Source organism: Eptesicus fuscus, chromosome 9, assembly GCF_027574615.1.
Source record: "Eptesicus fuscus isolate TK198812 chromosome 9, DD_ASM_mEF_20220401, whole genome shotgun sequence".
Classification (NCBI taxonomy): domain Eukaryota; kingdom Metazoa; phylum Chordata; class Mammalia; order Chiroptera; family Vespertilionidae; genus Eptesicus; species Eptesicus fuscus.
In genome coordinates, this window is record NC_072481.1 from 71902984 (window position 1) to 72047162 (window position 144179).

Below are 144179 nucleotides of genomic sequence, written 5' to 3' on the forward strand. Positions count from 1 at the left end.
GCAATGAGGCTGCACCTATAGGATCTAAGGGATTATTTTTAAAAATGTGATAGATGTTTTCTGATTATCCACCCATGCCCCGAGTTGGGCATTCAGTGTTTAATATTTGCCATTTTTTCCGTATGTGCTCTCCAGGATTAGGAGACATGGCCATCCCAAACCACACAATCTTTGCACCACCATCGTTGCCATCACCACTGAGTGTCGCGGCCACTTGATCTTCCAGTGCCTTGCCTTTAATCTTTCCATCCCATGCCTTGAGTAACCTGTGCCCCAATATGCTCCCTAGCAAAAAGGTTAGCCATTTGTTTTGTTTCCTGCTGCCATCCCCCTCCTCCTTTAATTCAGTCCAGGGCCTGGCAAGAAAGGGGTAGGACCCTCAAAAGGGGTATTAGAGAAAGCTTAATGAAATTACTTTTTACAAAGATGTGATATGATATAGGGAAACTACAAGAGATGGTGGAGTACCAGAAGGCTAGCAACAGCAGGAAGTCATCAGCATCTCTAAGCTGGGAAGGGCCAGGAGAGGGATTGCTGGAACCCCTGAGAGCTGTAGTGAGAGTTGTAGCCCACTGAGAGAGGGCTTTCCAGAAGGAACCGTGGCCTTTGGTATAAAAACACACAGCCTGTCTCCCGGCAAGGAGGCAATCAGGGGAATAAATCCATCCGCCTTTCTCTGTCCTCCATTTTCCAGCCTCCTGCCAGTGCTTCCCACTGGCCAAGCCAGCTGGCAACCTACTTAACGCTGTTGATAAAGTCAAGATCTCAGGGCACAGAGCAAAGTGTGAAAAGATGGCAAGTGGATCTGACTCTGTCCTCCAGTCAAACCCCTCACCACCACCTTTTCCCCATTTGCATCCACTACAATTCTTTTTTTTTTTCAAATGAAAAACAAATTTTCCTAAAATATGGAACACACACACACACACACACACACACACACACACACACACACACGTTTCCACTGAGTGTCGCGGCCAATTGAGTGATATCAATTCCATCATAGTTTTACCTGAAACCTAAGACATAAACTACCACTAGTGTTCTTCATATTAGACTGTAGAGCTATCAAAAAGAAGAAAGAGAAATAATAAATTAACCTAAAACATTGCTGCTATTGTTTAAAATGGAGAGTATCTAGCACGATAGTATAGAGCTCTGGCTCCTTAGCATCTATGTGACTCATAATTGCTCTGCTCTGACTGTGAGGCAATGGGAGCTCCCTGGAGGAAAATGGTTATCAGGTGGAGATGAGGCCAAGAAAGAATTATACACAGGACAGCAGGGGCAGAGGACAAACCTGGAGACTCTGAGCTGGCTTGTCTTCAAGATCAAGATCCAGTTTCAGAGACATCAGTCCTGGTCAGCATGACCTAGCCCATTTTTAGAGGAAAGTAGGATCTAGACCCGGAGAAGGGACCTAGTAAAAAGTAGGGTGAGGGGGTGGTTAGAACTCCAACCTGTTAGGCTGGTGTTCAGGGCTGGGTGCTAATTCTATCCTGTAACATTACAGAAGTTTGAGTGGACCAGCCTCTGCCAGCACTGATTAAACAGGGTGCCAAAGCTCGTGTGGCACCCTATTTAATAAACAAATATTGAGTATTTTTAAGTGGCAAGTATTGTCCTGAACACTGGAGATACCATGTTAAAAAAAGAAAAAGAAATCATTGTCTTTTTGGACCTTTAGGTAGAAGTGAGAAAGGCACAGTTCAGATACATTCATTCAAATGCTGAGTTAATCATTACAGCAAAGCATGCTGTGGAGAACTGTGGGTGCTATCATAACACACAACAGGGGCCCTACCTAATAGAGAGTCACGGAAGACTTCTCAGGAGACAAGTTTATCTCAGGATCACTAGCTGGTAGACAGGAGAGCAACAAACCACTTCTGTTGTGGTGAAAAAGCTCTCAGTCACTCTCCTACCAGCCGTGCTCTGCTGAGTTCCAGCCTGCACAGGAGAGAGCCAGGCAGAGTTGGCCCTGGAAGAGTGTAGAGGAAATAGAACTGCCGCTGTAGGTGTGTGTGGTTATATTTGGTGGCTCTAATTCCACTTGCTCTGCGAGTGTAAGATCTCTCTCTCTCTCTCTCTCTCTCTCTCTCTCACTCACACACACACACACACACACACACACACACACACACACACACACACCACAAGCCTGCGTGCAGAGGAGAGGGGCAGGGGAGAGAGAAAGAACATTTTGTCTTTGTCTCCATGTTATTTCCTTGTTTGCTCCAATGCTGGTTTTTTAAATCAGGAAACCAATCCCAGCAGCCATTAAAAGTGAATTCAGCACTTGAGGCAAATGCTAAACTCTCTCACATTATTCCTGCCTGTCCTTTCTTTTTCTTCTTGGTTCCTTGTGTCTGCTCAACGTTAGACTCTTTCTGTGTTGTGGTTATAAGCTCAAACTCTGAGGTCATACAGATCCAGGTTCCAGTTCTGGCTTCCCCAGTTACCAGCTGTGGGACTTGGGGTTAGTTCCTTAATGTACCTTAGCATCAGCTTTCCCAGTTATAAAAGGAGACTAATGGTAGTACCCATCTCTCAGGGCTAGTGTGAGAATAAAGTGAGATATGCTACTACACATGGAAGCTTTAGTTATTATATTGTTTTTCCATTTTCACCCTGGGACCTGGCAGCAACATCTCACTGCTGAACTTGAATACTCATCCTCTACTAGGACGCAGACTGCAGTTCCTCTCAGGTGCTTCTCACTCAGGGTGGCTTCACTTAAACACCCCATTCAACCTCATTCTCTAGGTCACTGGAAGGGGGTTAGCCAGGCAGGCAACGCCACCTGGGAGTGTCAGGCAGCTCCTTTTCAGGACCCTTCCTCTCTCTCTTTTTTTCATTCCATAACTTTCTAATGTGTATATATTTTTTCATATTTATGAAACAATTTTAAGTAAACTCTTCTTAATTTTAAAATCACATGAATATAATGTCACACATTTCTATTTCTGAAAAAAACAAAAACAAAAACAAAAAAACCACTCCAAAACTAACAACCAAAGTGGCATTAAGTTGCTTTGTACTAATGCTAATGATTTTTTTTATGGTTATGGGCCTGGGTGGGAACGAAGTGCTCCCCAACCTTAATAAGATGATCTCTTGAGGTTCCTTTAGAGATATAAAAAGCAAGCTGATGACAAAATAATGAGTTCTAGCCTACATGATGTGCAAGCTGCGTGCCCAGGCTTTGTTGATAGGTCTGAGATGCTGTTGGTCAGTATTTCAAGAAAAAAGACAGGAGTTGTCCATATTTCTTTTTATTTAAATCTTTTTAGGATTTATTTATTTATGCTAGTTTCTTAAGTAATTTCTGGATTCAACAATAAGGCTATTGCTTAGACATGCATCTTTCTTTTTTGTGATACTGAATGCATTTTTTTAAAATATATTTTATTGATTTTTTACAGAGAGGAAGGGAGAGGGATAGAGAGTTAGAAACATCGATGAGAGAGAAACATCGACCAGCTGCCTCCTGCACACCTCCCTACTGGGGATGTGCCCACAACCAAGGTACATGCCCTTGACCGGAATTGAACCTGGGACCCTTCAGGCCAATGCTCTATCCACTGAGCCAAACAGGTTAGGGCCTGAATGCATTTTATTATAACATTTTCCTAAACTTTTTATTTTGAAACAATCTAGGTTTACATATAAGTTACAAAGATATTACAGAACTCTTACATATTTTACACTCAGCTTCCCCTAATGTTATTACATTATTTACTACACTTATCAAACCTAAAAAAATTGACATTGCTACAGCATTATTAACTAAACTACAGACTTCAGTTGAATTTCACCCATTTTCCCACTTAAGGATTTAGTAAGATACCACATTGCATTCAGTCATCAGATTTTCTTAGTCTCCTCCAATCTGTGTCGCATTCAGTTTTCCCTTGTTTTTCATTAATTGACACTTTTGAAGAGCACTGTCGGATATTTCATAGAATGTCACTCAGTTTGGGACCAGAACTAGTCTGATGTTTTCTCATGTTTAGACTGGGGGTATGGATTTTTTTTTTTTTTTTTTTAGAAAACCATAGAGATGAAGTGCCCTTCTCATTGCATCATATCAGGGAAACATGAGGTCAGCATGTACCAGTCAGCTTATTACTGGAGGTGGTGACCTTGATAGCTTGGTTAAGGTGCTATCTGCCAGCTTTCTCAACTGTAAAATTAGTATTTTTACTCTTTTTATACTTTATTCACTAGAAGCAGTTACTAAGTCCAGTTAATAACACTCAAGGGCTGGGAAAATAAATTACATCTCCTGGAGGGAGGAGTATCAAAGAATTTGTGGACATTTTTTAAAAACTACAAAAGCATTTAACAAATATTCTGGGAGAGATAGTTTGGGGTTATGATTCTATTCTGTCTCTCTTTAAAGTTTCACCCACTAATCTTATCATTCACCCTTGAATCTTGTCCACAATAATTATTACTATGGAGTTCAAGTGGTGGTTTTTCTATTGCCCTCATTCTGTCTACATTTGTTATTTGAAGTTTTGGAATTTTTCTAAGGAAGAGTTTTCCCTTCTCTACCATTCATTTGCTCAATCATTTATTTGTATCAGTATGCACTAATAGATACTTATTTTATTCTTTGGGTTATATTCGAATGTTATTGTCATTAATTTTGTTATTCAAATTGTTCCAAGTTTGGCCAATAAGAGCTCTTTTTATTCTGTATCATCTCTCTGCCTGCTTATCTAGCTCTCTGTCTATATGAGTTCATGCTGATATCCTTGACTCCTCCAACTCCACACGGTTCATTCTAGCCTTCCCTCCTTTGCTTATTTGTTATCTTACTTCCTCTGACAATGAGAAACATCACTTCCATTATCTACAATTTATGCACTTATTTGTTCAGCCCCCGTGTACTCAGAAAGCAGTATCAGACTTGCTGACCTGTATTCTTGTGGGAAACAATTGTCAGGTAGAGTGCAGTGCTTTTGTCGGTTCTTTTTGTCTTTGGCATTACAGTTTACAGTAGAGCACTTCTTTCCCAGATTACCTAGGTCAGCTCTTCCCCACTCCCATGCAGTTTTGTTAGATATTTTTCATACAGTTAGATTAAGATGACCAGATTTTAACATTGGTAAAGCGGGACACCATTGACCGGGCGGGGGGGTGGGGCGGGGGTTCTTGATTAAAAATTTGGTCTATATGGAGCAACAAAAATTTTCATAGAACGCAAAAATAGTATTGTAATATATTTTTTAAAATTTCAACGTAAGTTCAATTTACAAATATAATAAATAAAAAATTATGTATAGTATTATTTTATTCTTTGGCATATTTCTCATTTGAGTGAATTTTTTTAGTAGATTGCTGTCGTTTTTTAAAAGGTCATGAATTTGCCATAACGTAAGTCGTAAGTGTCACTTTCAAGGCCAGCGCTAGACTTTTTGCTGCCACTATAAAATATAAATAATACGAGTACTGTCTGCTAAATTCAAGAAAATTTATGTATTTATGAAATAAATAAATAAATTACTTACCTAAATTATCTGAATAGCTGATCTGTAATGACATCACTTGTTTAACTAGCTTACTAGCACGCAGTACGATGTGTATCGTCTGAGAGACAGTTACAAAATGTTTTCGTCGTTGCCAATCCCAAAAAATGCCATTGTTCATTAAGTCCAAACAATGGTGGTCGAATTCTAACAACTGATCAACAATGCGAACTTTGATAAGCAGTTCTCGATAATCAGTTCTCAACAATTATTTTTTATTATTAAAGTTTAACATTATAAAATTAACAAAAATAATATAAAACTCATATCCTGGCTAAATAGCCACATGGCCACCGAAAACCGTATATTCCCTTCCCGTTCTCCCACCGTTCCCTAGCTTGTCGTGCATTCTTTCCAAAAATCGGGACTTTTTTAAAACGCCACGGGACGCGGGACAAATTGTTAAAAATCACGACTGTCCCGCCAAAAGCGGGACGTCTGGTCACCTTAAGTTAGATGCATTTGTCATAGTCAGTCTGCATGTCAACTTGGGATTCCCTGCCGTCCTGATTTATTTTTTTAAAGCTGTCTGCAGTACAGTTTGCTCTTTGTGGTAGACAATCTAGTGGGTTTTACTAAATGCATCGAGTCAAGTGTTCACCCCCACAGCCCCTTTGGGTGAACTCCTTCCCCTGGCCCATCGCATATGGTAACATTTTCAATAATATTTCTAAGGACTAAGTTATATTAGGAATCAACTTGCCCAAAACTTTTCTATTTCAAAATTTTTGGTATTTTAAAAATGTATACAAGTAATACATGTACATTTTTGTTTAATGGTGGAAAAGGTATAATATGAAAAACAGTTCTCTCTCAGTCATTTGTATGTGTCAGTATGTCTGAGCTTGTCTCCTTCGGTGATTCCATTGGCAGGTCCTTGTCTGCCCCAGTGGCAGACCTTTGAATCTGGACGTCTCTCCCAGCAGCTAATGGTTCCAAGTCCTGTTCTCGGAAGTAACTAGTATTGACCCTTTCATTTCACATATAAGAAAGCTGAGAACCAGATAGTAAGGTCAACCAGTTATTTATGACAAAACTTCAGACTCAAGCCTCCAAGACCATTGTTCTTTCTGCTTCCTGGTGTTTTGTTCAAAGGCACGAACTCAGATCAATCTGCAACCCAAATATGGGTGAGTGTGAAATGGAAAACTTGTAAAACACCCACGAGGTGGTAGGCAAGTCGGTTGCTTAGACTTCAGCTGCTATAGCTGTAGATCAAGAGGTATTTGTGTGCTGAGGGAGGGTCTCAATCCACATGATTTTTATGTCTCCCCTCTCTGGCTGTAGCAGGGGGTTAGTAGGGATTTGTAGAGAAGCTCAGACACAAGGCATCAGTAAAGGTTTTCTTATGGAAGTCCCTGTTTTGCAAAGATTTAAGGAGTAGCAATTAGAAGCACAACATTCTACACCACTAAAAGAATCATTGATAAAATTTGTGCCCTTGAAACTGAAGTTTGAGGAACAGAAAAGAAAAAGGAAGTCTAGAATTTGTATATTAGTCACGAAGCGACCCCACGACTGGACCAGTGTGGCACTCTGAAGCCAGAAAGGCGAGGACGAACCCACAGAGGCAGCCTGACGGAAGACAGAGCTGCCACAGGACCCGAGCAGGACAGCAGCCTCCCACCTCCGGCGGAAGCTTCGCCAGCACCTAGACTAGCTGCTGCAGCTCTAAAACGAAGCCATTGACTCTCGCTGTGAGTACTTGAAATATGGCACAGATATTTAAACCCATTATTTCCATGGTGGAGTTTAGTTTTCTAACTAATCCTTTTATCACTTGAATAAATGAACTCCATATACTGTTAAAGATAAATGCCTGAGTGGGTGGAACTTGCTAACGTGTGTGGTCGCAGCCCTAGTGGGTGCCCAGCGTGGGCAGACTGGGACAACATGCCCAGCACAAAATGTTGCCCAAACAGGCCCCAAGTCTATGAAGATGTGCCACTCCTTACAGGCATGAAACAAAACCCCCAGTAGCAAAATTCAGAAGTCCTTCCAGAAAGTGTAGCAATATATTCATCTTTCTGTGTTACAAACTGGTTTATGTTTTGAAATTAATTATACATCTCATTTATTTATAAATTGTACATTTATTTTAAGAATATTTTAACATTCGTAAATCCCATGAAACCATCATACAAGCAAAATATAGAACATTTCATCACCCCCAAAAGTTCCCTCATGCTATCTTCCAGCCAGTTTTACCCCACTTTAAAATGCAGTCACTTTCTGACTTCTATCATAAATTTATTTGGCCTGTTCTTGTACTTCATTTAATCAAGGATGTTTGTGTGTGTGTGCATGTGTGTGTATGCATACACACATCTTTCACTGTTTCTGATATTCATCCGTATGGCTGTACTTACCAATAGTTCTTCCTTTTTATTGTTGACTAGTATTCCATCGTAGGGATATACAACCTGTTTATTCACTCTCTTATTGATGGATACTGGGGCATCCAGTTTTAGGCTGTTATGAATAAGGTTGCTATGGATATTCCTGAATTAATATTTAATTTTCTTCTTCTTAAAAAACTTATTCTTTTGAATGAATTTCAAATTTACAAAAAGCTACAAAAATTAAAATAGCACAAAACACTCATACTCTTTATCCAGATTTATCTATTACAAACATTTAACCTTTGCTTTATCATTTGTGTGTGTGTGCTTTCTCTTTTTGTATATGTATATGTGTGTGTTTTCCCCTGAACCATTTCAAGGCCTTTTACTCCAAAATTATGGCCCTTTACTCCTAAAAGTTCATTGTGTATTTCTTAGAATAGGGATATGGTCTAATACAGTGGTCGGCAAATTCATTAGTCAACAGAGCCCAGTACAACGATTGAAATTTCTTTTGAGAGCCAAATTTTTTAAACTTAAACTATATAGGTAGGTACATTGTTATTAATTTAATTAGGGTACTCCTAAGCTGGCCTTTGCTAAAAACTCAAGGGGCCAAAGAGCTGCAAGTGGCTTGCGAGCCGCAGTTTGCCGACCACTGGTCTAATATAACCACAGTATATTTATCAACTTCAGTAATATAACATCAATATAATACTCTAACCTACCAATCATATTCTGATTTTGTCAGTTATTAAGCCAATAATGTCCTAACAAAGTCTCTTATTCTCCCCTCCCTCAATACCAAATCCAGTTTAGGTTTAGCTATTGCTTTTAATTGTCACCTCTCTTTAGCCTCTTTTAATCTAGAGTATTTCTAAAGCCTTTCTTTGTCTTACGACATTGACATTTTTGACAAATACAGTACCCGCCCTTTGTAAATGTTCCTTATATAGGTTCTGAGTTTCCTCATGATTAGATTCACATTATGCTTTCTAGACCAGAATGCTGCATAAGAGATATATCCTTTTTAGAGGAGCTCATTTACAGAAATGAGATGTCTATCTATCTCACATTGATATTAATTTGGACTGCCCAGTCAAGACGTTTTTCATTTTGTTCACTGTAAAATTACTATTTTCTCTCTGTTGTAACTAATGGTTGGTCTATGGGGTGATAATTTAGGATTATGAAAATATCTTGTTTCATACCAAAATTTCCTCCTAGATTTAACATCCATTGGTAATTCTTGTCTGACTCAATTTTTGTATGACTGTTGCAAAATGATAATTTTCCACTCGTGTATTCCTACACATTTACCATCTGGCCCTTAGCATTCACTGTATCAAGAGCTCTCTCTTCTGCATTATTTATTTATTATAGGTATTAAGTTATTAATTTCTAGTTCTTCTATTACTGTACTTATTTTGGTGCCTAAATTATCCCATATCTGGGCAAAAGGAGTCTCCTCTAGATGGCTCTTGTGTTCATGTGACATATGCTCATAATTTTTTAAATCACCTCTTTATTTTCTGGAATAACTAGATGTTCTAGGCTCATCTTATACGTACCCTGCTCCATCCATGGAATTAGATGTTTTTTGAGGAGCTCTGGTTTGTCAGTGAAGAATGGTGTTAAAGATCAAGATCTAGGTACCAAAGCATCTTTGCCCGTTGTCCCTTTCAGTGGACAAAATTAAGAAATTTACAGATATACAATTATACACCTGTGTAGGGGTTCAGAATGAATGAACCCAAGATGTGCCTCTGTGGTATGTGGATTATTTTGAGCTAAAGGCAACTATGGGCTCAAGAGAAGCTTCTGTACACCCCCTCCCTCAACTACCAAGAAGAATTTAAATTAGGGGCATTGCCCATAAGAGATGATCAGAGATAAACTTACCAACCTATCTTTATGGCAGGGAAAACTACTAATTACGGAACACTCTCTTCTTATTGTCCTGGAAATGACCTTCCTCCCCTCTAAAGCCCCAAAGCGTCTTACCTCATCATTAGCTCAGAATGTCATACAAACTCATTTTTCTTTCTATCTCTGAACCTCTCATGAATATATAGGATTTCTGACATTCTTATACATACATACATATGCATTTAAATTTGGTAATTTTCTCTTGTTAATCTGTCTTATGCAGATTTAATTAGACCAGGAAAAAGAACTTGGAAAGTAGAGGAAAGTTTATACCTCACCAATATCTGCAAATATATAAACATATCCTATCTAATAAGGAGGGAATATGCTAATTGACTGCCCCACTCTCAAAGATGGCGGTGCCCACAGTCACAAGATGGCGGCACCCAGTCCTCTCAGCCCCCCAGCCGCCCAGGGCCGGCCCGAGGTGTAGGCAAGCCTCAGATGGTGGCTGCCCAGCTGACGCCCAAGGTGCAGGCAAGCCTCAGATGTCAGCTGCCCAGCTGTCCAGGGCCTCCCAAAGCTGCCCAAGGCTCAGATAACCATGGCCGGCTGAGGCTTGCGCTGCCTGCAGTGACAGCAGCAGAGGTGTGATGGGGCATTCCTTCCCCTGATGGTGTGGTCGCCTCCCGCCCCTGAGGGCTCCCAGACTGTGAGAGGGGGCAGGCCAGGCTGAGGGACACCCCCCTCCAGTGCATGAATTTTCATGCACCGGACCTCTAGTGTACTTATATACATGAACTTTATATATGCATATACATACTATCTACATGTTTTAGATTTCATAAATTCACACCTGAGAACCCCAATTCCAATCCATCCCCCCAGATTCCTTTTTTTGTCTTCTTCCATTACATATTTCCACGTCCCTTCTACCTTCCTGAGATCTGTAGTTACCAACAACATCAATACATTTGCTCAATCCTATAATATATTCTAAAATAGCTTCAGAATCACTTTGCCCATAATACTACAATAAAGACATTTCTAACATGAGCTCAGGATTCATTTGTAATTCGTTCTTATCAACTTCACCTTGCCAAGACTGAGTAGTCAAATATTTGTTCATCATTTACTTGGCTTCCTTCCATCTTTTCTTCCTTCCTTAGCTTTTTTTTTGGTACATTTATTTTAAGAATATTGTTATTATTGTTGCCCCCCCCCTCCCCCGTCCTCCCCTCCAGTTTGGGTTATGGTTTCATTTGAAATTCAATTAGGTTCATTTGTTTTGTTTTCCTTTCAGTTTTTCATTTCCCCCTCGTTCTTAGTGGTTGAATTTAATTTCATGATATGTAAAACATAAATATACTTCCAGAGTCAGAATTATGCAAAAAAAAAAATACTGTCAGAGAAGTGATACTCCCTTCACATCCCTTCCATCTGATTTCCTGCCACCCCATATACCACCAATTCATTATCTGTTTTCTTCTTTACTGTTTCTTTTACAATGATAAGGAAATATGTATATATATCCTTGTTTTCCCTTCTTTTGTACTTAAAAGGTAGCATTCTATATAAACTTGTCTGCTTTTTGTAACTTAATGATTCCTTCTGAAATTATTTCATTTCAGTTCATAGAGATCTCTATTATTTTTTACAGCTGTATAGAATTCATTCTGTGCCTTTACCAAAGATTTTACAATTATGTCCTATGTTTGATTAGTTTCCATTATTTTGTAATTCCAAATAATGCTGCAGGAAATAATCTTAAGTAAAATTGTTCAATGTAATTATTTATCTATGGTGTCATTTAAAATTTAATTTTAAATAACCCTGTTTTGATTATTAAAGCCTGAATTTAATAACTTTAAATAGAAATATCTAAATCCAGTGGGTACCAACACTGATTACATTACTATTCTGAATGGGTCTATCTTAATGTAACTATATTATAGAGGAAAGAAGTGGGAAAAGTATAGAAACAGGTGATGGAATAGGAGAGATAATACTGATTCTACCATTAATTAGTCACAAAACATTGGCCAAGTCGCTTCACCTCCTGAACTCACCTCTCCCGATGATCTGTCTTCATCTGTAAATAAGGCCATTGGTCTGGATGTCAAGGTCCATTGCAGCCCTGAAATCTTCCTCTTCTGTTTGTCTTTTTACAGCTTCCCTCTCATAGCTATCATTATTACTTAAATAATGAGCTTCTGGTATCTGTTTCACAGAAAAGAAACAAAGTAAATGTGAGACTAGATACCAAGGAATAAATAAATAAAGTCAGTTGAATACCTAAATGTTGGTAGTAATTTTCTTTTTAATCAGTGCTAGTTTTAGGCTTTAAAAATTGTTCCACACAATCAAAGATCATGAGTGCACAATCAAGAATTATCAGACCGGCTGGTGTGGCTCAGTTGGTTGGGTGTTGTCCCATGCATGGAACAGTTGCTGGTTCGATCCCAGGTCAGGGCCACAGGTTGTAGGCTGGATCCCCAGTATGGGGCATGCAGGAGGCAGCCAATTGGTGTTGTTCTCTCACATCGATGTTTCTCTCTCTCTCTTTCTCCCTCTCCCTTGCTCCACTGAGTGCCTGCTATGTGCTAGCATGGTACAGGGCCTGAGGATATAGCTATTGTAAAGAAACAAGTGTGCACATACGTTTTTAATCAGTATGATCTGCTTCATTAGTCTGGGGTAAAAGTCACATAACATTCCATATTACTTATTTTTCCCAATGAATTGCCCAATTAATTCCCTTATTAGGAAATCCAGTATTTTGCTCTTGGTGTTGCCTCTTTCACCTAGTTCACCAAAACCGATAGGAGCTAATCAGCCCAAAGAGGTTATTAGACTTGTTTGCAGATAAGAGAGGGAATAGAGGTTTCTGAGTAGTTTGGTGACTGGAGTTTTGGCTAATAAAAATCTTTGGCTGCTAGCTGGTGTTGCCATTGCAAGTTGGCTCTGTCAGTCCCAAGCACTCTTGTTGCACCACCCGGTGCACAGGTTGTAGAATGGCTGAAGCACGGACTCCCAAAGCTTCTCTATGCTGGGACATTGTCCCCCCAAAACATGGGTAGTTCCTAGGTGACTGAATTGGGATGGCTTTCATAACTCAGCTCTACCTGTGACCATGAGGCTTTCCTGTTGAACTAGTTCATTAGCCCAGATTTCTATTCCTCCTGAAGCGTTTCTCTTTAGGACCCTGCGCTAGTGAGACAGGACTATCTCAGTCATCAGAGCGGTTCTAATCATGGTAAACCTGGACAAGAAAGAGGTTGAGATCGAAATCTCTTTCCTCTCAGAGGCTCTCAGAGGGCAAACTTTCCCTGCACGGGTTTGGGCTAATAGGGCCAATAGGAATTGTTTTGTCAGGATGTCTTGTTACATACTCTCCCTGGTGCAATGGGTACCTAACTCTTCTTCCATTTGTATCAGTAAGAGGAGCTTCTCAAGTGACTCCTTTCTAAGCAAAGATGGTATGTTCCTGGTGACTTATGTGTTTACTTTGTCAGAGCAATGACATGCCTCTCCAGACATCCTATAATACATTCATAGAATTATATATGAAACAGAAGTAGTACAAAGGAGGAAGTGATTGACTTGCCAGGAGGTGGGGGGTAGGTAGAAATGGCCAGAAAACACAGTTTGGAGTAGGAGACCATCAGTGCCTCCTATTAAAGGATGAGCTGAGTTGGGAGTGAGGATGGTAGGGCAGGAAGAGATTGGTATTTTAGGTAGAAGGAATAGCATAGTCAAGGGAAGACAAGAGAGGGGAATAGCAGTGTGCTTTTGTCTCCTGGGGCAGAGGTAGAAAACATCTATTGGAGGGGAGGAGTGCCAAGACAGGAATTCAAGGAGGTAGGCAGAGCTTATATCATAACTGCCTTTATGTAAGATGCTAAACATCCTGGAGTTGGTATTGGTGATGAGGAACCAGTGAGGAATTTATTCATTTGCATATTATTACCTTCCTTGATAAACACACACGACTTCTCTGCGCCTGTTCTCAGGTAAATATTATCATCCTCTCAGGCACCCCACCAGGAAATCTCAGCGTCCATTAAACATTTTCCTTCCAACTAAATAACAGTCTCACCCACCCCATCCATTTGAATCCAAAGTCCTTTCTTCTTGTTTGCTCTGTTTTGCCCTGACTCAGATGATCACAACCTCTTACCTAGATTATTTCAAGAGTGTTCAAACTGTTTTCTGTGCTTGATGTTTCCTCCTTCCATCCATCCTACACACTGCCACTAACATGGTCTTCCTTAAATAGAAGCCGAGGTTACTACTCAACCCCGAACTTGAATTAAACATTAAATAATTAACTCCATTAAATATTGACCTCCATGAATCATTTCAACTGTTTATCTTATTTCACACCCTTCCTTGAATCTCCATCTATACCACTTCTTTGCTCTCATTATATCTAAAGCCCCTTTCTTCTATCTATTTTTCAAGGTGTGGCCCAGATTACATCAGCTGCATAAAAAATTACCCCAAAATATAATGGCTTAAAACAAGCATGTCAAACTCGTGGCCCGCGAATATTTTTGCGGCCCAGCCAATATAACACTATGTAAGAAACGTTTTAATAAAAATTTCATAACTTAATTTTTACAATATCCTGTTATACATAATTATTAATAACGAACTACAACGTTCGCTAATGACTGATGACTGTAATCGTTGCATTTCCCTTACGCGCCTTATGCACAGGCGTACCATTTCTCTCCACTAATACTAGCAGCGAATATTTTAGCAGCTGATTGCCATGTCATTAGTCTTGGACTGACTTGTTTTGTGTGCGCAACAGGAAATATTTCGCTTTCGGAGAACAAGAAAAAAAGGTTTATTTGCATAACGCTTATTACTTTGTGCAGTTATTCAGTGTCTGGTAAGTTAATGTTCAAGAAAAAATATTAATTTTTACTAAAATGTTCTATTATTTTATGTTAACAATTACTCATTGATTTCAGCTCTTTGTATTCAGCATGTCTCTATCGAAATAAACCTACATTTCTATGAAAATTGAAGCTTTTGTTTTTTTGCGGCCCACATAAACTTAAACCTTGTTTATTAGGCCTGTGTTAGTCCTTAAGTTTGACATCCTTGGCTTAAAACAATGACAAATATTTATTATCTTCCACAGTTTCTGAGTCAGGAATTTAGGAGCACCTTGGCTGCACCAGCTGGCTCAGGGCTGCTCCTGAGGCAGCAGTCCGAGGTTTGACTTGGGATGGAAGACCTGCTTCCAAGGCTGGCAAGCAGGTGCTGTCTCTTGGGGGGAGGGGAGGAGTCCTCAATTCTCCTCCAGCCTGTCCGAGTGTTCTCTGTGGCAGCTGGCTTCCCCAAGAGTAAGGAAGCAAAAAGACCAAGGTGGAAGCCACAAGGCCTTTTATGATCTGGTCTCAGAAGACACATATTACTCTTTTGGTCACACAGACCAGCTCTGATGTGAGGGAGATTACACATGGGCATGAATGTCAGGAAGCAAGGATTACTGAGGACAGTGTTGGAGGCTGGCTAACACAACATCTCTTATGAGGTTTTCTAGAGTCCCTAATTCCACATGACCTTCTCCTCCCTATTCTTGATAGGTCAAACTCTATAAAAGTCAGAGCTCCTGGAGATCTACTGATAAAATAATATTTTTTCTTAATTATTCAGTATTATAAACTGTGAGCCAGAAAAATTGCTTTGTTTTTTTTAAAATATATATTTTATTGATTTTTTACAGAGAGGAAGGGAGAGGGATAGAGAGTTAGAAACACCGATGAGAGAGAAACATCGATCAGCTGCCTCCTGCACACCCCCTACTGGGGATGTGCCCGCAACCAAGGTACATGCCCTTGACCGGAATCGAACCTGGGACCCTTCAGGCCGACGCTTTATCCACTGAGCCAAACCAGTTATGGCCAGAAAAATTGCTTTGGTTAATTATCAAAGGACAATGCTGAGAAAACTTGTTCTCTAAAAACATAGGTTATCAGAACGTGGTTGTTTGGAACTCATATCAGGGTGAACAGAGCATTCCTTTCTTGCCTGGGAGATGTAAACTATCCAAATCACTTTCACTTAGAGAAGCAGCCTCGATTTAGAGTGAGTGCATAGGTTCAGAGAAGGACTCTAGGACACAATATTCTACATTAATCTTAAATTTATGTTTCCAAGGAAATAGAACCCCAAGTCTGCTTGTCAACTGAGGTCTGATATTAACCCATTTACATACAGATCTGAGTCTCTTAAGTACAGTTTCACTTAGATCCTACTTAAACTCTTCCCTTCCCCTAATACTATAATGACCCCCATTTCTTCCTTTTTGTGGAGACATGCCCACAGTTCTTCTGTGTGTGGTGTCCTTTGCTGCCAGTTAATACACCTAACTTTGTTGGGTTATAGGTTTGGCTCTGGAGATTTTTATCTAATGGGCTTTATGAACAGTTAAAATTATTTGAGCTCATATTATCTAATTTCATTTTTTTTAAGAATTACCCATGCTTCTAGATCAAGGGTACCTTTTGGAATATCTTGCCTAGTGAATCCTTATCTTTCCTCTGAACTACAGTCTACTTCCTAAATATATCGTCCCTCTGAAATATAGTCTATTTCCTATACAGACTACATTTTTTTAAAAAATGTTCTTATTGATTTCAGAGAGAGAAGGAGAGAGGGAGAGAGTGAAAGAAACATCAAAGATGGGAGAGAATCATTGATCTGCTGTTTCCTGTATAGGGGGATCAAACCATCAACGCAGGCATGTGCCCTGACCAGGAATCGAACGGTGACCTGTTTCATGGGTTGATACTCAACTACTGAGCCACATAGACTGGGCGGGCCAGACATTTTGGACTCACCTTGCATGCTATTCCTTCACTGCTACAGACTCTAAAATGATTCATTCAGTCACTTTCTCCCAAGGTTCCTAATACTTTTACATTATTAAGCAATTTATTACTCAACTAGTAATTTTCCCTTTTGTCCTTCTGGGCAACTTCTTCTTGTTAGGTCACCGAAGGAGGAATGCACGAAGCCAGAATAGTGAGGGATCACAAATTTCTTCAATCATCTGCACATCAGGTGGCTGAGCCTGGATGGCTCCAGCACCCAGTGAGGGGAGTCAGCAGCTTTTAAAGGACTTTTGGAGGGCTTTTTTTTCTGGGCGGAGACTTCTTTATGCATACCTGGAGGGGAGATAATAGAATGTGGTCATCACAAGTGAAATGTGGTCTCAGCAAAGGGAATGTCCATAGTGAAATGACCTGAAAAACCAGTTCCCGGGGGGAGGGGTATCAATTCAATTGCTTGATCAAACCTAACACTTCTCTGGTCTTTAAGATTCAGCTACAAAATCATCTTTTGTGTCAAGCCTTAATCAAAGGCTCTAGATTTAGAAAACCTAAGCATTTACTCTTTTGTGCCTTGCTTATACCTTCAATGTGGCGCTTACCATATTGATAATTTTCCCCATGTTTTTCACCTCCACCACCGCTGCAAAATACGGATTATAATCTGTTCATTCTTGTTTCCACTGTGCCAGGTTTACCGAATCACAATTGTTAAATGAGGTAATGAAATATATACATGGCAAATGAAGAATTTAGTAGAAGCTCTAGTTCATTGAGATTTGGACTGTTGAATACCCCTATACACACACAGATACACCATTAGTATAGGTATCTGGTCCTTGTGATTCTTGTCATCTGTATTAGGCAACTACCCACTTGCGCTGAAACCAACGTTTTGTGGGCTATTTAATGAGGGCTACTTCAACACACAGGCTATTTTAATATGCGTGCATATTATGCAAGGCTTTATGTACTCATTTTCTGAATAACACACTTGATTTTCTCAACTGAAGAGAGGAACTGACCAAGTTACTGTACACATGCCAGTCTAAAAGCTAGGAATCACGATTTCTGCATCATTAGGGCCAGGCAGGAGAAGAATGCTGTAATCTGGAATGCTCTTCAGGTCCTGGGAGTAAGGCCAGTTTAACACAGTGCACGATTGTTATTTCTGAATGCTTCTTTGCAAAGAACAGTGTTTCTCAAACTTTTTGTTTGATCAGGCCCACGTAAAGACATGCATCTTATATTACTACTTGGGACACATAGATACAAAAGACTGGAATAAAAATTTCAAAGAACTCCTTTACCCGTGATGCATTCTGAGATTTTATATCGTGTTCGATCCTTCCCATTTCATTAAAACACAAAGTAGTGGTCTCGATCTGCCAAACTGATTTCACGGTCCCCTAGAAATTACTATAATCCATGGTTTGGAAAACACAGGCTTGGAAAAAGCTTTTGGATTTGTAGTCCTTCTTTCCCCGTCTCCTTACACTTCGGAGTTCCCGACAGTTGTTTCGGGTCAGTGATGACCGAGCCCCCCGTTTTATGTAAAGGCTCTGTGTTAGGGCCATTCCCTTCTCCCAGGGCTCCTTTAAGAGGGTGGTAACGGCCCATCACCGGGGGTGGAGTGGCAGATCCCACGAAATCCCCGGCGCAGGCCCGGCTCGCTTTTCCAGTTCTTGTGAAAGCCTGGGTGTGTGTGTGCGCGCGCGGAGGTGGGAGGAGGGGTGGTGCGGGAACCGGGAGCGGAGGAGTCCGGAGGCACCGCGGGAAGCTCCGCGGTTTCTCCACGCCCGCGTCCCCGGCGACTCTGCGGGGGTCCGCGCGTGCGCGGAGAGCGCCCGGGACGGCTCCGGCCTCCGCGGTGGCCGCGCGCGCTCCCGCGGCGCCCAAGTCCGAGGTGGGCTCCGGCGCGGCGGCGCGCGCCAGGGGGCGGTCCAGCGCGGCCGGCCCCGCCCTCCCTCCGCGCTCCTCCCCTCCCAGTCTCCCCCGCGCTTCCGGCACTAAGGCAATCACCGCCGCGTTCCCCGGGCCCGGCTGCTCGTTCCCGCGGTGCCATGGCGGCCTTCAGCAAGTACCTGACGGCGCGAAACTCCTCGCTGGCGGGGGCCGCGTTCCTGCTGCTCTGCCTGCTCCACAAGCGGCGCCGCGCCCTCGGCCTGCAAGGGTAAGAAAGCCCGTGGCCGCGCCGCTTTCCCGGGACCGAGCGGACGCTCCCGCGCGTCTGTCCCGCCCCGCCCGGCGGCGGGCGGACCGGTCCCTTTGCCCCGCGGGGTCAGGCGGAGAGAGCGCCGGCCGCGGCTGCTGCCAGGCTCCAATGTCAGGGCGTCCGGCTGTGCCCGCGGCGCCGGCGTCCTCCGCGCTCCCTGCGCCCCCGCCGGCCGGCCTGGCCGGTCCCTTCCTCTGCCCCCGGGAGTGTGTATATTCTGCGCCCGCAGGCGAACCAGGGTGTCTGTCCCCGGACTACCTCCTCTCTGTTACCAACTTTCTGGGCGCGTTCTAGTTTTGCCATCTCATCTCCTGCCACTCGGTGGATTTGCTTTGTGGACGTGTGTGTATGTTTGAGGGTGGGATTGATTGGACTTGGACTTGCCAGGCTGGAGGCTGCTCGCTCCGACGGGGTTCGGCACGATTCCTCAGTAGTCGCTGTTGAAAGTTGCGAGAATGGTTTCTGTGAATCTATCCGGATCCGCTTGGCAGAATTGCTTTCTCAAGGGGTGTCACCTTGGAGTTGGCCAGTGAATGCCTGCCCTGGCGTGTCACCCGGAAAGCAGGGTTCCCTCCCGGGGCTCTGCAGGTGTTAAGTGTGTTTTAGGGGAGGATCAAGATTCTTTTTTCAGAAACTGATTTCTGAGAAGAGAATGCCAAGCATGAGCCTATAATTAAGTTTAAATTACGGAGGTAAAATTACTGAATTATTTTAAAACTATCAAGAATGGTGTTGAGTCTGTCGTGGTAGATGTGGTACTTCCAAAATCCTACGCATGCCTTTTTAGTCGCTGTCTTTTGGCATCACAGTTTGAAGATTGGAAAATTCTCACTTTAAATTGTACTGGCTTTTTTTGAGTATATTTGGTAATAGGGCTAGTTAATTTTACTATCCGGTGCCTAAGGAACCTGTGGCTTCTCAGCGTTTTTTTTTTTTGTTTTGTTTGGGTTTTTTTTTTGCCTGTGCTATCAACAGTAGGTTTTCCTAAGAAGATATTTCTTAGAATCGTGGAGCCAGTAAAGCCACTTTAAAAGTTACAATATCACATTATTTCAAATATTAAGGGAACAATTCATTTAATGTTCTGAGTTACTTTTTAGTTTTGTTAATGCAGTTTTTTCATCCATTTAAATTATATGTACATATATGACTTTTTATTACAGAAATTTTCACACATTACATTTTTGAAATGTAGATGCAGAATAATATTAATGAAACCCTCTACACTTTACCCAGGAAGTATCATCAACATTCTTCAAGTCTTGTTTCATCTATAGCTCTGTGCTCCCCATCCCTTACTTTTATGTTTTTAGGTAAAATTTGCATATATTGAATGTACAGATCTTAGTTATATATATTTTATTTTAAAAAAAATCTTTAGCCGAAACCGGTTTGGCTCAGTGGATAGAGCGTCGGTCTGCGGACTGAAGGGTCCCAGGTTCGATTCCGGTCAAGGGCCTGTACATTGGTTGCGGGCACGTCCCCGGTGGGGGTGTGCAGGAGGCAGCTGATCGATGTTTCTCATCGATGTTTCTAGCTCTCTATCCCTCTCCTTTCCTCTCTGTAAAAAATCAATAAAATATATTTAAAAAAATCTTTATTGTTGAAAGTATTACATATGTCCCCCTTTTTCCCTATTGACCCCTTTCAGGCCCCTCCCCTCCCCCCCCCCCCCCCCCCGCCCCTGCCCCAGGCCTTCGCCACACTATTATCTGTGTGTGTCCATGGATTATGCATATATATGCATACAAATTCTTTGGTTGATCTCTTACCCCCCCCCACCCCCCGTCTCTCTGATATTTAACAGTTTGTTCCATGTTTCTATATCTCTGGATCTATTTTTTTTTTATTTTAATTTTTATTGATTTCAGAGGGGAAAGGAGAGGGAGAGATAGAAACATCAATGATGAGAGAGAATCATCTGCCTCCTGCACACCCCCTACTGGGGATCAAGGTCACAACCCCAGCATGGGCCCTGACCAGGAATCTAACCATGACTCCTGGTTAATAGGCTGACGCTCAGCCACTGAGTTAACACCAGCCTGGCTCTGGATCTATTTTGTTCATCAGTTTATTTTGTTTATCTCATATGAGTGAGATCATGTAATACTTGTCTTTCTCTGACTGGCTTATTTGGCTAAGCATAATACTCTACAGGTCCCTCCATGCTGCCTCAAAGGGAAAGAGATCCCTTTTTTTTTTTTTTTTTTACTGCTGTATAATATTCCATGGTATAAATGTACCATAGCTTTTTAATCCACTCATCTACTGATGGGCACTTGGGCTGTTTCCAGATCTTAGCTGGTATAAATTGTGCTGCCAAGAACATAGGGGTGCACATATGCTTTCTGATTGGTGTTTCTGGTTTCTTAGGCTATATTCCTAGAAGTGGGATCACTGGGTCAAATGGCAGTTCCTATTTAATTCTTTGACGAAACTCCATACTGTTTTCTATGATGGTAGCCATTTTGACAGGTCACGCAGGGAGGACAAAGGGTAAAACCTCATTGTCATTTTAATTTGCATCTCTCTGATGACCAGTGACTTTGAGCACTTTTACTTATATATAAAATATATGGGCACCACGGTGTGTAGCACACACCTATCATAAATTAGAACAATTTATTCTTCCCAGAAAGTTCCCTTGTATACATTCCCTGCTGTCACTGTACTAACTTTTTTCTCAGTTTTTCCTAATTATACATCTTATTTTGTTCCTCATTTATGGGGAATAGTAGAATATTTTTACTCATGGGTAAAGGAGACCATGTATTCAGTTCAAAGGCATTATCTGTTTTAGAATGTTACATTACTCTGCTAGGTGCTACGGGACGAAGAAAGGTAGGGTGTGTGTGTGTGTGTGTGTGTGTGTGTGTGTATTACACAAACATTAAAAAAAAGATATGACTTTTTTTTTTTTCTTCCTCGGGAAGCTTATGTACTTGTTAGAGAGAAGAAATGTAAATGTAAATTAGGCAAAAATGTAAGGTGCTAACACAGTGTACTGCAGACAGATATTCCTTAGAAGTTCTGAGAAAGGAAAGATTAATGTGTTTGGGAAGTTAGGGGAGGTTTTATTTCTGAAGGATGTGTGCTATGCCTAGTTTGGAGATAGGAATGGATAGCAGGAGATAAATTGAATGTTACAGCAGCCTACATCAGATTTTTGTGGTATGTTATGTTAGGAAGAGAAGAAGTTTTGTGGTGTCCTTTCAATCCGTGTCCCACTTTTTAAGAAACACAAATGTGGTTTTTAAAAAATTTTATTGAAACTTTGCTATGCTAAAATACAAAGTTCTTAGCATGAGAAAATGGTGTTCGTGGTGTGGTACTTGATGACTTCTACCAGGTATCCATATGGGATTGAAAATCCCTGAGTATGGCCGTTTCTGCCCGGCCTTTGCAGTCTGATGGCAATCACTGTTATCTCCAGGTCTCCTCCCCACCCTTTGACATTTCTTTTCCTTCAAGACTCAGTTCCGTCAACACTTTCTCTTAAGTGTTTTCTATCTTTTCCTGATCTCCAAACTGATGTTACTGTCCTCAGCTCTCAGGCTACTTCAAGCATTCCTCTACTCCAGTAGTTACCACTCTGTATTGTATTAGTTCATTTTAAAAAAAATATTTTTATTGATTTCAGAGAGGAAGGAGAGGGAGAGAGAGATAGAAACATCAGTGATGATAGATAGAGAATCATTGATTGGCTGCCTCCTGCATGCCCCTACTGGGGATCAAGCCCGCAACCTGAGCATGTGCCCTTGACTGGAATTGAACCTGGGACCTTTCAGTCCACAGGCCAACACTCTATCCATTGAGTCAAACCGGCTAGGGCTGTATTAGTTCATTTTATTGGCTTCTGCCTACATCAGACTCTGAGTTTCTTGAGGGCATGGATTGAGTAATATTTAAATTCTTTGTTTGCACATGTCATGCGATGGACAATAAGTGTTTATAGGCTGGACCAATGATGTAGGATAGGTGAAGACCTTGTGAAGGTAATTGTTTGACAGGCAGTGGAGCCCTGAGGCCAGTACAAACATGAGTAGGGACATTATCTTCATAGAAGTGATTAATAGTTGTGTACCTAGGGTAGTGTAATATGAGCTGGGTAGTGGGAAATCAGTGGGCTAATTTTAGAAGGCAGGGAAAGGACCAGTCTACATTGCCAAAGTATTTTACGATCTTCAAAAACAAACCAAAGAAAAACAAAAAAAAAAGAACAAAGCAGTTCTTTTCCTTCTTATGAATGCTTATCACAGTTCAGATTTCTTGTCCTGGATTTCAAAGTCTTCCTCCATCTGATCTCATCTTACCTGGCTAATCTTATATGCCACTGCCTGCCAATGGGCAGTGTCTGTTCCAAATAGGCCAGTTTCTGCAATGTTCTCCAAACAGTCCAAACTCATTCCTGGCTTTGGAGCTTTATTCACCATGTTAGCCATACCTGGAATATCTCTCTCTGTATCCTCTGCTCTTCGGCTCTTATCCTTTAAGGATGAGGTCAGGGTCACCCCTTCCATGAAGTATTATTTAACAACTCTTGATAATTTAAATGATAATCACCCGCTTGTTAACCTTCTGAAGCATGAATTTAGGTACGTTTCTTGTTTTATCTGTTAACTAGTGACCCAGTGCCCCGGCCAGCAGGGTCTTCTAACGAGGGTACCGAGGCGGCGCACCTAAGAGAATGAGAGACAGACAAGGGACGCAGAAGAATGGAGGCAAGACAAAGGGTTTCTGATCAAGCCTCGAAATTTTATTTTTTACAGCGTTCCTTATATGTGGTTTCTAGAGGGGTGGATGCCTAGGAGGGGTGGGGGCTGACCTAGATAATCGGCTAAAGTCATAAAGGGTAGATAAAGGGTGTGGCAGTTGAAGGGCGGCTACAGAAGGAATGCTTTGTCCTCAGGCAAGAGGAAGTGGGCCTAGTTTCAGTAACTTACTGAGTAAGGTCAGAGTTAATCCTTTGACCAACTCTTGGCTCCTGACAACCTAGTGCATGGATTCGTGCACATTGAAACCAAATTAACTAGAAAAAAAATTTTAATACTGCTATTCGCCCTTTCTTTATAATAGAAGTGTCAACCAAATTCACGATCAGCAATGACAGATGGAAACACACGCGTGCGATTGGCGCCAGTGAGAGCTTTATATGTATCATGCATGCGCGAGTCAACTTAGCCTTTTATATATATATAGAATAAACTTGCTTAATTAGACTTGCTTTCTGATTTAGCTAAACTTTTTCCAGCCCAGTGAAGCACCCCAACTTCTCTTTCAGGTAATTGTCAGCAACATGGCAGTAAATATCAACACAAAGCAGATTATTATTGTAGGTCACGCAGGGAGGACAAAGGGTAAAATATTTATCTGTAGCAGTGTTTGACTGTATTCTGTGCAGTGAGAAAACCTACAGTCATTTTCAAGTTCCCTCATTTCTTTCTTCTTTTCAGTCAGGTCAAGTTTCTAAACTTCCTAAATCTCCGTTTTCCGGCTAATGAAAAGAAAATAGGATTCTACCGAGTCTCCTATGTACCTACTCCAGGACTTTTGTGAGGATCAAATGAGATGAGGCCTGGGAAAACGCTTCACAAACATTTGGTTAAATTGTAAAATGTTTGCACCTGGCTATAAAGCAAGTTGTGTCCTGGGCTGAAGAAACTCCAAGGAGGCTAGTTGCTAGGGAGAGGAGGCCTGGCGTTGCTACGTGATGTTATTACCCAGCCCACAGCAACCGTTTCTGGGCTGAGCTGGATTTTGGGCCGTATTTTGTGCCATAGGGTCTTGGCAGCGTTGGCTGCCATTTGGTGGGATGTTGCTCTGGGGTGGTGGTGGGGCCCGTGTCCCACTTGGGGGAAGCTGAGTGTTGGTTTGTCGGTGCCAGGCCGTTTATTTTTAAATGGCCAGTGCGCGTCATGGTAGCTCCTGCATTGAGTGTCTGCCTCCTGGTGGTCAGTGCGCATCATAACTACGGGTTGGATGTACACTTAGCCTTTTATATGTATAGATTGCTTGACTGGGTGTCAGTTATCAGGGTGCAGCCAAGTCCACCAGCTCGTGGGGTGATCCTTCATCCTTTTCAAAGCTCCATTCTATAGATGATGGGAACACAGTCTCCTCCTTCAAATATCTCAGAGGCGTTTCAGGGAGCTTGTGTTTCTCTTAGGCATGCCTACTTCACTTCTGCTCTATTTTAGATCCCATTTACATCTTATCTCTTGAGCCTGTCTTTTTGGAATCTGCCTTCATCTCTTTACAGCATCAGCCACAAAGCAGGTATTTGTAGTAGAGTTTTATTGAAAATTTGGGAATGGTGGCAGGGATTTTATCACCATAATGAACAGCTTAATATGGAGACTTTCTTTTATTTACAAGCTCTTTAGACATTCCCACTGTTGGAGATTTGTTCACTATTTTTCTCTAAGCCTCAGCCTTGTGGCCTGTTGCTGGGCCTTTTCTATACTCCTTGGTTGTTCTCATATCTCTAGTTTCTGCCCCTTGTACTTTTCTCCCCACTAACCTCACTACAACTTGCTTGAATACTTTCATCCTGAGATCTTTCAAATCAAGCTCTGGAAGGGGCTGGTTTCACCTTTCTCAGTTTCACAGGCCCACTGAATGTTTTGCAAATGTAGGCATGAGTCCAGTGAGGGGCTGTAGCTGCATGAGACCCTTAGGATGAACTGAGAGTAGGTCTTACAGGGGCAGGCCCTGGCCCCATTTGGATCCTCAGAATATAAAGGAGATGCTTAAGCAGCCATAGGTGAAGCAGGCCTTAAAGGATTTGTCAGGAAAAGCAATGGTATACGGAGACCAGCTAATGGCAAGTGTGATCCAGATGCAGATTCTCAAACTGTGTCGCTGTGTGTGACGGGGGAAGTAGGCATAGATTGTTTAATTAATCACACTTCTCAGTTTTGGGCACATTAGCATCATTGGCCAGGCATTTTGTTCCAGGGCTTTTGTACTCGTTGTTCCCCTGCCTGGATTGCTCCTTGCCTAGATATCCACACTGCTTACTCCCTCCCTCTTTTCATTTTTTTGTTAGACATCTCACAGGGAGACCTTCCATTGCCACTCCGTTTAAAATAGCATCCTCCACACATGCACTCTGCCCACTTGCCTGGCTTTACTTTTCTCCTTAGCACTTCTTCTCACTACCAGATGTGCCCAGGAACATCTCTCTACAGAAGCCTTTTGAATTGACAGAATCATTTACTCTTGTAACTGGATAGTATTTAAGTTACTTTTATGTGACATGGTTTCAGGCCTCTGTATTTTTTTTCAGTTGCTGCTTCCTGAATATGATACTCTTTCTTTATTCTAAGTGTAGTCCTGACTGACAGAGTGGAACCTGCTTTGTAGATCCTAAGCTTTTGTTAGAATAGGTGAGGTTACATTCATTTTTATGACAAATAATATTCTTCACTCATATTTAGATTACACAATTGCTTTCTCTTTACTCTCTTCAATTTATTTATTTATTTATTTTAAACTTAGGTGCAGGTATTTATACTTCTCTTTGTTTGGGCACATCACTTCCTCTAATTTTTAAAAAAAATCTGGCACACTTTAATTAGTACTATTCCTTCTCTCTCTTTTCCCAATAAATTAAGTAGAGAACAGAGTTTTTACACCACTGTAACTTGTCTATTAATTGACACCCTCTGGGTATTATATTGGTTCTCAGCTTTAACAACTACCTTGCACCTTTTCACACATTTCATTTTGCTAATGACCTAACACTGACCATAGGGCAAGGCATCTGATCTAGATTGGGCCAGTCAGAATCCTCCTTGGGGATATTTCTGCTGGAGTCAGTGGGAAGGAAGGGCCTTTTCCCCCTTCTAGGTTACCGAACTGTGAAGATGAGACCCTAGAGCTGAATGTGGCATTGGTCTCTTTTACCTGGAAAAGGTGGAGAATCCCCAATTGGTACATCATCAAGTGCTTTGTAGCATAATAAACTAAGTTTACGGATTTTCATGATTTCCTTCAGAGAAGAGAATGAGTTTGATCAGACATGACTTTGATGAGTTCATTTTTGCTCCTAGAATTTATCATTTTCTTCTAAGTACCTATGCCATGCTATCAATTTAGATAAATAAGTTGTAATTTTTTTCTCGGATTAACATCAAACTAATCCATGGTCTGATGAATAAAATATAAGCTGTTTCAATAAAGTATAAGCTGGAATTATGAAGAAGAAAGACAGGCTCTTTGTAATTTTCTTTAGAATTATATATACCAAATTAACTTTTTAATTTTATGGAACATTAGTTGTTTAAAAGTGGCATTTGTAGTCATTTCTACAAAAAATTTAGGCATCAGGCCTTTGTTTAAGAACATGGCTTTCATTATAAAAAAAATTTTTTTTTTTAAGGAAATCACTTTGGTTTTAGGCATCTCTGTCAAGAACGTAGCCTTCCATAATATAGGATAAGATGCTTTGGATAACTGATGTTTGTGCTTTAATGGGATTATTATTATTATTTTTTTTGAGATAACTTGAAGCCTTATTAGGTAAAATATAGTGAGTATGCTTAAAGTTGGTTTTTTGAAACATGCATTTGTTATCTCTTGCTAGATTAGCAGTCCTGAATTAATGCAATTAAATTAATAAACTATAACATTGAAAATAAAGGTCATCAAAGCATAACCAGTTATTTTAATGTCTGAATAGATATAGCAATCTCAGATATTACTATAATGGTACCACAATACTACCCATAAGCATAGATTGTATGATTTACTCTATGCTTAAGAAGTTATCTGTTGCCATTGAAAATAAATATGCTATGTGGAATGAGGCAGTGTCTTTTGGTAAATAATAATTTAGTTATTTAATCAGGATATTGTGTCTATATGTCACAGTTTAAAACATTTGTATACTTTCATTAACATATGAAGTAAGCAGCATGACATGCTATTTCCTCAGAAGGAAAAAATATGGTCCTATAAGGTTATGTTACTTTAGTGAGAAAGACTAAAATTTTTATAAAAATTTATCTTTAATGTTGAAAGTATTACACATGTCCCCTTTTTCCCCCACTGTTGACCCCCTCCACTCTGCTCCCACCCCCTCCCCAGGCCTTCCCTACACTGTTGGTTTGCCCATGGACTATGCATGTATGCATATAAGTTCTTTGGTTAATCTCTTCCTCCCCCCCTCCCCCCCCCCCATCCCTCAACCTTCCTTCCCTCTGAAATATGTCAATGTCGCTGGACCTGTTTTGTTCATCAGTTTATTTTGTTCATTAGATTACACATATAAGTGAGATCATGTGATACTTGTCTTTCTCCGACTGGCTTATTTTGCTTAGTATAATACTCTCCAGGTCTCTCCATGATGTCTCAAAGGGTTAGAGAGCCTTCTTTTATACTGCTGCATAGTCTTCCTTGATGTAAATGTACCACAGTTTTTTAATCCATTCATCTACCTATGGGCACTTGAACAGACATATAGATCAAGGGATCAGAACAGAGAACCTAGAATTCGACAAGCCATTATACTTAAATAATATTTGACAATGGAGGCAAGGGCATACAATAGAGGAAAGACAGTCTCTTCAATAAATGGTGTTGCTAAGGGGTAAAAGGCATCCTAGATAGGGCAAACAGTATGAGCAAAGTCATGGAATTACTGGAGTTAAGATTTGAGAAGAAGAGACTGCAAGGACAGGAAGCTGAAGACAATACTATTAACCATTTATTGAGCACTTAATTATATTTTAAACATTGTTCTAGTTAACATTTATTCCTCACAACAGTTTTTTGAGATAGTTATTTTATTATTTTCATTTACCAGTGAGGAATCAGGTAAAAATGGTACCTGATTCTAAGACTTTTAAGTTTGAAATAGCCACGTGGGAGGTAAAAGTCAGAATAAAGCATTTTTATCCGATGGACTTACATACAAAAGAACAATCAAGAATTATTCAGGGGTTTAAAAAGTCTTACATTAAATTCAAAATGAAGTTAACTTAAAGTTTTACTGTTGTAAATTAATATTAAAATATATAGTCATGGTATAATACTCTTAAGATTTTTAGACCTTTTTATTGTATATTATACCACAAATACAGGAAACTGCATAACCCTTGTAAATACTCCTCAGATCAAGAAATAAATCTTTGTCATCTACCCTAGAAGCCTTCCACATACCCCTTCCTGATCTTAGCCCCTTCCCTCTCCCCTAACTAGTTACTGCTATCCTGACTTCTATAGTAATTGCATTTTAGTAGTGTTTTATAATTTTATCACCCAAATGTGCATTCTTAAAACACTGTAATTTAGTTGTGCCTATTTTTTGTTTGTTTAAAGTCTCAATCTTCATGGTCCAATGCCATCTCTCCTTACCACTTTTTACATTTTATTGAAGCAATCAGGTTTTTGACTGCTAAAGATTAAATAATCTGGGTTATGCTATTTGTATAATTTTTGTTCTTTCTCTGTATTTCCTATAAATTGGTAGTTGGATCTAAAAACTTGACCAAGTTCAGATTTTTTTGTTTGTTTTTGGACAAGAATTTTCCTAGGTGTTGATGTGGTCTAACCTCCATCAGAAGGTATATCAGTGTCTGGTTATTTATTTTTCGTGAGTTTAGCAGCCATTGATGTTTAATGCCTAGATCAATGAATTTATTAGCGATTACAGAATGGAGATATTTAAAATTCTGTTATTTACTCATTTATAAGATGAAATGCTTTCATAAAAAGAAACTTTTCTTCATCTACTATTTGGTTACCCAGTGGTACAGTTTAGTTAGGAAAGGCAGGGTAGACATTTGCTTCTTTACCAGTTTTTAAAGTAATACATTAGTTTCCTGTTATCCTCTGGCAGTGACCAACGAGTTCTTTTTAAGTATCATTAAAAACCTATTGATTTACTCTAAGTAAATAAATATTTAATGCTCACTGGTAGTGTCACCGAAGGAGGAACACACGAAGCTAAAGGGGGTAAAGAATTATGAATTTATTAGGTCATCTGGAAAACCAGATGGGCTGAGCTCCAAAATGGCACCAGCTTCCAAAGATGGGGAGTCAAGAGGGTGTTAAAGGACTCTAGGCGGGCTTTTTCTGGGTGAAGAATTCTCTGTGCAGGTCCAGATTCTGGGAAACTCTGGAGGGGAGAGATAATTGTCTTAGCAAGTGGAATGTGGTCTAAGTAAGTCAAATGTCCATTGTGAAGTGGCCTAAAGGTCAGTTCACAGGGATGGGGGTATTAATTCAATTATTTGATCAGACCTAACACTCACTACTTTATAAATGCATGGGAGGAACCATATTTTAAGACAGTGACTCATAAACAAAATACAAAAAGTACCTCAGTTATCAACATTTGCATTGGTATTACTTCTTTATAAATTTTAGAATCAGCATGTTGAGGTTTTGATGAGGATTGCTCTTAATCTATAGATCAATTTCTAATATTGACCTCTCTTTTTTTATTTTGATCAGTTTTGCCATGAGTTTGTAAAATGTATTAATTTTTTTCAAAATTCCAACTTTTAGTTTTGCTTTATCTCTGTTGAGTGTCTATTTTTTATTATTTGCTTTATTTGTATTTTGTTCTTTACTAGTGGCCCGGTGCATGAAATTTGTGCATGGGGGGAGGAAGGGTGTCCCTCTGCCCGGCCTGCACCCTTTTAAATCTGGGACCCCTCAGGGGATAACCAGCAGTTGGACATCCCTCTCACAATCCAGAACTTCTGGCTCCTAACTGCTCGCCTGCCTGTCTGATTGTCCCTAACTGCTTCTGCCTGCCAGCCTGATTGCCCCTAACCACCTCTGCCTCGGCCCTGCATCCGCGACCCAGGATTCCCTCCTCCAGCTGACCACAGGCACCTGGGAAACGGGCTTCCCTCCCCTCTGGTCAGCCATAGGCACCCAGGCTGGCTGCAGCCACAGGGGATGGTGGGCAGGTGGCTTCGCCTGGGCTGCAGCTGCAAGTGCTGGCGCCCAGGACCACGGGGTGGGCGGCTTCTCCGTCTCCTGGGCCACAGCCAGCCACAGGTACTGGTGCCCGGGACTGTGGGGTTGGCAGCTTCTCCGTCTACCAGGCTGTAGCCAGCTGCAGGTGCTGGCGCCTGGACCGCAGGTGGGCGGCTTCTCCATCTTCCCTGGGATGCAGTGTGGGCGACATATCCAGCTGGCTGAGGTCTGGGATCACGGGGCAAGCGGCTTCTTTGTCTCCCGGCCCACAGCCAGCCTCAGGCACTGGGGCCTGGTTTCTCCATCTCCCCCAGGACGTGAGGCGGGAGGACAAGGGGCGGGCGGCTTCTCCAGCTGGCTGCAGCCTGGGATCATGGGGAAGGCAGCTTCTTTGTCTCCCAGGCTGCAGCCAGCTTCAGGAGCTGGGGCCCAGTTTCTCTGTCTCCCCCAGGACGTGGGGCAGGCGGACGTGAGGCTTCTGCTGCTGGCTGCGGCCTGGGATCACAGGGTAGGCGGCTTCTTTGTCTCCGTGGCTGCAGCCAGCCTCAGGCGCTGGGGCCCAGTTTCTCCATCTCCCCCAGGACGTTGGGCAGGCGGACGTGAGGCTTCTGTTGCTTTCTGAGGCCTGGGATCACGGGGCAGGTGGCTTCTTCGTCTCCCTGGCTGCAGCCAGCCTCAGGCGCTGGTGCCCAACTTCTCCAACTTGCACAGGCCCTGAGTGCCTGTGGGGCGGGGCTGCAGCCATCTTTTCAGGTTAATTTGCATACTCACTCTGATTGGCTGTTGGGTGTAGCTGAGTGACGGTAATTTGCATGTTTCTCTTTTATTAGTGTAGATACTTCATTTTATTTTGTTGTTTTTCTGATCTGTGATAGATTACAAATTTTCAGCCTTCTTTCCCAATGTATGCATTAAAGACTATAAAATTCTCTATAAGCACTGCTTTGGTTGCATTCCACTGGTTTTTTGGTATGTATACTATATCATTTTTGCAAACATATAATTTGATATGTATGTGATTTATTCTAAAGTACATTTTGATTTTTTTGACATGACTTTTCTCAAGCATATCTCTTTATGTCAGTTATATGTAGTTGCATAACAAATAACTCCAAGATTTAGTGGCATAAAACAGCTATTTCCCCTCTCAATTCTATGGGTGTCTGGGCAGTTTCTCTGCTGTTTTTGTCTGGGTTCGCTTGTGAGGCTGCATTTAGAGGATTAGCTGCACTGGAGGGTTCATACCTAGCAGTTTGTGCTGGCTGGTGACTGGGGTCCCTTGGTTCTTACCTAAGTGACTTTTTATCCAGCAGGCTTGACCAGTGCCTCACAGGTCAGCATTCTAAGAGGTGAAAGTGGAAGCAGAAACACTTGCATACATTCTATTGATTATAACAAGTTGTAAGCCTGGCCCAGATTCAAGGATGGGGAAATAGATCCTTTCTTTTTAGGAGGAACACAAGGAATTTGTCTCTGTATTTAATCTACTACAATTTCCAGAAGTTTGGAAAAAAATTTTGTATTTTTTTTTGTTGTTGTTGTGTTGTGATGATAGAGTCTAGTTTCCTAGACATGATTATGGTCTGGACATTTTATTTAAAATTACAGGAATAATTTTGAGGCTTATAGTAAACATACCTTCAGTATAGGAGGAAAGTTTTTCTAAAAGTTCCTGGAAGCCATATCAGCCAGGATACAACTTAAACCAAGCTCCTAAAGAGCACATTCTAAAATTTTTCATATAGCATCTTAAAAAACAGATGCAAGACTCACATTTCAGATTTCATATTTTTGTTTCTCAAAGGAGTATATCATTGTATTTCCACATCATTGTTATGTTAATGCCTTTGAAATCAGTGTGTCTACTCTTGAACTTTAAATCTATTCAAAATTGTCTCTGGCCCTTAAAATTGATCATACTGAGACTTGAAATTTAACACTTTTACAATGAGTCCATTGTAGAAAGCCTTATTTCCTTTAATGCTTCTTCTACTGTTATTCTTTTTAAAAATTATTATTAATTGATGTTAGAGAAATGAAGGGAGAGAAAAACATCCCTAGGTTGCCTTCCACCTGCACACTGACTGGGAACCTGCAGCTTTTTGTGTACAGGACAGTCCTCCAACCAACTGAGCCACAAAGGCCAGGGCTACTGTTATTCTTTATTAAGGTTAATGGAATCACTGTCTTCTCTTCACTCACTGTGCATATTGTTTGTGAGATCTTAGGAAAATTATCTGTGCCTTTCAGGGCATCAGTTTGGACCTAAATGTTTCTAATACCTCCTCTACCTTTACATAGTTTTTTAAGTTTCTGCTCCTCTTCTCTTATTTCCATATTCAGTTAGTGCCCAACTCTTATCTATGGTATTTCCTCACCTGTATTTCTAGCTATTTTCCTATATTTTCCTTTCCATCCCCATAGCCAGTGCCTTTGTGCATGTCTTCATCTCTGGGCCCTGATTGACCTCGGCCGTGTACATCTAGGCCAACTCCATCAGAACTATGATACCAGCTTTCACCCATGCCCTAATGACTCCCCAAATCTCTAGCTTCCTCTTCTTTCCTGAGCTTCTGACTTAAATATTTGTGTGTGTGTGTGTGTGTGTATGTGTTTAAAATAAGTTATCAGTACCTGGGCCTACTAAAACCTTTTGAAATTGGCATGTCTTTGTTTGAATTTACCTTTCCATCCCAAATCTCTTTTTCCAACTTCTTATACTGAACATGGGCCCTAACTCTTTGAAGGTTTCTTTAGGGCCTGGAGACAATAGATCTAAAAATGAATTCTCTAGGGTCCTAAAATTTTTGGAGAATTTTCTAATTTTGTGTTTTCATTTTGCTGATAGATCGCTCAGTTGGTTAGAGTGTCCTCTGGATATGCCAAGATTGCAGGTTCAATCTCTAGTCAGAGCACATAGAAGAAGCAATCAATGAATGCATAAAGAAGTGGAACAACAAATTGAGGTCCCCCCCCCCCTCTTCCTCCCTCCCTCTCTCTACAATCAAATAAAATTAAAAAATATGTAAATAAATTAGTATGAGCACATTCTGGGTCATCATGTAGCTGATTACCATACTATTGAAAATGTTTGTGTCTATATTTGCATATGAATTGTTGCTAAGTGATCATCCAAAGACCCACATGCATGGTAAACAATTCTGCTGTACTAGTATCTGCCTTAGGTTGAAGTGTAGTAATTTAAAATTAAGAAAATCGTCTTTGACTTTTGTACTCATACTAAATAATTTTGCCATTAAAAATTTTTTTTGTAGTGGTAATTACAGGTAAAAAGTGTTTTTATAGAATTTCTAAGAAACTGAAATCTTATAAGGAAGCTTTTATTTGATATGAAAATGACACAGAACAATAGAGTAATGCACCATTTTAATTGTCACAGACTGATAAAAAAATACAGAATTTACATGTAGATTATGAGAAGGCCTTATAAGATGTCATGGTACACTCTGATGGGGTATTTCATGGAAGCCTGAAGAGAGAAAATTGGTAGGAAATCTGACTCATCCTGTGGCCCAGTTGTATGTGTGTGCGCGCGTGTGTGTAAGTATGTAACATATATGCTTTTGTGTACCACATAAAGTAAATTTGTTTTTTATTGATTTCAGAGAGGAAAGTAGAGGGAGAGAGAGAAATATCAATGATGAGAATCATTGATTGGCTGCCTCCTGCACGCCCCCTACTGGGGATTGAGCCCTCAGCCTGGTCATGTGGCCTTGATCAGAATTGAACCCGGGACTCTTCAGTCCGCAAGCCAACACTCTACCCACTGAGCCAAACCAGCTAGGGCAGTGGTCGGCAAATTGCGGCTTGCGAGCCTCGATTTGCCGCTGTGTTGACTAATGAGTTTGCCGACCACTGGGATAGGGGCTTAATCACAAGGAACAACAACAGCCTGTAATGATTGGAATCGAGAGTCTAGGTCTGTGGTCGGCAAACTCATTAGTCAACAGAGCGGTAAACCGTGGCTCGCAAGCCGCAGTTTGCTGACCACTGAGCTAGAGTGTAAGTACTTATTTTAATTCTAAATGAAGTTGGGGAGAATTGACTTCTTAACAATATCGAGTCTTCTGATCCATGAGCATGATATATCTCTGTCTAATACTTAGTTTATTGCCGTATTTTAGTTTTCAGCATGCAGATCTTGCACATCTTTTTTTCCCCTCCAAATTTATCCCTAAATTTTATCTTTGATGCTTTTGGAAAGGGTAAGTTTAAAATTTCAATTACTAATTGTTCTTTGCTCTTATGTAGAAATGCAGTTGATATTTATGTATAGATGTTGTATCCTGGAACCTGATTGAACTCAGCTTTTCTGTATATTCCTTAGGATTTTCTATATAGATGTTTATAAAGTCTGCAATAATGTTTCTCCCTCTCCCCCTCCCTTACCCCTTCCTCTTCTCTTCTTCCCTTCCTCTCCCTCTCCCTCCCTAAAATCAATAAACATATCCTTACTTAGGTGAAGGAAAAAGATAGTTTTGCTTCTTCCTTTCTACTCTATATGCCTTTTATTTCTTTTACTTACCTTCCTGTAGTGTATGTGTCCTCCAATACCAATATTGAATAGAAGTGTTGAGAGTCGGCATCTTTGTCATATTCCAGATGTTACAGCCTCAGTCTTTCATTAATATGATAGTTATCGGTTTTTGTTGATGTCCTTTATCAGATTGAGGAAGTTCCTTTTTATTCCTAATTTGATGAGAGTTTTTATGATGAATAGGTATTGGATTTTTATCAAAGATCTTTTATGTATCTGTTGATATGATCATATGTTCTTTCTTTTTTAGACTGTTAATATGATGAATTAAATTGATTTTTTAAAAAAATATTTTATTGATTTTTTACAGAGAGGAAGGGAGAGGGATAGAGAGCCAGAAACATCGATGAGAGAGAAACATCGGCCAGCTGCCTCCTGCACACCCCTCACCGGGGATGTGTCCGCAACCAATGTACATGCCCTTGACCGGAATCGAACCTGGGACGTTTCAGTCCACAGACCGACGCTCTATCCACTGAGCCAAACTAATTTCAGCTTAAATTGATTTTTTAAAAAAATGTTAACATAAGCTTCCATTTCTTGGATAAAACTCTCCTGTATGTTTTATAAATAGTTTGTTATTGGTCTTGTCTTTAACTTTTTTGTAATGTCTTTGCCAAAGAAAAATAAGTTTTCACAAAGCAGTTCTTGAAGCATACTAAAGTACAGAGGTTATCTGGGGGGAAAGCACTTGTGCAATTGTTTGAGCTGTGAACTGAACTCGGCCACCCTTTTTGTGGAACATCATTTTTACTTGAGAATGACTGAATCACTGTGCTTATTCAGCCTTGAATAGTACAGATATTTTCTTTTAAGGCCTTCAAGGAAAAACAACTGGTAATATTTGTTGCTAATGCTACAATTTAGGCTTACAGTTGAAATTTAGAATTTGGAAAACTTTTCTCTGCCACTGTGAACTTCATAGCTTCCCAATGCTTAAGACTTTTCTCATGAGATTAGTGGCAATGTTAAAAAATATAATTTTATAAAATATTGTATAATAAATGTATTACATTGGGAAAGTCTACTTCATAGCATATTAAATCAATATTTTCCAAGTGACTAATGCATGATGTTACAAAATTTTTCATGAGTAAAAGATTCATTGAAAGTGTAACATAAGCTAATGGATTTAATTGTAGCAGAGTACAAAAGTTCATTGATATGGTTTCAGATTGCATCGCAACATTTTAGTATCACGGAAGAATATCCACAACATGGGACCACCCCGAGTCCCAGAGTCCCACCCCGTGTGCCCAGCGTGCCACGGGACGGCCCTGCGTCCTGGAGTGCCGCCCTGATGCCCCGCCTCCGGGCTGCGCAGAGTGGCGCTGGGCCCCGCCCCTGCGGCATGCATGCAGGGCCACAGAAACCCCAGCAGAAGCCATGCGGAGTGGCCACCAGCCCTGCCCCCACTGCCCAGCCCCCGCTGTGCATGCCACCATCTTGTGACAGTGTTACGGTGTGAGGGTCAATTTGCATATTACCTCTTTATTATATAGGATTCCTGTGTTTTTAATACCTATGTGTATTGTAATAGCTAGAAAGAATGCAGAATCAGATGTGAAATCCATTGTCTTCTATCAAGCCAGGCATTAATGAGATTTGCCGCAATATAAAACAAATAGAGGCCCATTGCATGAATTCGTGCATGGGTGGGTTCCAGCCGGCCCAGGCCCAATCGGGGCAGATCAGGGCCAGGCCTGTCAGGAGGGGGAGACAGCGGAGGTTGGCTGGCTTGCCTGCCCTGGTCAGGGCCAGGCCAGCTGGGGTGATAGGCCGAAGGCAATTGGCTGGTGAGCCCTGCCCCTGATTGGGGTGGGGGGGCCGATTGGGAGCCAGCAGCCTGGGGGAGGGGCCATGGGTGGTTGGCCGGCCGGCCCTACCCCTGATCAGAGTGGGGGGGACCAGTCAGGGGCAGAGCTGGCTGGGGGAGGGGTCGCGGACCGATTGGTGTGGTGGGGGCCCATTGGGGGCGGGGCCTGCTGGGAGGAGGGGCTGCAGGTGGTTGGCTGGCTGGCCCTGCCCCTGATCGGGGTGGGGAGGCCAATCTGGGGTGGGGCTGGGCAGAGGGAGGGGCTGCAGGGGGTTGGCTGCCGGCCCACCCCCCATCAGGCCATTTCGCTGTTCGTAAGAAAAGTAGCATCTGTATATATATATATATATATATAGCGTCTGTATATATATATAAAGTCAGAGACTGGTCGTTCTGGTTGTTATGGTGTTCTGGTCGCTGGCTTTTTATATATATAGATGCTAGCTACTTTTCTTACGAAATTATTTCATTTGGGAAAATAATAGCTATTTTTATAAATTTTTACTTAATATGTAAGGTGTCTGTTTTCTTTAAATGAGGAAATAAATACTTTAAACATTATTGAGGCTTAATTTCCATATGATAAATAGCCCTAGATATAATACAAGTGAATAAACCTGAGACCACAAGGTTTGAAACATACTGATCTGGAATAGTGCCTTGTATATAGTAAGCAATTCATAAACATTTGAATGGTTCTTGACCATGTCACTTTTATAATTGACATATCTTTCCAGGAATACATGTAATTGATGTGTATCTTTTTAATGTACCTTTCTTTCATACTTTAGCCACCAAGTTTTTTCATATCTTGTCTTGGTACAGTGATTCTCTTTTCCTTGCCTCTGCTCAGGCAGGGGTGCTGTGCAAACAGTAAAAAGGATTGATTCAGGGACTGCCATTCTATTTTGGAAAGCCTGGTGATTTACTGAATCAGAAGAAAATAGATTATCAGCTCCTCAGTGAACATGGCATCGCTATTGATATAGACTGGATATATAAATGGTCCCCAAATTAGATTTTAAAATACTTTCAATTGGTTAAACCATGAAATATAACAATACAACTGATATTTAATGATTGTTACAGATATTATGGATATCTTACCATTACTATGCATATATTTTGAACATGTTGAATACCTTTATTTTAATCTATTTAGCTGATAAATTGATCTTTTTCATTAGGCAAAAGGAATACACAAAGGTAGAAGACATGCCTATTTGTTGTAGAGCCTTTTTAGTTTCATAGGATAAAAATCAAGAAAAGGAAAATATTGACTTTTTGTTAGACTTGAATCTGCCTACCAGTAGATCATGTTTCTAGAATTAAATTCTCTCCAGTCTTTAGCATAGCATTTCAAGTGAAAACAATATAACCAATTAAATGGGATTCTAGTATACTGTTCTAATTTATCCTAGATCTCTATGTTTATATAGCTAGTATCTTCAAAATTGAGAACATGTGGAAAGCATTTAAAGAATTCCTTAAAAAGTGGATTTTAGTAAGCCTTATAAAAGAGTGCTCATAATTAACTTAGTATGCATTTCTGAAACAGGTTTGCAATCTCATACAAATTTAAAAACAGGTAATCCTGTAATACAATTGAGATTAGAAACAATAATAAGCTTAAGCACTTTTAAAATATGAACATCTACTCTTACTAAATTGTAGTTAAGTTTGGCTTTCTAGCCTTGTTCAGTGTGACTTGGTATCTTATTACTGAAAATGTTTATTCTACAGATTCTTGGAGCTCAACTAGATGTTGAATAGAGGGCTGAGTAATATATGACCCCTATAGTAGGTGTGGAGATATGCTACCCAGATTCCCCTTCAAGAAGGTCTAGTCCAGTGGTCGGCAAACTCATTAGTCAACAGAGCCAAATATCAACAGTACAACGATTGAAATTTCTTTTGAGAGCCAAATTTTTTAAACTTAAACTTCTTCTAATGCCACTTCTTCAAAATAGACTCGCCAAGGCCGTGGTATTTTGTGGAAGAGCCACACTCAAGGGGCCAAAGAGCCGCAAGTGGCTCGAGAGCCGCAGTTTGCTGACCACGGGTCTAATCCAGCCGTGATAAGTGCAGACAGGTAACCCTTTCAGCCCACTTTTTAGGATCTGCATTAGTTGCAGAGCCACCTTCCTAAGGTCATGACCTCCCTGGAGCAGCATGCATTTGTACACTGAGCAAGGAAGAGGTATAAACACCTGATCATTTCAGCCAATCAAAGTTTCCCACCTGGTTAGGTAAAATTTTGTTGGGCCTGCATCACAGTTTAAATTATGCCTAAACTTGCTTTCTTCATCTTCCTTTCACAGGTGTTGAGCCCCAATAAACATATTGTACCCCAAACACCACCTTACCTATATTTTGGAGAAGCCAATCTGCAATAGCTCCTGATCTCATAGAACTAATGTACTGGGAGGAAATAGACATTAAACAAGAGATTTAAAATGTGATCATAGCATAGGGTGCTATGATAGTGTGTTTAAAAAGAACCTAAGCTTGGTCATGATATTGTTCAGGGTGGTGGCCTAGATCTGGGTTAGTGCTAGACTAGCTACTTTGAGTAGCATGAAACTTAGATATACTACTTCCTCCTTTCCAAGCCAGTTTTTTCATTTGTAACATGGGAATGACACATGGTCTCTCATCCTGTAGGTAACTAACCTGGGATTGTTCACATGGCTGGGAAAAGGTTCCTAGCATCAAGAGAGAGTGTCCAAAGCACAGACATTTTCCGGCCTTGCTTGCATCAACTTGCTAATGTCCCATAGCCAAAGCAGTTTACATGGCCAAGTCTTGATTCAAGTATGGAAGAATAGACTTAACCTCTCTATGGGAGAATTTGAAAAACAAGTGTATATGTGTATGTGTGTAAATTTACCAACATATATTATCTGATAGTAGTAGTTAACATTTATTAAACACTTTCAGTAAATGATCTACTGAAAGAGTAACATGCTAATTGACCATACCTTCGCGACACCCACCAGCCAATCAGGAGTGAATATGCAAATTAACCCAACAAAGATGGAGGGTTAATTTGCATAAACAGGCACTGAGCAGCTGGGGATGAGGTGGGATGCTTTCATCGTTGCCATGGTGACGACGCAGGCGTTCCGCACCACCCCAGCCGCTCGGGGCCTCTGGGCAGCGTTGGAAGGCAGAAAGGCGGCTCCGGGCCAGAGCGGAAAGGCTGCTCCAGCCAGAGTGAAGGCAGTGCCGGCAGCCAGGGGAACGAAGGCCCATTCGTGCATGAATCTTCATTCATGCATCAGGCCACTAGTTCTATATAATAAAGAGCTAATATGCAAATGGTCGTCACACGATGTAATGGCTCAGACACTCAACACTGAGAGGAATGGGGACCAGCCAGGCACAGATGAGCTCACGAGAGAGGAATGGGGACCAGCCAGGCACAAATGAGCTCGCAAGAGTGGAATGGGGACCAGCCAGGCTGCGGCCTGGGAGAGGGACAAGCCTCATGCCCCATGGAACCGGGTGCCAGCAGCTGCGCCTGCGCCTGTGGCCCAGGAGAGGGACAAGCTGCACGCCCCGTGGTCTTGGGCACCAGCAGCTGCACCTGCGGCCCGGCCCGGGAGAGGGACAAGCAGCACGCCCCGTGGTCTCGGGTGCCAGCAGCTGGGGCTGTGGCCTGGAAGAGGTACAAGCTGCCTGCCCCGTGGTCCCGGGTGCCGGTGGCTGTGGCCCAGGAGTAGGACAAGCCACCCGCCCCATGGTCCCGGGTGCCTGCGGCTGTGGCCTGGGCAAAGCCGTCCGCCCACGGTCCCTTGTGGCTGCGGCTGGGCTGGGCGAAGCGGGCCCAGGTCCTGGGTGCCTGCAACTAGCCGGAGGAGGGAATCCTGGGTCCCAGGTGCAGGGTAAGGCAGAGGTGGTTAGGGGTAATCAGGCCAGTAGGGGAGCAGTAGGGGCAGACAGGCATGCAGGCAGAGGTGGTTAGGTGCAATCAGGTAGGCAGAGGTGGTTAGGGGCTATTAGGCAGACAGGCAGAGGGGTTAGGGGTGATCAGGCAGGCAGGCAGGCGAGCGGTTAGGAGCCAGCAGTTCCGGATTGCGAGAGGCAGTAGGACATCCCCGAGGGGTCCCAGATTGAAGAGGGTACAGGCCGGGCTGAGGGATCCCCGAGCGCGCCAACCTCCCCCCCGCACCCCCCCCTCCCCGCTTGTGCACGAATTTCATGCACCGACCTCTAGTACTTAATAAGATGCAGCTGTACTATTATGCTTAATATATTCTATGTATGATATTGTGAAAGAAGAGACATTTGGAGAATTTAGTACGTTCTTTTGATATCTTAAAACAAATTTTATGATGGGAACAGTTTGCAAATAAAGTGCTTTCTTTTTTTTTCTCTGCAGTAAGAAAAATGGAAAACCACCATTACAGAAAAATGAGGTAAAATATTAAATCATCAACTCTTTGGAATTGTATGCATTTACTTAATTTGTTATATAATTTTGAATTAAGATAAAAATCATAGCACTTTAGAATTGGAGAAGTTAAATATCGCCTCCAATCTGCTATATATTATAGGAATTCTTCCTGAAATAGGAGTCCTTGATAGACTTCTGGTGTTTACTTGAATTTGTTCATTTGTTGGAGAGTACCTAGGAGGCAAACATAACTGTATTAGTTCTAGCCCATGATGAGATTAATCTCCCCCTCTGGGCACTTAGTGATGGACTATTTTGTCTTTTGCAGCAACATAGGGCAAGTCTACTCTGTTTTCTCTGATAGGCTCTCATACTGTTTGAAGATAGTTATGTCCTTTGAGTCTTTTTTTCTCCCATGCTAAGCAACCCTCATTTTTTTTCAAGTGTTTCTGATCCTTTTTCAATTCTATATTCATTCCTCTGGACCTATACTCATTAGTTTCTCTAGACATTGTACTTAGAATAGAATGTAGTGATCAGACATAGTCCGACTATCATGGAATATATCAGCACTATTATATCTCTTGATATGTATTGCTCAAAGTCAGCCAAAAATTGCTTTTACTTCTTTTTTTAAAAAAATATATTTTATTGATTTTTTTACAGAGAGGAAGAGAGAGGGATAGAGAGTTAGAAACATCGATGAGAGAGAAACATCGATCAGCTGCCTCCTGCACACCCCCTACTGGGGATGCGCCCACAACCAAGGCACATGCCCCTGACCGGAATCGAACCTGGGACCCTTGAGTCTGCAGGCTGATGCTCTATCCACTGAGCCAAACCGGTTCCGGCTGCTTTTACTTCTTTAACCATAAGTACTGTTTATATTCAGTGGAAAGTGAGTAAAAGGAAGTAAATAATAAAGATGAGAGCAGAAATTATGAACTAGAGTTCTTAAAAAACAGTACAAAAGATCAATGAAACCAGAATTGGTTCTTTGAAAAGATAAACAAGATTGATAGACATTTAACTTGACTCATCAAGAAAAACAGAGGACCCAAATAAATAAAATCAGAAATGAAAAAGGAGAAGTAACAACTGACACCAAAGAAATACAAAGGATTGTAAGAAAATGTTATGAACAACTATATGCCAACAAACTGGACAATCTGGAAGAACTGGTTAAATTCCTGGAAACATACAATCTTCCAAAACTAAATCAGGAAGAATCAGAGAATCTGAATGGACAGATTACAACTAGTGAAATTGAAGCAGTAATAAAAAAAACTCCCAACCAACAAAAGTTCTGGACTGCATGGCTTCACAGGTGAATTTTAACAAACACTAAAAGAAGAACTAACACCTATCCTTCTCAAACTATTCCATAAAACAGAGGAGGGAAGACTCACGTGCTCATTTTATGAGTCCACTATTATCCTAATTCCGAAACCAGATAAAGACACTACAAAGAAAGAAAGTTATAGGTCAATATCCCTGATGAACATAGATGCTAAAGTCCTCAACAAAATATTAGGAAACTGCCTCTAGCAATACATTAAAAAAAATCATACACCATGATTAAATGAGATTTATTCCAGGGATCTAAGGTTGGTACAATATCCACAGAACAACAAATGCATCACATAAACAAAATGAAGGATAAAACCACATGATCATAGTAATAGTTGCGGAAAAATGCATTTGTTAAATCCAGCATCCATTTCTGATAAAAACTCTCAGTAAAGTGGGAATAGAAGAAACATACCTCAATGTAATAAAGGCCATATATGACAAACCCACAGCCAACATCATACTCAGTGGGCAAAATTTACAAGTTTATTATAACCTTCAGGTATCATTCTGATGAACTGGTCATTTGACATTTCTTTTTTTTAATAACAGCTTTATTGATATATGATTTATATGCCATAAAATTCATCTATGTAAGTGTACAGTTCAGTAGTTTTAGTTGTGAGACCATCACCACTAATTTTAGAAAATTTTCATCTCCCCAAAAAGAAATCCTGTACTCATTAGGAGTCACTCCTCATTATCCTCTCTTCCTGGGCCTTGACAGCCACTAATCTATTGTTTCTACTGATTTGCCCATTTTGGACATTTCATAAAAATGTGGCTATTTGTGTCTGGCTTCTTTCACTTAGCATGATGTTTTTAAGTTTCATCTGTGTTGTTGCATGTATCAGTACTTCATTCCTTTTTATTGATGAATAGTTCTATTGTGTAGACATACCACATTTTATCAGTTGAGGGAAATTTAGATTGTTTCCATTTTTGGGTTGTGATTAATAATGCTACCATGAACATTCATATGCAAGTTTTTGTGTGAACATATGTTTTCATTTCTCTTGGGTATATACCTAGGAGTAGAATTGCTGGGTCATATGGTAACTCAGTTAATTTATTTGAAATAAACATTAATTTTTCCTGCAAATGTCAGCTTATTTGGTTTATAATATTAGTCTGTCTATATGATATCTATACTATTATACATATTACACTATCTACTGTTATATATATTACTGGAGGCTTGGTGCACTAAATTCGTGCACAGGGCAAGGTGGGGGATCCTTCAGCCTGGCCTGCACCCTCTTGCAACCTGGGACATCCCTCTCACAATCTGGGACCGCTCGCTCCTAACTGCTCAGCTGCCTGTCTGCTCGCTCCTAACCACTTGCCTGCCTGCTCAGTGCGCATCGTTCCGGTCATTCCGGTTGTTCCGTCGTAAAGATCGCTTAGGCTATTATATATGTAGATAATATGTCTATATATTAGTATAATTTTGAATGTAATTCTAACATCTAGTCTATTAGATAGCAGGTATTATCTATAAATTTAATTGGCCTTCTTTTTCATCGTCAAAATTGCTGATAGAATTGACTAGGTAAGGACTAATGAGATTACTCTGTGACATCTCTTAATTTTTTTTATGGTTAGGTTTTATTCAGCTATAACTTTATTTAACTGTAGCAAAATCTGTTTTTTATTTCTCCATTAAGGCCACAATAATTTTATAAGAAACACCAAATTCCTTGATTAATTTATTAATCTTTCAACAAATATTGACTCTCTTATATATGCCTGACATTGTTCTTGGCTCTGGGTATATAGCAGTTATAAAAGTAGGTCCCTAACGTTATGGAGTTTACATTGTATATGTTAGCTAAATACTAGTATAATATCCTCAAAAAGAAGAAAATTAGAAGAGTTTAAGATGACTTATTCCTAGTAAACTCACACTGGTTTAGAGTTTCTTAAGTATTCCTAAATCCTCCATATTAATATCTATTCTCTGAATATCCTGGAGATTGACATCAAAATTGCTCTTCTTTAGTTTCCATAATCTTTTCCCCAAACTTTGAAAAAATGGGACAAGATATGTTTATCTCTAGTGGTCTGGTATATCTCCATCTTCATTATCTCTCATATCTAAGTTATATCTGAGTAATCAAACCATGGTTGATTTATATCAAACCTTATTTATATCTACTATTTGCATATTATATCTGCAAGTTCTAGGACATCATCGAAACTAGTTAGTACAGCTAAATTCATTCACTTGTTTTAAAATTTCCTTTTTTTGTACAATGTTTTTATCATATACTTATTTGCTGATTGTACTGTGTGAGCAAGATAAATTCAGGTTAGATTAAATTGTTGTGCACACTGATACCACACTTGTAAAACTTATTGAGGATGTGCACACACATGCACATTATATATATGTATACTAAAATGAAATCTGGTATATATGCCAAATATTAAGTTAATATCTCTAAATTGTAGGTCTAAGCCCCTTATTTTTGCTAATCAGAATTTTCTAAAATTTTTTTTAGTGAATATGTTACTTATGAGGGAAAGCAATTAAAAAGGGATTTTTTTCATTGAAATTTGTTATAATCTGGTAGGATGGGGTGGATTGAAACAATTTTCGTAAGACATAAGATTTAAGAAGGAGAAAAAGATTGAATTTAGTTAGAAAATAGTATATAGAGATAAATGACTTGATTTAAAAATACTTTTTTATTTAATTTTGTTGTAATTTACATGCTGTAAAATTCAAAACACATAAGGTTAACAGTGTGCTGGGATTGGTATTTAGCATTCCCATGCATATTTTTATACTTTTGAGGTATAGATATGTATAGCTCCATAAACAATATAGGTAAAATTATTTTGCATTTTGAAACATTTTATAAATTGAATCACTATATGTATTATTCTACCTTTTTTTCCAGCACATTTTTAGATCTATGTTGATAGCTATAGATTGATTTAACTGCTCTATAGTATTCTGCTATCTGAATATGAGCTGCTTCCATTTTCATAATTGTATAGATTTTTATTGCATAAATTTATCAAAATGTAATATCTCATTGATGTACATGTAGGTTTTTTATTTTACGGCATTATAAACATTGTGAATGTTTGTTTTTCATTTATGTGTTTAGGCATATGTGCAGGAATATCTGTAGGATAAGTCCCTAAAAGTAAATTTGATGGGTTGTTTGACATAAAATGTCATAAAGTGTACATTTTACATTCGATAGGTGCTACATAATAGTTGCACTAGTTTATACATTCCCAGGCAACATACAGGAATGCTTACACTCTTGTCAGCACTGTATGGCCTTTTATTTTATTTGCTATTTCAAATATCTATCTTTTTCAGTCAGTTTTAGTTCATCTCTCCTTTCCAAGTGATTGACACATAAATAGGAACTTCTCAACGCCCTTATTGCCTCCTGAATATTAGGTACATTTTTTCCTGGTTACATTATTACTTCAACTTCTTAACTGGTCTTTATCTGATGGCTTGTGTGCTTTTTCTATAATTTACATGTTAAATTTATAGCATCAAAGTGTTTTGTATTTTTAAAAAAATACTGGGAAATTTAGAGGTGGGGAAAGTCAATTATAAATTTAAAGCACATGCTACTGTTTACAAAATGTACTGTCTCTGTAGGTATTATCATTTAGATTGGTTTCACGTATGAATTTTATTAAGGTTCAAGAATGGTAGAGCATCTCTATTTCTTGAGCTCTTCTGAGCCAGCCCTCCAGTCCAGGTGGTTTTTTGTGTTTTTTTTTTTTTTGCAGAAAACCCTATGAGGACTTTAAGAAGTATATAGTTCCCTTCATGGATTGAAATGTAATGCAAATCAAGGCAGGCTTTCAGTCAGCTTAAGAAATAGGAGCAGTGACAACAGGAACAGAAAAAAAGAGAAGGAATTATATACCAGGTAGCTGTTTTTTGTTTTTTGTTGTAATGCTTCAGTGTTATTATCTATAACTTTTTTAAAAAAAAAAACAAACCTTCCTCATGGTTTGCCCTAGATATTTATTTATTTATTTATTTATTTAATGTTTGTGAACCCATGTAGAAATAGGTAGTGCTCTGTTTAAGTCAGAAGATGGCCATTTCACTTTGGAATTACTCTATCTCACTTCAAGTTAGCAATGGAGAACTGGTTATTGATGGGATGAGGTGAAGCAGGGAGGCAGTTATAGGAGAAAAAAATTGAGAGTATAACTTTTTTTTTTTAAGGTAGTTGGTGTATATTGCCTTTACTTTGTTCTTTTCTTCACTTTGGTGAAGTAAAAGGGAAGATTTAGGTTGAAGTTGTGAGGTTGCCTGGAGGAGAATAGGCTAAGTAAATAGAGTAGGGCTTTTTTGTCTGTTTTATTTACTGCTGTGTCTGCATCATTTAGAACAGTGCCTTGGGCCAAGTAAATATTGAATCCATGAATGCATGTATGTGTAAGTGAAGTAGACTCGACTTGTAACTCAATAGGATGAGGTTTGCAGTCTTCAGTAAAGTTTGAAAAACCTGAACTCTATTCCAACAATTGCAGGATAGGCTGATTTTTATCCAATTCTTTTTATCAGTCTTCCTGATCTAATTCTACAAACACAAACTTAAGACTTCCTTTCTTGGTCTATAATTTTGTACTACATTCTGTGCCTAATCCGATCTAATAAGGAGGGAATATGCTAATTGACCCTCATGCTGTTGCAAAGATGGTAGTGCCCACAGCCAATATGGAAGGAATATGCTAATTGACTGCCACGCCCTCAAAGATGGCGGCGCCCAGTCCCCTCAACCCTGCCAGCACGGCAGGTGCGCGCCTGTTTCCGGAGTCTCCCAGTCCCTTCAGACCTCAGCCGCCCAGGGCCGGCCCAAGGAGCAGGCAAGCCTCGAATGGCAGCTGCCCAGCCACCCAGGGCTGCCTGAGGCTCAGGTAACCAGGACCAGCTGAGGCTTGCACTGCTGGCAGTGGCAGCAGCAGAGGTGTGATGGGACGTTGCCTTCCCCTGATCTCTGGGTTGCCTCCTGCCCCTGAGGGCTCCCAGACTGTGAGGGGACAGGTCTGGCTGAGAGACCCCCCCCCCCCCCCCCCCCCCCCCCCCAGTGCATGAATTTTCATGCACCGGGCCTCTAGTAGGATTATAAAGCACTTAGCACAGTGTCTGACATATAGATGGTAGCTTATTACTAGTCTAATTTAGTACAAAAACTGTTCACTATAGGGTATCAAGATAGATGCTAATTTAACTATAGCATGTTTATACTAAAGTTTGTCTAATAGAATTTACTGTATCTTGGGTATTTATCAATAGTATAGTCGTTAACAAATAATTGAGCTGTGATTATGGGAGATGGGGGAAAGGGCTAGGTAGGAGATGGGTTCCTTCTGGACTGTCTTGCTTATCACAAGAAGTTCCTCCAGCCTATTCTTCCAGACAGTCCAAGGGTAATAAAATAAATAGCCTCCACCATACCCAATTCATATCACTTTGCCCTTATTATTGCAAACCAGTCAAAATGAAGAAATGTCTGAGGGTAATAAGATTAATTACTATTTTTAAATATCTTTAGTGGTTTCCCTCTACACTGACAATAACCTCTGTCCTTTTTAGGTCTTTGCCTACCTTCAGCTTTCTCATTTTTGTTTCCTTTTCCCTAGCAATACTATCATCTTGCTCCAATTTTATTCCCACCACTAGGTTTTTCTGCTTGGTATTTCCTGTGCTTCACTACCCTCTTCCCTCCAAGCTGATCACATAGCTTCACTTTGTTTATATCTCAGCCTAAATGCCACCTTCCCAAAGAGACCTTTCTCATCATCTTGTCTGAATCATTATTTTCTCATGACCCTGCCTAGTCTATCTGTAACAATTTACGTATTAATTTTTATGTTTCCCTTGCTCTATGAGCTGTATGAGTGAAGAAACTTTGTCATTGAATTTATGAGGAAGAGAGAATGAATTGGCAAATTGCATATTAGAAATGCTAAATGATAAATTTAGGAATCTAAAAGTTTCCTGCAATTGATATCAGGGAAATTCATGTTCAAGATAAAAAAACATCTGGTTGTTTTGATAACATCTTTTGTTTGGTAACATCTTATTTTCTTGAAAGCATGTTTGAATATGAAGAGCAGTACAATTCTGTATTCTCTCAAATTAATATCATCTTGATAGTTGTTTATATTGACTTAGATGATACATGGTTCTTTAATCTTATTTGTTGTAGATTTGTTATAGCTATATTAAAAGTTTTTGTTTTGTTTTGTTCTTTTAATATAGAAAGAAGGAAAAAAAGAGCGAGCTATGGTGGACAAAGTGTTTTTTTCAAGGCTCTCACGGATTCTGAAAATCATGGTCCCTAGAACATTTTGTAAAGAGGTAAGTCTTATTAAATTATAATGTTAAGTGTTCAACTTTAAAGGTTACATGAAATTAGAGCAATAAGATTATAAAGTTTTGTCATACTATAGGTCAAATGTTTTCTAAATGGGTTATGATGACTACTAAATTGTTGTCTTGTTTATGAAATATTATTATATTTTATCTAACATTCTAGAGTACATTAGTGCAGCTACCCTAAGTTGTGTTGCTCTATTATAATGAAAACAAGATTAAATTTAGAAAGACATATCATTTTATTTCATTAAGGTATTAAGTCACATTGATATGGGATATTTTTGAAGGTTACTGCTTCATATTTGACTAAATATGTTTTATTTATATATTTTTAAACTTATTTATTTAATTTATTGGGGTGCCATTGGTTAGTAAAATTATTAAACAAGTTTTTTAAAAAGATAACAAAATGATATCTGAAATTTTAAATATTTTCAGTGAGCTGGTTGTAGGAATAAAGTTTTATTATCCCTTTCTTTGCCCTTTTATCAATATTATCTTTATTGATGTGTTTTTTTTTTTCCTTTTTTTTACTGGCTTGAAATTTTTTTTATTGTTTAAAGTATTACAGATAAGTGTTTTTAATGATTAAAAAATAAAATATTGCTGTGTTTTCCATCTTTAATCACTTCAGTATTTTCCTTTTATATAACTAAAAATACCATCACCTTTTAAAAATAATTTAAATTCTTTATTGTTTGAAGTATTACATCTGTTTCATTTTTCCCCCATTGACCTCTCCCCGGCCACTTCCACCCCCAGCTCATGCTCTCATCCCCCTACTGTCTGTGTCCATTGGTTTTGCTTATATGCATGCATGCAAGTCCTTTGGTTGATCTCTTTCTTATCCCCCCCTCTCACCCTCCTCTGCCTTTCCTCTGAGATTTGACAGTTCTTTAGATGCTTGTGAGATCATGTGATATTTGTCTTTCTCTGACTGGCTTATTTCTCTTAGCATAATGCTCTCCAGGTCTATCCATGCTGTTGCAAATGGTAAGAGTTCTTTCTTTTTTACAGCAGCATAGTATTCTATTATGTAGATGTACCGCAGTTTTTTAATCCACTCATCTGCTGATGGGCACTTAGGCTGTTTCCAAATCTTAGCTGTTGTAAATTGTGCTGCTATGAACATACGGGTGCATCTATCCTTTCTGATTGGTATTTCTGATTCCTTGGGATATGTTCCTATAAGTGGGATTACTGGGTCAAATGGGAGGTCCGTTTTTAATTTTTTGAGGAAACTCCATACTGTTTTCCACAGTGGCTGCACCAGTACCATCACCTTTGACTCTTCTTCTCCTCATACCTCATCTTTTCTCTCACTGGTATCTGACAATTTTTCTTCTAAATATTCTTGCCTGGATGTCATAGTGTTCTTTAATTAGTTTCACTTCAGGGAATCTCCCCTTTTAATCTTTTCTGCCAAATTTATCTTATGATGTGTCCCATTGTTCAAATTTTAAAAAGCATTTGCCTTATAATCTATTAATAGCAAGAAAAGAATAAGATGCTCCAAAAACACTGTGATTCCCAAGGAGAACAAACATTCCTCTATCACACTGGACTTGCTCTCCTTCCCCCTCACTTCCATGTTGTGGTGATTCCACCCTTAAGAAACTCTAAAAAATAAAAACATTTGTTTATTTCTGATTAGAGATAATGTGTTCCTTGAAGAAAAATTGGAAAATGCAGATAGGTATTGTTTTTCTTCTTGGTGCCTGTTAGCCTCCCACTCAGAGAGAACTTCTATTATTATTTTGGTGTGAGCATATAGTAAAAATGAGATCACACTGAAACTTTTAAAATATGCTTCCTCCCTTGTATTTTAAATGTTTTTCCAAGTATCCTTGAGTTTCTCTTAAATTAGTCTCTTTCCATTTCTATTGGATTGTTATAATCTCTTAATTGGTCTTTTTGCTTCTCCTTTCCTAACTAGTTAAAATCCTAATTAAAAATAATATTTTTTCTTATAGGATAAATCACAACCTGACTTTGACCTTCCTTTCAATATCATCTGCTTAGAAGATTCTTTGCCATGTTGTAGTCAGGCTGTGTGCTGTCATGGCTTCATTTCTGTGACATCCCGGGCCCCCACCCCAACAAAATTAAGTTATTTTTTAAATGTAATGAATATGTCTAAAAAAAAAAAAATAGCTTAATGCTCATTATCTTGTTTGTGAAGGTTTCCCAGGACTTTTCAGGCATAGTTAGTTTTTTTCTTATTCTACAACCTACCTGACTTGGGAGAGTTCTTATTTAAAATACAAGTTTCTCTGGAAAGATTCTTATATTTTCCCCCTCATCAGTTAACAGTATATATTTATTTAACTATTTAGTAGGGGTTTGTTGACTACAAAATGACTGTGAGACATTGGCTAGATCTCTGGGAGTTAGTAAGGAGGTAGAAGAGCCAACCTGCCAGTTTTGTCTAGACTTATTTTACGAACCATTTTTGAAGGATATGAAAATCCAAATTTAACCCTAGTTCAAGAAGTGAAATAAACTCCTATAGAAATCACAAAAGATTGGAGGTAAGGATAGATTAATTGACTTATGAAAAGAGAAATGAAAATACTACATACGAATATATGGAAATTCATATATACCAGAAGGTGAGAGAAATCCTACATCAGTGCAGATCTTCAATTTCTATTATAGTCTGCAAACCCATTAATAATGGGAATAGTGGTGATTTTAACTATATCCTATATAATAAAGAGGTAATATGCAAATTGACCATCTCTCCAACACACAAGATGGCTGCCCCCATGTGGTCAAAGATGGCCGCCCCCATGTGGACACATGATGGCTGCCACAAGATGGCCAGCTGAGGAGGGCAGTTGGGGGCGATCAGGCCAGTAGGGGAGGGCAATTAGGGGTGACCAGGCTGTCAGGGGAGGGCATTTAGGGGCAATCGGGCCAGCAGGGGAGCAGTTAGGTGTCAATAAGGCTGGCAGGGGTGTGGTTAGGGCGTGATCAGGCTGGCAGGCAGAATCGGTTAGGAGCAGTCAGGCAGGCAAGCGGTTGGGAGCCAGCAGTCCTGGATTGTGAGAGGGATCATATTGAAAGCATTTTACGGAATCACATGTTTAGACATCCCTCGAAGGGTCCCCGATTGAAGAGGGTGCAGGCTGGGCTGAGGGACACAACCCCCCCTCCCATGCATGAATTTTGTGCACTGGGCCTCTAGTCTTTTATATAAAGACTGTCAATAATTAAAGTTAGCCAGATTTTGCTAAAGTGATACAAGTAAACTTGATACTTACTTTAAGGATAAATTAAGCCAATAGCATAAAATGAAGGAATAAATAAACTATCTTTGTCTAATGTTACCTTTATATAACTGAAGTGATTAATTTAGGATTGATACTGTATGAAAGGTCTGAATTAAATGTTAACATTACAGTTAAAATGGCATACAGACAACATTTATTAAAGTCAATAGATTGTACTGTCAATTGAATATCTAACTTTGAGATGGTAAGATAGGGTAGAAAGATGGTATGTTTCTTTCTAGCAAACATTGGGGTAGCATTTGTCATAGCTCAATCACAGACTTTATTTCATACCATCTTCTTTCTTATGGCTTCATTCACTAGTTCTGTGTATGACTCCCTGCCTTGTCTTTCACTTAAAGGGCTATATTTTTAGTATCTTCATCTTTTAAAAAAGTATTTGTTTTGCAAAAATTATATAAGTATTAGATGGAGTTGCCCCTCAATTTAACAACTTTGAAATTAAGCACATTATTCAACAAATGTCCCCCCCTGCCACACACCAGCTTCCCTGACTTTAGCTTTATGTTACTGTCATATTCTTCCTGTTTAGAAGGTTTAAGGTCAGCTTTGAATGTGTGTTGGAGGTTGGAGGGTAGATTCTCGTCTTACACAGAGATAATTGATTACTAGACAGCCACTTGGTATCTCATCTCTTCCCCCTTGATAATCTGTCTTGTACAGCATTACTTCAGTAATGTTTTCTAAACAGTACCTTTAACATTTTGTTCTACCTACAAGCTTTCATTAGTTTTATATTGTCTAAACTTTGCTTGATACGCTATACTGTAATTCATATGGTTTTAATCCATTTATTTTCCATTAAGTTATTCATCTATTTTTACTCATAATCCTCATTCTTTCCTTTGTTTACTTGGTATGGTTAATGTATTTCTAATGCCATTACCCTCTTTTGCTACCCCAGGCCTTCCCATCCTGTTACTTAGCACATGAAGTGATGCAAATATACCTACATTGGTCTGTTTTCTTCCTTTTTTTTTTAGTGTAAATTTTGCCTTAATAACTAAATTGAAAGTCCTATGAGGGCAGAGGCACTCTTAGAGATTTTCCTAAAAAACGGAACCAAACTTATTCTACTTAAGTAAAATTATAGTCTTCCATATTTGTTAATTGTATATTGACAGTTATTGTCATTTTTCTTTATTAGTAATATATTAAAAATACAAGATAATCATAATACATGTGGTTCAGGTAATTTAAGAAATACTGCTAATTTCTGACACTGACCAGTTGTATGAAGGCAAGTCATTTAACCTGCCTGGGACTCACTTTTGAATTCTGAATAAGAAATTTAGATTAAATGATCTATAAGGCCTTTTCCATTTATATTTTTAAAAAATTTAAAAATTCCCTATAGGTAAAATTTCACCAGTTGTATTAAAGCTAAAATAAAGCCTTGAATTTAGAAATAAAAAATCTTTACCAAGGTAATATTTATTTGTTTTTTTAAACTTTCTAAAATGCATTTATTTAATTTACTGTACCTGATTTATTTTAGACAGGTTACTTGATACTTATTGCTGTTATGCTGGTGTCTCGAACATATTGTGATGTTTGGATGATTCAAAATGGGACACTCATTGAAAGGTACTTTTCTATTCACCTTCCTCCCATATGTATGAAATACTAATCTGTGTTATATTTAAATAATATCTTAATGAGCAAGCAATATATTCTACATTAGGTAAATACTTAAGTCAAATTATGTCTCTGTTCATTTACTTCGATATTTATTGATTGTCTCCCATGTGCCAGGAACTCTATGAGAGGGATATACTGATGAACGGGAGAGACCCTCCCTGCATCCGGGCCTGCAGAGCTGTCAATTTGTAGAGGGTTAGAGACAAATAAGAGGAAAACTAAAATTCAGTATAATAAATGCTTTATTGGGGATTTTAAAAAGTCATCATGTTGGATTACTAAAATTAATGAGATAATTTGGAGGAAAATATCAAAGCATTTTAGGGAATCACATTGAAAATGTTGATTAAAAGGAAAAACAATTCTTAGACATTTCTTTCAGTTTTTGAAGTTAGTTTTTATACATTTTTATTACTATAGTCTTTTACATATTAATTATTAATTACTGCAATTGATAATTTTGGATCTAAAAACAAAAATAACATATGTTGATAAAGAATTTATTCCTCATAATACCAATTTGAATGTCAGAGTAAAATTTTTCTTGTAATTTTGTTTACTGGTATGTAATATTTTATTAGGAAACGAGTTCCCGTTGCAGGAAAAATCCTGCAATAGGATTTCCTGCTGCACTCTACCCCGCCTCCGTTCCTCCCTTGTCGCCCGCCCCGCCTTCTCCTCCAGCCCACCTGCTTTTCCCTTCACCCCCGGCCCCGCCTCCGCTCCTCCCTTGTCGCCCGCCCCGCCTTCTCTGCCAGCCCGCCTGCTTTTCCCTTCTCCCCCGGCCCCGCTTCCGCTCCGCCCTTGTCACCCGCCCCGCCTTCTCCACCAGCCCGCCTGCTTTTCCCTTCGCCCCCAGCCCTGACTTCGCTCCTCCCTTCTCCCCCCCCCCCCCCCCCCCCCCCCCCAGCTTGCTTGCTTCTTTGAAGCTTTACTCCCTCTGCAGCTCTTGGCTTCTTTGGACGCTGTCTTGATATGCAAATTAGCCATCATCTTTGTTGGGGTAATTTGCATACTCATCCTGATTGGTTGGTGGGCGTGGCTTGGTTGGTGGGCGTGTCTTAGGTGTAGCTAAGGTGCGGTCAATTTGCTTATTTGTCTATTATTAGATTAGATGTCTTAAATACTTAATCTAAGATAACTTTTGGAATGATAGTACTTAGACTTTTTAAATGTTCCCAAAGTTTGAAATAAAGATTTTCCCCCTCATATCCTTGATTTGCTACTTTGAGGATTTGTTGGAAGAGGAAGAATGCTTTCTTTATTTACATGTTTTATGACTCAGCTGTCTCAGAGAATAAAGGTTTTCTGCATAAGCTTAAAGCCCTAATCACATGCCTCTAAATATGTGTAAATTGTGTAGGCTCCTATATTCAACACAAGTTTCTATGAAACCTGTGGTCAGTCCCAGGCCTTTTAAAAGGTTTTAATCAAAGTAATATATGAACAACTTAAAAATGATATGTGAACGTAGTAATGTCTCAGATAGCCTTGCAGGAATTAGTCACAAATGTATCAATCCTGTGCACCATTTCTCCCAGTCATAACTGTCATTCCTGGAGCCAGTCATTTTCTGTTCTTTTTACTGTTTCATCTCTTTTTTGTGTGTTACTGTTTTAGATTTTTTAGTTTTAAAGTATGTGTTTATTTCCTACTTTAGAAGATGAGAATTAGCTTTTTACACTGTTACCCATGCCCATGCTCATCCTTTCCCTCTCAATGTTGTTATGTTACAACATTTTATTAAATTAGAATTCATTGTTTACCTGATTTTGACTATTGTTTATAGCCGAGCCACATAGTATATATTTTAGTAGTTTTTTTTTATATACAATTTTTTGTTTTTCCTGGCATTTAGAAATTGCAAGGTTTTGTATGCTTTAGGTTTTTGCCTATTTCTTACTAATTCAACTTAAGCTTATTGACAACACTGTAAAATCGTCTCAGTATTGTAATATGGTCAGATATACCACATAATCTATTGATTTTATCTCTATTAATGCCCACCCTATGCTTCTTGTTAGTTTCCTGCCTTCTGCTCTAACCAGGATGGATTGCATTTTAGACCCACTAAATAGCAGTCTTGTTTGAATTTGTTTTTATCATGATCTTGGGAGTTTCTTTCATATTTCTCTGCTGCATTAAGTAACCTGTTTTCTGTATCTTTTGCTTTCTTCTTCCTCAGTTTATGTTCTCATTTTGTCAAATTCAGTCTTTTTCTGAGAAAAGGTACAAGGGAAATAAATTTTTTGAGACCTTTTAGATCTGATAAAATCTTCTCTAACACTTGATTGGTAATATAGCTGTATTTATAATTTCCAGTTGGAAATTACTTTTTGTCAGAATTTGGAAAGTATCCCCTGTTATCTTCTATAGTACTCACTGGTTCTTAACTTTTGGAAGTTTTTATGATTATTTGTTACTGATGTACTGCTGGTGTTTGGGAATTTTACTGAATATTGATATGATTTGTTTGTTTTGTTTTTGTTTTTTACCTCATTGCGCTGGGCATGAGGTGGGCTCTTTTTCATCATTCATCCTCTCCATTTTTATCTATACCTTTTCTGGAATACTTATTAGTTGAGTGTTGGGCATCCTGGATTGATCATCTGATTTTGTTATAATTTCTATACTGTTTGTTTTGTTAAAATGTTTTTATTGATTTCAGAGAGAGGAAGGAAAGGTAGAGAGAGAGAGAGAGAGAGAGAGAGAGAGAGAGAGAGAGAAACATCAATGATAAGAGAACCATTGATTGGCTGCCTCCTGTACGACCCCTACTAGGGATCGAGCCTGCAACCCAGGCATGTGCCTTGACCAGGGAATCGAACTGTGACCTCCTGGTTCATGGGTTGACACTCACCCACTGAGCCACACCGGTTGGGCTCTATACTGTTTTTATTACAGACAAGTGACCTGGTGCACGAAATTTGTGCCCACCCTGCACCCTCTCCAATCAGACATCCCTCTCGCAATCTGAGACCACTGGCTCCTAACTGCTCACCTGCCTGCCTGCCTGATCATCCCTAACTACTTCTGCCTGCCTGCCTGATTGCCCCTAACCCCTCTGCCTGGCTGTTTGCCCCTAACTGCCTCTGCCTGCCTTATTGCCCCTAACTGCCCTCCCCAGCCGGCTTGATCTCCCTCCCAACTGCCCTCGCCTGCAGGCCTGATCTCGCCCCCAACTGCCCTACCCTTCTGGCCTGGTTGTCCCCAACTGCCCTTCCCTGCCGGCCTGAGCACCCCTAACTGCCTCTGCCTGGCCCCTACCACCATGGCTTTGTCCGGAAGGAAGTCAGACGTCCATAAGATGGCCGGTCGACCCGGTCTAATTATCTTATTACCCTTTTATTAGTATAGATAGATTATATTGGATAGGATTGCTTAAAAACGGGGGGAGCCTTTTTCAGCAGGAGGAGATGCTCTTGGCAGACAGAAATACATAATCCCTATATCTGGACTGATAGCCAGCCATATGCACTATACTGCCAAACCGGTCATTAAAAAATTGAACTGCTTTCTTACACCTAACACCAAATAGCTGTTGCCCTTAAAACCCCTCCTCAGCCCCCACCTTAGGTTCTGCCTTTGCAATTCACCCAGATTTGGTTCTGATTGGTTGGTTTCTATGCCAGTCAGAGTCAAAAGCTCTGCCTCCTAGGCAGCCATTGGCTCCTCACACTTCACCCAGATTTGGTTCTGATTGGTGTTTTTCTATGCCAGTCAGCGTCTCCGGGCCTGATCAGAGAGGTGGGGCTGATCAACAGCCACCCCAGGCTGCTGGTGAGCGGGCTGAACTGCTGATCTGTCAGAGAGAGAGAGGCGTGGCTGCTCTCGAGGCCCAGAGACAGAAGCAGGTCTGATCCGCATCCTCGAGGTGCGGGCCTTACCAGCAGCCGAGGTAGCCGCTGATCAACCCCACCTCTCTCTCTCCCTGAGAGATCAGCAGTTCAGCCCACTCACCAGTCCCCGCCCACTGGAGCCTGCTGCACGCGCAGCCTGGCGTTTGGTTGTCTTCGGTCGTTTTGTACATTATGGACCCTGGATTTTTATATATTAGGATATTTATTCTATATTCTAGGAAATTTCTTTTAACTTTATCATCCAGAGCATTTTCATTATATTTTTATTTCTAAGAGTTATCTTTTTGTTTGGATGTTCATTTTTATAGCATTGTTTTTTGTTTTTTCCTTCATGATCCTTTGATTGTTGTTCTGATCTTTTTAGAGGCTTTCCTCAAGCAGTTTGCTACTCTTGGCTGTGTATTCATATTTAAAAGTGAAGGCCTAAAAATCTTGTTAGAAGCCAATATGAGGGCTTGTTGAGTGTCTGGTCTCCAAGGTTTGTAGGTGTCTGTGGTCAGAGTCTGGTCAGTTTTGTGTCTGTGTGCCTCTAACAAATCTAAGAATTTCAACCTAAATATAGTTCAGATGTTCATTGTTGCTAACATATTAGCTTTAGGAGGATCAGTTTTATTGGAATTCTTTATATATTTAATGTAGAGAAAACTGATGTTCTTTTACATTATTATATAATTTTATGCTTTTTCTTTGATGGCTGTATTATTTAGATGCCATATCTGTTAACTAAAATAGACTTCCCAACTATTACCTGTGGCAAAAATATATAGCTTACATCCACTCTGAGTAACATTATAAAAGCGTAATATGCAAATCAACCAAACGACCAAACAGCAGAACGACCTTCTGGACAACCACGCTATGACACACACTGGTGCCAGGCCAGCCAAGGCGAGTGTGATGCGATTGGTTGTGGGGCCCTGTCATTGGCCCAAGATCACCCTGCAGAGGGGAGGCCTAGGCCACCCTCTGCAGGACAATCGATTGCCCCAAAGAGGGAGGCCTAGGCCACTGGCTGGCAGGGTGATCGATGGGAGGGCCCTCTGTGATTATCCCAAAGAGGGAGGCTCAGGCCACCCTCTGTGCGATGATTGATTGCAGAGCCCTGGCCAGGTGGGCAGGGTCTCCCTTTGCTGGGTGATCGATCGCCCCAAAGTGGGAGGCCCAGGCTACCTGGCCGGGCAGGTGGGGCCTTCCTCTGCCTAGTGATCGATCATGGAGCCCTGTGATCGATCGTGGAGCCCCGTGATCGATTGCCCCACAGAGGGAGGCCCAGGCCACCAGCCAGCGATGCTGTGGCGGGTGTTTGGGGCCGGCTAGTGATTGTCCTGCAGAGGGAAGCCCTGGCCAGCCAAGCAATTGCATCCCACACAGCCAGGGAAAGGAAAACCCTGATGGCCCTGATCACCGGCCAGACCTAGGGACCTTACTTGAGGGGTCCCAGATTGCAAGAGGGTGCAGGCTGGGCTGAGGGACACCCCTCGGCACTCACACCCCCCCCCCCCCCCCCCGCCGTGCACGAATTTCATGCACCGGGCCTCTAGTATTAAATATCTGTGTAGAATTCGTCATATGTTACATATTAAAACCCTGCAGAATCATGGTATAATATAGGAGATTAGTTTATTTTTAAAAGTTTTTCCCTTTTATTCAGATTTTGATTTCAGGTTTTTGTAATCCAAAAGTATAATATTTACTCTTCTAAACTAGAGATTTCCAACTTTAATTGAATAGATGCTAATGCATATTTTCTCAAAGACTTACTGTCCTGTAGAAAATGCCTTACTAAGAATATGTGATGCATTAAATTAATTGGTGATTGTGGATAGAGGAAAGTTATTATGTAGCATGAGCCAGCCTTTCATTGTAGAGTAATCATCTTGTTGCAATTTTAGTTATGAGATGTAAAAAAATTAAAAAAAAAAATTTAGGAGTTTCTAAAAAACTTATTTTGATACAATTTAAACTTACAAAAATGTTGCAAGAATAGTATAAGGAACTTCCTTATATAATACTTTTAATCCAAATTTACCAATTGTGAAATGATCATTTTAAAGTTAATTTTCTCCTTAATAAATATTTTTGAGCTTCTGCTATAGCAGAATATATGAACTATTTTATATTTGGTTAAATTACAAGTTTTAAAATGTTGTGAGTTCATACTATGGAACATTATTTGAGAAATTTACGCGTTTCTCTAACTTTCTACTAAAGCTGCATTGTAAATGGATTTATCTATTGTTTCCCTTTGTCTTCCAAATTAGGTTTAGATTCATCTGTTTCTGTTTTGGTCCTTAGTGTACTTCATTTTAATATCCTTTATACCTTTTAGGCTTCTTAGCAGTGGCTAATTACTTTGGAGTGTGGGCACATTTTAAATAGGACACACGTTTTCTTTAAGAAACTGGTAATTACATGATATGGAGGTGAATCCTTTTATCTTGTTGCTGTTATACGTAATCATCGACATAATATATTTTACTTTCACCCATTTGGCTACAAATAGCATCTTTATCTTTTTATTTATAAGATTCTTATATGTATGGAAAGTAATAATGACTGGGGCTACTATAAAATTATTGTTCATTATTATTATTATTATTTTTTGCAGTGGAATAATAAGCAGAAATAAAGCTTTATTCAAGAAGCCATTTTTTAAATTTATAGCTGCTATTCCAGTGGTAAACAATTGCTGAATGATGGCATGTGTTTTACCAAGTTTTATAATTTTGTGTGTTTCGCAGCTTGGGCAGCACTTAAAGCACTTGGTTTTATGTAAAGTTTGGTTCAAACAATTTTAAATCTCTAAACCTTTTGTTCTGTCTTAATTGCTTCATGTCTCTAATATTCTTATTGCTACAAACAACACTTTTGTGTGGTTCTATTTTAACTTTTTTCTAGCTCAGCTTAAGTTTTTTAACTTTTTAGTAGTTGTATCAAAATTGGACTATTGATTTTTATACCAGTCTAAAGTAACATTTCCCAAAGTATGTTCTGTGGAATGCTAGTTTTGACAGAGGAAATGCTACATGCTACAAAGTCCTCTCAGAGAGTTACAATGCACATATACATTAAGTGCTTTGAGAAGGTTTTCAGTAAAGATTTGTTAGCTTTGTTTAACCCAGGTTTTTCTGAATTTATTTGACCATGGAATTATTTTTTTTCTCCCTCTAAAAGATCAGCTAACATAACTTGGCATTATTCACCTAATCCTTCATTTAAAGCAAATTATTTCTCCATCATATACCCATCCTGTGTATGTGTGTGTATGTATGTGTGTGTGTGTTTGTATGTGTGTGTGTAGTTAGGTTTAAATAATTTAATGCAGTATTTTTCAAAATATATTTTATTTATACTTGAAGTATTAATGTTATTTGATGAAAGTGTATGATCAAATAAATTCTATCTCTTTACTAGATCATAGATGTACAATACTCAAATATTCTTTACTTCTATGATATTAATGGCTTTCAAACTTTTTAACAAAGTAGTGGAACCCTTACATTAAAAGTTCTTAATGGATACTTTACAAACAAATAAGTATGTAAGATTGATCAAAAACAGATTTAAAAAAGAGGAGCTGGTTTAGTTGAAGTATGTTAACAGACCTTGAGACTGAGGAACCCTATTGATTTACTGAGTTATTTAGTCTCAGGGTCAGCAAAGTAGACCTGTAGGTCAAAGTCCAATGCCGTCTGTTCTGGTAACATTTTATTAGGATAGTGCCAGTTCATTCTTGGAAGTTTTTGTTCTATAATAGCAAAAGTGAGTGTTTGCAACAGAGACCCTGTGGCCCATAAACTTTAAAATAAGAATTTTATAGTAAGAGTTTGCTGATCTCTCATTAGTCTATGTGTTCATACAAGGCAGAATCAGAATGTTAAAACATTTTACAAACAAATATTAGTTTGTTTTATCCATAGTAACCCATTCCTGAGTCTGTAGAGTTAATTGTTTTGCCATCTAAACCCTTTTTGTGGCGCCTAAGCCTTTAAAAAAAAAATAACATTTTTACTAAGGAAAGAACTAGTTACTCTTATTTAATGTTGCCTTTTATATAGAGTGATTTTCAAGAAAGCTGTTTAAAACGATAAAATTTCAAAAGTTGGAAACATGTTTTTGTAAGAAAATATTTAGCATATTTTTTTCTTATTCTTTTGATTCAATACAAATTTGCAAGAGTAATTTTACAGCTGTTTTCAGAAGTTTTCTTAGTGTAAAATATTGCTTCTTTTGCAACTAATGCATTGCATGTGGTGGTTTGCAGTGGTATCATTGGTCGTAGCAGAAAAGATTTCAAGAGATACTTATTCAACTTCATCGCTGCCATGCCTCTCGTAAGTGGAATTCTTTAAATTTATACAGGGAAAAAAATTGCATCTTCCAAAAATCTTTAAGGATATTTACTTATTAACTTCTTTAAAGATTTATGATAGTAAGTTCCTATTTTGAATTTAGTTTTATAACTGTTGTAGAACATTTCAATGTAAACCTTTACACTAGATTGAAAAATTAAAAGAATGTCTACATATGTGGATTTTTTTAACCTTTAAGCCAAGGTTTCTTGAATATTTATAGCATCCCACTAAATGGCAGTAGTATCCCCCTCCCCAATCCCCCCCCCAGTGTGAGAATCAAAAATGTCCCAAAGGGCTGAGGTTGGGGGGACACAGTCATCCTGATTTAGATTTATTGCTTCAGGCCACAATATTATAGTAACTTAAACCACTGATATAGTTTAAGTTAAACTGGAATTTATTATCTGAATTTATTAAAAATAAAGGTGAGTATTTATTCTACATTATAAGTGATTTTCTTAGCTTTGATTTTTGTTCCATTTTATTGGCACTATAAGAATTTTAGTATTTTAAATGTAGGAGTTAAAAGGAGGAACTTGATTGTAAAATGCATTAATTATATTATATTCTAGGTTTAATAAAGCTGAGATAAGAAGCTTAGCTATCAGTCAAAAATTGAGATTCCGCAGAAAATCAGCGTTTTTTTTTTGGATAAAAATTTTATTTAAATATGGCTCAAACTATGGAAAAATTAATCTATATATATAAAAGGCTAATATGCGAAGTGTCCCCTCGGGAGTTCGACTGGGAGACCGGGAGTTCTATCGTTTGCTATGACGTGTGCTGACCACCATGGAACAAAGGAAGGCCCCGGCCAGCAGCCAGAGGCCCCAATTGGCCCTGATCGCCAGCCAGGCCTAGGGACTTTACCCATGCATGAATTTCATGCACTGGGCCTCTACTTTTAATATAATGATGGAAAAAAGTAGTAAATGTGACTCTAGAAATAATCTGTAGGTATAAGACTTTTTTAAAAAAATATTTTTTATTGATTTCAGAGAAGAAGGGAAAGGAGAGAGAGAGAGAAACACCAGTGATGAGAGAGAATCATTATTGGGTGCCTCCTACACGCCCCACACTGGGGATCAAGCCTGCAACTTGGGCATGTACCCCGACTGGGAATCAAACCATGATCTCCTGGTTTATAGGTTGATGCTCAACCACTGATCCATACTGGTCGATTTATACTACTTTTAAAAACAAATGCAGATGCAATATGTATAGAATTCCATTGTCTGGGGTTGTAACATTGGTAGTAGGAAGAAGAAAGTATACACATACATGTCAGTACTTCTAAAAGCAAGTCCTTTACATTAGATAGGAAAGTGACATATTTGGCTTTTTTTCTACCAAAATAAAAGGTAGCAAGAAACTTCTCAGAATTAATGATATTAACATACTCTAAAATTAAGTTCCAAGTAAAGTTTAACATATCAGGATAATAGAGCCTTTGGTTTAGCATGTTCTTTTTGTATCTTTGTAAATTTTAAGTAAAACAGAACTGAATTACATAAATTTGGACTATTAATTATAAAAATCATAGGATTTGGGGACATAGCCAATGACAGAGAAATACATTATGATTTAGTAAGTAGAAATTAAGCAAAATCAGTAATATGTGTTTGTTTGTTTTAGATCTCTCTGGTTAATAACTTCTTGAAGTTTGGGTTAAATGAGCTCAAACTGTGCTTCCGAGTAAGGCTAACTAAATACCTCTATGAGGAGTATCTCCAGTAAGTAGTAACATATTTTTATATTAAAATACTTAAATTGAATGGTAATACTTATGATGTTGAGATGTAGATTTTCTTTTTTGTTGGCTATGTTTTCAAGAACATTGCTTATAGACCCAGAAACATGTAGGGAAAGACTCAGTATTTAGAATCTATAATTCTGGCTCTTCCATTAATTGGCAAGTCATCCTTCTCTAGACTTGTTTCCTTACCTTTAAAGTAAATTAGGACAATCTCTGGGGTCTCGTCCAGCTCCAAACTTTTCTGTTTCTATTAATATGAACTAAGTAGTATAATGTGAGTTTTTAAATATTATTTGTTTTAAAGTCATTTTCTTATTGCTATTTTAGAGCTTTCACATATTACAAAATGGGAAATCTGGACAACAGAATAGCTAACCCAGACCAGCTGCTTACACAAGATGTAGAAAAGTTTTGTAACAGTGTAGTTGATCTGTATTCAAATCTTAGTAAGGTAAGTTTCTTAATTTTTTATTATTACTTGTTAATTTATTGAATTTTGAATCTCAGCAAATTTATGTAGGATTGTTTTGATTAATATAAGAGCATCCTGTAAATATTTAATACTTTTATAAGAAAATTTGAGTTGTAATAGTTTTAACTATAATTATTTAATTTTTTAATGTTATTTTTATAATGTGCTTTAGCTAAGAACTGAGAATTTAGTGTCTTATAAAGATTTCATAAGAATATTCAGGCTTATTTCAGTAAAACAACAAAAATTTACATTTTTATCTTTTGACCTATTTTCTGCAATTGTTAAGAGATCTGCGGTCAATTTATGCTTCTAGTTCTACATCCATTACCATTAGGCTAGCACTTCCTTCTGCCCACTTCTCTCCTTCAGTATCTCTAATTCTATTGGATTATTTAAATAATAGTTAAAAAGCTTTCATAAGATACTAATTTATTTCAGTTTTCTAATTACTGTTTCTCCCCCTTCCCAGAATATTGCCAAAGTTCTTTTAGATGATAGGCCTTAACCAGTTTTTCCTTCTAATTCCTCAGTTCTTACCTCATTCATGTTATCTCACCACCCTTAGCTTTTGCTCTAGTCTTCTCGTGAAGCTATCTTCTTGGCCGTTACCTCTTATATGAACTTGGACATGTAGTGGGTACCTGTGAGACTATCTACACAGCATTTCCTCCCCTCTTCATTTTAGATGATGCTCCATTTCCCACTTGGATGCACATGCAGCTCTTGGTCTGGGGTGGGAGCTTGTCTCAGACTGGACCATTTACAGTACCTTTGCCTCTGGCGACAATTGATCCAGATATCCATATGCAAGGGGCTTGGTCACAGTGTAAAAACAGGAATGCTGTGCTTCAACCAGGTGGATGGAGGGAGGATAGGCAATTCTTAGAAAAGTAATATGTATCCACAAGAGATTCACTCCTCATGATAGGCCCACTGCTAAGATACCTTTTCACTTCATGCCAAACCTTGTCTTTATTCTGCTCTCTAGAAGCCTTTGCTAACTGACTCCAAATCTAGGAACTCTGACAAAACTATGTTGTTCAGTAATTCAGCTTTCTTTTCACCCATTACCACATTTATTTATTTATTGTTTAAATTTATCTTTATTGTTGGAAGTATTACAGATGTCCCCTCTTTCCCCGCCTGCTCGCCACCCCCATCCCACCCCACTCCCCCGGGCCTACCACACTATGGTCTGGGACCATGGGTTATGCATATATGCATGTAAGTTCCTTGGTTAATCTTTTCCTGTCTCCCCCTTCCCTCTGAGATTTATCAGTCCATTACCATATTTTAAAGTTTGTTCTATATGTGTGTGTGGGGTAATTATGTAAAGTTTTTCGACTTCTAGTCTTTACATCTTGGCACTTGAGCAAGTCTACAGCTCAGGTGTTGTCACATTTGCTATAGAATAAAATACCAAATTAATTGCTATGCATTACAGTATATCTACTTTTAATATTATTTTATTGTTTGAACTCTGACTTAAATTATGAGTCATTTTTATCAACTTTTAAATATACTTGAATTTCACAAGTATGATAATTTATAAAGGCAAAAAGAAATTAGTACAAGCCAATTAATAAACCAAGTCCCTGATCCTTGTAATGTATATATTAGTTAAAAAGGGGTGGCTATAAACTTAAGTGAATGAATACAATTTGGATTTCTTGAGAAACACTTCAAAAAACACTTTTAGCATGTCAGTTGAGCTGTCTCTGTGTGAGGTTCTTAATGTATTGTTTTAGTTATAGAAATTTTAATTTTATATCAGAAGATTATATTCATAAATAGGCTTACTATGTTATTTCAACATATAGATGTTCTGACAAAATAATAGAATCAAACAATAATAAGAGCAATTAAGAGCCTCTCATTTTATAGGTGAAGATATATAGAAACCAGAAAAGCTAGTACCACATTTGGAGCTACAACTTGGGTCATTTTATTTATGTCTTTGCACTACCTTGAGAAATTGCTTAGTTACTAATGGTCAGTTATCACAGTAGAGCTATCTTAGTTGATGAAAAGTGATAAGGTTTTTCCCACCAGTCAGTAGACATTGGTCAGGCTTTTCCATTTTCTATTTTTTGACAATAAGAACTGCCTTTTATCTAATAATTGATCAACATGTTGTTACAGTATATTATACACAGTGGGAACTCTACATGTTAACAATTACATGTTATATGTTAAATAGCATTTTGTATTTAATGTTTTATTAGCTATCAATCTAGGTAACCTAGTTCTTTTTAATGATATACCTTCTTATATTTATTTTACAGCCATTTTTAGACATAGTTTTGTATATCTTCAAGTTAACGAGTGCAATAGGAGCTCAGGTGAGTTTATTTTATTCTGGTTTTTTTTTTAATTACTATAATGCTGTATTGTGAATAGCTAGATGGTTATAAGAATATATTTTATATTTCAAGAACATGTTTTTATAAGATTTACCTAATAAAGTCTAGTTATAAAATAATGCTACACTAGAGCTTTAACATTTTTTCTAATATGGCTTTTAAATTTTCCTTAAATCAGATACTTGGAAAACTTTTGTGGTATTAATAACCATAAGTGCAGTGTTTAACATTGAACATACATGTACTTATTGTTGCAAAGTAATGTCTAAGAAGAGATTTGGAGACAATAACTTAAATAAGAAATCTGAGTGTTAAAATATCAGAAATACTATTAGAATGGCTATACCAGTTTCAAGGATATTTTATGATAATATAAATGGTTGTTCCATGAGCCTAATTACCCTGTCTCTGATATTTGTGTTGGTAAGAATGACCTTTAATTTTGTCCTGAGTATTCTTATTAAAGTTTAACTTTAGTCATTTAATATGTAATGTTATTGTTATCTATACTAATAAAAGGGTAATATGCTAATTAGAAAGGGAGACCTTACGGGAGACCTTCCAGACGTCCTTCTGGACAAAGCCATGGTGACAGGGCTGAGGCAGAGGCAGTTAGGGACGATCAGGCCAGGAGGGGAGGGCAGCTGGGGGTGATCAGGCCGGTAGTGGGGGGGGGGGCAGTTGGGGGAGAGCAGGCCAGCAGTGGGGGGCAGCTGGGGGCAGCTGGGGGCAATCGGGCCGGCAGTGGGGGCAGTTGGAGGCAAGCAGGCTGGTGGGGGGGACAGTTGGGGGTGAGCAGGCCAGCAGGGAGGCAGTTGGGAGCAAGCAGGCTGGCGGTGGGGGCCATTGGGTCGATCAGGCTGGCAGTGGGGGCTGTTGGGGGTGAGCATGCTAGCAGGGGGGCAGTTGAGGGTGATCAGGATGGCAAGGGGGGGCAGTTGGGGGCGAGAAGGCCAGTGGGGGAGCAGTTGGGGGCAAGCAGGCTGGCAGGCAGAGTGGTTAGGGGCAATCAGGCAGGCAGGCAGGTGAGCGGTTAGGAGCCAGTGGTCCCAGATTGCAAGGGGGATGTCCAACTGCTGGTTTAAGCCTGATCCCTGAGAGGTCCCAGATTTGAGAGGGTGCAGGCTGAGCTGAGGGACACCCCTCTCCCCCGTGCATGAATTTCGTGCACCGGACCACTAGTCTATATATAAAAGCCTAAGCAACCGGCCCACCGGCCAGTAGCTATGACGCACACTGACCACCAGTGAGCAGATGCTCAACACACAGGCATGGAAACTGGAACAGACTGATGAATCTCAGAGGGAAGGGGGGAGGGTAGGAAGAGATTAACCAAAGATCTTATATGTATACTAGGGGACCAGTGCATTGGTGGGGTCCCTCAGCCTGGCCTGTGGTATTGGGCTGAAACCGGCTCTCCAACATCCCCCAAGGGGTCCCAGATTGTGAGAGGGTGCAGGCCAGGCCGAGGAACCCCACCTGTGCATGATTGGGGCCAGGGAGGGACGCGGGAGGTTGGCCAATCTGGGAGGGGCCGTGGGAGGGCTCCAGGGTGTGTCAGGCCCATCTCACTCAGTCCCGATAAGCCAGACCCCAGCAGCAAGCTATCCTACTGGTCGGAGCGTCTGCCCCCTGGTGGTCAGTGCATGTCATAGTGACTGGTCGACTGATCTTCCATCGCCCCCTGGTGGTCAGTGCATGTCATAGTGAGCGGTTGAGCAGCCTTAGCATATCATTAGATATCATTAGCGTATTATGCTTTGATTGGTTGAACAGATGACAGGACACTTAGCATATTAAGCTTTTATTATATAGGATATATTATAAAAGCCTAAGCAACTGAACGACCAGTCATCTGGTCGCTATAACGTGCACTGAGCACCAGGGGGCAGACGCTCAATGCAGGAGCTGCCCCCTGGTGGTCAGTGCACTCCCACAGCCAACATCCTGCAGTCGGCCAACATCCCATGGTCCTTCCCCCTGGCCGCCCGTCCCGATCACCGGCCAGGCTGGGGGACCCCACCTGTGCACAATTTCGTGCACTAGGCCTCTAGTAACTATATAATAATGTAGTTGGTGTGTGTGTGTGTGTGTGTGTGTGTGTGTGTGTGTGTGTGTATGTGTAAATACTAGAGCAGTGATGGGCAATCTTTTGAGCTTGGTGTGTCAAACTTCGCCAAAAAACTGAGCATAACTTGGGTAGTGTGTCACTTTGAGGAAAAAACTAACTCCAAGACTCTAGTTGCAAATGTTTCATCCTCAGGAGCAGCAAATGTTTCATCCTCAGCATGCGGCCGCGTGTCATCAGAAATGGCTATGCGTGTCAGTGCTGACACGCGTGTCATAGGTTCACCATCACTGTACTAGAGGCTCAGCAGCACTGATTGAAATCATGCGAGGAGGCACCCCACAGGGGGCTGGGATCTGCGCCTGACCTGTGTAGTGCCAGCTGCTGTGTTGTGTTGGCTGGGGTGGGGGCGTGCTCCGAGCCACGCAGCAGCTGCTCAGAGTACACCCCCGGCGCCATGTTGTGTCCACTGGGGTGGGGGCAGGCGCTCCTGAGTGTTGTGTCTCTGCTCTGGCCCGCCCCAGCCCCAGCCTCTCTGTGTGTTGTGTCTCCACTCCCGTGAGAGGAGGCACCCCGCGGAGGGCCGGGACTCGTGCCTGACCCGTGTAGCACCGGCCGCTGCATTGTGTCTGCTGGGGTGGGGCAGGCGCTCCTGTGTGTTGTGCCTCTGCTCCGGCCCGCCCCCAGCCCCAGCCCCAGCCTCCCCCCGGTCTCTGGGGCTGGGGGCGGCACGCAGTCCCCTCCCGCCCATCTGCACATGCAGCTCCTCCTGAGTGGTCATGATGCAGCCTACTCCTGAGCGGTCGTGACACCCAGTTAATTAGCATATCCCCTGTTTATATATATAGATATACTAATAGCCCATCGCGCGATATCACGCGCAGTAGGCTGCCTGCCGCTTCTGCGGGAGCCGGCGGGAGCCACGCTGCTTCTGTGGGAGGCGGGCCTGCTGTCTCCTCTCCGGTCCTGCGCTTGGCCGCGGAGGCTGCGGGCTGGCACCCCTGTACCCAGAGGCCCTCTGCGGCTGGGGCGTCACCACAGCGATGAAGCAAGCGTCCCACCCCAGCCACTCCGCACCCGCTGCCCAGAGGCCCTCTGTTGCCATGGCGACGAAGCAAGCATTCCTCCATGCTGCTCACGCTGCCCGCTCTCAGCGGCAGCCCCACCAGGACTGGGGGACTCTGGTGAGGATGGAGGGGACTGGGTGCCACCATCTTGTGGCTATGGGTGCCGCCATCTTTGTGATGGAGTGATGGTTAATTTGCATATTACCCTTTTATTAGATAGGATATTTTGTAGTTGATTAGTAAATAATTTATACAGTGGTTTTTCCAAAAAACTGGGAAAAGCAGTTTTCTATTTGAGTTTTATTGTCTACTTTTCTTACTTTTTGCTATTTCATGATCCAGACTTATTCTTATAGCATGTTTTCATTATTAGAAGTGAATAGACCTAATCCCTCTTGTCTCTATGCTGTAATATTTTTATGGTTCTTTTTACATTTTATCTGATTCTTCATTTTTTGAAGGTAAAAACTATGTTTTAGTAATATTTTTGCCCATACTTATTGCAATGCATTGAATCAGTCGTATTTAATTTTAAAAATCTTGAATACACACTGTATTCTACACATATTGTGCTGAGTAGTAGGAATCAAAACATGAGTAAGACAGGAACTACTGTGGAGGGATTATGATCTGGTAAAAGAGGTATTTAAGCAATTATAATGCAGAGTGATAAGTCCAATAATAGAAGTTTGAATAAAGTATTTACTCTTGGAAGAATTGGAGGTGATATTTGAGCTGCTTTGAGGAGGATGAGTATACATCCCTAAATGTCAGGCTTGCCAGACCTAAGAACAACTTCATTGATGGCATGTTCAGGAAACAGTTATTTTAGTATGGCAGAACATAGCATATATATGGGAATGGGGGAAGTGTCGTGATGAGCTTGGAAAGGTCAGCTTGAAGATTCTTTCTTGGAATGGTCAGTGGGCGATGAGGTCCCTTACCAAGTTAGAAAATGTAGAGCTGGAAGCAAGATGTATGAGAATGGAAAGGCAGATGGAGTTTGTTTGGAGGAGCTAAGCTTGAGGCTCTACAGAGCAGTGAGGTGTTGAAGAGTGCTTGGAAATAATGCCTTGGATTTTTAGGAGTGATGGGACTAGAGATATAAATTTGGGAGAAGAAAGCTAAGAAAGAAACCTCAGAGAATATTAACATTCAAAGAGAAGGTAAAAAGGAGATCTGAATTATTGTGGAATCTTGAGTAAATATCAAGAAGAGTTCCATTGGAAGAGTTTTAGATGCCATAAAGAGTGATGGTGACTGACTGCAATTAGGAGTTCTTAGGTGAGCATATTTGGGAGAGCTGGAGATGAACTGCCAGAGGTGGGAGGAGTAGATGAGTAGTAAAAGCTTAGAGGTCCAGTGTGTGTGTGTGTGTGTGTGTGTGTGTGTGTGTGTGTGTGTGTATATATATATATATATTTTTTTTTTTTTTTCAGAAAAGAAGGGAAGAATTAATCAAAAGTTCAACTTCTCTCAAAGTCAGAACTTAATTATAGAAATTGTATACGTTGTGTTCAGTAAATTTATTAGATATCCTTGAACTTTGTATCTTTCTCTTGCAATAATAATAGGGTCCAGCGAGCATGATGGCCTATTTGCTTGTTTCTGGGCTGTTCCTAACTCGACTTAGAAGACCCATTGGTAAGATGACAATAACTGAGCAAAAGTATGAAGGAGAGTATAGATATGTTAATTCCCGGCTCATCACAAACAGGTAAGGAGAAATGTATTAAATGTATTTAGCTGTACTAAAAAATTATTTTTATGGATATTGATATCATGTAAGTTGACTTCAAAAATCAGTAACACTGTTACTGAAATTAGGGGTGTATGTGTATTTACCTCTTTTGAAAATATACATTTTGAAGGATATCAGTTTTATAACCTTTTTTCTAGTTAACTATGTATTATCTCTGATTCACCTCTTTATGTTATTGACTAATTTTCTGTTAATTTTACTTTAAACATAGTCAAAATACAATTCAAATTTATGTATAATACTTCAAAGAAAATTTTGTCTCAATTTATCCCAAAATATTTTTGAGACTGTGTTTGTAATACTCAGTAATTCAGTCTTACTGCATGTGCCTCTACCTATTTTCCACAAAAATCCAAAATAGGGAGAAAAAGTATTGAGCTTTGGAGCCAGCCTGATTAGTTTCAAAATCTACCTCTTCTACTCATCCATTATACATATTCAGTGACTTTTGGCATGTTGTTTATAGCTTCACTTGTTTTGTTTATAATAGGTAGATAACATAGGCCTATTTTGAGGATTAAATATGAAATATATATAGCTTATAGGACAGTTTTTCCCCCCAAAAAATACATTTTTATTGATTTCAGAGAGGAAGGGAGAGAGAGAGAGATAGAAACATCATTGATGAAAGAGAATCACTGATAGGCTGCCTCCTGCATGTCCCCACTGGGATCGAACCTGCAACCCAGGCATGTGCCATTGACCAGAACCAAACCTGGGTCTCTTTAGTCCGCAGGCTGATGCTGTATCCACTGAGCCAAACCAGCCAGGGCTATAGGACAGATTTTTAAATTTTTCTTTTATTTTTTAATATTTATTATTGAGAGCATTATAAATATCTACCCCTTCCCCCGTCCCTCCCCCCCCATTTCCCCGTTTACCCAGATCCCAATCCTCTCCCACCACTCTCTACCACTCTATTATTTGTGTCCATGGGTCATGCATATCCTATCTAATAAAAGAGTAATATACAAATTGACCGTCACTCCAACACGCAAGATGGCTGCCCCCATTTGGACACAAGATGGCCACCACAAGATGGCCAGCAGGGGAGGGCAGTTGGGAGGAACCAGTTCTGCAAAGGAGGGCAGTTGTGGGTGATCAGGCCAGCAGGGGAGGGCAGTTGGGAGGGACCAGGCCTGCAAGGGAGGGCAGTTGGGGGCGATCAAGCCTGCAGGGGAGGGAAGTTAGAGGTGACCAGGCAGGCAGAGGAGGGAAGTTGGGGGCAACTGGGCCTGCAGGGAAGGGCAGTTGGGGGGGTCCCAGGCCTGCAGGGAAGAGCAGTTGGGGGGACCAGGCCTACAGGGGAGGGCAGTTAGGGGCAAACAGGCTGGCAGGGGAGCAGTTAGGCATCAATCAGGCTGGCAGGGGAGTGGTTAGGGGGTGATCAGGCTGGCAGGCAGAAGTGGTTAGGGGCATTCAGGAAGGCAGGTAGGCAAGCAGTTGGGAGCCAGCAGTCCTGGATTGTGAGAGGGATGTCCGACTGCCCGTGTAGGCCCGATCCCGGGCCTACACGGGCAGTCGGACATCCCTCAAGGGGGACACCCCCCGCCCCCACCCCGTGCATGAATTTGCACCGGGCCTCTAGTATGCATATAAGTGCTTTGGTTAATCTCTTTCCACCTTCCCTCCCCCCTTCCCTCAGATTCCTCAGTCTGTTTATAGGACAGTTTTTGATACGTAGCGGTGCTTAGTAAATTTTCTCATATTTTGACTTGTCAACTGTATGTTATTTTTAGGGTAATAACATTTATTATTATCCTATAGACATTTAAAAAATTACTCTTTTAATAGTTCCCTCTTCCTTTACTTCCTTAGATTGCTAAAATGGTACTGGTTTTAAATAAGGTTTTATGCTCCAGGGAGGCAGAGACTAGATGGTTGCATAGAGAGGTGATTTGCCAAGTGACTGAAAGATGGTATCAGCTAGGATTCTTTCTGTTGTAAGGAACAGAAAACCCTGACTCAGAGGGCTCCAACCTAAGGACATTTACTACTTCACATAAGAACTCTTAAGGTAGAGCAGTTCCTGACTCTTCTTTGATGTTCTCTTTGTTCTGCCTCCTTTTATGTTGCCCCTTTCTTCAGCCTGGTTCTTCTTGTGATAACAAGATTTCAAAAGTAGTTCCAAATCTCATTAAGCTTCTTCCCTTGCAAAAAGTCTGGAAACAAAAATGGAGCCATCTCTTCTGCTATATGAGAGCAAGGCAGCTTCCCCAAAAGCCCTACTGCCGACCTTTTTTCACATCTCATTGGCCAGAATTGTGATTTGCTTAGTCATGCCTCAAGCATTTACAGCAAAATGATTGGCTAAGAACATAGAAACTCATCCCCTGTAGATGGTGTTGAGGCCATTACCAAACCTTTTGGATAACATGAAAAGGTTAGGTAACTTTAAGAAAATTGGGGTTCTCTTAGGAAAAAGGATGAGGATGAGAATAGATGTTGGAAAGGCAGCCATCAGTACTCTGGGATGTCTTGTCCTTTCAGGTTTTAGAGGGGGTCTAAGCTGACTCAGTTCAGGGGAAGTAGAATTCTTATCCCATCTTCCTCCATCAGCTTAAATATGAAGAGGAGATCGAAGGAAGTAAGAAAACTCAATTACAGGTGCAGAATTATATTTCTGTTTCTGATGCTTTGGGGCTCTATCATTGTATCAAGGGAACCATGAAACAGGTCAAATATGATGAGTCTTTATGGAAAGTTAATTTTACTTGAAGGAGTTGAAATAGAAGTTGCCTTATTCTTATGATGGAGAAATACAGGCATATTTTGGAATAGAATATGTAATTCACATAAATTATTAAGGGAGAAAAGAAACTTGAAATAATTATTAAGTGTTTATTGAAGGCTGTTTTAACTGTGCCTTCAGGACTCCTACGTAAATCTTTACTTTCCTTTGCTGTAAGAGGTGCTTTGCTGGGAAAGTTTATATCATACTGAATAAAATGGAAAGACTGAAACATGAGGTCAGATATGGTCATTTTTAATATCAGCTGCTTGACTTGCTAGCTGTATGACTTTAGCAAATTTACTTAATTACACTGAACCTTTCTTCATCTGTAAACACACCCTATCATTTCTAGTCAAGACCCTTGTGGCCCTGTGGGCCCATTCTAACCAGCTCAAGAAAACACAAGTTGTGAGGATATGGTGGGGTTCCCAGAAGAAGAACAATTATGAACTAGGCCCCCTGGGAGCTGGCACTGTGAGGCCGTGAAGTCTGAGTTTGCTTTTCTGTCTTTCAAAGGCTGTATGTCATGGCGTCACTACCTGTCTCTAGCTGTTGTTTTCCCCTTTCCTTCCTATCTTGGTCTGTACTCAGTTTGTAGTTTATGATGGCTGTCCCTGTCCTGCCTTCTGTATATCATGGCAGCTTCCTTCTCACTTCTTATTTCTTCATTCTGATTTCTGAGGGTTAGCTCAGCACACTTTTCCCAGCCAGTTACATATGGCCCATACAACACATGGTTGCAGTCCAGTCTAGGATCTAGTCAGGTATGTATTCCTATGCTCTGATCAACTGAGCCTGGAGCTGGGTCTCAAGTGCAGACCACTGCTTGAGATGTACTTGGTAAGCTCTTAGTCACAAAATGCCCATTTAAAAAAAAATTTCAGTCATAAATTACTGTTTTGCAATTTTTCAGGCTTGGTTAACATAAAAATTAATTGCTAAATTATTTTTTTAATAGTGAAGAAATTGCCTTTTATGATGGGAATAAAAGAGAAAAGCAGACAATCCATGCAGTCTTCCAAAAACTGGTAAGAAAACATGCTTGAGGCTCATGTATTTGGGAAAGGTTTTTTTTTTTTTTTTTTTGCTTATGTAAAAATACAAATATATTGTTTTCATTAAACAATATGAGAATAAAAACTATCATATCAATATATTAAGTTGCCTAAATATAAAATGGTAGATTTATTAAAATAATTGTCAGCATATTTTTAAAGAGGTTGCATAGGAGTCTTATTTAGTCAGAAATTTAGTGATTTGTACAGAAAATTTGTTTTAATAGCATTCATGAAAATACTGTGAAGATTATTTAGAGCAAGTGCCAGCCAATATTTTCTGTAAAGAACAAGATAATACATACATAGTTTAGGCTTTTCAGGCCTTATGGTCTCTATTAAAGGTATTCAACTCTGCAACTCAAATGTAGCCATCTATAATCTATAATAATAAAAGCATAATATGCTAACTAGACCAGAAGACCTTCTGGACAAAGCCAGGGCTGCGAGGGAAGCCCAGGTCCTGGGTGCCAGAGGGAAGCTGGTGCCGGCAGCTGGGGGAAGGAAGGCCTACTCTTGCACGAATTTCGTGTATTGGGCCTCTAGTAGCCTATATAATAAAAGGCTAACATGCAAATTGATCAAACGGTGGAATGACTGGTCACTATGCCACTCACTGACCACCAGGGGGCAGACACTCAACCCAGGAGGAGCTGCCCCTTTGGTAGTTAGTGCGTTCCTAACCCAGGGGGAGCACCGCTTAGCCAAAGCCAGGCTCCGCAGCAGTACTAAGGACCCCTAGGGATGTCCGTCTGCCGGCAGACATCAGTTGGACATCCATCAGTTGGACATCCCTCGAGGGCTCCCATACAGAGAGAGTGTGGGCAGGGCTGAAAAACCCCCTCCCCCGCCAAGTGCATGAATTGCGTGCACCGGGTCTCTAATACTATATATATATATATATATATATATATATATATATATATATATATATACACACATGAATGAGTGTGGCTGTGTTCTAATAAAGGCTGGATTTGGACTGTGGGCCATAGTTCGTTGGCCCTTGATTTAGAATATAAACATTGTTTCTTTTGAAAACTATATTTCAGTTTTTATTTACTTGCCACTTGGAAAATTTGAATTCAAGTAATTTTATTTATTATTTATTCAGAAGATATTGAATGCCATCTAGTTGCCTGAGTCTGTTCTAGGTGCTAATGTGTTAACAGCAGTGAATGTGATGGCAAAATCCTGCCTTTATGGAGCTTACATTTTAGTGGAAGCTGGTGAAATTTAATACATATTTGAAGTGACTTAAGAAGATTAAAATGGTTGCCATTTAAAATTATTTCATAAATTGGATTTTTGCCTTATGTATATTTAACATGACAACTTTGATAGTGCTCACTAAATTGCATTTAAGGTAATTTTCCAGGACACTGTTGTTCACCAGCCCACTCTTCACATGGCTTGTTTATCCTTTACATTTCATCCCAGAAGTTTACATCTTATTGATGCCTTGCTTTCTCTGATTAGTCTGTCTGAAATGGCCTCCACCAGTTACTTTCCATTTTAATGATCTGTGTCCTTAAATGCATATATTGCAATTTATAATTACCTGGTTTGTTTGTTTATTAGTTTGTCTGTTTCATTAGAATGTAAACTCCATGAGCTCAGGAACTTTATCTGTTCTATTCATTGTTGTATCTTCCGTATTGAGCACAGGAAGTAGCACACAGCATTCATTGAATAAATGTTCCAGCCATTGTTCTTTTGCAGAAGGTAGTAAGAGCAAGCTAGCCAGTACTTAGGAAAGCCACATTTTAGTGGAGGAGTCAATAAACATGTAAACAACTGGGTATTTTCTATGATTTCAGATGGTAATGAACTCTGTGACCAAAGATATAATAAGATAAAGTGGTAGAGTATGATGGAGACTGTTTATTAGGTATTTTAGCTAGGAAGGCAAGAAGATCTTTTTTGAAGAGGTGGCATTTCATCAGAAGCCCATTTGAAGTGGGGGGTGTTAGTTGCAAAATATCAGTGTCTAGGAAGCCCTATTCCTGGCAGTGAGCACGGCGAGAAGAAAGCCTGAGGCAGGAGCATGTTTTCGAAAGCTGCATTTCTGGAACTCAGTCAAAGGAGCAAAGTAGAAGCAGATGAGGTGTGACAGATCATGCAGGACCTTGAATAATCCGATAGATGAAAAATGTGAGAACACTAAAGATGCAGAATAAAAAAAATATTTTTAGAATTGTAATTTTGAGATAATGCATGCTCAGATTAAAGCTACACACTCGGACTTTGTGGCCTTAATTTAGATTGAGTAGTGATACCATTCATCACAAACCGCATGTCTCCAACTAAAGTAAAGCATTTTTAGTGCCAATCTGGACTGCTAGTGTTCAACCTAAATGCTCTCATCCTTCTGATCTTTTTGTTTTGATTATTAGCAACCAATAATCAAAACAAAGCAAAGCATATATGTATCTGATAGTATTGTGAATAAATATCATTGTACTATTACATGTAAAGGATCCCACATTAACATTCTTTATGAAATTTTTTCATTCTGTTTGTATAAAAATGGTTTCATGAAGTGTTTGTTTGGCACCTGCTGTGAGATCATCATTGTGCTTGATGAAATGTGATATACAATATAATCAGAAATCATTTGCACTCAGTAAATATTTGTTGAATAAATATATTATACAGTTTCTTTTATCCTTATGGTAAATTTGTGTGTTTTTTAAACATAGAAAATAATTATATTTTTGCTTTTGCTTTCTGCCAGGTGGAACACCTGCATAATTTCATTTTGTTTCGGTTTTCTATGGGCTTCATCGATAGCATAATTGCCAAATGTACGTATGCTATAAAAGAGATAGTGGAATGAAATTTGTGGAAAAAGTGGAGTATTTTAAATCTTAATTGCTTTGTTTCAGATCTTGCCACTGTAGTTGGTTACCTAGTTGTCAGCCGCCCTTTCCTAGATTTGTCTCATCCTCGACATCTCAAGAGTTCACATTCAGAACTTCTGGAGGTAAAGTAGTAATAATAATAATGGTACATTGAAAATTTAAATTTAAAAATAAGGAAAACCTAGTTTTTGCCCTAGTTGGTTTCGCTCAGTGGATAGAGCGTCAGCTTTTGGACAGAAGGGTCCCAGGTTTGATTCCAGTCAAGGGCACATACCTTGGTTGTAGGCTCGATCCCTGGTCCCTGTCGGGGCATGAGCAGGAGGCAGCCAATCGATGTGTTTCTCTCACATCGATGTTTCTCTCTACCTGTCTCTCCCCTGCCCTTCCACTCTCTCAAAATTAATGGAAAAAATATCCTTGGGTAAGGTTTAAAAAAAAGAAAGAAAAGAAAACCTAGTTTTTAATCTTAGAAATGTAAGTGAAAACTAATATTTATTTCTATTTAAGGATTACTACCAAAGTGGAAGGATGCTTTTGCGGATGTCTCAAGCTTTGGGTCGAATAGTTTTGGCTGGCCGTGAAATGACTAGATTGGCTGGGTAAGTGAGATTAATATTGAGCAGTTGCAGAGAATTTTTAAAAATATGTTATGCTTAGTGATTGTGCTCTGTTGAGGTTAAGATCAGTGATAACTGAAGCTGGTACTGCTGGTTTTGATAAAGAATTAAGTAAGATTTATCTCTGATAGTGAAGTCTTTATGTTTTCTCTTAGGTAGTTGTTTTGAGCCTTAAACTTGGTTAGGATTTCTTAAACTGCTTCATGGACACTGGTTTTCAGTAATATGGGAAATGTTCAATCATGGCATCTTATTCATTCACAGAAAATTAAGTTAATGAATAGAATCTTCTCAGTTGAACTTTCTGTTTCCCGTAATACATTTTTTCCCCTTAAATCTTTGATACTGGCAACCTAGCAAAAGATGAACAAAGATGAAGTTGATATTAATGGGTTAAAATGAAAAGTTATCTTGTGGTATCTGTAAGTACAGTTGTAAATATGGTCATATTGTCTAAGAAAATTTTTCTTAGACCATAAAATGGAATTAAATATTTCAGTATTTCAAGCTCTTAATATAAAAGGTTGGTATAAAAAACACACTATAATGTAAAAAAGGACCATAAATTTTAGATCATCTGGAAAAATTGGATGGCTTAAGGTCTTTGCCAGGCCTGAGGTTCATTTGCGTATTTCCTCTTTATTTCTCCCCCTCCTCCTATGTCAGTTAAGTTAAAAGTCTTCAGGGCAAGACAGAAGAAGTTGTAAACTGTGTGCGGAGCCTCTGTCACTGGCAAATGCTGACATTCTTCCTACTTAACTTTCTGGTGCAGTTCATGGCATACGGGTGCTTCTGTTCCTTTAGGGGATTTCTGCTTGTTATTCACAGGAAAATCCTGTTTTGTGTCTCTGATATAGAACACTTTCTTTTTGACGATCATGTCATTCTTATATGCCTCAACCTTTTGTCATTAGTTTCAATTCCTCTCTATTGCCACAGTGATTTCTATTTAATATTAGGAACATTTTATCTTTTCCCCTCTTTATTTTTTAAAACACCTTTTAATTATTTTTTAATATATATATTTTTTTATTGATTTCAGAGAGGAAGGGAGAGGGAGATAGAAATATCAGGGATAAGAGAGAATCACTGATTGGTTGCCTCCTGCACACCCCCTACTGAGGATCGTGCCTGCAATCTGGGCATGCGCAGGAATTGAACTGGTGACCTCTTGTTTCCTGGGTCAACGCTCAACCACTGAGCCACACCAACTGGGCTCTTTTCCCCTCTTGTAGAATAAGAGAGGAATCTTCCAAATCTTCTGTTTGCAGGTTGGTAGCAGCCATTTGGGATAGCCTATATACTAAAAGCCTAATATGCTAAGTGTCTGGTTGGCCACTCAGCCAATTAAAGCATGATAGGCTAATGCTGCTCAACCACTCACTATGACGTGCACTGACCACCAGGGGGCAGATAGTTGACTGGTCAACCAGTTCCTATGACGTGCACTGACCACCAGGAGGCAGACGCTCCAACTGGTAGGTTAGCTTGCTGCTAGGGTCTGGCTGATCGGGATGGGTCGGACATGCCCTGGAGCCCTCCTGTGGTCCCTCCCCAGCTGGCCAACCTCCCACGTCCCTCCCCGGCTCCGATCGTGCACCGGTGGGGTCCCTCAGCCTGGCCTGCGCCCTCTCGCAATCCCGGCTTAGGGACAACCCCCACCCCCGAGTGCACGAATTTTGTGCACCAGGCATCTAGTGTATAATAAACACCTTCATCAGATAGAAGGCCATCTTTATACCAGGCTTTATAGCTCACTGTAGCAGGAACTCAGGGCCTATGGAATGCCCTAGTACTAGTCCTTCTATAGTATCTACTAGAAACTTCTTTAAACTTCTAGCAGCAAACACCTTTCTTGACTTACCTACTAAAGAATATCTGTTGAGATAGGAATCCTATGAAACTTCTCCCTTTATCCCATGTTTCTGCTTTCCTGCTGAAATGTAATAGTAAAACATGCATACTGTCACTAATACTTTATGTTAATGAGACTTCTTTTAGGTTATTTTATTTACACTAGATAATAATTTTAAACTTCAGTTAAGTTTGTATAAAATAAAAGATGTGGTTCAGGATGGGTGACTCAGTTGTTTGGAGCATTGTCCCATACACCAAAAGGTTGCAAGTTTGATTCCCAGACAGGGCACTTGCCTATATTGCTGGTTTGATCCTGGGTGTGGGCATGCATGGGAGGCAACCAATCGATGTTTCCCTCCATCCCTTTCTTCCTCCCTCCTTTCCTCCCCTCCTCTTTCTCTAAAACATTCTATACTAATAAAAGGGTAATACGCTAATTAGACTGGATAGACCGGACGTCCTTCTGGACAAAGCCGCAGTGTCTGCGAGGGCCGAGGAGGGCAGGCAGCCACCGTGGCTGCGAGGGCCGGCTGTGGCAGCAGCAGCGAGGTGATGGGGGTGGTGGCTTCCCCTGATTGGCCTGGTCGCCTCACACAGAGGGAGGCCAGACTACGGCTTAGGCCCATGGGGAGCAGGCCTAAGCCATCAGTAGGACATCCCCTGAGGGCTCCCAGACTATGAGAAGGGGCAGGCCGGGCTGAGGGACACCTTCCCCCTTCCCCCCCCGCCGCCCAGTGCATGAATTTTCGTGTACCGGGCCTCTAGTAAATAAATAAAAACAAATCCTCGGGTGAGAATTAAAAAATAAAATAAAACAAGATAGGAACTTGCACAATGTTATATGTCATTTTATCTCAAAAAAATAAATAATATAAAAAATATGATAACCTCTGGAGATTTGACCATAGCTTTTTTTTTTTTTTTAATTTCAGTTTTACTGCTCGGATTTCAGAATTAATGCAAGTATTAAAGGATTTAAAAAATGGAAAATATGAACGCACAATGATCTCTCAACAAGAAAGGGGTAAATATGAATGTTCTAGGTCTTATAATTTAAGTTTTTGCTTTAATACATAATGTGATTATGATACTTTAATATTTATTTTCTATTTAAGGTATTGAAGGAGCACAAAGCATTCCCTTGATACCTGGAGCTGGAGAAATCATCAATGCTGATAACATTATAAAGTACATACAGAAAAAGTCTTTTTTGGACCATAAATATATGTTAAACTACATAATACCCTTTTCTTTCAGTTATACTTGCTTAGTGTTTAATGTAAAATTATCCTTTCTTTATTAATTTCTTCTGTAGATTTGATCATGTTCCTTTAGCAACGCCAAATGGAGATATCTTGATCCGAGATCTTAATTTTGAAGTAAGTTTTAAAATTGTTGTATAAAAACTTATCTTTAAAATGTGAAATGCATAAGGGTTGAATATTTAAAATAATTTTAAGGCTTGACTTAATCTCTGAATCCACAAAATAGCTTTAACAAGTAAGTGCTTTAAATGCTCAGAAATCTATTTTTTCTTAATTGATAGGACTTTAGAGTTTCAGATATTACTATAAAAAATCTTTTGCAGCTCTAACCGTTCTGGCTCAGTGGATAGAGCATCGGCCTGCAGACTCAAGGGTTCCAGGTTCGATTCTGGTCAAGGGCATGTACCTTGGTTGCGGGCACATCTCCAGTAGGGGGTGTGCATGAGGCAGCTGATTGATGTTTCTAACTCTCTTTCCCTCTCCCTTCCTCTCTATAAAAAATCAATAAAGTATATTTTTAAAAAAAATCTTTTGCAAATAAAGTCCTTGGCTTGTACAACTGAGGAACTGAATTTTAAATTGTATTTAATTTTAATAAATTTGATCTTAAGTAGCCATATAAATAGTAGACAGCATAGCTCTAGAATTCCTCTCTATATGCCTTTGTATGTGGCCTTTTGTAATTTGTGTTATGTGTAGGGATTCTTTTCAACTGCTTTCTGATAATTTACAAAATAAGGTATGTAATTATTGTATTTGTTTTTATTTTTTACTTTTAAAGATAGTTTTATTGATTTCAGGGAGGAAGGAAGAGTGAGAGAGATAAAATATTAATAATGAGAAAGAATAATTGATTGACTGCCTCTTTCACACCCCACACTGGGGATCGAGCCCACAAGTCAGGCATGTGCCCTGACTGGGAATCAACTGTGACCTCCTGGTTCATAGATCAACGCTCAACCACTGGATTTGTTTTTAAATTGTTATAATCTTACATGTCTTCAATTTTCCTATACTTAGTAATGTATATTTATTGATTACATCTCTACTTCCTTTTGAAATGAAAAATGTTAGTTATGCTAAGTAGTTTAACTTATTTAAATAACAATGAGTATTGTATACTATATTTTTTAAAGCCAGGGAACACAAGTGGAAGTAGAGAAAATGTAAATATAGTTGGTAAATATTGAATGCCTACAAGTATTATACAAGTGTTTTCTCATTTAGCTGTAGGTACTTTAGTCAGTCTTGATTTCAGGTATAAAACAGATCAGAACCCCATCTTTGTTAGATTTCAGTAGCCCCATTACTGCCACACCCCAAGAATCAAACGGGTCATCAGATTTCTTCATTAAAGAATCCTCTTGGCCCTTTGTTCCACTTTCCCTCACTCTGTCTTTATGCAGAAATAATTAATCCAACAATACAGATGCACACATGGCTTAAGCATGTGGGGTGGGATTTGAGACTCTGTATGCACAGATACAGATAGTAGGTAAGAGTATGATTAAGGTCTGTAATATTACTCACTTTTATCATAAAGTACCACACGAAAGCTCTCATTTGCCTTTTAGTTCAAAAGCCCTTCCCTTTAAGGCCCTTATGTTTGGATTTAATATACTTCCAGCCAGTTCTTATAACTTCACTTTTATAGTCTCAGAAAGGCCGCTACTTTCTTGCTCTTATATTGGTTTCATTTGGCAAATCCTAATTGAGTACCCAGTTATGCCCCTACTTGTTCAAGTTTTTTACTTTGTGACTATATTTCATACCCTCTGTTATCTATTCTGTGATTCTTTTGTTTTCTCCTCCACTGTTTCTTTGACTTCTGTCCTTTTGAGCTACTGTAATGAATTCCTCTTTTCTCTTCCATCTCTGACTTAAGGAATTTTAAGTTAGACTTTGCTTTTTTCATTTATTTTTGTGTTTCCATTTTATTCTTTTTGTTTGTCTATTTGGTTTTCTTTTTTCTTAATTGTTGACTCTATTGCAGATGTCTCCCATCCCTCCTCCCCCTCCACCCTGCCTCCCACCAGGCCTTTACCACTTTATTGTCCATGTCCATGGGTTATGCATATATGCATATATATTGTTTGGTTGATCTCTTCTCATTCTCCCCTCCCTTCTCCCCTCTGAGATCTGTCAGTCTGTTCCATGTATTCTTTTCATTGTTATTCTTTTTAAAAATATATATATTTTTTATTGATTTTTTACAGAGAGGAAGGGAGAGGGAGAGAGTTAGAAACATCAATGAGAGAGAAACATCAATCAGCTGTCTCCTGCACACCCCCTACTGGGGATGTGCCCACAACCAAGGTACATGCCCTTGACCAGAATCGAACCTGGGACCCTTCAATCCGCAGGCGGATGCTCTATCCACTGAGCCAAACCGGCTAGGGCTCATTGTTATTCTTAACATAGCCTTCCTTTATTCAACAAGCATCCTTCAGTTCTTTTTTACCTCAAGTTATTTTCTACCTGTCTAGCTTACTTGAAATAAGGATTCCTTTTGTCCTGATTAGAGGTATAATAAAACAGACTTGGCCCCTATCCTACTTATCCTGGCTTATTGGCATGTGTCATTTATATAACTTTCTTTCAACATTTTTCTTTACAAACATTATCCTTCCTCACAAACCTTACAACTTTCAGAACCCACTCCCACTTTTTTTCCCCTTCAAAATGACACCAAAACCATAATTTCTTTCCAATTAGAATTCTTAACCCTTAGAAACCTTAATTTTTAGGTGATATATAAGTAATTAACATTCCTTAGATTAGCAATATATTCACATTTTAAAGAGATATTTTAAATAAAATACAAGACTTATTCATAAAAAAATAAATAAACAGACTTAACCACCAAAAGTAAATGTCTTATACTTTATGATTAGTTTGTCAGATCACAAAGCAAATAACATAACATTATTTGACATAAGAGATTGTGTAGCTTATTCCTATAAAAACTCAGCACAGACATATTTATCTATCTAGGTGTAGACTGAAGAGACCCTAAGATAGCTTATAAATTATAATATGGATGTTAAAGTAGTACTTTGTAACTCAAATTTTTGCCTTTTAGTAAGGCACATTTATAATGTATAAGAAGCCTATGAGTCCTCATAAACAGCATATTTATACATAATCTCTTTTACCTAAATCATTTATGGGTAGATATTTTTCATGATTTATTATGGTAAATTAATAGAAAGGATTATAAAGAAGTTTTATTTTTCAGGGAATATTTATTAAAATATTCAAAGCATTTGAATATCCATTAAGTCAATCCAGTAGCCTCAATAATAAAGTATTATTACAAATTCAGTTTTCAGTGAAAGTTATTGTTGGCTTTTAGTCTTTTTCTGTTCTCGTTAATCCTCACTGGAGGATTCTTCTCCCCCCCATTGATTTTTAGAGAGAGTGGAAGAGAGAGAGGGAGAGAAACATTGATGTGAGAGGGACACATTGTTTGGTTGCCTCCTGCATTCACCCTGATGGGGACTGGGGATAGAACCAGCAGCCCAGGTATGTGCCCTTGACTGGGAATTGAGCCCAAGACCCTTAGGTGGGCCGGCTGGCCCTCTGTCTATTTAGCCACACCAGCCAGGGTAGCTTTTAGTCTTAATTTAATCCAGGAAAAAAAATACATTTTCATAAATCTTTAATATGGAAAAATTACCACTGTCTTTATCATGTGTCTTTATCATGACTGATGTCATAAGAGGAAGTTTTATCCCAACATTACTAAAAGCCAATGAATAAGGAAAAGTTAATGCTGAATCTAAGACAGTTGAGCATAGGAGTAACTGAAGAATGTCCTTAAGTCTAGCTATTATTTACATAATTACAAACTTGGTCTTATAGTTCCCTGGCATATTGAAACAAATAGTATGGAGAAGTATTAGATACCAGTGAAGATTATAATGAGCAGTGAGGAGTAGAAAAAAGATATGACATTACTCAAAGCATAGTAGTAGGGAACCATGTAAGTAACAGCTCTCTGAACTGCAGGAGCTCGTGAGGGCATCATTGTCCTAGAAGAGTAAAATTACTATATATAATAACTTTGTACTGTCAGGAATAGTCATTATAGTCCATTTTATAGGAAAAGGAAATAAATTGCACATAAAGAAGTTCGTCAAAATGCTTCTTAAAAATAATTTCTCAGTTCATTCCTCTGGAAAAGTCATTCAGAATAGTTTATTCTTTAACATTGATTGCATAAGATGTGGTCAGCTATGTGGTAGACCAGTAATTCTCAGCCTTTTTTTTAGACGCTCATTCTTTCTCTGTTTTTGTTGTGGTAAAATATACATAACATAAAATTTAACTGCTTTTACCATTTTTTAGGGTACAATTCAGTGGTGTTCAGTATATTTAGTGTTATGTAATCATCACCACTATCTGTAGAACTTTTTCATCATATCAGACAGAAATTGTGTACCCATTAAACATTAGCTTCTCATTTTCCTCCTCCTCCCATTTCCTGGTAACCTTTGTTCTACTTTCTGTCTCAATGAATCAGACTACTCTAGGTACTTAATATAAGCTGAATAATATAATATTGATCCTTTTGTTACTGGTTTATTTCACTTCATAATGTCTTCTGAGTTCATCCAAGTTGTAGCATGTTTCAGAATTTTCACTCCTTTTTAAGGCTAAATAATATTTTATTGTATATACTAGAGGCCCAGTGCATGATTAAATCAGGCACGTGTAGGGTCCCCTACATGCTTTCGCTTTCAATCGCGGGGGAGCTGGGTGCCTGTCTGCTGGTGCCGAGCGGACAGGCACCCAGCTCCCACGCTTTCACTTTTGATCGCAGGGGAGCTGGGTGCCTGTCCGCTGGTGCACCAGGCCTTTCAGAAGCCTCTGCCCCACCGGAGGCTTCTGAAAGGCCTGGTGCCAGAGCAGACAGGCACCCAGCTCCCCCACTTTTGATGGTCTGCGGCAGGACGTGAGTTCGCTGCCCCAGAGGCCCCTTCTGTTCCGCAGCACAGCCATGGCACAGACGCTGAGCTCGCGCTGCTACTGGCGACGCGAGCTCAGCATCCCACTGGCCCAATCAGCTACCCCGGCCACCCCGAGTCCCGCCCCCTGCGCCTCCCGCTGGCCCAATCGTGGGCATAGCAGAGTGATGGTAATTTACATATTACCATTTTATTAGGTAGGATATGCTGCATTTTGTTCATTCATTCTCTTGGGTCACTTTTGTTTTTTTTTTTTTTTTTTTTTGCTATAATAAAAGCCTTAAGTGACCATTATGGCGGAATGACCAGAACGACCAGTCGCTATGATGCACATTGACCATGGGGGTGGGGGGCAGATGCTCAACTCAGGAGCTGCCCCCTGGTAGTCAGTGCGTTCTCACAGGGGGAATCCCGCTCAGCCAGAAGCCGGGCTCATGGTGGGGTGTGCAGTGGTGGTGGCGGGAGCCTTTCCCACCTCCATGGCAGCGCTAAGGAGCAGTGAGCCGAGCGGTAAGGAGCAGCGAGCAAGCGGGTGGTAAGGAGTGAGGGGGTCCAGGACTGTGAGAGGGATGATCACCTGCCAGCTCCTGAACTGCAAGAAGGTGCAGGCCCGGCTGAGGGGACCCCGACTCTCCTCACTCCCCCAGTGCACGAATTTTGTACACTGGGCCTCTAGTTATGAATAATACAAATGGTTCTCCATTTCATCAGAGCAAAAGCCTTCAAAAATCCTTTCAATGGCTTACAATGCCCTGTAGGGTTTGCCTGCCACTATCCTGTCCTCAATGCTTATCTCTCTGAGCTCATTTCCTACTACTATTCTGCTCATTTTTCTTTAGCCAAATCAGTCTCCCTTCTTCTTTTTTAATAGAACAGGTACATTCCTGCTTCAGTGCCTTTGAATCAGCCTTTTGTGGTAGGGTTAGTACTAGAACAATCTTCCTCTAGATAAATTCCTAATCCATTCCTTCTTTCAGTATTTGCCCAGTTGCCTGCCCTGACCCCTTTAAAAATGCAACCTCCCTCACCACTCCCTAATTTCCTTACGTTCTATTTTTTCTCCATAGCACTTATTTTCGAACATTATTTAATTAGCTTATTTATTATGCACACTTATTGTATGTCTCTCCCACTAGAATGTAGGCTGGTAAGGGGAGGGTTTGGGTTTTTTGTTTGATTGTTTTGGGGGGATGGTTTTGGTCTCTCTTTTTTTAAATGTAGCTCCATTGTCTAGAACAGAGCCTGACACTGAGAATTTAGTAAATATTTATTGAATTAAATAATAGGAACCTAGAGCGTCGGCCTGCGGACTGAAAGGTCCCAGGTTCGATTCCGGTCAAAGGCATGTACATTAGTTGCGGGCACATCCCCGGTAGGGGATGTGCAGGAGGCAGCTGGTCGATGTTTCTCTCTCATCGATGTTTCTAGCTCTCTATCCCTCTCCCTTCCTCTCTGTAAAACATCAATAAAATAAAATTAAAAAAATCATAATAATAGGAACCTGAAGCTCAACATTTAAAAAAAATGTCTAAGGTAGGTGCCACAGCTCGGGTAACGCCTTCCTCTTCACCTTCGTTGTCCCCCTTCCTCCTGTGTACGTTGCTGTATGATGTTATGTGCTAGGTCAGTGGTCGGCAGACTCATTAGTCAGCAGAGCCAAATATCAACAGTACAACGATTTAAATTTCTTTTGAAAGCCAAATTTTTTAAACTTACACTTCTTCTAACGCCACTTCTTCAGAATAGACTCGCCCAGGCTGTGGTATTTTGTGGAAGAGCCACACTCAAGGGGCCCAAGAGCCGCATGTGGCTCGCGAGCCGGAGTTTGCCGACCACGGTGCTAGATTATAACCCAGGTTTTCTGAATCTTCACAGGGTTGAAGATTAACACAAGACTGCAAGCTTAGAACTTAGCCAGATTTTTACATATTCTTATTTAACTTTATGTTGTTGCAGACCAGTTTGGTGGCACTTGCAAATAGTTATAATGCATATATACTTTGATCCAACACTTATTTCTAAGAATCTGATATATAGAAACATATTTCACTAGTGCATAAATTTGCTCACTGTCTTGGAGGTTCATTGCACTATTACCTAAAAGAGTAAAATAAAATGCAGACAACCTAAGTATTTAAATAAATTATAACACATCGTTAATAAAGGATACACTGCAAGCATTAGAAAAAAGAATGGAAGGAATCTGAATATACTGACCTGGAAGAATATTTATTATATATTGTTAAATGATAACAAATGTAGGATATATATGGTACAGTTCCATTGTTTTTTTAAGAAAGATTGGATAGCATAGGAAATATAGTCAATGATATTGTAATAATTATGTGCCAGGTGGGTACTGGAAATATTGGAGAATCACATTGTGAAGTATATGATTATCTAACTACTATGCTATATACCTGAAATTAATAGAAAATAATATTGAATGTAAACTGTAATTGAAAAATAAAAATTAGAAAAAAACATACATATTGATTATTTTCAAGAATTCTCAAATTTTTAAGCTTTAGCTCTTTGTATTTGGTTGAGATTAAGTTGATAATATCAATAATGATTTTTAAATTAAAAAGTGAGTAAAATTTGAAAGTAAACAAAAATGAAGGGTCCCTTCAACCATACCCTCCACTGCTTCTATTTGGTATTACATTTGTAGATAAAACAGAAAGCTTATCGTTAGCAAAGAACGTTTGGACTCTGAGGAAATGTTCATAGTTTACAGATTCACTCTAGTTCATTTACTTCATTTAATTAAATTAAATCTGTTAAAATTATTCATTAATTCATAATTTTCTTTCAGGTTCGATCTGGGGCCAACGTTCTAATTTGTGGTCCAAATGGATGTGGGAAGAGTTCACTTTTCCGTGTTCTTGGTGAAGTAAGTACAAATTGGCCTCAAATTTTGCAGTTTTATTTTGCCATATGATCTACCACATTGTGAAATTTACTATTGCTCATTCCACTTCTTTCCTTTTATAGTTATGGCCTCTTTTTGGAGGACGTCTAACTAAACCTGAGAGAGGAAAGTTATTTTATGTTCCTCAGGTAAGACCTTGAATTATTTTTTAACCTTTAATTTAAAGATACTTTTACTTATTGCTTAAAAATTTACTTCTAATGAATTTTGATCTGTTATCAGAGACCTTATATGACCCTTGGGACCCTTCGAGACCAAGTGATATATCCAGATGGAAGAGAAGATCAAAAAAGGAAGGGGATATCTGACCTAGTATGTAATGGTTTATATCCCAGAACTGCTGAAAATAATCTGTTGAAGGTTCTTTTTCTTAACCAGTTACGTACTTTTAATGCCAGGCAGTTTAATCCCAACCTGTAGAGCTTTTAAAGCTTTGACAGTAATTATACTTTCCAAGTTGAGGTAAGATGTTAACCACTTTGCGTAAATCTGACTCTTGAGTGTTTAACCTTGTTTACAATATTGTTTATTTTCTCATTGTCCTGTCCTTTAATTATGTACAATAGTATCCTCCTTAAGCTGCTAGATATATTTTGCCAAGATTAGTATAGATAGGATTATAGTGATTTTAGTTTAAAAAATAAAGCAAGATAGAGAATGTTAGTATATTATTAGGCTTGATTTCACCTTTAATCATTTTTCTGAAAGGTACTGAAGGAATACTTAGACAATGTCCAGTTGGGTCATATCCTTGAACGCGAAGGAGGCTGGGACAGTGTTCAGGATTGGATGGATGTGCTCAGTGGTGGAGAGAAGCAAAGAATGGCAGTAAGTATACTCTGAAGACATTGCACAAAAATGCACCTATTTGATTAATCAAGGCACACATTTTTACTTTCATATTTTTAATGGCAATTTTTATAGTATAGGTTAGTTTAAATAATAATAAAGGTGCTTGAAAGTAACTTGCATGTAAATTTGAAATTCTGAAAGATTTTGAGTTTTCCTGTGAAAGTAAAAACAATTATATACCATTAATCCATTTTTTGTAAAAGTTGAGGAAACTTTGTACCATGTTGGTCTTGGGACATATAGTAATTATGGTTGGGTTATGAGATCTCGTTCAGTATCTTTTCCCTACAGACATCTCTTTGTCTTACTCAGGCTATTCTTTGAAGTAGCTGAAGATATTAGAGGTGATCAACCCTAATTTTATTATTTTATTCTTTATTCTGTTTTTGCCCTTTCCCTCTGTCATTATATATATCCTTGTGTCAGGGCTTAGTATCTGCTACCTAATGTTATTTAGATTTTAAAGTTTTGTTACTATAAAAAAGCAGTTGAGAGGAACTTATCCCTAATCAAACGTCACTATAGAACAGTAATATTAAAAGTATACTTTGAGTACTCTGTTAAGAGGGATCACTTTTAAAGAGTCATTTTCTAATGGAATATATCACAGTTTGAGCAGATACAGAAGAATTTTTCTTTCCAGAATATTAGTCTTGTGGAAGTTAGAGAAAACTGCAGCCAAGGAAAGACAACAAAAGAAATGGCTTATTGCATTCTTTCTTATTCAGTATCTTCAGGTTATATTCTACCTTCTTGTTGCCTCCTACCCCCTGACATTGTTGTTTTTTCCAAAATCATACCCATCCTATGCAAATGTAATATCAACCTAAGTTGTGATTTGTTTGGCTAGTGCTGTAATATAAGTATAATTTGGACTGAAGAATGAACTATAAACAAAAGAATAGGGAGATGACAGCGATACTCAGAATGGAAATTGGGCTGAAGGAGTGAAAATTTGAAGTGATTGGGCATTTCTTGAATCAATGGATGGCTATAGGAATAACTACAAGTCAAAACAAATTTAAATTTCTGTACTATGACTTCAAAGAAAATGGGAGGATAGTCAAGATTTATAAATGGACACAATGGAAATTCAGGGGGAAAAATGTGCATAACTAATGAATCCTGTGTGTGTGGTATAAAGGTACAGAAGGGATAGTTTTTATTGAAGACAATGCAAGGCCTCGAGTCAGAGGATATCTTACAGAGTAAATGAATGGGGCCTTAGCCAGTTTGGCTCAGTGGATAGAGCATCAGCCTGCGGACCGAAGGGTCCCAGGTTCGATTCTGATCAAGGGCACATATCTCCGTTGCCCAGGCCTGGGCCCTGGTCAGGGCACGTGCAGGAGGCAACCAATTGATGTGTTTCTCTCACATCGATATTCTGTCTTTCCTTCTCTCTTCCACACACTCTAAAAATCAGTGGAAAAATATCCTTGGGGGAGGATTAACAAAACAAACCAAACAAGTAAGGGTGTGGGGAAGGAATCCTGTAAAGCCTGTTGGACAGTGATAGAGTTGTTAGGAAAACGGAGAAAGCTCACCCTTGGCACTGCTGTATGACCGTGCCATTCACGGTATGTTCTGTGTGGGCCAATGTCTGGAGAATTGATCAGAAGTTTAAAAGACAGCATATTGTTTTACTACTTTCAAAGGGTTTGTGGCGAGAAAGAAAAGGCGAATGTAACAAATATTAATATTGATGAAGTTAGGTGAAGTATGTATATTCATTTTACTATCTTTCATTTATTTGGTAGGATTAAAAATTTTCAAAGTAAAAAGTTGAGTGAAGACAAGACAGTTTTTATAAATTATAAAAATTTACATTCATAAATTATAAAAATTATAATTTTTGGAAGAACAGACTTGAAATGTTTAACCACCTAAAATAAAATAGCGAGTTTGTAAGAGTGAAGGTTTGTGTAGAACAAATGAACCAAAGGAATTTTGGGCAAGGAGAGTTAGGGTTTGAATGTGAGGGAATGGAATAATACTATTGAATAATAGAAGGTCTGGTGACAAACTTCTAAAAGTTCCTTTAGTATAAATGTAGGGAAATGAGATTATTATCCCATTATTTTAATAGTAAGAAACCTAATTTAATAATGGTATAATTCCCACAGAGCTTGGTATTAGCCAAGTGTCTGCCCTTATAATCTAGTTAGCACATGGGTGGGGAACGTGTGGCCCTCAGGCTGTACAAGGCCTGTGAAATAATTTGTTCTGGCCTTGCCAAGGCATTAGAGGTGAGTTAATTAAATATTTGACCAAACATAGCAGGCTCTTTTAAATATATTTTTATTGACTTCAGAGAGGAAGGGAAAGGGAGAGAGAGAGAGAGAGAGATAGAGAGAGAGAGAGAGAGAGAGAGAGAGAGAGAGAGAGAGAGAGAGAGAAGAAACATCAATGATAAGAGAGAATCATTGATTGGTTGCCCTCTGTACATCCCCTACTGGGGATCGAGCCCACAACCTGGGCATGTGCCCTTGATTGGAATTGAACCTGATACCCTTCAGTCCAAAGGCCAATGCTCTATCCACTGAGCCAAACTAGCTAAGGTGAGCAGGCTAATTTTTAACCAAAACCGAAACCATCCCCACAAGCCATGATATTTTGAATTTAATTGTGTCTATAGACACTTATGGTGTACAAAGGGTTAAGTCAATGCTTTAGTATGACCTGAAAATGATGTTATAAATATCCAAATGGCCTTTGGCAGAAAAAAGGCTTCCCACTCCTATGTTAGGAGATCCAAATATTTTCAACTAACTGTAATACAAGGCAGTATATAGCTACCAAAAAAGTGGACTGGGAAAATAATGAGGAAAAGTAGATTGTGAATGGCAGATCCTGTTTAATTCTTCCAGCAGCCCTGTGAAGTAAGGTACAGGCAAGGGTAAGACTTGGCCAGCCCAAGCACCCATATATCTCCTGAATGGAGATTTGAGATTCAGGTGCAGGTGACTCTGACACCAGCACTCTTGCTCTTAACCAACATATTGTAGTTTTCATTGTGCAGGTGGGCGTCTTCCCGGTTCTCTTCTCTCATTGCCCCTTGACATGGAGAGAAATGTCTCAAGTGACATTTCCTTTCAATGAAGTGACATTTCCCTTCATTGCACCCATTTGGGCCCAGCCAGCATCAGCCAGCATTGTTCCACCTAATATTATAAATTGACTTATCTTATTTCTCTGACTGATAGTTAACCTTCCCACTCCACTATTTTTATTCTTGTTTAGTAATGGGTTTTCTTACTGTGAATTAGAAAAATATGCATATGTTAGAAAAGTTGAGCCCTAACCGGTTTGGCTCAGTGGATAGAGCGTCGGCCTTCGGACTGAAGAAAAGTTGGAACATTTATAAAATTATGAGAAGGGCAAAACCTCCTTACGAGCAATACCACTGTCATAAAAATTTTAGTGACTTTTTAATCCATTTAATTACAAAATATTTTCTTTTGCCTAATTGTAAACTATCCCCCTTCAAACTCACTGTGATTTCTTAAATATTAACCACTCCCTCCTCTTACAATTGATCAGTTCTCTCTTGACTGTCTCCTTTCCTTCCTGGTACAGACCTAATAATCCAGGGCCTGGCTTGGGGCCTAGCACATAGGTATTCAGGAGGTTTTTCTTCAAGGAATAAACAAATGACTTCTTCCCCTTAACTTCCTTCCCCACTTTTTGTTTCCTCATATTACATGAATCCCAACCCAAGAGCGGTCATCTGCCTTGGCATTTTCTGTGCATAGTTCTGAGCACAGCAGAAACAGTCAGAGTGGTATGGGTTGGTGCCACCCCACTGCCATGGTTTCCAGGCCCACAGAGGCTCGTAGCATAGCTTGGCAATCATTTTACTCTTTTTTTGCCCCCTCTCTTATTTTTTTGTGATAATTATTTAAAAACCACCAACCTCAGGCTTCCTACACTATTATCTTACTCCACCACTCTCAGCAAGATAATGCTCCTCCTGCTTTTAACAGAAAAAGAGAAGCTGCTGAGTGAAATGACAGCTAACTCTTACTGAATGCTTAATAGATGATAGGCAACATGCTAAGCACTTTACACAGGATATCTCATTTAATTCCCACAAGTCCTTCGAGATGAGAATGATTGAATGCCCCATTTTACAGAAGAAATTGAACTGTAGTACAATTAAGTAGGTTGCCAAGCAAAGACAGCTAATAAAAACTAAAGCTGGTGGGGGTGGGGTGGCTTATCAAGCTCAGGCAGCAGTGTGACTGCAGTATTCATAAGGATGGGGCAAAAGTACGTTTACAGTTGTTTGTATGGAAAATTAATACAATAATAAATAATAATACAGGAATAAACTCTGTGATTCACGTACTCACAACTGTAAACCTACTTTTTGCCCCACCCTGTATTTATTCACTTTATAGTCTTGTATTGTGGTATCAAGTAGCTGACAGCATAGTGGCAGAGACATACATGAGAAAACTTCCTTATAATGTGGTAAGTGTGGTGAGGAAAGAATGCAAAAAGTTCCATGAGAACACAGAGGAGGGGCATTTGTGCAATGCCTTCAAATAATCACTCCTCTTAATTAACTGCACTGGGCTGTCCTGACCTTCCTACTTCTACTGTCAATGGAGAGTATGCCATCCTTCATCTTGAAAAAAGCTAAATGCCTTTATCGGTGTTTTTGGACCTTTTCTCCTCTGACTTTATCACATCCCTTTCTTTCAGTTATATAGGCATCTATACACACACTATTTAATCTCTTGTAGCTTTTTCTTTCAAAAAGAAATTTTCAGGGCTCTTTGATCTAAAAAGCAAACTTGTATCTATAATATTATCAACAATCTTATCTAATAAAGAGGGAATATGCGAATTGACCCTCACACCATAGCCAAGATGGCGGCGCCCACAGCCAATAAGGAGGGAATATGCTAATTGACTGCCCCACCCTCAAAGATGGCGGTGCCCACAGCCAATAAGGAGGTATTATGCTAATTGCCACACCCTCAAAAATGGCACCCACAGCCAAGAAGAAGGGAATATGCTAATTGACTGCCACGCCTTCAAAAATGGCAGCACCCAGTCCCCTAAGCCCTGCTGGGGTAGCAGGTGCGCGGCAAGGCCGGGCCTACCCCCAGGCGGGCCTGGCTGCTCCATTCGCCTGCCTCTGGAGTCCCCCGGTTCCCTCAGGCCCCCAGCCACCCAGGGCCAGCCTGAGGCGCAAGCAAGCCTTGGATGGCGGCTGCCCAGCCACCCCAGGCAAGCTTCGAATGGTGGCTGCCCAGCCGCCCAGGACTGCCCGAGGCTCAGGTAACCAGGGCCGGCCAAGGCTTGCACTGCTGGCAGTGGCAGCAGTAGAGGTGTGATGGAGTGTCACCTTCCCCTGATCGCCGGGTCGCCTCTAGTAAAATATATATTAAATAAATAAAAAGCAAACTTTTCTTTCTCTGTACATCTGAACTTGATAATTTATACTTGCTGCTTCCCCTTCCTTACCTCATACAAATAGGTATAAACCCCAATAAATCTGTTTTATATGTTTTAGTCATTCATTTATCCACTATTTTAATGTTTCTTATATATAAAGTGTTCGGTGTACAGTATTAAATAAAATGGGGTCTCTGCTTATGTGAATATTCTAGCTTAGGGAAGTAGACAAAGAAACAGATAACATACAAGTCAGAATCTATGAAGCGCTACAGAGATGTTATAGAAGAGACCCATTTGGGTTGACAGGGTGGGTTGTTAGAGAAGATGACATTAGCACAGTGATGGCGAACCTCTGACACGCGTGTCATTGCCATTTCTGTTGACATGCGGCCGCTGAGGCGGCCGCATGCTGAGGATGAAACATTTATGTTATTTAAACTATAAATATCGCGAAATAATGTTTTTTCCTCAAAGGGACACACTACCCAAGTTATGCTCAGTTTTTTGGTGAAGTTTGAAACACTGAGCTCAAAAGGTTGCCCATCACTGCATTAGCAGAAATTTGAAGGATGCCAAAAGCTAAGTAAGACGTTTGAGACATAAGGAAAGAGACATGTGCTAAGTCTCTAAGTCTAAAGCCTGAGACTAGACCTTGTGTTCTGATAGGCAAGAGCAGTCAGTGTTGACTGGAATGTGGAGGTTAGACAGTGAGTAGGAATAAGATTGTGCAGGGCCATGTAGGCCACGGTAAGGAATTTGAGTTTTATTTTAAGTGAAATGGAAATTGTTAAATGGTTTTAAGCAGAAGTGAAATTCTTGTTTTGCATTTCTGAGATCCTCTCTGGTGACCTGGAGAATGGATTGGAGACTTATTTGTGGTCAGATGATTGTGTTCTGGGCTAAAGGTATGATTGTGGAGATGGGGGAAGAGTGAGTGGACTATACATGCACTAGGATTTACTCAAGTAGACTAAAAATGAGGGATGTGAGGAGGTAAAAGGAGGGAGGAGAGAGAGGACAGGAAGAACTCATGGCTTTCTCGCTTGAGCAACTATCTGATAGTGTCATTTTCTGAAATGTTTAAGATTGGGAGTGATGGATGAATGCATTTTAAGGGGAAAATCTAGGAAATCTATCTGAGTTTTAGATTTTTTAAGTCTAAGAGTCCTGTGAGATATCCAAGTGGAAAGATCAAATAGGTATTTTTATATATCAGTCGGGAAATGAGAAGATGAAGTATGAATGAGAGATATGTATTGGGTGTTTACAAATGTACATAATATTTGAAATCATGAGATTTGATGAGAACACTTAGGGAGATACAATATAGGAAAAAGAGAATTAGCCCAGAGGAACCCCAACATTTTTTTAAATTTTATATTATTTATTGTTTAAAGTATTACCTGTAGTATTACATATGTCTCCTTTCCCCCTTTTGAGCTCTCCCTGCTTATATGCATGTATACAAGTCCTTTGGTTGATCTCTTACCCCCACCCTCCCCTGCCTTCCCTCTGAAGTTTGATGGTCTCTTCGATGCTTCTCTGTCTCTGGATCTATTTTTGTTCATCGGTTTATGTTGTTCATTATATCCACAAATGAGTGAGATCATGTGATATTTATCTTTCTCCAACTGGCTTATTTTGCTTAGTGTAATGCTCTCCATGTCCATCCATGCTGTTGCAAATGGTAAAGAGTTATTTTTACAGCAGCGTGGTATTCCATTGTGTAGATGTACCATAGTTTTTTAATCCATTCATCTGCTGATGGGCACTTAGGCTGTTTCCAAATCTTAGCTATTATAATGCTTAAGTGGAAGATGAAATGCTGGAAAAGAAACTGAGAAAGCAGCCAAAGAAGTGTGAAAAAACTTCAGGTCATGGTTTCACTGACACTTTCTTAAGAAAGAGGGAGTGGTTACCTGAGTTGACTTTTGCAGAGAAGATAAATTGGGCAAGGATAGAAAAGTGTCCATTGGTCCAGCGACATGGAGATCATTGTTAGGGGCAAATGACGAATTGGAATATCTATTAGACAAAGGATCAGAATAAATAATTCCCAGAAAATAAAACACATATCTAAAGTAAACATGAGAAAATGTTCAGCATTTCTGCTAATCAAAGAAATGTAAGCTATAACAATCTTGATGTTAATTTTTACTTACAAAATTAGCAAAGGCTTTAAAAAATGAACAAGCCGATGAAACAGGTGCACAATTGGTGGGAATATTAATAATTAATATTGACAATGTAATATTAATGGGCATTACTTAAGCAACAGAACATTTAAAGATAGACATATTTTTGTACCTGAGCCATTTATAAGTCTAAATTCTAAGATTTGGTTAAAATAGGTATCCTTTAATCTTGTGTACAGAACTTCTTTTAATATTAGTTGAAACTATACTTCACCTCATAATCAGTCCTGATAGTTTTGTTTTACTCTGACCAGTATTTTCCATGCATTATATTTCTGTCTTTGTTCAAGAACACAATAGAAACAACTAGGTTTATTTATATAGCTTTCATTTCTGGGAAATAGATTTCTTGAGTTAGAGTAATTTTCATACTTGCTTTATAAGACTGTAAGTACATACTTAATTTAAAGTAAATCTATTTTAGCTTATTAACTTCTGCAGGTGATTATGTAAAATATTTCTTTTGCTTCAGATGGCAAGATTATTTTATCATAAACCCCAGTTTGCCATCTTGGATGAGTGCACCAGCGCAGTGAGTGTGGACGTGGAAGGCTACATCTACAATCACTGTCGAGAGGTAAGGGGACAGGTTTGCAGTGTGAGGGTCCATGTCCTCCTTTCTGCTCTACTCTGTGTCCGACCAAATAGCTACCCAAAGAGAAGATTCCAAGTCATTAAGTAACAAAATTACTATCAAAGAAGATAACTCTCTTTAGCAAGGACTTTAATGTGATTATAGATATAAGAAAAAGTAAATGAATTCTGTATATAATTCTCTTTAGCCACATCTTAGATATGACACCAAAAATATATTTAAATTTATTTTTCTTTTACTTCATTCCCTATATTAAGAGTTAATAAACTGGTATATTTTTAATTTGTTCCATGAACTTTACCTAAATATGATTTGTGGGTTTTTTTGTTTGTTTTTTTTTTAATCAAGGAAAATGCAACAGTAGTCATTTGGCAGCTTTAATTTATCTATTTTTTTCCCTCTGGCCTAGGCAGTATCTTACCAAAGCCTTTTCTGGGGCTATCTACATTGGTTCCATTCTATTCAGTAGTCTCAGTTGTTTTTTTCCTGTGAGAGATTATCACGAACATCTATACAAAATTTGGAGCAAAATCCAACAAGAATTGATATAAGTACAGAGTCTTTTAACATTTTGTAACTGTTCTTTGGGAGTTTATCCTATCTAATAAACGGGTAATATGCAAATTAACTGTCACTGCATCACAAAGATGGCAGCGCTCAGTCCTCTCAGCCCCACTGGAGTCCCCCAGTCCCAGGGGGCAGCCGCTGAGAGCTGGCAGCGTGAGCGGCCTGGCGGAATGCTTGCTTCATTGATTGACATACTGATGAAAGAATATATTTGTTACATTCATCTTTGTAGGGAGATTTTAACTACTGATTTTGTTTCTTTAATGATTTGTTTTCTATTTTTGAATAAGTTTTGGTCATTTATAATTTTTTATGCATTTGTGTATGTAGATTTTCAGATTCATAGGTATTAGAGGTGTTGGTGGTATTCTCTTACACATAAAACCAGATAGTCTCTATTTGGTCAGTGATACAGAGGTCCTTTGCTGGTAACTTTGATCATGTGATTTCCTTTGTCTAGCCATAGCCTCTAAGTCCCCACATGAGATGTAGTTCTGTTTTGTATCTTGACTTTAGTAATTCTGTTATAAACAGTGCCTTACCAAGTCAAGTTCTAACTTAATTATTGTAGAATCATGAAATGATAAATGAGCTTTCAGAAGTCAGATAATTGTTGTACTGTTGAAATTTATGCTTATTAACAACTGATATATAATATGCTTATTTTGTCCTACAGTTTCTAACCAACTTGAGAACCCTTCCATGTGGCAGCTAAACTTAAGACGTTTTAAGTGATATTACTTTATATCATCACTTCATACAGCAGACATGTAAATACAACATTAGGCACTTAAATCTCATGATTGAAGTGATCCAGAATATACTTAACGCTGATTTTTTAAAAAATTATCACATGACAATAAGATTTAGAACTTATGATGGAAGGTTCCTGGATACAAATAATGATGTACAGCAGGATTTCTCAGTCTCAGCTCTGCTGACATATTGGGCTGGATAATTTCTTAGTTGTGGGATGCACCACAGGCTGTTTGGTGGTGTCTTTGGCCTCTGCCTGTTAAATGTCAATAGCACTCTCAGTCGTGACAATCAGAAATGTTTATGGACATTGCCAATTGTCCTCTAAGAGACAAAATCACATGCAGACACCACCACCTAGTTGAGAACCACTGATCCAAAGCAATTAGTTAAATTAGTGTTGTTGTTTTTTAAATCTGAAGTTCAGATATGTGGAAGCTTATTTGCAGTCTAAATCCAGTAAGTTTTTATAAAACCAAAAGATTTTTCATTATTTTCTGGCAAGCTTACTGGGTAGCCAAACCTGGCCTGAACTAACAAAAGGTACTTAAACTCCTTTAACTATCTCACTGTCACTGTCCACATGTGTTGCAATAGAAACATTCATGTGTTTATATATAGAATTTGTCCCAGAACCCTCTGGGGCTGGTAAATACTGCATTTCCAAAATCTGAATTCCAAGACACATTCCAAAACAGCGTTTTCCAAAAAGGATGATGTCTCTGTATTTAAAAAGCAAATTGACTATGGATAGAACTATATTGCTTTAATTTTCCTGATCTTGACCTTTTGCGATTTCTATCATTCTTATACTTTTTTCATGTATTTTTCACAATACATAGAAAATGTGCTAGGATATATATTTTTCTGCCCCAAACAAAATAATACATAATGCTAGTACCTGTTAGTTTTTTTTTCCATAAAGAACTTTACTGATATCTGTTCATTTTTATTATGTGGTTGATGGCCTATGCTTTGTATTACCTTGAACATTTGGCATCGATTGTAATTATTTTCTCTTTGACATTGATTTTTTTTAACTATAGCTACTAAAGACCATCATCTTAATATCTTAAATCAGCGGTCACCAAGCGGTGGTCCGCAGACCACTGGTGGTCCGTGAAGTCCGAAAGGTTGGCGACCGCTGTCTTAAACTATATAGAGTAGTTTAAATTGTAATCTATGTTATTGGTATAAACATAAGTCATTTTCTTTATAATAGGTTGGCATCACCCTCTTCACTGTGTCTCATAGGAAGTCTCTTTGGAAACACCATGAGGTTTGTATTTCTTACATTTTCTTTCTTTTTTCTTTTTATCCTCACCCAACGATATTCTTTCCATTGATTTTTAGAGAGTAGCAGTGAGGGAAGGGGAGAGATAGAGAGACAGAGAGAGAGAAACATCAATGTGAGAGAGACACATCAATTTTTTGTCTCCCGTATGCACCCCGACCAGGACCAGGGATCAAATCTGCAACCCAGGTACGTGCCCTTGACTGGAAATCAAACCCAAAACCTTTCGGTGCACAGACCAATACTCTAACCATCGGGCCACATGGGTCAGGGCGGTTTGAGATTTCTTGGAGTATATTCCTTTATATACATAAACCTTAAGGGGAAAGGTTGATTCTGTTTCAGTCTTATAAAATGAAAGAGGATTTCCTTAAATATTATTGTAATTGTCAGTTTTGAAATCTATAATATATATAAAAAATCCCTTGTTATATACAGTGAATATTCAAAAACCAGTTAGTTGTTCTCCAGTTTTAGGTATCACTATCTACACTAATAAAAGAGTAAGATGCAAATTGACCGTACCTTTGTGACGCCCACCAGCCAATCAGGAGTGAGTATACAAATTAACCCAATAAGGATGCCGGGTTAATTTGCATACGCAGGCACCGAGTGGCCAGGGGCGGGGCAGGACACAGGTGTTCTGCTCCACCCCAGCCACTCCGGGCCTCTGTGCAGCATGGGAAGGCGGAAAGGTGACTCCGCCAGAGTGAAGGCGGTGCTGGCAGCCAAGGGAAGGAAAGCCCGTTCTTGCACGAATCTTCATGCATCAGGCCTCTAGTTATATAATAACTGACTAAAATTTGCTTAATTTTATCACAGCTGTGGCCAAGTAAACTTTTTCTTACCATCCAGTATTAGCAGAAGGGGAAAGAGTCTTCAGAAGGATTAGATCCCAAAAAGTCGAGGGACACTTTTAGTGGAGATCAGCATGACAGGAAACTGAGTGTTGTCAGCTATGTGAATCATTGCACTGTGATAAAGTAGAATTCATTAGGTAGTCACCACAATTTGCAAATGATTCACATTTGCTGATATCTACACTGTGCAGATATCTTATTCTTGCCATTCCAGCAGTGCCACTCTCAGGATGGCAGGCAGTTCTTTTCAACTCTTAGTATAAAATGCTCAAACCCTAAAAATAAACCCAGTTTAATTCACTTTATTATTATTCTTTACTATATGTTTTTATTGATTTCACAGAGAGAAAGGGAGAGGAAGAGAGAGATAGAAACATAGTGATGAGAGAGAATCATTGATTGCCTGCCTCCTGCACACCCCCTACTGGGGATTGAGCTGGCACCCTGGGCATGTGTCCTGACTGTGATCTCCTGGTTCATGGGTTAATGTTCAACCACTGAGCCACACCAACCGAGCTCATTTTATTTCCTTCTTTTTTTCTTTCCCCTTCCTGCTTTCCTTATTTTTCCTTCCTAAAAATACAGAAAATTTAAGTAAAAGAAAGGGTCTGAGAAAAGTTGGGACAATGGTAAGCATATCTTATCCTATAAAATACACTGCTGTTTGAGCACCTTTTGTGTCAAGTACTGGGCTTAGTGTCTGAGGGATACAGAGTACTATCTTTACCTGCAAGAACCTGTAGTTTAGATCAGTGGTCGCCAACCGTGAGGTCCAAAAGTTTGGCAACCACTGGTTTAGATGACAGTGTGCAAATGATAAAATGAGCATGGGACTGAAGTCAGAAAACCTGGGTTCAGACACCACTGTTTCTGGCATCAATTGCTTCCTTTGTGTAATAAAGTTATTGACTCTTACCTGCCTGTCTCATAGGTTACCTTGAGGACCAAAGAAACAGCCTATGTGAAAGTACTTCCTAAGGCGTAGTGAAATTCTGTATAGCTGTGTGACTTTTAAACATAGTTTTGCCCTGGCTGGTGTATCTCAGTAGTTGGAGCATCGGCCCTGGCAACGAAGGTCCCCGGGTTCAATTCCCTGTCAAGGGCACGTACCTGGGTTACAGGTTCAATCCTTTGTCCCAGTTGGTTTGTGTGGGAGGCAACCTATCAAAATGTCTCTCTCACTTAGGTGTTTTTCTCTCTTCTTCTCTCTCCCCCCCTTTTCTTCTCTCTCCCCCTCTCTCTTTAAAAATCAATGGAAAAAAATATCCTCAGGTGAGGTTTAACAACAACCAAAGGTAGTTTTTATCTTATGGCATTATAATTTGTCCATATTTTCATGAATTGAATGAGAGATTGAATAACTAGAAATCAAAGCAGTTTAAATGATATCCAAGCCTTTGTATTTTCTTTTTTATTCCCACCCGAGGATGTGTTTATTGATGTTAGAGAGAGAGGACGGGGGCGGGGTGGGGGAGAGAAAGAGAGAAACATCAATGAGTTGCCTCTCATATGTGCTCCAACTGGGGATTGGATCCACAACCTAGGTACCCTGATCGGTAATCGAACCCACAACCTTTTGGTACATGGGATGATGCTTCAATCAAATGAGCCACCCAGTGAGGGCAAGTCTGTGTTTTCTTAGAAGTTCATAAACTTAATAGGACAGTGAATGGTCTTGGGTTTTACCTCTCCTTGTCTTCTGGATATATGTATAGATAACTAGCAAAATAACCTTCAGGCCAGTACCATGTGAAGGAGGGGTGACAGGAAGAACAGCAAAGTTAGAGCCAGAATAGCTAAGAAATAAGTATGGAAAACAGAAGTCTTTTCTGTCAATGAAAAGCCACTAAACAGAAGGTTTTATTAACCATTGTCCTGAGTCTCTTCATTGGATGGGAAATATAGGGAGAGCTCTTTTCTTCCTCTGGCAAATAAAAAATAAACAGGAAGCCTTTGGTTAGCGGTTCCAGGATGACCTCGGAAACATCATTCCAGAAGCATGAAAGGCTGTCGGATTGAACAGACTGGCACTTGCTGCAATTTGACCTATGGTAGCTCGGGCCCTGGGTTGTAGAAACATTCTAATTTGTGGGGTGCTTCTATATTTGGTTCCTTTAAATAGTGAGGAAGTCTGGTGTTTTAATTACAAGCAGAGTTATATTGTTGCTATTTTTTAAAAGAATAGATTTCCTTGTTTAGTCTTACCTTGAGAGCTGTATGCGTTTCTGTGTATCAGCTTTTAAGAATTTAAGCTTAGTTGCTTAAAATAATCATTTCTAATCATTTACTTGTATAATTATCTCTACATAAGTTCTTGACAAGAAGGAAATTCTCTTAGTTATTGATTTTCCCCCCTTCTTTCCCACAGTACTACCTGCATATGGATGGCAGAGGCAATTATGAATTTAAACAGATAACAGAAGATACAGTTGAATTTGGCTCTTAGAATCCAGAGAACTGTACCCGCTTTGATGAAATAATTACAGAACACACTTAGAAATGCAAAGTACATTGTAAAATAAAGTTGAGCTTTTTTTAAACCAAGCAGCAAATTAACTAAATATAAAATAATCGAGAACAAGTTGTTGAAACATTTAATATTATGTAGGATATTGCTAATTGTGTATATGTTGGTTTAATTATTAATATGTACTAAGAAGGACCTTATTCTTGTGGTTGAAAAACTGCCTAAGTTAACTTGGGCTTAAATCAGTGTCACCTGATTCCTCTTGGGATATAAGCCATTGAAAGTCAGCTAATTTGACTCATGGCTTTGTCTTTTCCTTGAATGAAGAACCCTGTTTAAAACTGGGGTCATCACATGTCCTGTTCTAACAAGATAGTTTTGAGTTTAATTTTCTTGTGCCCCTGATGGGGGGAAGCAAACCAATCATAGTGTATTATCAAAATGTACAGCATCATTGCTTAAGAGCATTTATTACACGGCGGCAGATTTCTTTAGCTGCCACGGTTATACTCATTCCTTGTATATGTCCTGGGGTACATTTGACTCCAGGAAAGCCATTTGAATTACCTTTGGCCAAATCATAAATGTGTCCCTCTCAATCTTCAGTGTTGAGTTGTTTTAAGGGTTTTTACAAAAAGTATACCCAGTCTTGCTTACAAAAGGTGGTTACTATGTTTCACACTTATTCTTCCCAGTGTTTGAGATATTAAAAACACAAAGTCTTTAAATGTAAGTTTAAGGTCTTAAAAGATGTTTAGATTTTTTAAAAGAATTGGGACGAATTTGTGTACATTAAAACCCATTCATTAGAAGTGTGGTGGTTACATGGTGTGAAACTCCAAATGAGTCAGGAATGCACTACATGAACGAACACACTGAGTATGCAACATTATCACTGCCTTTGACTGTGATTTTATGTTTAAAAAATGTTATAAAAATATTATGCACATGGTTGAATTATGTTCCCTAGGTACTGTTTTATCTCCATGAATTTTTCATAGCTTTTTAATATTTGGGTTATTATGTTGAACTACCCTAAGAGAAATTGATTTCACCTTACCAGACCATCATTAATGACCACATATATTATTTGCACAGGGAGAACTGAAACTGAATATTATAAATAAGCTAGATATTAAATCAGTCTTATCAAATGGGGGTTCAGAAAGGGACATTCTTTATTCTTGTTTCTCCATAACTGGTTTTGTTTTGTTGGAGAATTAATTATAAGAATTATCAGCTACTAATGTAAAACTTGATGAACTGATTCCATAAAACATAACATTCAGTTTTTACCACTCTCTTTAACAAACTTGTATACTTAATTTCTGTTCAGATTTTTTTAAAAAATCAGATATTCTATACACCCTTTGCTTGTTCTTTTTATTCTGGTATCTAAATAATGGGTAGTTCATACAGCCTGACTTGAAAAACACACAAATAAATTAACATTCAGAAAGCCTTTTTTGCACCCAATGTCTCTTTTTTTGAAAAGTTGTGTCAAATGTGGTTTTAATGAAATTAATTTGTCTTTTAGAAAAGCCTGTTAAAACCTTTATTGTACCTGACAGATGCTACCAAATAGCCAGGAGACCTTAAAATATATTACTAGCCCTGGGAAAGATTTTAAGGCATTCGGGAAGTTTGAGATTTTCAAATTTCTAGATTGCCCCAAACCTTCTAATAGCTGCCTCCCAATTCCCTCTATAGTGGATTCTTACTATTAGGATTGTTTTCTTTCTTTTTTAATTTAACAAATTTTAAAGCACCTCACCACCTGAGTCATGGGGAGGCGCCTCCTGGAGAGTCACAGTGCACAGTAACAGAAGGTGTTTCAACCGCGTTCCCCAAGTGACGGACCACGGAGCGTTGTCTCCCCGTAATTCCTGTGAGCATTTTGTATAAATTGCACAGGAAAATGGAAGTTTAATCTGAAGGATAAACTCAAGAATAAGAACTTCCATCCTTGAGCAACACACTGCATATTATGTATTCTGTGTTGCATACCAAGCTTCTGCTTTTTATGTAATGAGAAAATCAGGATGTAAGCAACTAAGATTGTTTGCTATGCATTAGCGGAATAAATGTGCCTAGGGTTTGCTACTGCAGGGGAGGCAGAAGTTTACTTCTACCCTCTTCGGGTTTTTGGCTGGGCCTGCAAATTAAATTGACATAAAACAGATTAACAGGAAAAAGTCATGAAAGTTTAGTTTTATGTGAAACGAGCCCTCATGAGTATATGAAGACCCAAAGAAGTGGCAGAACCTAAAGGCTTTTTTATACTAGGTTGAACGAAGACAGGCAGTTGTGGGAAAGTAAACTGTGAGGAGGCTGAAGAAAGGTAAGAATTCTTTTAATCAGGTTTGTGTAGAATTCTGAGTGTCAACATCCTGTCCTTGGTGTTACGAATGTTACTTCTAGCCGAAACCGGCTTGGCTCAGTGGATAGAGCGTCAGCCTGCGGACTCAAGGGTCCCAGGGTTCGATTCCGGTCAAGGCATGTACCTTGGTTGCGGGCACATCCCCAGTAGGGGGTGTGCAAGAGGCAGCTGATCGATGTTTCTCTCTCATTGATGTTTCTGGCTCTCTATCCCTCTCTCTTCCTCTCTGTAAACAATCAATAAAAAATAATAAAAAAAAAAGAATGTTACTTCTGGTGCAGGAGGGCATCTTCCCTGTGGGGGTTTTATTTCCTGTTTTCAGGAAGAAAAAGGAAAGTCGGAGTGCTCCTCTTTCACCTGCTGTTTTTATTTTATTTTAAGTGCCTTTAGCTCAAGTAAGCCAAGGTGGCATATTTTGGGGTGGCATATTCTGCCACCCTTCACCTCCTTCCTCATTTCTTAATGATTAACATTTGGCTTTAAACTGTGGAGATATAGCATCTATCATTTTCTTATATAATTTTTTAATTTTAAACTTAGTGTTTAAAACTGTAATTTGCCTAAAAACAATGAATTTTCTTCTATCAGAAAGACTTTAGCATCATTAGTTGTAGGAAACTTTACATTTTTACCTACATCGGTAATTTTTTCCTTTGTGAAGAATTGAAATGTTTTGATCTATAAACATATGCATGTCACTTAAAAAATATCTAATACCAAAAATTACTGAAAAGCAATCCTTTCCCACTCACCAGGACAACCATTCTTAACTTTTAATTGTTTTGTGGTGATTACTTTTTATTTTTAAACAATATGCTAGCTATTTCTTGATTTACCAGTTTAGACATTCCTATTACCCATATTTCTGCTTCATCCCCCACATATAGTTAAGTCATTTAAAAAAATTTGCAAACACTTTTTAAAAATACATATTTTTTATTGATTTCAGAGAGGAAGGGAAAGGGGAGAGAGAGAGAGAGAAACATGAATGATGACAGAGAATCATTGATCAGCTGCCTCCTGCACACCCCACATTGGGGATCAAGCCTGCAACCCAGGCATGAGCCCTTATCAGGAATCGGACTGTGACCTCCTGGTTCATAGGTCAACGCTTAACCACTGAGCCATGCTGGCCGGGCAAAATTTGCAAACATTTTATTGTACTACTGGGGGCCCGGTGCACAAAATTCGTGCATGGGTAGGGTCCCTAAGGCCTGGCCAGCAATCGGGGCCAATCTGTGGGGTGACCGGTGGGGCGATTGGGGGGCCCCCACTGGCATCCGCCTTGGCTGGCCTGGCACAGCCCGCTCATTGGTCCCGCCCCCCGCCGCCACCGCTGGTAGGGGCCTGCAGGCTGGGGGCAGGTCCTGCTTTGAGCGTCTGCCCCCTGATGGTCAGTGCGCATCATAGCTACAGTTGTTCCGCCATTCAGTCCATTTGCATATTAGGGTTTTATTATATAGGATAATACATACGCAGAAAAGCCCATAAACCTTAAGCTAAATAAGTTTTTAGAAAGTGCACATTCTCATTACCGCCCCCCCCCCACAATCAAGAAATCACTGTCTCACCTCAAAGGCCTCCCTCTGATCGTTTTCCAATTATTAGCCCCCAAAAGCCATTCTGACTTTTATCACATAAATTAGTTTGCCTATTTTTGAACACCATGTGTACTAGACACCCTTTTGTGTATGGCTCCTTTCCCTTGACTTACCCTCAACTTATTGAGACTGATCCATGGTAGATGTGGCAAGTGTTCCTTCACTTTTATTGCTCTATCATATGATAGGCCATATGGGATTCATCTTACCAATGATGGACATTGGGTTTTCTGGAGCGATAATGAATAGTCCATATAAACGTTCTTATGCATGTCTTTGGTGCACACATATGCATTTTTGAAATGAAACATGTTCAGCTTTGTTATGTGCTGCCCAATTGTTCTCCAAAGTTAGTACTGTTTCTACACTCTACCATAAATGTATGAGAATTCCAGTCTTCCTAGTCCTTGCCAACGCTTGGTATTGTGAGTGGGTTTATTTTTTATTTTATTTTATTTTTACTTATGTATTTTTAGCTATCAACAGTAAGTTATTGTCTTCATTTTGCATTTCCCTGATCAGTAATGAGCTTGAACTCATTTCATGTTTATTGGTCATTTGTATATCCTCTTAAAAAAGAAGGTTGGGAAACTAAGGAGAAAAACAAATGGGACTACATCAAAATCAAAAGCTGTTGCACAGCAAAAGAAACCATCAACAAAATGAAAAGGGAGCCCACTGTATGGGAGAACATATTTGCCAATGACACATCTGATAAAGGGTTAGTTTCCAAAATATATAAGGAACTCATACAATTTAACAAAAGGAAGACAATCCAGTTAAAAAATGGACAAAGGACCTAAATAGACACTTCTCCAAAGTGGGCATACAGATGGCCAAGAGCATATGAAAAAATGCTCAAGTCACTGATCATCAGAGAGATGCAAATTAAGATGGCAATGAGGTATCTCCTCACACCTGTCAGAATGGCTGCCATCAACAAATGACCAGTGCTGGCAATTATGTGGAGAAAAGGGAACCCTAGTACACTACTAGTGTGAATACAGACCTGTGCAGCCATTATGGAAAAGAGTATGGAGTTTCCTCAAAAAATTAAATATGGAACTGTTATGTGACCCAGTGATCCCACTTCTAGGAATATATCCTAAGAAACCCAAAATACCAATTAGAAAGAACGTATGCACCTCTATGTTCATAGTAGCGCAATTTGCAATAGTTAAGATCTGGAAACAGACCAAGTGCCCATCAGTAGATGAGTAGATAAAAAAGCTATGGTACATTTACACCATGCAGCAGGTGTAAGGATCTGTTAACCTTTGAGATAGCATGGAAGGATCTGTTAACCTTTGAGATAGCATGGAAGGACCTGGAGAGTATTATGCTAAGTGAAATAAGCCAGTCGAGAAAGACAAGTATCACATGATCTCGCATGTGGAATCTAAAAAACTTGAACAAAATAGATCCAGAGATAGAAACATGGAACAGACTGTGAAATCTCGGAGGTCAGGAGTGGGTGGGAAGAGATCAAAGAGCTTGAATGCATATATGCATAACCCATGGACATAGACAATAGGATGGTGAAGGTCTGGGTCAGGGGTCAGGGTGGGCTAGAAGGGCTCAATGGGGGGAAAAGGACATATGTAATACTTTCAACAATAAAGATTTAAAATATAATTTAAAAATGTTTTTAAAATTTGTATCCATTTTAGAGAGGAAGGGAGAGGGAGAAACATCAATATGAGAGAGAAACATCATCCATTGGCTGTCTCCTGCACACCTCCTACTGGGGATCAATCCCGAAACCCAGGCATGTGCGCTGACTGGAAATTGAACCAACAATCTTTTGATGCATGGGACCACGCTCAACCAACTGAACCACATTGACCAGGGCTGTATATTCTCTTTTTTGAAGTGGCTATTTAAATCTTTGGGCCCCCTTTTATAAATTGTCCCAAAATATCAACATTTTTATATATTCTGGATATGAATCCTTTGTTAGATAAATGTTCTAGAATCAGACAATGATAAAAAAGATCAATCCAACAATTACACACAAAAATAGCAAAAACCCACATAAATACTTCAACATAGTAACCAACTTGATTTAATTGACCTAAGTGCCTTGTAACTACAGAATTCTTTCAATTCCCGAACATGATATGTCCCTCTGTTTAGTTAAGACTTATTTAATTTCTATCAGTAATCTTTTGTCATGTTCTGTATAGAGGTCTTATGTATCTTTCATTAGCTCTATTGCTAGGCATTTGATATTTGTTGATTCTAGTGTAAATTGTATCTAACATTTCATTTTCTAATGGTTGCTACTGAATAGAAATGTGGTTAATTATCCTATCTAATAAAAGAGTAATATGCAAATTAATCATCACTGCGCTACACCCACAAGCCACGCCCACCAGCCAATCAGGAGCAGGTATGCAAATTAACCCAACCAAAATGGCTGCAGCCACGGAGCGAGCAGGAGGCTTGGGTTTCCCCGGCGATGGAGGAAGCCAAGCTTCCCCAGCCCTGGCCTGCCTTGGCCTCCGCTCAAGGCTACAAAGTTTCAATTATAGAAGCTAAATAAATCCCAACAAAAATGGCTGCAGCCACGGAGCAAGCAGGAGGCTTGGCTCTGCTCAAGGCTACAAAGTTTCAATTATAGAAGATAAATAAATCCCAGATCCCAGGGCCTCCGCTTGGGTTGCCGGAGGGCATGGCTGGCCTGCAAACCACCACACGCCCCTTGCCCATGCTGCTCCACACCCCAAGGAAACCCCCACCATGATCCAGGACACCCTTCAGGGCAAACCAGCTGGCCCCCACCCGTGCACCAGGCCTCTATCCTATCTAATAAAAGAGTAATATGCAAATTGACCATCACTCCAACACAAAAGATGGCTGCCCCCATGTGGACACAAGATGGCCACCACAAGATGGCCAGCAGGGGAGGGCAGTTGGGAGGGACCAGGCCTGCAAGGGAGGGCAGTTGGGGGCAATCAAGCCTGCAGGGGAGGGCAGTTAGGGGTGACCAGGCTGGCATAGGAGGGAAGTTGGGGGCAACCGGGCCTGCAGGGGAGGGCAGTTAGGGGTGACCAGGTCTGCAGGGGAGAGGGCAGTTAGGGGCAAACAGGCTGACAGGGGAGCAGTTAGACATCAATCAGGCTGTCAAGGGAGTGGTTAGGGGGTGATCAGGCTGGCAGGCAGAAGCAATTTAGGAGCAATCAGGAAGGCAGGCAGGTGAGCACTTGGGAGCCAGCAGTCCTAGATTGTGAGAGGGATGTCTGACTGCCCATTTAGGCCCGATCCTACCGGGATCGAGCCTAAACAGGCAGTCGGACATCCCTTGAGGGGTCCCAGATTGGAGAGGGTGCAGGCTGGGCTGAGGGACACCCCCCCTACCATGCACGAATTTCGTGCAACGGGCCTCTAGTTGTAATAATAAAGGCCCAGTGCACAAATTCGTGCACAGGTGGGGTCCTGCGGCCCAGCCCCAATCAGAGAAGATTGGGGCTGGGCCTGTCAGGAGGAGGAGATGGTGGGAGGTTGGCTGGCTGGCCTGCTCCAATTGGGGCCCAATCAGGGCTGGGCCAGCTGGGGGTAGGGGCTGTGGGCAATTGGCCGGCAGGCCCCAACCCTGATTGGGGTGGTGGGCCCAGTTGGTGGCAGGGCCGGCCTTGGGGAGGGGCTGTGGGCAGTGGGTTGGCTGGCCCCACCCCCGAATTGGGGGGGCTGATCGGGGGCCAGCAGCCTGGGGGAGGTGCCATGGGTGATTAGCTGGCCGGCCCTGCCCTTGATTGGAGTGAGGGGTGCCGATTGGGGGCGGAGCTGGCTGAGGGAGGGGCTGCAGGCCGATTGGGGTGATGGGGGCCCATTGGGGGTGGGGCCAGCCAGGGGGAGGGACCACAGGAGGTTGGCTGGCAGGCCCCACCCCCTGATGGGGTCAGTTGGCTGGCCACAGTGGGCAACATATCGCCCGGTCTTTCCGGTTGTTTCGGGGGTCCGGTCGATGGCTTTTTATATACATAGATTGATCTTCATGACGAGTGTGTTTGCCAAGGACAGTCCTGTAAATAGCTCGCCCACATGCTCTTTATAGTGTGGTATCAGCATCCTCTGTGGGGAGGGGAGGGCTACATTTCCTCCCCTGGCACCTGCAACCCCTGTCATTTTTTGTGGTAGGTTCAGGGATCTGGGGTTTAAAGGAGGAGCTGGGATCATGAGAGGCAGTAACACAAACTTTATTTGGGTGGTACTTGGACAGGACTGCATCAGAGGGGAAGTCCAAGTAACATCGGCTCAGGACAGAACTAAGGAGATGGTGACGCGGGACACTACCCATTAGGGGAATAGGGCAAGGGGACTCCTAGGGGGAAAGGAGATATCTGAGGGGCTTGTGTCTGGGGAATGTTGCTCAGCAGCAATTGTTCCAAAGGGTAACTGTGGTTGTCTATGGTTAGCAGATGTCAGTTTCAGTTTTGTGGGCTATGTAAAGCAGGTGAGCTCTGATTGGCTAAAAATAAAGCTTTGCTGGACTATAAAGCAGTTGGGTATGTGAGGATATGGGTTTGGCTCTGGCAAGCTTTGGGCTAATGGTCCTAGCCCACTGAAGAAGTCAACACCATGGGGGTCATTAAAGGCTAATACAGAGGGGGCATCTCTGGGCCATCTATAGCATAGTTCTGCGACCAGTAGAATGCAGCGTAAGTTCTAGTTAAATCATTTGAAATGAACGATCAGTGTTTGCTTTTTGATGAATGTGCAGTAGTTCCCCCTTATCCCATTTCACCTTTAACAGTTTCAGTTATCACTGTCAGCTGCAGTCCAAAATAGTAAATGGAATGTTCCAGAAATAAACAATTCATAAGTCATTCTAAATAGCGTGGTAAAATTTTGCACCATCCCACTCCATCCCACCCAGGACTGAATCATTCGTTTGCCAGGCATCTTCACACTCTAAATTCTATCCTACTGTTAGTCAATTAGTAGCCATCTCAGTTATCAGATCGATTGTGGGGGTATTCAAGTAACCCTTATTTTACTTGATAATGGCCCCAAAGCGCAAAAGGAGCGATGCCGGCAATTCAGATATACCAAAAAGAAGACATCAAGTCCTTCCTTTAAGGGAAAAGGTATGCATGTTGAGGAAACCATATAGCGTATATTGCATGTGATATGGGACTATCCGTGGTTTTAGGCTTCCCCAGAGGAATGCTGGAAGGTATCCCCTGGGGGTAAGGCGGGGACTGTAAATAGTATTTTTCACTGCACAGCCAAGTAGAGAAGTGTGAATTCTTTTTAAACATATTTTTATTGATTTCTGAGAGGAAGGGAGAGGGAGAGAGAGATAAAAACATCAACGATGAGAGAGAATCATTGATTGGCTGCCTCCTCATGCCCCACCCTGGGGATTGAGCCCATAACCCACATATGCGCACTGACAAACTGGACCTCCTAGTTCATAGGTTGATGCTCAACCACTGAGCCATGCCAGCCAGCAAGAAGTGTGGATTCTTACTATCTTTTTCTTTTAGTCTCAGATTGCCTTCCTTTTTCCCCCTAAACTTTGCTCTGTCTGCCAGAAATCTCTTAACAGATAATAGTCCCTAATTATTCTCAGTTGTGCCATCACATCCATGTCCTTTTTCTTTCCAGGGCTGTTCTTCCTGGTCTTCTGTCCTCCTCCTCCACTCGGGCTCTGTAGGTGAGCTATCAGTCTGACACTGAGCTCCCGTGTGTTGGACCCCAGGTCTTCCTCTGCTGGGGTTTACTTCTTTATTTACTGGAACATGTCCTACAGAGCTTCCTGGAAAAGGGGACATGGCAGGGAAATTCTTTGAAGTCTTGTATGTCTGAAAATATCCTTATTCTGTGATGCCTGGTGGGGAGTTCAGCTGGAATGCTGAATTTAACAGAAAGATCATTTTCCCTTAACATTTTTTATAGTTCTTTTCCTCTTCTATTTGTTCTCTTATATCCAGTTTGTTGTTGAAAAATTCAGTATTCTGATTCCTGTTCCTATGCATGGCCTATGACTCTCTGTCTCTCTAGAGCAGTGGTTCTCAACCTTCCTAATGCTACTTCATAACTGTAATTTTGCTACTGTTATGAATCGTAATGTAAATACCTGTGTTTTCCGATGGTCTTAGGCTCTACAGCAGCGGTTCTCAATTTGTGGTTCACGACCCACAGGTTGAGAACCGCTAGCAGCGTCGCCTAAGACCATCGGAAAACACAGATATTTACATTACAATTCATTAACAGTAGCAAAATTACAGTTATGAAGTAGCAACGAAAATAATTTTGTGGTTGGTGGTCACCACAATATGAGGAACTGTATTAAAGGGTGGCGGCATTAGAAAGGTTGAGATTCACTGCTCTAGAGTATCTCCTTTGCTTTATCTGGCAGGTCCTTAACTTCCAAGAAGGCATATTAACTTTCTTCCTCCCTTTCCTCCTCTGCACACAGAGTATGGCTCCCTTTTCTATGTACACATTTATATGTCTTTGTCCATTAGTTACTGAAATCTCTACCAGGCGTCCTCAAACTACGGCCCGCGGGCCACATGCGGGTGTTTTTGCCGTTTTGTTTTTTTTACTTCAAAATAAGATATGTGCAGTGTGCATAGGAATTTGTTCATAGTTTTTTTTTTAAACTATAGTCTGGCCCTCCAACGGTCTGAGGGACAGTGAACTGGAAAAAGTTTGAGGACCCCTGCTCTAGTCCATTAATTTAATCGCTCCTTTTCTCTTTGTCCCTATGGATTGAAACCTTTTAAGTTTACTTAGTATCATGTTAGTGGGGTTTTGGGAAGGAGAGAAAAAAACGTATGTTTCATCTTTAACTGGAAGTCCATATAGACTTTTTGAAGTCTATATTTATATATTTTTTCACATAAGATTGCATATTTTAGCATTAAAGAGGATAATGTATTTAAGAAAACTCAAAATGAAGAATTGGGCCATGATTCTGAGATATTCGTTAGAGCAGTGGTCGGAAAACTCATTAGTCAACAGAGCCAAATATCAACAGTACAACGACAGAAATTTCTTTTGAGAGCCGAAAACCGACTTTTGCGCATGGGCCACGAAGTTTCAGTTGCACTGTACGTACGCGCCCACACGTGGTATTTTGTGGAAGAGCCACACTCAAGGGGCCAAAGAGCCGCATGTGGCTCGAGAGCCGCGGTTTGCCGATCACTGCGTCAGAGCATCGATTTCACAGGGATTTTGTAAAGTAGACTCACGAAGTTGACTGCCTTAGCGCTCTCTGTTGACTTGGGTGAAGCTTCTCTTGCTAGTTCTTAGAGTGGAAGGGGAAGCTCGGTAATCTGGTCATCCGGGTTCTCTGAAAATGCTTTTAAAAAATTAACAATCAACCTAAATAAAAATATAGATATTGCCCATATTTTAAACGCTGTCTTTTCTTTAAAAAAGGTAAATTAATTGGCCAAACTCTCCTTTTAGCCAAAGACATTTTGCCAAATAGCTTTCAGTTTTGGATGCTTGAGGCAACACAAAATGCCAAACTTTGCCAAACACACGTATTGTTGGCATTATTGTATGCCCAAGGCATGGGTTTAATGACGCAAGCATTCCTACTTCCTGAACACTTCCTGTACTCTCTCCTCTTCCTTTCCCCCTCTGCTCGGTTAGATCTGTGTCCTCTAGCTGGCATTTTAGATAGCCTTTCCAAGTCCAAGCTAGGTGGCCCTACATGAGTTCCCCCAAACACCCTATACTTTCTCTGTCATAATATTTATCTCCTATTATCATTACTTGTTATTTTACCCTATAAATGCATAAGCTCAAATAGAGAGCTGGGATTATGCCTGTTGTATTTTAATCAAATCCATAATACCTAGCGCATAGTACTTGCTAAGTATTAGAATAAATTAATGAATGAATGAGTGAATCCAAATGCATAAGCATTGTTCTTACTAAGGAATTTATGATCTAGTAAAGGGGCCACGGAAGGTAAAGAACTATTCTGCACAATATTAAGGACCTTAAGCAGGACTTGTGAGAGTGCAGTGATGAGGCAGGGAGAGGACACTGGGAATCCGAGAGAGGCAGGCTCCTAGGTGAGGTCCAGGAGGCATGACGAACAGCCTGGAAGGATGGGTAGGTAGAAACAGCACACATGACTCAGTGGAACTGAGGCATCAAAGCTTTTGGTCTTTGCAAAGCTGTGGATTGAGGCAGAGGTTGTCAAATAATTGTCTGTGGGAAGTGTGTAGTATTTACAAAAGGACCATGGCTCTCTCTCACCTTTGTCTTGAATTATTAACGGGCTGATAGTTCAGTCTAATAACCAGCATCTTCTCATCAAGGCTGTGCAGTTCTATCCATTGGTGTCTGTGTTCCTTCTCCATTCCCCACCCCCCCCCCACCCTGCTTTTGTGAAGTCCGGACCAGTGGGCTAAATGGTTGGGGAAAGCACAGAGAGCAAGGTGTCTCCGGTCTCTGTGAGCACACACATTGAGCACACACATCCGCTGGCCAGTGCGATTCTGCTCCAGCCGTCTTGGTGCGGCCTGAGAATTTCCATCTCTAACGAGCTCTCCTCATGCTAAGCCCCCAGACCACACTTTTTGAGGAGCAGGATCTGGGGTGGGAGTTCTAGCTGGGGACTAAAGAGACCATCACAGGCGGCTTTGCAGCAACTTGGAGAAGGTTCTCTGGTTCAGTGACTCCATGCTAAGCATTCTGGTCAAGTTTTGGATCCTCTGCAGGAACTGAAGATGGCGCCACAGCCTTGGTTATAAAGGACACTCCCAGTCTCAAATGTTACGATGCAAAGAAAGGAAAAACATTTTCCTGCCCCTCTGAGTGTTACATTTCTTATTCTCTGGCCGATATATGCTCACAGAAAACATGTTACTTTGCAGATGGAGCATAGTTATTTGGTGGTCTTTAAAAATATGGCTGAAAAAAATTTATGTCAAGAAACTTTTTAAGAGCTTTTTTAGAACCCTGTGTTTTTAAAAAAGAACATTAAATTTTAAAAATCTCTTTTTAATTTAATTTTTTAATTACAGTTTACATTCAATATTACTTCATATTAGTTTCAGGCGTACTGCACAGTAGTTAGACAATCATACTTTGTAAAGTGATCACCCCAATATCTCCAGTACCCACCTGGCACCAGACATACCGTAGTTGTTACAATATTATTGGCTATATTCCCTATGCTGTACTTCACATCCCTGTGACTATTTTGTAGCTACCAATATGTACTTCTTAATCCCTTCACCCTTTTCACCCAGCCCCCCAAAGCTCCTCCCTCTGGTCTGTATCTATGGGTCTGTTTTAATTTTATTTTTTCATTTATTTTGTTCTTTAGATTTCACAGATAAATGAAATCATATGGTATTTGTCTTTCTCTGTCAGAATTCTTTCACTTAGCATAATACCTAGGTCCATTCATGTTGTTGTAAATGGTAAGATTTCATTTTTTTCTTAATGGCTGAGTAATATTCCAACAGTATGGAGGGTTTTCAAAAAGTTAAAAATGAAACTGCCTTGTAACCCAGCAATTCCACTTTTGGGTATATATTTGAAGGACCCAAACACTGATTCAAAAGAATATATGCATACCTATGTTCACTGCAGTATTACTTACAATAGCCAAAATATGGAAGCAACCTAAATGCCCATCAATAGATAATTGAGTAAAAAAATTGTGATATATATATTGAATGGAATTTTAGAACCCTATTTTAAAGTTTATTAAATTTTGTGTATTCAAGATGAATCACAACTTCTCAGTTTCAAAATTCTTAAATTAATTTTTTTTAAAATTTTCCCTAGGGAATGTATCTATATAATAAGAGAGGAATATGCTAATTATCCATTATGACTTGAGGCATAATGACCAACCACGTAACAACCAGATCATGGATCTGCCGGAGGGTGGGGCAGCGAAATACAAGTGGATGGCAAAAAACTATAGGAGGGGACAGGGCAGCAAGCTATGGGGGGAGAGGGGGTTTGGGGGCGGGGAGAGCTACAGGAGGGTGGGGCAGCGGGTGGAGAGCTACAGGAGGGTGGCAGAGAGCTACTGGCACACGGATTCGTGCTCAGGGATACTAGTATATATATATATATATAAAAGGCTAATATGCTGTGTCTGACAGTCTGACTGGTCACTATGACATGCACTGACCACTAGGGGCCAGATGCTCAATGCAGGAGCTGTGGTGACACGCACTGGTCATTTACAGAGAAATGGCACTGTGGACCTGGTGCTGACAAAGCAACACTTGGCTTCCCCTAAGTGAGACACAGACCCTGCCACCACCCCAGAGCAACACCCCACCAAATCACAGCTGATGCTGCTGAGACCCCATGGCGCAAAATGCAGCCCGCAGCCCAGCCCAGCCCTGAAATGGTGGCTGTGGGTGTCGGGTAATGATGTCACATAGCAACACCCGGCTTCCTCTCCCTAGCGAATAGCCTCCTTCCAGTTTCTTCAGCCCAGGAACACGACTTGCTTCATAGCCAGGTGGAAACATTTCACACTGTAACCAAATGTCTGTGAAGCGTTTTCACGTGCCTCATCTCATTTGATCCTCACAGAAGTCCTGGAGTAGGTAGACAGGAGACTCGGTGGAATCCTATTTTATTTTCATTAGCCGGAAAACAGAGATTTAGAAAGTTTAGAAACTTAACCCTACTGAAAAGAAGTAAGAAATGGTGGACCTTGGCCGAAACCGGTTTGGCTCAGTGGATAGAGCGTCAGCCTGTGGACTGAAGGGTCCGAGGTTCTATTCCGGTCAAGGGCATGTACCTTGGTTGTGGGCACATCCCCAGTGGGGGGTGTGCAGGAGGCAGCTGATCAATGTTTCTAACTCTCTGTCCCTCTCCCTTCTCTCTGTAAAAAGTCAATAAAGTATATTTTTAAAAAAGAAAGAAATGGTGGATCTTGAAAATGACTTCATGTTTTCTCTCTGCACAAAATATAGTCAAACACTGCTGCAGTTAAGTATTTTACCTTTTGTTCTCCCTGCGTGACCTCCAATAATAATCTGCTTTATGTTAATATTTACTGCTGTGTTGCTGACAATTACCTAAGATTTGGGGTGCTTCACTGGGCTGGAAAAAGTTTAGCTAAATCAGAAAGCAGGTCTAATTAAGCAAGTTTATTCTCGCTATATAAAAGGCCAAGTTGACTTGCACATGCACGATACATATAAAGCTCTCTCTGGTGCCAATCGCACGCATGTGTTTCCATCTGTTATTGTCGATTGTGAATTAGATTGACATTTCTATTATAGAGAAAGGGCAAATAGTGATATTAAAATATTGCTTCTAATTAATTTCCTTTCAATGTGCACAAACAAATTTATGCACCGGGCCACTAGTTATTTGTAATTGTTCACTACTGATGCTCCAATAATGTATAATTGTGGAATTTAGGCTAAAAGGGATTGAAGAGCTTTAGAACAATTAGTGCACTTGACAACAGAGAAAACAGTCTTTAATTTTGCTTACGTTCTCTTGTGTTTCTGTTCCTCGCAATAGGACTAATCCTAACAGACCCTAATGTGACAAACCTCTGGGGAGTGTGCAGTCTAAGATGGAGATCTTGTCTGTGCTTTATGTATTCTGAATTTGATTTTGATTTCACAGAAGGCTGCCTTCTGGCTCTCCAAGGTCTAGGAATTTGGGTCTATAGCTACTCCCAGCCTCTGACTGCAGTAAGTAATAGATTAAGCCAGTGGTTCTCCAACTTTATTGTGCGCTAGAATCACTTGAAGGGCTTATTGTTAGACACAGATGGCCGATCCCCATCTTACACCACTCAAAAAATTAACTTGAAATGGATTAAAGACTTAAATGTAAGACCTGAAACCATGAAACTTCTAAAAGGAAACTCCTAAAAGCCCCTTGACATATGTCTTAGTCATGAGTTTTTGGAAAGCATACCTAAAACACAAGCAACAAGATAAAAAAAAATAAGTGGATCTACATCAAAATAATAGGCTTCTGCAGAACAAAAGAAACCATCAACAAAGTGAAAAGTTAATCTATGGAATGGGAACAAATATTTGCCAACCATATATCCAACAAGGGATTAACATCCGAAATATATAAAGAACTCATAAAACCCAATATAAAAAAAATTCAATTAAAAATGTGCATGTGTAAAAGATCCAAATAGATGTTTTTCTAAAGAAGATATACGAATAAGAAGATTCATAAACAGGTGCTCAATATCACTAGTGATTAAGGAAATGCATATTAAAACCACAATGAAATATCACCTAGCACCTGTTAGAATGGCTGTTATAAAAAAGGCAAAAGATGCCGAAACCGGTTTGGCTCAGTGGATAGAGTGTCGGTCTGTGGACTGAAAGGTCCCAGGTTCGATTCCGGTCAAGGGCATGTACATTGGTTGCGGGCACATCCCTGGTAGGGGGTGTGCAGGAGGCAGCTTGTCAATGTTTCTCTCTCATCCATGTTTCTAGCTCTCTATCCCTCTCCCTTCCCCTCTGTAAAAAATCAATAATCCTACCTAATAATAGACAAATATGCAAATTGACCATACCTCTGACACGCCCACAAGCCATGCCCACAAGCCATGGCCACTATCCAATCAGAGCAAGCATGCAAATTAACCCCAACCAAGATGGCTACAGCCACAGAGAGCAAGGTTTCCTAGGTAACAGAGGAAGCCAAGCTTTCTGCCTGCCCTTGCCAGGCCTAAGCCTCCACTCAAGCTACAAAGTTTCAATTATAGAAGGTAAACAAATTCAAACAAATGGCGGCAGAATGGAGCTTGAGAGAGCAGGCCAGGGTTGCCGCCGGCAACAGGGGAAGCAAAGCTTTCTGCACACCCTGGCCGGGCCTACCCGCTTAAGGCAACAAAGTTTCAATTATAACGCCAACAGAAATGGCTGCTGGCCTTGGAGAGAGCCCCAGGCTTGACTCCGCTCCAGGCTACAAAGTTTCAATTGTAGAAGGAAAATAAATTCCAGATACCAGGGCCTCCGCTTGGGTTGCCAGAGGGCGTGGCTGGCCTGCAAACCACCACAGACCCCTCGCTCAGGCCGCCCCACACCCCAAGGGAACCCCCATCCTGATCCGGGACACCCTTCAGAGCAAACCAGCTGGCCCCCACCCCTGTACCAGGCCTATATCCTATCTAATAAAAGAGTAATATGAAGATTGATCATCACTGCAACACACAATATAGCTGCCCCCATGTGGTCAAAGATCCTGCCCCCATGTGGACACAAGATGGCCACCACAAGATGGCCAGCAGGATAGGGCAGTTGGGAGGCACCCGGCCTGCAAGGGAGGGCATCTGAGAAGGACCAGGCCTGCAAGGGAGGGCAGTTGGAGGTGACCAGGTCGGCAGAGGAGGGAAGTTGGGGGCAAACAGGCTGGCATGGGAGTGGTTAGGGGGTGATCAGGCTGGCAGGCAGAAGCGGTTAGGGGCAATCAGGAAGGCAGGAAGGCAAGCAGTTGGGAGCCAGCAGTCCTGGATTGTGAGAGGGATCCCATATTGGAGAGGGTACAGGCTGGGCTGAGGGACAACCCCCCTCCATGCACGAATTTCGTGCACTGAGCCTCTAGTATATATATATATATACAATATTATAAAAAAAAAAAAAAGGCAAAAGATAACAAATGCTGGTGTGGATGTTGAGAAAAGGAAATCCCTGTGGTCTGTTGGTGGGATTGTAAGTTGGCACAGCCACTTCGGAAAACAGCATGGCGGTTCCTCAGAAAATTTAAAACAGAACTGCCATATGATCCAGCAACTCAACCTGTGGGAATATATTGAAAAGAAATGCAAGCACAAACTCAGAAAACTACACACTCATGTTCATAGCAGCTTTATTTACAATACCAACACATGGAAACAACCTAAGTGTCCATGGATAGCTGCATGGATAAAGAAGATGAATGGATAAAGACCACAAGGATTTCCTTTTCTCCACATCCACACCAGAATTTGTTATCTTTTGTCTTTTTGATAACAGCCATTCTAACAGCACATTTTTATGTACTTGTTGGCCATTCATATATCTTCTTTATCCATTCCAGATGAGGAATGGAAATTCTACCATTTTCAAGAACATGGATGGACCTTGAAAGCAGTAAGTGAAATAAGTCAGACACAAAAAGACAAATACTGTATGATCTCACTTATATGTGAAAACACCCCCCCCCCAAAAAAAAAAGGAAAAAAGAAACCAGATTTGTGGTTACCACAGGTGGAAGGTGAGATTGAAAGAAGATGGTCAAAAGGTACAAACTGCCCAGCCTGTGTGGCTCAGTGGTTTGGTGTTGACCTATGAACTAGGAGGTCACGGTTCATTTCCTGGTTGGGCACATGCCCAAGTTTCTGGCTCAATTCCCAGTGTGGGGCATGTGGACTATTCTAGAAATGTTCCATGGATACTTTAAAATAATGTATATTCTGCTGTTTGAAGGTGACATGCTCTGAAAGTATTAAATTCATCTGGTCCAGTGTGTTATTTAAGGCTGCTGTTTCCTCAACCATTTCCTACCTGGAAGATCTATGCATTGGTGCCAATGGGGTGTTAAAATCTCCTGCCATCATTGACGTTTCTATCTCTCCCTCTCTGAAATCAATAAAAACATATTTTTAAAAAAAGGTACAAACTTCCAGTTAGAAGATAAATAAGTACGAGGGATGCGATGTACCATATGATGACTATAGCGAACACTGCTCTATGATATAGGAAAGGTGTTAAGAAAGAGAGAGTAGATCCTGAGTTCTCATCAAAGGAGAATTTTTCTTTTCTTTTTATTGTATTTATATGAGATGATGGATGTTAAATTAACCTCTTGTGGCAATCACCTGACAATATGTGTACATCAAACCATCATGCGCACACCTGAGACAGTGATGTATGTCAACTATGTCTAAAAAAAACCACCTTGGAAAAAAACCACACAGATCGCTAATCCAGTGGGTCTGAGGTCAGGGTCACAACTTTGCTTCTGTAAGGAGCTCTAAGGGGATGCTAATGCTGCTAGTCTGGGGAAACACCAAGAACCAGTGGGTAAAGCTAACAGTGGAACCAGCAACAGCTTGGAAGTATCCAGGGAAATGAACAAATTTCTTCAGGGAATCAGATACGCACACAAGATTTAATCTTTGCCACCATGCAGACAGTTTCCCTTTCAAAGAAAGAGCGTGACTTAGCCGTTCTTAGAGGGAAAGTAAGAGGCTACTAAAGATGTGGACAAGTGGGAACCCAAACATGGAGTGAAGTGTAGGAAGGGTAAGTGGGTGTGTCAGGAAGGCATGGGGCCTACCCTACAGCATGAGGTCGGATTTAGGAAAGAGAAGACTCCTTTTCTGTCTTCCCGCCACACCCTCTCACAACAACTGCTGAGTGAAATTCCACCATTACTCTCTGATTCTTTTTATTTAAAGAGTATGACTCTTGGTTAAATATTATTGAAAGGAGTTTTAGGGGCAAAATAGGCAGGTTTAGGGAGTTTTAAAAATAAAGAGGGTCCATGGGGGAGGGAGACAGTTGGCAGGGGACTTGGAGCTGGCGAAAGGCATACATTCACAAAGAACTAAAGGCGCCACAGCCTCTGGGGAGAGGACGACACCCATTCATAGAAGACAGGGGAAAGCCACAGGGAACAGAGAAACAAAAGAGAGAAAGAGGAAAACAGATTTTCACGGGGAATGGAGAATTCTGCCACAGAAGGGGGAGAAAAAGAGAGGGGCCCCACGTGGGGTTTGAGCTTTGAAGCGGCTATAGTGACCAATAAGAAGGGAGTATCAAAAGACAAAGAACTGCAGCCTTTATAAATCTTAGGAAAAAGGGGCTTAGGGGCTACCCCTTTGGGACCCCCTCCCCATGTGGGAGTCTGTACTTGTTTCCAATAAATTTCCACCTTTCCATATACCACCTTTTGTCCGTGGCTTCATTCTTCAAATCCACCTGGACAAGAACCAGGAAAGAAACCACCTTTGCATCCTGCCCAGAGAAGAAACCACACATTTCAGTTTGGTTTCTGCGTTTCATTATTATGAGCCATTGACATTTTAATGTGAGTGGATTTTCAATCTTTTCTTTAGTTGGAATGGTGAAATGATGTCCTTTGAAATATCTACCTGTGCTTTTCCCGGGTGTGTTCTTTATCCTTGACCCTTCTGATTCAATCAGTCACAGTTCTGTGATCGTTATCTCAGGAGGAGAAGCAGCAGGTGAAAGCAGAGAAAAGCAGAATCTCCTCTGGTTCAGGATAGGATTAGAGCACAGATAACAGACTTAAAAGAGAACATGGAGAGAAAACATTTATACAGGTTTCTGTCAAGGTGGCAGACTAGGTGGATGCTGGACTTGTCTCCCCCACCAAAATTACAACTACATTATGGGACAGTCAACCTGGATAACCATCCGAAGACTAGCTGAACAGAAGTTCTATAACTAAGCATATAAAGAGGGAACCACGAAGAGGCTAGTAAGAGGGTCAGCAGAGGTTCTCCCTGAGGAGCGGGGTCTCAACCCCACACTGGGCTCCCCAGCCTGGAACATCAGTGTGGGGAAGAGAAGCCCCCATAACATCTGGCTGAGAGATTCAGCAGGGATTCCTCTCTCTGTTCTGGTGAGATTCTGGTGAGACAGAAGGCTGCTGGAAAACCAGTCAACCTCTTTTTAAAAAAAATATATTTTATTGATTTTTTACAGAGAGGAAGGGAGAGGGATAGAGAGTTAGAAACATCGATGAGAGAGAAACATCGATTCAGCTGCCTCTTGCACACCCCCTACTGGGGATGTGCCCGCAACCAAGGCACATGCCCTTGATCGGAATCGAACCTGGGACCCTTGAGTCCGCAGGCCGACGCTCTATCCACTGAGCCAAACTGGTTTCGGCCCCAGTCACCCTCTTAAAAGGCCAGTGCTCAAACTCTCCCTCACAGGTATTCACCTTGGGCTCTGGAGGGGACAGTGGCTCAGGGATGGGAGAGGAGCACCAGAGACATGCAAGGAGGGACTGAGTTGTATGGCTTCAGTGCAGGGGCTGGAGGGAAGGCTGCCTGTCAACACTGTCCTCCTATTTGGCTGGCAGGTGCCATCTTTCCTCACCGCCGCCCCCTTCCCCCCCCCCCCCCCCCACTGGCCAAATCTGAATGTACAATAGTCTGGTGAACTCAACCTCCATGATGACTCCCTGAGACACCATCCCACCCAACTTACCAGTAATCAGCGTAGGCTCCTGCTGCAGTCTTTCTTTAAAAACTTGAGCAATTCCGGTTAAACTTGAGAGTGCTGGGAGCCTTCAGGGAATGGCTGAGTTGCATGACTTCCGGGTAGGGGTTGGAGGGATGGCTGCCATTGTCCCTGGGCTGAGCCCTCTCTCAGTGTGGCAGAAGGGTGCCGTTTTTCCTGTGTAGAGGCCTCCCCCAGTGGCCAAATCTGAACCTGCATTGGCCTGGTGAATCCCTGAGATCGCACCCTACCCAGCTCCTTCATGACCCAAGGCTCCTCTGGGGACAACCAGCCTCGGCCTGCATTGCAGTCTTTTTTAAAAAAAACCTCTGGTCAAGCTTGGAGGGTGCTGGAAACATAAAGGGAAAACTTAATTGTATGTCTGCAGGATGAGGGCCGGAGTGACAGCTACCAGCTCTGGGCTGAGCCATCCACCCATATAGACAAACCAAACTCTGTATTAGCCTGGTGAGCTCCATTAGCTCCACCCTGATGGCTCCCTGGTGGCCTTATCCAACTTGCATTTGCCTCGAGGATCTGCCAGCAACTAAGCCTTATGAGTAGCTAGCATGCGCTTAATGAGTAGCTAGCAGGTGCTCAGGTGCCTTGGGTCATTTATTGACCTGCCCAAGGCCCAGTACTGGTGGCAGCTGACCTCAGTTTGCAGCATGGCCCCTCCCATACACATCACACATCACTGCCGAGAACAGGCAGCTATAAGCCACTGATTACTTTGTAGCTCCTAATAGGCAGCCTCAGGTGGTCACAGGCAGTGTCTGACATTGACCTGAAACAGAGTCTATCGCAAGAGGCCTCAGAACCAACACACTCAATGGCCAGCTTTAGACCACAACAGAACACCACCCAATTAACGCCACAAGTGGCACACCCAGAGGGGAGTCTCAGCAGGCAACAGATCATGCTGGGGTGAATGCCCTGTAACTGTAGTGGTGACCAATCCTCACAGTAAGTTAGCCTGAGGGTTAACCCCACCCACTGACATGCAAGCAGCAATCAAGCCTCAACTGCAATAGGAGGGCACGCATAACCCACACAAAGGACACTCCGAGAGTACCCAGCTCAGGTGATCAGGGAGACTGTGTCACTGGATCTCACAGGACACCTACTATATAGGCCACCCTACCAAAACTGGGGAATGTAGCAGATCTATCTAATAAATAGAAACATAGAGAGAGACAGCCAAAAATGAGGAGACAAAAAATATGTCCCAAATGAAAGAACAGGAAAAATATCCAGAAAAAGAACTGAATTAAATGGTGGCAACAAGCCTACCAGATATAGAGTCCAAAACACTGGTTATAAGTATGCTCAAGGAACTTAGTGAGAACTTCAACAAAAAAGATAGTAAGCATAAAAAAAGGACAGAGAAACCATATGACAGAGCAGCCATCAGGAGCCCTGCACAGCTCTGCTGGTCTGACTGGCTCCGAGTCCATATATTCTTCTAAATTTTCCTATCTGACTATGCCAGGGCAGTCCTTCTTGAACCCTGCCCACTCTACTAACTGTTGGGAACTTAGTTCAAGTTCCTCCTTTATCTTCTGCTCACTAGACACAGGTCAATTCTCAGTGGTGGGCAGATGAAGAAGCCATGAGAGGTTGTGAGTGTATAAGAATGAATCTGTATTGCAGAAGCCAGTGGCCACATAGCCATCAGATAAGAACAGTCCTCACAGCAAAGTCCATACAGTCTGGCAGCCTGCCACCAGCTGGTGAATACATATGTTTCCCATAAAGCAGCATCAGTCTCTATACCCGCAGCTATTATCTGAGTAGCTGCACGCTGCTCTCCAGCTCAGCAGCTTCTCCTGTCTCCCCTGCCCAGCTGCTCTCTCTAACAGACTTCTTCACACACTCCAACCTACCTGCTCTCTCTCCAGACTCCAGCCTACTAGCTGGCCAGTAACTTACTTTTACACTATTTAGACAAAGAAGGCTTTGTGCCAATAATTCCATCGATCATACTGGCTACTGAAGGGCACAGCGCACTGTGTATCCTTGCACCCGCTCATGGTATCTTGTCCTGATTAGGATTCTCAGGCTCAGAGTCCTTAAGCATCCCATTTAGGCACATGCCCAGAGCCACCTTTGGCCATTCTGGTGTATTGATAATAAGGCCTCTGTACTTCCACCGGCTTTGACTATCCAGGGATCTGGCATGGTTCCCACACCATAAAAAAAGAACCTGTAAAAAAAAAAAAAAAAAAGAACCTGTAAGAAATGAAGCCTACAACAACTGAAATGAAGAATACACTAGAGGGAATCAACAGCAGATTAGATGAAGCAGAGCATCAAATCATAAGATAAAGTAGAAGAAGAGAAAACACCTAATCAAAACAACAACAAACATTTTTTTAAATGAGGATAGCCTAAGGGACCTCTGGGACAACATAAAATATAACAACATCTGCATCATTAGAGTACCAGAAAAAGAAAAGAGAGAATAAGGGATCAAGAACCTATTTGAAAAAAATAATGACTAAAACCTTTCCAGACCTGGCAAAGAAAATAGACACACAAGTCCCAGAATTGCAGAGAGTGCCACACAAGATGAACCCAAAGAGACCCAAACCAAGACACATCATTAAAATGGCAAAGGTTGAATACAAAGAGAAAATCTTAAAAGCATCAAGAGAAAGATAGTAGCCTGCAAGGGTGCTCCCATAAGACTGACAATTTTTCAACAGAAACTTTTAAGGGCAAAAGGAATTGGCAGGTAATATTTAAAGTGATGCAAAGCAAGGACCTACAACCAAGACTACTCTACCCAGCAAGGCTATCCTTTAAAATTGAAGGTGAAATAAACAGCTTTCCAGACCAAAAGAAAAAAAAAAAGGAGTTCATTACCACCAACGTAGTATTAACAAGAAATATTAAAGGGTCTTCTTAGGAAAAGAAAGAAAGAAAGAAAAAAAAAGAGGAACATAGTTATAAATAATGAAGTGGCGATAAATATATACCTATCAATAATCACTATAACTGTAAATGGATTAAATGCTTTAATCAAAAGATATAGAGTGCCAGAAGGTAATTCCAGCATGTCATAAATGCAAGAGTTTCATCAAAACGTTGATGGAGCCCTAACCGGTTTGGCTCAGTGGATAGAGCGTCGGCCTGCGGACTGGGGGGGTCCCGGGTTTGGTTCCAGTCAAGGGCATGTACCTTGGTTTCAGGCACATCCCCGGTGCGGGGTGTGCAGGAGGCAGCTGATCAATGTTTCTCTCTCATTGATGTTTCTAACTCTCTATCTCTCTTTCTTCCTCTCTGGAAAAATCAATAAAATATATTAAAAAATAAACTCACACCTTTATCATCCATTAATATATGACATGGAGGTAAGAATATATAATCAGGTAAAGACAGTCTATTCAATAAATGGTGTTAAGAAAGTTGGACAGATATATGCAAAAAAATAAAACTAGACCACCTTATTACACTGTATGCAAGAATAAACTCAAGATGGATTAAAGACTTAAATGTAAGACCTAAAACCATAAAACTTCTAGAAAAAAATTGACAATAAACTCTTTGACAGTGCTCTATTTTTTTCTTTTAATCTTCACCTCAGAATGTTTCCATTGACAGTGAGAGAGAGAGAGAGAAAGAGAGAGAGAGAAACATTGATATGAGAGAGAAACATTGATCGGTTGCCTTCTGTATATGCCCCGACCAAGGATTGGATCCACAACTTTTTAGGGTACAGGATGATCTCTAACCAACTGAGCTAGGGCTGACAGTGCTTTTAATAATATTTTTTCCAATATATCATCTCGGGCAAGGGAGACAAAACAAAAAACAAAAACAAATGGGACTACATCAAACTAAAAAGTTTTTGCATAGCAAAGGAAACCATCAACAAAATGGAAAGACAACCTACTGAATTGGAGAACATATTTTCCAATTATATATCTGATAAAATGTATAAAAACTCATACTACTCACCACCAAAACCAAACAAACAATCTAATTTAAAAATTGACAGAAGACCTAAATAAGATTTCTCCAAAGACGACATATAGATGGCCAACAAACATATGAAAATATGTTCACTGTCATTAATCATTAAAGAAATGCAAATTAAAACCACAATGAAATATCACTTTACACCTGCCAGAATGGCTATAGTCAATAAATCAACAAACAAGTGTTCGCGAGGATGTGGAGAAAAGGGAATCCTGTGTGCACTGTTGGTGGGATTGCAAATTGGTGCAGCCACTATGGAAAACAGTGTGGCATTTCCTAAAAAAAAAATTAAAATAGAGCTACCTTATGACCTAGTGATTCCACTTTTGGATTTCCAAAGAAATTCAAAACACTAATCTAAAAAGGCATATGCACTTCTATGTTCTTTGTGATGTTAGTTACAAGAACCAAGATACTAAAGCAACCAAAGTGCTCATGCATAGATGACTGGATAAGAAAGAGTTTTGTGCATATATACAATGAAATATTCCTCAGCTATGAAAATGAATGAAATCTTACAATTTATGACAATGTAGATGGACCTAGATGATATTATGCTAAGTAAAATAAGTCAGCTAGAGAAAGACAAATGCCATATAATTTCACTTATAAGTGAAATCTAAAAAACAAAATAAAACAGAAACAGACTAGAAAAGGAGTTCCCATGCTGGTGAGAAAGCCTAGTTAGAGGGGAAGTGGAGGGACATAGAGTGCAGGAACAGTGGCATTGAGGTGGTGGACTTGAGCATCACTCCAGGGAAAATGTGAATGTTCATGGGAATCTCCAAATTACTTGGATTTCCAAAGAAATCCAAGTTTCTATCCCCTGGTGGAAAGGGAGCCTAAATTTAAAAAATTAAATCAAGTGTTAGAAAAATGAAGGAAGTTACAATTATTGTGCTCATGGGCTATGTACTGTTACTTATTCCATATTAGTGACCCAATGCATGGATTCGTGCACATTGAAAGGAAATTAATTAGAAGGTGCTGGCAGGGCGGGACTGAACATGCCCTGGAGCTAACCTCCTGCAGTCCCTCCCAGTCCGGCCTCACCTGAGGTGGCACTGTGGCTCTAAGGGCGTCTGTAGAGTGAGCAGGGTTCCTCTGGCAGGTGGGGTCCCTCGGCCTGGCCTGGGGGATCGGACCAAAACCAGCTCTCTGACATCCCCTGAGGGGTCCCGGAGTGTGAGAGGGCACTCTGCAAAGTTGCTGTTGTACAGAGTGTGGAACGCAAATGCAAGTGTGCAGTAAACCAGATTTGGAGCCGACAGTGCCCCAGCAACAACATAACCCATGGCCGAAGGTGGAATCGTGTGGTCCCACGAGGAATCAAGCTCCCTTCTCTCTGGTTTTGGGGTGTGTCATCTGAGAACCGCCACTGCCAAGTCACTGCAGCTCAGCAGATCCTGCATTGAGCATCTGCCCCCTGGTGGTCAGTGCGCATCATAGCTACCAGTTGGATGGACACTTAGCATATTAGCCTTTTATATATATAGAAAGGGGCCTTGTGTGTGGGAGGGCATCAGGACTCTTGGCTCAGGGGTACGGAGTGAGAGCCAGATGATGAAGGGTTGGGCAGGTGGCTCCAATGCATGGACTGGCCTCTGCTCAACTGTCTTCGGTCCTCGTACTGCCAGGGCAGCCACCAAGGACCTGAGCACTCTGCTGTGAAAGCTGGGGAGACTGTGGGAGGAAGGAACAGTGTCAGTTCCACCCACCTCTTCCTCAAAGCCTTGGTGGATCCCCACAGAAGAATATGGTCATTCCCTCATTGGACTCCCAGAGAAAGACCTGGTGGAAAAGCCATGTAAAACTGTTCTCTCTGCATCTGGTGCAGGGGTCACTGGTCAGCAAGGCTAGACATCAGGAAGAAAAACTGTTACAGAGTAGGGGAGAGTGAGAGCACCCTAGAATCTGCTGGGACCTTTGCATCGGTCTAGCTCCACCTTTAACCATGCCAACCTTCCAATGTTGCTGCTTCACCTCTGTTCAAATCTGGTGCATATTTCTCTTTTGGTTAACTCTCTTCTAGAACCACACAGGGAAAAGAGTCTGGGAATCGTGGTCCAGATTAACCAAATTGACACACTATAAACCCCCCGGTAGAATCCTCTTGAAGGGTTGAGAACAGTACCCATAAAAACATAATTTACATATTTTCAAAGAATTACTCTGATTGCAGTAAGGAAAATAGACTGCAAAGGACCAAATGTAGACATAGGGAAGCCAGCTAGGATGCTACTGCAATAATCCAGTAGGAGATGAGAGTAGCTTGAAAGAATGGCAGAGAAGGAGGTGACCTTTGGAACTGGGATCTATTTTAAAGGTAGAGCTGACAGGATTTGCTGATGGGCTGGATGTGGCATGGGAGAAGAAAAGAGGTCAATGAGACACCAAGGGTGCTAGCCTGAGCCAATGGTAGTAACCTTTCTTTTTAAAATTTAATTTAATTTTAATTTTTATTTTTTGGTGATAACCTTTCTTGACATGGGAAACATTAGGGGAGAAACAGGTTTTGGGGTTGTGAGAAATAAATTCTCTTCAGCCATTTTAAAATTGAGATGCTTGCCCAGCCGTGTGACTCAGTGGTTGAGCGACGACCTATGAACCAGGAGGTCACAATTTGATTCCCAGTCAAGGCACAGGCTCAGGCTCAATCTCCAGTAGGAGGTGTGCAGGAGGCAGTCAATCAATGATTCTCTCTCATCATTGATGTTTCTCTCCTCCTCTCCCTTCCTCTCTGAAATCAATAAAAAATATATATATATTAAAAAATAAATAAAATAAAACCGAGATGCCTGTTAGACATTCTCATAAAGTGTGTAAACAATGGGATCTACAGTGTAAGCCTGGAGTGTAGGGAAGAGGTGGGGGCTGAGACATTTGGGAGTCATCAGCACAGAGATGGTATGGACAGGTAGCATGACAGAGCTGGGCTGGGATATATCACCTGGAGAGGGGTTATTGATAGAGAATAGGTTGGTGCACTAAGGTAATCCAACATTTAGAGTCAGAAAGAAGAGGATGGTATCCAAGGAGTAGGGGGTGAGAAGAAAACCCAGACGAGGGCTTTTATAGGTCAAAGGAAGATTATTTTTTAAAGAGGGAAAATAACATGGTATGTTGTGTTCTGTAGGAATGCTCCAATAGAAAAGAAGAACCTGATGATGCTGGAAAGGGGTTAATTTCCGTGTAAAGTCTTTGAGTAGTTGAGAATGGACTGTTACTTTACAATATAAGCTCTTTATATTATAAGCTGACATTTCTAGTATAGGCACCTTCTCCCTCTATGTTTATCGTCCATGGCCAATGCTTACACAGCATCAGTAAGGGTGCTTTGGATTGCAAGTCAGAAAAGTTAAGAAAACCTGAATCAAGCTTGAGGAAACAATTACTGGCTTTTATCCTGTGAAAAGCCCATGGGTAGTGACAACCTCAGGCAAGGCTTGATCCAGCAGTTTGGTGGCTTAGTTTCTTTCCATCACTCTGCATTGCTCTCCAGTGCGCCAGCTCTAGTTAAGGCTGCTCTCTTTATGGTCTCAAGATAACTACCAGCAGCTTTGGGGGCTACGTTTTTTCATTATGTTCATCAAGAAAGAGACTATTCCAATATTCCCAGAAAAAGCCCGGAGATTCACACTTCCTAGACTAGGTTAGGTCATGTGCCAACCCCTAAACCAATTTCCACAGCCTTGAGAAAGGAATGTGCTGAATGGCAAAGCCAGAGTCATCTAGACACCCGGCTGGAAAGCATGGGCTATGGGAAATAATAATCTCCACTGTATACATCTGAATGAGGGTCGTGTCATAACAGGAATAAACCTCCTCAGGCAACCCCTGGAGAAAAATAACACATGCTAAATGTGCATATCCTAAGAAGGGTAAAAATTGCATTTAGGAATGAGTTTATTTACTATTAGATGGATAGAGATCATTGTTCTTTTGTTTATTCGAGACAGGTACTTAGATTGTAAGCCATCAGCTATAACTAAGGTAAAATGTCTTTGGATTCCACAAGTATTAGTTTCTTATATGTAAGTCAAAATTGGTCAATAATTTAAGATGGTAAAAAAAAAAAATCTCTGTTCAAAACATGCAAGTTTAGTTTGGTAACAATTAGATCTATGGGATCCTTCAAGGGCTGGGGTAAGTAATGCAGCAGGATTTGGCCCAAGGATGGCGGTGGTTTCTGGGTACCAGCTAGCTGCTAGCAACTGATAGTACGGTGTAGATTTCAGCAGGCCCTGCTTCCTCTCAGCGATAAGCAGAGGTGTAGTAACCTGAGACAGGTAACATTTGCAGCATGACGCTTCCTGTCCATTGCAGTGCGGCCTCATTCGGGCCTGTAATGGATTCCTTCCCCATGAACAGCCAGACACCTCTCATTACTACCCAGACCTGCTTTCACTCTGCCAGAACTTTCTTTAGCGGGACCATTAAAATTCCTTAGATTATGAGGCCTCGGAATTGCATAACGCTGCACTGATTCCTGGCAGGGAACGCGCAGTCTGATGGAAAAGCCACGTCAGACGCCGGCTCTGGGAGCTTGTTCTCCCCCCGGGAAGTGCTGAGCTCTTTGTCCCGGGTAGCCCCACGTGAGCAAGAATTCAAGATAATGGCCAAAGCACACTTCTTTCAGGACACGTCCCATCCAACCTCTCTGCTATTGATTCTGCTGCAAATGTACCCCCTCTTTTTCTGGCACAACACACGCCCCTCCCCACCCCGCCCAAGGGTGTAAGATTCATCCTCTCCAGCATTAACACAAACTGATTATGGCAAACCAACCAACAAAACCAGCTCGACTGAACAACCACTCGCCTGTTTCTCTTAATTTCTCCAAAATGTCTACCTTTTTTTTTCTTCTTTTTTTTTCTTTTGGGCTACCATTTTTAGGGAACCTCAAAGAAAGGTTTGTTTTGCCCATTCTTCCTTAGAACATATGATATCAAACATATCATGTTTAGAGTTTTGTTGCCAACTCTTACTTAGTTCTTTAGAGCAAAGGAACAAAACGGAGTTAAAATTTATGAATGGCTGGACAGTGAACAGAGTCTTTGCTTATTTCAATGCTTGCTCAGTGTCTCCATGTGGGACCACGTCCAGGTGGTGTGCCATCTGGATGTTTTTCCTCGACTCCACTGGCCCGGCCTTCCCCGGCAGGAGGCAAATGTGGTTGTGGCCTGAGTAGGTGCCAGGGACCTCTTCTTCATCTCTGGTTAGAATCCTCTTTCAATAGAGTTGAGAGAGCAAGTCTTTGTATTTGAATGGAGGACTCACTGCTATGTTTTATTTGTATTTGAATGGAGGACTCACTGCTATGTTTTATTTGTATTTGAATGGAGGACTCACTGCTATGTTTTATTTGTATTTGAATGGAGGACTCACTGCTATGTTTTATTTGTATCTGAATGGAGGACTCACTGCTATGTTTTATTTGTATTTGAATGGAGGACTCACTGCTATGTTTTATTTGTATTTGAATGGAGGACTCACTGCTATGTTTTATTTGTATTTGAATGGAGGACTCACTGCTATGTTTTATTTGTATTTGAATGGAGGACTCACTGCTATGTTTTATTTGTATTTGAATGGAGGACTCACTGCTATGTTTTATTTGTATTTGAATGGAGGACTCACTGCTATGTTTTATTTGTATTTGATGAACATCACATCATTCTAGTGATGAACCCGACTCCACAATGACTAAGAGCCCATTGGCATGGCCACCCTCAAGGAGCAGTAAACATGAGCTTGACCCAGTCCTGCCTGCAGAGAGCTTTTAATTAATTCTAGAGACTCCACTCTACTTCTCTCTCTCCCTATCTTACATAGTCTTTTTATCCAGTTTTCTTTCAAGACAATAATCCAAAGAACTTTTTCTCCTTCTCTTCTCCAACCTTCATCTGCAACTCAAACTAATGCATATGGCAACAAATCTCTCCCTCTAAGTCTGCAGCAGATTATCTGAGTTCTACCTTCCCTGTAACACTATACGTCCCTGCCCATTGTTGTGTGCCTTGTGGAGCCTGTGGGCAGTGTTGTCAGGTGTGGTCATGTGTCTTGCTTGGGCCAGTGTCACGGGAGCTGAAGTGGCAGTGGGTCAGTCTGGAGCACAAGTTTTTAGAGGCGGCTTAAAACTTGAAAACATGGTTGCTTGTTTCTACCAGCTTTTTAGCCTTTCCTCTGCCTTGATCCAAATACAGCCTACACTTTAGTTTGGGTCTTAGAATGACAAGACATTAAGAAGAGCTGCAGCCGGCCACTGTGGCTCAGTGGTTGAGCATCGACCTATGAACCAGAAGGTCTTGGTTCGATTCCTGGTCAAGGCTCAATCCTCAGTAGAGGATGTGCAAGAGGCAGTCAATCAATGATTCTCTCTCATCATTGATGTTTCTATCTCTCTCCTTCTCCCTTGCTCTCTAATACACACACACACACACATATGTGTGTGTGTGTGTGTGTGTGTGTGTGTGTATACATATATATATATATATCTCCTATCTAATAAAGAGGTAATATGCAAATTGACTGTCACTCCAAGACACAAGATGGCTGCCCCATGTGGTCAAAGATGGCCGCCCCCATGTGGACACAAGATGGCCAACAGGGGAAGGCAGTTAGGGGTGACCAGGCCGGCAGGGGAGGGCAGTTAAGGGCAATCAGGTCAGCAGGGGAGAAGTTAGGCATTGATCAGGCTGGCAGGGGCGTGGTTAGGGGATGATCAGGCTGGCAGGCAGAAGTGGTTAGGGGCAATCAGGCAGGCAGGCAGGTGAGCGGTTGGGAGCCAGCAGTCCTGGATTGTGAGAGAGATGTCCGACTGCCCGTTTAGGCCCAATCATGTGGACATCCCTTGAGGATTGGACACCCCCCCACACCCCCCCGCTCCGTGCACGAATTTTGTGCACCAGGCCTCAAGTGTGTGTGTGTGTGTGTGTGTGTGTGTGTGTGTGTGTGTATATATATATATATATATATATATATATATATATATATATATATAAAAGAAGAGCAGCCCTGGCCAGTGTGGCTCAGTTGGTTGAAACGTCATCCCATGCACCGAAGGGCAACAGGTTCGATTCCCAGTCAGGGCACATGCCTAGGTTTTGAGTTCGATCCTCAGTCCAGGAGAGTATGGGAGGCAACAGATCAATGTTTCTTTCTCATTGATGTTTCTCTTTCTCTCTCCCTCTCTTTTCCTCTCTCTCTAAAGTCAATAAAAACATATCCTTGGGGAGGATTAAAAAAATAAAAAGAAGAGCTGAAGTTAACCCACCACCACCAAGCTGATGTGAGAAATAAAAATAATATAAAAAATGTTTTCATAATCCATTGAGAATTTTAGGATCCTTTGTTTCTGCAGTTGAGACAATACAAAAACCAAATCAAAAACAATAAATGGACCTAAATAGATACTTTTTGAAAGAGGACATACAGAAGGCCAAGAGACATATGAAAACATGCTCAAAGTCACTAATCATCTGGGAGATGCAAATCAAAACGACAATGGGGTACCATCTCACACCTGTCAGAATGGCTATCATCAACAAATCAACAAATGACAAATGCTGGCGAGGATGTGGAGAAAAAGGAACCCTCTTGCATTGCGGGTGGACTGCAGACTGGTACAGCCACTGTGGAAAACAGTATGGCATTTCCTCAAAAAATTAAAAATGGAACTTCTATTTGACCCAGTAATCCCACTTCTAGGAATATATCCCAAGAAAACAGAAACACCAATCAGAAAGGATATATACACCCGTATGTTCATAGCAGCACAATTTACAATAGCTAAGATTTGGAAACAGTCTAAGTGCCCATCAGCAGACGAGTGGATTAGAAAACTGTGGTACATCTACACAATTCTTACTACACTGCTGTAAAAAAGAAGGAATTATTACCATTTGCAACAGCATGGATGGAACTGGAGAGCATTATACTAAGTGACATAAGCCAGTCAGAGAAAGATAAATATCACATGATCTCATTTGTGGAATAGAATGAACAACATAAACTGATGAACAAAAATAGAACCAGAGACCTAGAAGCATTGAGCAGACTGTCCAACCTATGAGGGAAGGTGGCGGCTCAGGGGGTAAGAGATCAACCAAAGGACTTGTATGCATGCATATAAGCATAACCAATGGACACAGACACTATGGGGGTGAGGGCATGTGCTGGGGGGTAGGAGCGGCTGGGGAGAGGTCAATGGGGGAAAAAGGAGACTCATGTAATACTTTAAACAATAAAGAATAAAAAAAACAATAAATGGAAGATATAATAAATGAAATAGTCACAATTCCCAGTCACCTTTATTTATATAAAACTATATTAAATAAATTATATCAATATATACAAACAGAATATTACTTCTATAAATAGAAAATCCCCATATATAAAACCTTTAAAAATTTATAAAAATATACACAATGTTGACCATATAAACTTGAAGTACCTTAAATCATAAACTTTAGTTTGTTTGTATAGTAGTCTTATAAAAATATAGCTAGCTGTCAAGTGTTTAATCAATAGCATTTAAGTCAGTTAAAGTGCTAAACTGTAATGCATATGCCCAAAGTTGTCAGGCTTGGTCAGGCAAAGTAGAAGTCTTCTGCATTTAACACATGCATATGTTTTGCCAACTGTTTTGAACCTCCAAAAGAACTCTTAAGAAAAAACAAACACCTAAACTCCACATTTTAAAAGGACAGACACATGTTAGAAAAGTCCACCCAATTTCCATTTTACTCTCCCACATGGTTTGAAGTCAGCGCGTTGAAAATACTCCAAAAGTCCACCAGGACTTTTTAAGGCATTTGTTCATTTGTTTTTGCTTAGATGGCCTGGTTTCGTCTTGAGTGTAGAAAATACAGTCTAAAGCATGATATGTGCAAAAGATGCCATAGTGTTAAAAAAGAAATTTAAAAAACTTGGAATTGGTTGTACCATTCATTACATTCCAAAGTGATGAGTGCTGGTCTCAAAACCAGAATGCTAATCATGAGAACAGTCAGATAAAGAACTTTCTTTGGGCCCAAGGGTCTCCATGCTCCAAAATATTCATTTTTGTTTCCATATATTCCATTCTTTTCAAAGTTCTCTGTCACAGTGCAATACAAACTCTGCAGAAGTTGGCAGCTCCAATGTCACGTGCTTTATGCAACACCGAGCGGGGAGCTCTCCTTGCCACTTCGCCTTGTTCTGGCCTTCCTGCACTTGTATAGACACAGGGCCAGGGTGATGATGAAGATGATGGCCACAAACACCACTGCTCCGATGATGAAGAACATGTCTGAAAAATAAAAGTTACCAAGTCAATGTGGAGAGAGAGCTCGAATCCCATTTATCAGTGGACAGAACTGAGGGCTTAACTCCAAATTACACCATCCTGCTTTTGCGTAATTTGAAATTTCTTTCCTCAGCTCTTTCCACCACAACGCATTTTGGTTAGGAAAGAATTTGTCAAACCCTAGATGTTGTAGGGCAATTGACAAAGGCCAAAAGCTTTAAGTAGGCCATTTAGTCAACTGGATAATGTTCATAGTCTAGAGAAGGTACACACAGATTGAAGTAAGAACAGCTGTTAGAAACAACTGGCTAAGAATAGTGCATAATGCTGAGTTTGGTGGCAATGATTACAGTAGAAGATGAACTATCAGTGCAAAGAGACACACAGAGGGCTACCAGAATTCAGCTGAGAGAGATGATAACTGGCTGGGGCAATAAGAAGGCTTCCGGGTGGAGGTGGCAACTGCAATGGTTCTCAAAGGACGCCTTTCAGCAGATACAGAAGAGGCCTGGGAAGCAGCGATCGGGATGTGCACGAAGACAGAGGCAGCGGAACTCGAGTTGGCTTTAGGAAGGTGGATGTGAGGGCTGTGGGTACGATGGCCCAGAGGGTGCAGGACCAGAGAGAAGGAGGGTCCTTCCCTTCTGTCAGTGTCAATAAATGGAGGAGAATTTATTTTAAAGTGTTTTTAAATTTTAAAATCTCTTCTTAGCAAGGAGCTAGGTCATCATTACTATCTTTTGACTTTTAATCCCTGGAAGTACTCAGAGCACTTTCTTTACACAGCCTGGAGGGAGACTCCTCGGCTTATAGCTTCGTGTACGTACGTGTGTACAGACCCACAGCAATTCCTGTTAGAAGCCTCTCCTCACCGTGTGTGGACCCCGTGTGTGCACATGCATGGACACACGTACATGGGTATATGTGACAGACTGAATCCCTTCCCTTCATGGGTTAGACTTTACAGCTCACTGTGGGTGCTCACAGCTGGTCCAGATGCTCCCCCACAAACCCCGAAGATTAGAATTTAAGTATGAAAACATGCCCAGGGAAATCTGTGATTGATACTAAACCCCAGACACGGACTATGTGCCTAGCACTCAGCAGAGAGCTTAGCGCGTGGTAGGCGCTCAAGAAAGTACTCGCTACTATAAGAAACAACAAAGAAACATTTCTAACTGCCTAAAATTAGGAGTAATTTCCAAAAAACACAAAACCAAGAAAAACCAAGACAGTTTCTCTCTGAACAAAGGACATCCTGGTTCTGCGGGTGGAGCTGGTCCTCTGGAGGGCACCTGTGCCTGCGCGCCTGCCGGGCAGAGCCACTCACCTTTGAACACGCCCTTCTCGTGGCTGGTGCACTCAATGGGGCTTTCTGGACTCTTCTGGTTAGCTTTTCGTGATGCAATCACGGCTTGAACATTGAAACAGTAGTTTTGTCCTTTATCCACATCAATCAAAAACTCATTAGTGTTTGTCTTGACCATTTTCTGTTAAAAGATAAAGAGTTCTTAATTCATCTGGGCTCCAAGTGAGTTCTTTCTCCTTTACCAGGTCACTGTGGAAGCAAAAGCCTACGTGGACACATCTGACATATACAGGACTAGAAGTGACTTGGCTAAATATTCCTCATGCTAACTGCTGAGGGTGCTTTTTCCAAGACTAGAGCTATCCAACTTAGTCCCTGTGGGACAGTGGTCGGCAAACCATGGCTCGCGAGCCACATGCGGCTCGTGAGCCGCAGTTTGTTGCTCTGTTGACTAATGAGTTTGCCGACCACTGCTGTAGGAAATGTTTGCAGTAAAGGAAAGGAAAGATGATGTATTAATTGTTGAATGGAAAACAAATTTTGTCTTTATGATCCTCAATAGAGAAAGAAATGTGAGACCTGACAGGAACTTTAGAGATGATCTGGTCCAGCCTCTTGGCTGAGGAACCTGGGTATCCAAGGGGGCCTTGCCCAAAGTCACAAGGTCGCTCAAAGTAACGGGTAGAACCAGGACAGCAAGCACCCCTCTCACCCCTCTCACCCCACCACACTGCCCTCTCAACCACCCTGTTCTGCTACTTTGGAATTGGGGCAGAAGTGGGTTGTAAAATCAAGGACCCACAATTTAAAGCAAGTCATAAAAACCAGTGCAAAAAATCCTCACCTTTCCTGTACTTGAAGCTTTCCAATAGTAAAGTGTGTAACTTAAGTCCTCGCCAAAGACATCCCGGAGGCTCAGGAATGTGCCATTCATTCTGACTAAGGTCCGTGTATCCTGTACCGTCACATTCAGTTTTGTCCCAATTTGTTCAAAACTCTGAATTGTTGGCCGTCCGAGGTTTGCTAAAACAGAAAATAAACTTCGTTGGAACCAAAGAATTCTCTACAAATAGAACCCCATTTAGTTATCACAGTTCATACCCTGGTCATCCCTCATAAAACACCTGCTTAGAACCCGCTCCCTAGCAGTAGTGAGCCAAGTGGCACCACGCCGAACCCCGAGACCTGCTATAGAAGCACTACCCATTGGATGTATAACCGGAGGCACCGGTGTCAAGTTACCTTTCCTTGTAATCACATTAGAAAATGTGAAAAGGAACAGGTGAAATGAATTCCAGTAATACATCTTATTTAACCCATTATAGTGAAAATATTATCATTTCAACAGGTAATCAATCTAAAACTTTTGGAGATATTTTTCAAAATCTAGTGTGTATTTTTACCCTTATAGCATATGCCACATTTCTAGGGCTCAATAGCCATACATGGTTAGAGGCTACTGTATTAAACAACACAGTTGCACAAGATTCCATATTTTAGGTAACATAAATGAGGGGCTGTGGGGAAGCCCAGGAGATGTCCTGGCACCTCAAGGAACCAGTGTTAAGCCGTGGGACTCTGGAGGGCTCAATGATCCCAGGTGCTTTGGTTGAATAACAATAAAATCAATCCCAATAATTTAACACAAATTATGTGCAGGCACATGCAAAATAAACATGCCAAGTATATTTTATCTTGTACCAAAAAGGGATTTGAAGTGGCTTACAAAAAAACCCAAGACCTATAACAGAAAACCAAGTGGGTGCCATCAAGGGAAGGAGGACAATCAGTGACCCGGGGCAGAGTTACCCGAGGGGACATGGATGTGGTGTCTAATGCCCCGCTGGATGCCGTGACAGATACACAAGCGAAAGACAGGTTCTGGCAGACAGGGGCTCAGGAAAGGCAGCCAGATCCACCCGGGCTAAGGCCACCTTCTATTTCCACCCTCCAAGTAGACACCAGAGGGGAAAGGTTGGCTGCCTGTCCCTCTGCCCCTTCTCACCAGTCCCGCCTCCAGAAACTCTCCTCTCTCACGGGGTGGTCAGAGGGGCAGATAGAAAAGCACCCACAGCATGACCCTTTCATTTTAACCTTTCATTCTAGGTCTTCCTCAAAGACCTCTGAGGATTTAAAGACCTTAAAAGACCTTAAAAGATTTCACCCTTCCCAGTGTGTTACAGGTTTATTTAAAATACCTAGTTGAGAGCCATAGTCAGGCCAAAAAATGTAATCTCCTACTTGGCCGGGATCCTGTGCATTCCCCTGAGAGATACTAAGGTCTGCTTACTGGGGCAAAGGCGGGGGAGGAAAGCACTCTGCACTTTCAAAACCTGCACGAAGCAGGCAGGCTGGGAGCGGCTGGGCACAGCACGGGGCTCAACCTTGGCCAGATGAGGTCAGCAAGCCTGACTCTGGATCAGAGGGAAACTGGACTTTCCCTGAGCAGTTGTGACTGTGAAGAACTGTAAACTGGGACTTCTGGTCTGAGGATGGGATGGAAATGTTGTGTGTGTGTGTGTGTGTGTGTGTGTGTGTGTGTGTGTGTGTGTGTGTGTGTGTGTGTGTGTGTGTGTGTATGTAAATAAAATTTCCAAAATATATATGGAGAAACACTGAAACCGCAGTCCTGGTGGATGTCCTAGTCCCCCAGGCCCCATCCGGCCTGTTACCGGCACGGTCTGGGGACAGGCTGGTGGAGAAAGTTACTTGATGACACTGTTATCAACTCCAAAGTCCATGCTCTGGGCACCTCCTACCACACTGGAATGAGCGAAGAGGGCTGGGGCACTTTCTGGTTCCCGAGAAAAAAGATGTGGTTCTGAAGAAATCTTGTCTTATCTCCTGGCCCCTAAGGGTCATGAGCTCACAAAAAGATTCAGGAGCTTATAAAAACGAGAGTGAAACGGATCTACTTACTCTCTAAGTAAGGAATGAACTCCGGGGAGTTTGTGTACTTGGGCTCCCCTGTGTAACCGGTGGCATTTGCCGGCATGGAAAGGACCCGCGCTGAGTACGTCTGCTTCACGTCTTTCACAATCTCATCAGTGAGGTCGCACTCTGTGTCTGTGATGGAGTAGCATTTGTTTTTCCAGTTTCCTAATCTATGGCTAAAGGAAGGAAGAGAAATGGAACATTAGGGTTTGTATCCAACAAGACAGATGGCTGTTACAATAATAGCATCCACAGCCACTCGTGAGCAGGCACTCCCATGCTAAGCACTTTAGATGCACTGGAGTCCTCACAGTAACCTGGGGTGG

At 40.5% G+C, this 144179-nt stretch overlaps 2 protein-coding genes across 4 annotated transcripts in view; one reads left to right on the plus strand and one right to left on the minus strand.

Annotated features, from left to right (window-relative positions):
* Positions 1 to 18145: 18145 nt before the first annotated feature.
* Positions 18146 to 106644, plus strand: ABCD3 (ATP binding cassette subfamily D member 3). Of its 3 annotated transcripts, XM_054721405.1 has the most exons (24): positions 18146 to 18772; positions 41507 to 41543; positions 49131 to 49229; positions 54042 to 54130; positions 62309 to 62378; positions 64035 to 64132; positions 64483 to 64606; positions 66916 to 66972; positions 71703 to 71845; positions 75583 to 75652; positions 78417 to 78486; positions 78568 to 78665; positions 79051 to 79142; positions 81950 to 82041; positions 82133 to 82205; positions 82333 to 82396; positions 90071 to 90148; positions 90250 to 90315; positions 90410 to 90499; positions 90896 to 91015; positions 99116 to 99220; positions 101784 to 101840; positions 103301 to 103344; positions 105084 to 105147. In XM_054721405.1, exons 1-23 carry the CDS (start codon positions 18663 to 18665, stop codon positions 103307 to 103309), a joined length of 1911 nt encoding a protein of 636 aa, XP_054577380.1. In that variant the 5' UTR covers positions 18146 to 18662; the 3' UTR covers positions 103310 to 103344; positions 105084 to 105147. The 3 variants fall into 3 exon arrangements, with proteins under 3 accessions (XP_054577380.1, XP_054577379.1, XP_028008128.1); XM_054721404.1 differs by lacking the exon at positions 103301 to 103344 and having other exon boundaries at positions 105084 to 106644; XM_028152327.2 differs by lacking the exons at positions 18146 to 18772; positions 41507 to 41543; positions 103301 to 103344 and adding an exon at positions 46664 to 46782 and having other exon boundaries at positions 105084 to 106644.
* Positions 106645 to 138614: 31970 nt separating this feature from the next.
* F3 (coagulation factor III, tissue factor) overlaps positions 138615 to 144179 on the minus strand; it is an 11385-nt gene continuing 5820 nt past the window's right edge. Inside the window, exons 3-6 of the mRNA XM_008146065.3 lie at positions 143839 to 144029; positions 141764 to 141942; positions 140941 to 141100; positions 138615 to 139613 (exon numbers count right to left, since the gene is read on the minus strand). Of these exons, the coding sequence (XP_008144287.2) occupies positions 139477 to 139613; positions 140941 to 141100; positions 141764 to 141942; positions 143839 to 144029 (667 nt within the window). The 3' untranslated portion in view covers positions 138615 to 139476. The remainder of the gene's footprint in view (positions 139614 to 140940; positions 141101 to 141763; positions 141943 to 143838; positions 144030 to 144179) is intronic.

What these genes read in the sequence shown, in the direction of transcription:
- ABCD3 (XM_054721404.1), top strand. Translation starts at nt 18,663, where the DNA reads ATGGCGGCCTTCAGCAAGTACCTGACGGCGCGAAACTCCTCGCTGGCG. An exon ending in TCCCGGCTCATCACAAACAG is followed by an intron (nt 71,846 to 75,582) that starts GTAAGGAGAAAT and finishes TTTTTTTAATAG; the next exon opens with TGAAGAAATTGCCTTTTATG. An exon ending in CTCTTTGGAAACACCATGAG is followed by an intron (nt 101,841 to 105,083) that starts GTTTGTATTTCT and finishes TCTTTCCCACAG; the next exon opens with TACTACCTGCATATGGATGG.